We start from the raw sequence: 144,179 nt of genomic DNA, 5'->3' as shown, positions 1-144,179 counted from the left end.
GGAACCTTAGTGGAGGTGAGTGCAATAAGCGGGGCTGCCACTAAGCTATAGTTCCTAATGAATCGGCGGTAAAAGTTAGCAAAACCGAGAAAACGCTGGAGGTCTTTCCGTGTAGACGGTCTTGGCCAGTCGGTTACCGCTTTGAGTTTAGCTGGATCCATTTGGATCTTAGACGGGGCAATGATAAAACCCAGGAAAGAGACGGTTTGACGATGAAATTCACACTTCTCTGCCTTTACGTATAGTTGGTTTTCAAGGAGCCTCTGAAGAACTTGGCGGACATGCAGCTTGTGATCATCCAATGAACGGGAGAAAATCAAAATGTCATCTAAATAGACAAATACACAGATATTCAGGAAATCCCTGAGAACATCATTCACCAAGGATTGGAAGACAGCTGGTGCGTTAGTTAGTCCAAATGGCACTACAAGGTATTCGTAGTGTCCCGAGGGGGTATTAAAAGCTGTCTTCCACTCGTCTCCCTCCCTTATCCTAACAAGATGATAGGCGTTGCGCAGGTCGAGTTTGGTAAAGATATTAGCCCCCTGAAGGAGGTCGAAGGCTGTGGACATCAGGGGAAGAGGGTAACGATTCTTAATGGTGATTTCATTTAGTCCCCTGTAATCGATACATGGCCGTAAAGTCTTGTCTTTTTTGGTCACGAAGAAGAATCCTGCCCCAGCGGGGGATGAAGAGCGGCGGATGATGCCAGCAGCGAGGGACCCAGAAATATATTTGTCCATGGCTTCCCTCTCATTTGAGCATAATGAATATAATCGTCCCCGGGGAGGAGTCGTGCCTGGAAGGAGATCGATGACACAATCGTAGGGTCTGTGGGGGGGAAGTGAGAGAGCACGTGACTTACTAAAGACCTGCTTGAGGTCTGCGTAATCAGGTGGGACGGCTGAGAGGTCAGGGAACTCCTCAGTGGCAGGTGGTGTAACTGTGGAACAGTGAGCAGACTTCAGGCAGGATGCTAGGCACAAGGGACTCCATTCTCGGATCGTGTTCTTCGTCCAGTCAATGTGTGGGTTATGACGGATCAGCCAAGGGCGACCGAGAACCAAGGGAGAGTGGGCATCATGCATGACAAGAAAAGAAATTTCCTCAGAATGGTTACCAGATACTCGAAGGGTTACTAGCTCTGTACGTCGAGTAATGGAAGACAGAGAAGTGCCGTCGAGGGCTCGAACGGCTAACGGAGACTCAAGAGCTTGGGTTGAGAGGTGGAGATCCTTAACCATGGAGGCAGACATCAGATTTTGGTCTGAGCCAGAGTCTATTAGTGCAGGAACCACATGAGGTCTGCCTAGTGCGACAATGATGGTAGGCAGAAGTGGTCGTGAGCTAGGAGATTGGTTAATGGCTGACCCCTCTAGAGTTCCTAGATTCACTGGAGGAGTTCTTGCTTTTAGAGGGCACTGGGGAACATAGTGACCCAGCTGGCCACAATAAAGGCAAGAGCCAGATTGGAGTCTTCGCTGACGCTCTCCTAAGGAGATCTGGGTTCTGTTTACCCGCATAGACTTTGGGCTCGAACTGGGATTCAGCCTGGATACTGTGTGCAAACTGGGAGAAGACAGTGGTAGATCCAAGGGTCCAGAACTGGAAGAGAGCTTGGATCGAATGCGGCGTCTTTGAGTTAGTCTAGCATCTACACGGCCCGCTAATTCTATAAGACCGTTAAAATCACAGGGGAGCTCCTGCCCCATTAACTGGTCCTTGACATCTTCAGACAGACCGTGAAGAAAGACATCGTAGAGGGCTTGGGTGTCCCAGTTTGCCGATGTGGCCAGCGTGCGGAACTCTATAGCATAATCATAAGCAGAACGGGGGCCTTGGCGGAGCTCCAGTAATTGTCTGGCTGCGTCTCTGCCAGTGTGAGAGTGGTCGAAAACCCTCTTCATCTCCTCAGTGAATGTTCTGAAGGTCGCGCAGCATGGGTCATTGACATCCCAAACAGCAGTTCCCCATTCACGTGCACGATCGGTGAGGAGAGTGATAACATAAGCCACCCTCGAGCGTTCAGTAGGAGAGGAGGACGCCTGGAGCTCCAACAGCAAGGAGCATTGGGACAAAAAAGAGCGACAGGTTCCGGGTTCCCCATTGTACGGTTGTGGGTTCGGAAGCTGGGGTTCGTGAACTGAGGTGTGCACTGGCGCTAGGATCGGGTTATCAATAAGTTTCTGAAGCTGAGTGGTAATGGAGGAAAGAGCCTGATTTACCTGCTGGATGTTTTGCTGGTGAGAGCTCAGCATCGCCCCCTGGTGTGAAAATGCCTGCCTTAACTGATCCAAGTCCACTGGGTCCGTCATGGCCGAAGTATACTGTCAGGGACGTGACTGAACGGAGGTGACCCCAATTGCAGACTAACAGCTTTGTTAACAGAAAGGCACAAAGGATCTTTCACTATGTGGCAGGAGCAAAAGGGAGAGAGGCTGCGCATGTGAATGAGCTGAATGAATGGGGAAATCCCCTGTGACAGAGGGGAGGCGTGTCGGTGACGTGGGGGGAATTCCACAACCCCGGAAGTAGAGCGTGAGTCCTTGACTAAGGCAGAGTATGCGTGATCGCGGCGCCCGATGTTTGAAGTGGGAATTCGTCCGAGAGTGAATGTGGATATCGACAAAAACACTCTTGTGCGATGTCCGCGAACGCGGAAGTGCTCGCAAGCGCACGCAGGTTGCGGGAAACAGCGCGAGTCGAGGTCGAAGGGACAGGCAGGGTCGGTAACAGTTATCCAGCAGCGAGAGAGACGAAATCCAGTAGCGCGATCCAAGTTCAAAGTCGAGTAACAGCACTACAAAATGCACTACAAGTAGCAAAACACTTTATTTAGGTCTCAAATAAACTCATTGTTCCAGAAGATTAGCAAAGGTTGACAGCCGACAAACACACTTTGTCACCCACGAAACAATGACGTAAAAACACTAACAACATGCAGTATTACACAGTGTTTTTTTGTGTAAAACAAGGACACATCTCTGTTTATACAGTAATTGCAATATATATTTTTATAACTGCAAAATATATTACTGCAATGAATCAGACATGATGCAGAATCCTTCAATATTTTATGTTTTTATTTATTTTTATTTTTTTGCACTAAGTAATTTAAAATTACAAGAATTTGTAGACACAAAGGACAAGGAGACTTGGTGGTGGAATGAGGAAGTCCAGGAGTGTATACAGGGAAAGAGGCTAGCTAAGAAGAAGTGGGACTCTGAGAGGACTGAAGAGAGTAGACAGGAGTACAGGGAGATGCAGAGTAAGGTGAAGGTAGAGGTGGCAAAGGCCAAACAAAGAGCATATGAGGACTTGTATGCTAGGCTAGACAGTAAGGAGGGAGAGGTGGATCCGTACAGGTTGGCAAGGCAGAGAGATAGAGATGGGAAGGATGTGCAGCAGGTTAGAGTGATTAAAGATAGAGATGGAAATGTACTGACAGATGCCAGGAGGGTGATGAGAAGATTGAAGGAGTACTTTAAGGAGTTGATGAATGAGGAAAATGAAGGAGAACAAAGAGTAGAAAAGGTGACTCTTGTGGAACAGGAAGTAGCAAATATTAGTAGAAGTGAGGTGAGAAGGGCGTTGAAGAGGATGAAGAGTGGAAAGGCTGTTGGTCCTGATGACATACCTGTGGAGGTATGGAAGTGCTTAGGAGAGGTGGCAGTAGAGTTTCTGACAAGTTTGTTTAACAAGATATTGGAGAGTGAGAGGATTCCAGAGGAATGGAGGAGAAGTGTATTGGTGCCAATTTTTAAGAACAAGGTTAAGGGCAGAGGTAAGCATTTGTGAGCAGCAATATGGTTTTATGCCTAGAAAGAGTACATCAGATGCAGTATTTGCTTTGAGGATGCTGGCGGAGAAATACAGAGAAGGTAACAGGGAGTTGCATTGTGTCTTTTTAGATTTAGAGAAAGCATATGACAGGGTGCCAAGAGAGGAGCTGTGGTATTGTATGAGAAGGTCTGGAGTGGCAGAGAAGTATGTTAAAGTAGTGCAGGACATGTATGAGAGCTGTAGGACAGTGGTAAGATGTGCTGTAGGTGTGACAGAAGAGTTCAAGGTGGAGGTGGGTCTGCATCAAGGATCGGCTCTAAGCCCCTTTTTGTTTGCTCTGGTGATGGACAGGATGACAGATGAGGTAAGACAGGAGTCCCCATGGACTATGATTTTTGCAGATGACATTGTGCTCTGTAGCGAGAGCAGGGAACAGGTGGAGGAAAATGTGGAGAGGTGGAGGTATGCTCTGAAAAGCAGAGGAATGAGGTTAGCTGCAGCAAGACAGAATACATGTGTGTAAATGAGAGGGACCCAGGAGGATCGGTGAGGCTACAGGGAGCAGAAGTAAAGAAGGTGCAGGATTTTAAGTACTTAGGGTCAACGGTCCAGAGCAACGGAGAGTGTTCAAAGGAGGTGAAGAGGCGGGTACAGGCAGGTTGGAATGGGTGGAGAAAAGTGTCAGGTGTGTTGTGCGATAAAAGAGTATCAGCGAGAATAAAACGAAAGGTGTACAGGACAGTGGTGAGACCAGCAATGCTCTATGGCTTAGAGACAGTGGCACTGAAGAATAGACAGGAGACAGAGTTGTAAGTAGCAGAGCTGAAGAAGTTGAGGTTCTCCTTGGGAGTGACAAGGATGGATAGGATCAAGAATGAGTTTATCAGAGGGACAACCCACGTTAGATGTTTTGGAGATAAAGTCAGAGAGGCCAGATTGAGGTGAATATTGTGAGATTGTGAATATATTGGTAGAAGGATGCTGAGGTTGGAGCTGCCAGGCAGGAGGTCTAGAGGAAGACCAAAGAGGAGATTTATGGATGCAGTGAGAGAGGACATGAAGTTAGTTGGTGTGAGAGAAGAGGATGCAGAGGATAGGGCTAGATGGAGGCAAATGATTTGCTGTGGCGACCCCTAAAATGGAACAGCCGAAAGTCAAAGAAGAGGAAGAAGGAGAAGAGAAGAATTTGTAGACACACCATCCACTAATACAGATACAATAGTAATGCTAATGTACTCGGTCTTCTCCATTTGGCCACAGGTTCTCATCCACATCACATCTTATGTCATTTAGGGCAATACACTTAGGAAAGAATCTTCTGGCATGCCTGATCCATCCCTGGCAATCTTCTGCTGATATGTCCAGGCATCCAGCATTCATTGCATCCAGGAGAGACATTTGATCATGTGGATAATGGTCATAAACCGTCCACCGCCATGAGGAAAATAATTCCCTTATGGGGTTAAGGAATGGAAAGTATGGTGGGAGGAAAAGTGACTTCGTTCCGGGATGGGCCGCAAACCACTCGGGAGTGGTAAAAAAATGCCACATTGTCTGATACAATTATAAATGATTCCTTCTCTCTGCATCCCTATCCTCACCTAGCAAAGCACTACCATAGAGATCATGCAGGAACGCAAGGAGCAATTCAGTGTTGTATGGCCCAATTAGTGGTCTGTGTAACAGCAATCCATCAGGGGATATTGCTGCGCACATTGTGATGTTGGCACCCCTCTGGCCCGGGACATTCACTGTGGCTCTTTTCCTAATTACATTCCTTCCTCGTTGCCGTGTTTTGGCCAAGTTGAAAACTGCCTTATCCACAAAGATTAAAATGTGGTGTGTTTTCCTGCCTTCAATCTCCATGACTCTCTAAAATAAATTCACAAGGCAACATAAGCTGTTACAGTAGTAAATTTGTAAAAAATTGTCATTGTGTGTGTTTGGTTTTGTTCAAAAACAGTTCTGTAGTTTTTTTTTATTGTGATCTTACCTTGACAAATCGGTTTCTGAGTTGCTTGACATGTTCAGAGTTCCTCTTAAATGGCACAGTGTACAACTGTTTCATGCTGACCTGATGTTTTTTTTTTTTTTTTTAGGACCCTAGAAATTGTTGTTATGCTTACACTGTGATTTGCAAAAGTAACGTTGTCTGTCTAATCTCAGTGAGTTCTTATGACCATATCAACAATAGCAGTTTCCTGCACATCAGTGAACATCCTTCCTCTCCCTCCTGTTTGAGGTAACCATTGAGTCCTAGGCAGAAATGCAAAAACAATTACACAAAAGATTATTCACTTCTGAAATGTGCAACTAAGTCAATGCCCTTGCAGAATACAAGTTACCTGTTGGTTTGCCGGAAAACTCTAACAATAGATGCCACTGTAGAGCATTGCAGATTTGGCTGCACTCTCTGACCAGCCTCTCTCATTGGGAGACCATGATTTATTACATGATCAATTACAGTAGCTCTGATCTCATCTGAGACTACAGCTCTTAATCTTTCTCTTATTCTTCTTCCACCACGCATACGTATTCCTCGCCCCCTCCCAGCCACCCTTCTTCCTCTTTCAGCCACTTCTCTATTTCTGCCTGGGTTCATGTTTACATCACAATATAAACCTATTCAGCAGTTGTCTCCTTTTGTAATGAAATTGAAGGAGTAACACCTGTGTAGATGTTCATCTACAATGAGAATCAGCTATGGCTGGTTAAACTGCATTTTTAGATTTAAAATATGTTTCGAAAACATATTGCTGTTGAATTTTGCTGTCTTATTCTGTATTGTTTACGTTTCTTATATTGTTTACATTTACATCCTGGACAATTGCACAAAGACACTTTAATAACTTTGCACACCTACTTTCATGTCTACACTACATGTTTACGTTTACATCCTGGACCAGTGCACAAAGACACTTTAATAACCTTTGCACAATTACACTTTGTTCTATGCATATTTGCACACCATCTTTCTTATAAAATCTAGGGTTAGGGTTAGGGTTGTTTTTAACCCAGCATTTTTTAGGGTGTACACTCCGTTACTATGCCACTGAAATGAGATTCTGCATTCTGCAGCAGCTGCAGGGAAAGAATGGTGGACAGACCTGCCAGGAGTGAGTTTCAGTAGTCCAGTCTTGAAATAAGAAGGGACTGAACACACACCTGAGTACCTTGTGTAGAAAGAAATGGGAAAATTCTTCTGATGTTTTAAAGAAGAAATCAATAATAGAAAATAAGATTAGGAACGAGTGGGGAATTTATAGTTGATTGTCCAAAGTTACCCTAAGACTGAAGGAGTGATCCAATTGTTGTCCAGGGTGATCACAAGGAATTGACAGTGGGATAAATCACTGGGGATAAACAGCAGTTCAGCTTTTCTGAGGTTAAGCTTCAGCTTGTCATATAGAATGACATGTCTTCCAGACATGCTGAGATCCTCGTGGAAACCTTAGTGTCAGAGAAAGGAAAGGAGAGAATGAGTCGTGTGTCATCTGCATAAAATGCGACAAGCCATGCGATGATATGACTTTACCAAGAGACCGGGTATAGAGGGAGAACAAAAAAGGACTGACCACTCAGTCCTGTGAGACACCAGTAAAGAGACTGCATGGGGCAAATGTGGATCCCCTCAATGTCACCTCATACAACCTAACTTCTAGATAGTAGGCAAACCATTGCCATGCCATGTCACATATTCCAGGCATGTGAGAATAGATAAGAAAATATTGTGGTTGACAGTGTCAAATGCAGCTAAGAGGTTCAGGAGAATGATGACAGATAAGAGTTTAGCTGATCTAACAGCATGTAGCATATCAGTGAATGACTGAAGGGCAGTCTCTATGGAATGTGCCACTTTGAATTTGGATCGGTTGGGATCATTGAGGTTGTTTTGCAGGAGATAAAGTGACATTTGATTGTAAACAGTGACTTCAATAATAGGTGATACCGGGCAATAGTTGCTTATGTGTGCTGGTTTCTGGAGGAAGACAAGAAATCTTCTATGGTTTAAATGTCAGATGGCATAGGAGGTCCACGGATGTGGAAAGAGAAAGGAGAAAAGGAGTCTGAGTCTGGGAGAGATAATATGGTACAGAAAGACAAAGTGGATGGAGAGATAAAGGTTTCTGTAATTAAAATATAAATTTTAGTGACTGGCTTTAGGAAATGATAGGAATGGTAAATGAAGAGGGATTGCAAAAGGGTAACAATGATATCTGTGGCTGGGGGTGGCTAAAAAGCAGGTCAAGAGAATTCCCTCTCTTGTGTGTGGAAGAGAAGCTGTTTAATTTAAATGAGATGAAGTTAAGGAGAGGTAGTAGGTAAGAGGATTGGAGTGTCAGAGGGGAGGTTGAAATATCCTTGAAAAGTGAGATGAGTGACATGGCATAACATATCCACTGCCGCTGTGTATTTCTGTCATATTATGAGCAATGTCTTATATATATATATATATATATATATATATATATATATATATATATATATATATATATATATATATACACACAATTTAATAAAGAGTTTAATATTTATACATTTCCATATTTTTATAATTGCACTGAGCCAGTCGTTCTACTTATCATTTAGTATATTAATAAACTTTGAATAAAAGGTTCGTAAGTAACTAGTTACTTGTATGAACAAATTAGTTTAGGTGATCCAGGTTGTATATTTAGTTTTATTTAGTTATTTATTTATTTTATTTTTTTATGCACTTGCCAAAACAAAGATGTGATTATTTTATTAATGCATTTCTAAAACATAAAAAAAAAAAATAGTTAATTCTTTAACTTTCTACATATTCCTTACTTGAGGTTTTATTTTTCCCATTTGATAATAATCTATGACATGAGGACAATTTCAATCTAAAAAAAAAAAGCCATTTCACACTGCGCTGGAATAAAATACACTATAAATTTAGCCGTTCAGTTCAGTTCAGTTCAGTTTATTTCAGTTTAACACTGAAAAAGGTGTAGGCTAAAGCATTGCTTATTATGCCTACCCTTTATATATCAACAAATAATAAGCGACACTTTACAGTAAATTACACAAAATATTGTCTCAACAAATATTGTCACTTATACACATAAACAAAAAATGTCAAAATTAATTATTCTTTCACTTAATAAAATAAAATAAATTAGGAAGAGAAAATAATCATATCTATTTCATGTCATATATTCACTAAACACCTTATCTTTAAACATTTTTTTAAATCTATGAAGTGAATAACATAATTTTAATTCCTTATCACATTTATTCCATAAATTAACCCCTTTAACAGAAATAAATTTATTCTTTAAATTTGATCTGGCCCTTATTTTACTAAACATAAACATTCCTCTTAGGCAGTACTGGCTGACTTTTATTTTGAACAGCCTCTGAACACAGCTGGGAAGTAAATTATTATAAGCTTTATACATAATTTGTGCAGTATACAAATCAACTAGATCCACAAATTTTAAAACTTTAGATTTTATAAACAATTTATTTGTATGTTCACAATAACGTTTAACAATCCCTATTGCTTTTTTTTGTAACACAGATATTGGGTGTAAATAACTTTTGTAAGTATGCCCCCATACCTCCACACAATAAGTGATGTATGGAAATATGAGTGTACAATACAATATACGTAATGTTTTATTATCCAATACATGCTTTAATCTGTTAAGAATTCCAACTGATTTAGAGATTTTTATCTTAATGAAATTAATATGTGGTTTCCAAGTCAATTTGTTATCAATTATTACTCCTAAAAATTTTATTTCGAACACTCTTTCTATTTCCTCATTATTAATTCTTATTTTCACATCATGATTTATTTTTTGATTACTTAAAATTATAAAGTTTGTTTTAGTCAAATTCAAGGAAAGTTTACTATTATCTAACCAACTTTTAAGCCTCAGCAATTCACTTTCCACTGTGTTCAGAAGCTGCTTCAAATTTTTCCCTGATAAATATAAAGTGGTGTCATTAGCAAATAATAAAATTTTTAATACATTGAACACTTTACCAATATCATTAACATACAACACAAATAATTTAGGGCCCAAAACTGAGCCTTGTGGAACGCCGCATGTAACTTTCAATAAGTCAGATTTATCATTGTTAATTTGTACATACTGATGTCTGCTTTCCAAGTAACTTTTTATCCAATCTAAGGCTTTTCCTCTTATTCCATATTTTAACAATTTCTTTACTAATAAATCATAATCAATTGCATCAAATGCTTTCTTTAAATCTAAAAATACTCCCACTGTATATTCTTTATTTTCTACTGCAGTTAAAATATCTTCAACCATTTTCATTACTGCACTTGAAGTCGACCTCTTTATCCTAAATCCGAATTGATATTCACTCAATAAATTATGTTTTTCTACAAATTTGTCGAGCCTCTGAACAAATACTTTCTCTAAAATTTTTGAAAACTGCGGCAGAAGAGCAATTGGTCTATAATTAGAGAAAGAATACTGATCTCCTCCTTTAAAAATCGGAATAACTTTTGCCGTTTTCATTTTACTAGGAAAGATGCTTGTTACGAAAGACAGATTACAAATGTAAGCAAAAGGTTTTACTATATTCACAATTATATTTTTTAATAACGACATGTTTAGATCATCACAATCGGTGGAATATTTACTTTTGCAATTATTAACTATTAAAAGTATTTCTTTTTCATCTACAGCCTGAATAAACATTGTATATTTATTATTATTTTTTACTTTATTCACTGATCCATGTTTAGTAATTTTTTCTGCTAATTTACATCCAACATTTACAAAATACTTTTTAAATTCATTGACAATATCTTCCCCTTTATTTATATTTTGATTATCATCATTTACAAAATGATTTGGGTAATCAAAACTACAAGTATTATTTTTAAGTATACCATTAAGTACCTTCCATGTTGCTTTTACATTGTTTTTATGGATATTCAACAACCTATTATAATAGCCCTTCTTACTAAATCTTATTATATTTTGTAATTTATTTTTATAATAATCAATTTCAGCTTGTTTTGATCTAGTTGTTAGAAATTTCTTGAATAAAACATTTTTCTTTTTACATGCCTTGTCTATTTCTTTAGAAATCCATGGTTTATATACATTCTTTTGCTTTATTATAATCCTCTTAAATGAACAATGTTTATTAATTTGCTCATTTAATATATTCAAAAACACTTCATACGCCTTACTGGGGTTGCTATATGCATAAACCTCATCCCAATTTTGTATTTTTAAATCTACATTAAGAGCATCTATTGCCTCTTGTGTTCTATTGCGGATGAACAACATGTACCCTGTACATTATACTGTACCTTAACAAGGAATATATTTATCTATTAGAACATAAACCTATGTCACACTTTGGTTAAGCCTTTGGAAATTTAAAATAGTTTTCAGTAAGTGTTTTATGTTTAAAGTGTTACATTTAAAATACTAAGAACAGCTACGTAGGGATTTGTGTAAGATATCATAGTTCTGTTTTCTGCTTCACCACAATCTTTGTGAAATAAGTTGAGATGTGCGAAGGGGAAGTTATATGAGTGTATTTAAACTACATTTTTGTCTGAACATCCTCCAGTCTCAGTGCTACTGTGCTGAATGTGATTCCCATCATGCACCTGGTACAGGACCTCCTCCTCCTACTGCTGCTCAGCATCACATTGGTTGAGTGCCGTACCATAAAGGTGAGCTAACAGAAATGTTACATTTACAATACATACAAAAATGTATAGACATTCTATATTTATATATTTACTAATATATAAATTAGTTCACAGATATTTGAAATATTTTTTTAATCAGGAATTGGTTAATGAGACATCAGAGGAGATTGGTAAGATGATATAAGATCAAGACTCTTAATAGTTTATTTATATGTATAGTTTAGATAGTATATTTTATATTATGACAACTTCAAACTAACAGAAAGCTTGTTTTTTTTTTTACCAAATCGATCCATTTCAGATAACAACATTGACCAGGATTATTTCACTGTATCTGCCATAATTGAACGAGCTAACAAGAATGTTGGTAAACAAACAACTGTTTATATCCTATACATTTAACAACTTATCTGTGTATTCTGTCTTTATTTTTGACTTTTATAAAATTATAAAGCTTACAGTTTACTAGTATCTATAAAAAGCTTTGATTCATTATGATAAATATGACAATTTAATGACTAGTTATTAATAATAATATTATTTTTTATTTATAATACCTTGTTTTTTTGTGGATATAAACTACAACTTGCATTATGTTTTACAAATGCACACACTGACACTGTTTTAAAGTAGTATCAAGTGGACAGGTGTGTGTTTTACTCAACAGGAAAGTTAAACAGGGGGTTCACTATTGTGGATGGAGACATAGCGGTGAACACCGGTCTCCAGAATGCAGATCCTTGTACATCTCGCAAATGCAAGTGGCCCAGAGGAAAAAAAAGAAAGGTTTATGTGCCCTATGTCATTTCGAGGCAGTACTGTAAGTATAATCCCTTATATGATTTCAAAGTAAGATGCATAATGATTTCACAAATTTCGCTTAAATAGCTTCTCTTTGATCTGTTGTGCAGCACCCTCTGAAATAGATGTTATTAAACGTGGGCTGAAGTCCTTCACAGAGTCAACTTGCATCCGATTCATACGTCGCACCAATGAAGAAGACTACATCCATATAATATCAGAAACTGGGTATGTCAGCAGTTCAAATACTGATTAAAAAAATATATATGTTATAAAACTGTTCTGATTTTGTTAAAAGATTTATCACGTTTGTACAGGTGCCACTCCTATCTAGGACGCATTGGAGGAAAGCAGGTGTTGTCTCTAGAACGTAATGCGTGCGTTTATTTTAAAACCATTCAACATGAGCTTCTCCATGCTCTGGGTTTTAACCATGAACAGAAACGTAGTGACCGTGACAAGCATGTCAAAATTCTCTATGAAAATATTAAACCAGGTAAGTAGAGGAGACATTCATCTTTCCTTATGTCTCGACAATAAAATCAGTTCACATCTATTATATTATCACTTCCTAACTGTGACAGTGAACATTACACTGAACTTAAACTAAGAGGAAAAAAAATAACATTTGCTTATTTAGTACTTTATTTATTTGAAATAGAGAACATACTGTAGGAATTGTTGTTAAGACCATAAACCTTTTCCAGAGCAGTTTTTATATATTAGTATTTTGACCTACCTTAAAATCCTGCTTCAGGTAACTTTGTAAGTAAATAATCTAGAAAGAAAAGCATGCATTAAGAAGACTGAAATTGCAAATTAAATACCTAAATATTTCTAAATGTGTAATCTAAAGGTAGAAAGAGAAAAATAATGCACTGTGGTTTATGTAATGGTAGAGTCTTTTGTTCTGATAAAAAAGGAAAAAAAAATCACTGTAATTATTTGTTTAATATATTTATAGGAAAAGAACATAATTTTAAGAAAATTAACACCAACAATTTAAACACACCATATGACTACAATTCTGTCATGCACTATTCAAGGTAAAGTATCATTACTTTTGTTTTATAAACAATTTGCTCCAAGGCCACAGTATTAATTGCTCACACACTTTTTTGGTTTAGGTGTGCTTTCTCCAAGAACAGCAAGCCTACCATCGTCCCTATACCAAATGAAAATGTTTCCATCGGACGTGCTGAAAAGATGAGCAAAAATGATATACTGCGTGTTAACAGGCTCTACTGCCGTTAAACTCTCTATTAACATCACCAGATTGTTCATAATACGTTTGCAAACTGTTTGCTGAATATGATACTGAAATATTCTCTTTTTTCTTTTTTTAATTATTGATGATAAAATTTCTCTGTTCTTTAATACATCAGAAGGTTTCTCTTTTCTGCTAAGCTAATTTGAATAACCCTCACTTTTACAGTCATTAATAAAAGGCATAGTAAAGACCAGTGTCTGGCTTGATTTGTGATACTTTAAATATTTTCCAGCAAATATTCATTTAAAAATTTGGTATAGAAAAACTAAGGAATGATTGCAATATTGTGATAATTTTGCAGAAATAAAATTCTGCATCCAGAATGGAGGACCTGCTTGATGTAAGAGGGTTTAAATAAAATAAATAAACGTATATTAATATATACATTTATAAATTTAAGAATGAACTAAATACAACAGATATACCACTAATGGAAACTAACAAAATTTAATTAAATAAACAACACACAGCACCTGATGAAAAGGTTTGTTCACTAATGATTTTTTAAACAAGAATACAAGTACCTTTATCTTTGTATTACAGTTTTTTTACAAACACTGGGACAAATTTGCAAAACTCTTCGCACAATTCTCCTAACCGACTTTCAGCTTGGCAAAGCAGTTCATTTCACAATCAAAATGCACTACAACTAGCAAAACACTTTATTCAGGTCTCAAATAAACTCATTGTTCCAGAAGATTAGCAAAGGTTGACAGCCGACAAACACACTTTGTCACCCACGAAACAATGACGTAAAAACACTAACAACATGCAGTATTACACAGTGTTTTCTTGTGTAAAACAAGGACACATCTCTGTTTATACAGTAATTGCAATATATATTTTTATAACTGCAATATATATTACTGCAATGAATCAGACATGATGCAGAATCCTTCAATATTTTATGTTTTTATTTATTTTTATTTTTTTGCACTAAGTAATTCCAAATTACAAGAATTTGTAGACACAAAGGACAAGGAGACTTGGTGGTGAAATGAGGAAGTCCAGGAGTGTATACAGGGAAAGAGGCTAGCTAAGAAGAAGTGGGACACTGAGAGGACTGAAGAGAGTAGACAGGAGTACAGGGAGATGCAGAGTAAGGTGAAGGTAGAGGTGGCAAAGGCCAAACAAAGAGCATATGAGGACTTGACAGTCTTGACAGTATGCTAGGCTAGACAGTAAGGAGGGTGAGGTGGATCTGTACAGGTTGGCAAGGCAGAGAGATAGAGATGGGAAGGATGTGCAGCAGGTTAGAGTGATTAAAGATAGAGATGGAAATGTACTGACAGATGCCAGGAGGGTGATGGGAGGATTGAAGAAGTACTTTAAGGAGTTGATGAATGAGGAAAATGATAGAGAACAAAGAGTAGAAGAGGTGACTGTTGTGGAACAGGAAGTAGCAAATATTAGTAGAAGTGAGGTGAGAAGGGCGTTGAAGAGGATGAAGAGTGGAAAGGCTGTTGGTCCTGATGACATACCTGTGGAGGTATGGAAGTGCTTAGGAGAGGTGGCAGTAGAGTTTCTGACAAGTTTGTTTAACAAGATCTTGGAGAGTGAGAGGATTCCAGAGGAATGGAGGAGAAGTGTATTGGTGCCAATTTTTAAGAACAAGGGAGATGTGCAAAGCTGTGGCAATTATAGAGGTATAAAGCTAATGAGCCAGACAATGAAGCTGTGGGAAAGAGTAGTGGAAGCTAGGTTAAGGGCAGAGATAAGCATTTGTGAGCAGCAATATGGTTTTATGCCTAGAAAGAGTACATCAGATGCAGTATTTGCTTTAAAGATGCTGGCGGAGAAATACAGAGAAGGTAACAGGGAGTTGCATTGTGTCTTTTTAGATTTAGAGAAAGCATATGACAGGGTGCCAAGAGAGGAGCTGTGGTATTGTATAAGAAGGTCTGGAGTGGCAGAGAAGTATGTTAAAGTAGTGCAGGACATGTATGAGAGCTGTAGAACAGTGGTAAGATGTGCTGTAGGTGTGACAGGAGAGTTCAAGGTGGAGGTGGGTCTGCATCAAGGATCGGCTCTAAGCCCCTTTTTGTTTGCTCTGGTGATGGACAGGATGACAGATGAGGTAAGACAGGAGTCCCCATGGACTATGATTTTTGCAGATGACATTGTGCTCTGTAGCGAGAGCAGGGAACAGGTGGAGGAAAATTTGGAGAGGTGGAGGTATGCTCTGAAAAGCAGAGGAATTAGGTTAGCAGCAGCAAGACAGAATACATGTGTGTAAATGAGAGGGACCCAGGAGGATCGGTGAGGCTACAGGGAGCAGAAGTAAAGAAGGTGCAGGATTCTAAGTACTTAGGGTCAACGGTCCAGAGCAACGGAGAGTGTTCAAAGGAGGTGAAGAGGCGGGTACAGGCAGGTTGAAATGGGTGGAGAAAAGTGTCAGGTGTGTTGTGCGATAAAAGAGTATCAGCGAGAATAAAACGAAAGGTGTACAGGACAGTGGTGAGACCAGCAATGCTCTATGGCTTAGAAACAGTGGCACTGAAGAATAGACAGAAGACAGAGTTGTAAGTAGCAGAGCTGAAGATGTTGAGGTTCTCCTTGGGAGTGACAAGGATGGATAGGATCAAGAATGAGTTTATCAGAGGGACAACCCACGTTAGATATTTTGGAGATAAAGTCAGAGAGGCCAGATTGAGGTGGTTTGGACATGTTCAGAGGAGAGATTGTGAATATATTGGTAGAAGGATGCTGAGGTTGGAGCTGCCAGGCAGGAGGTCTAGAGGAAGACCAAAGAGGAGATTTATGGATGCAGTGAGAGAGGACATGAAGTTAGTTGGTGTGAGAGAAGAGGATGCAGAGGATAGGGCTAGATGGAGGCAAATGATTTGCTGTGGTGACTCCTGAAATGGAACAGCCGAAAGACAAAGAAGAGGAAGAAGAAGAAGAGAAGAATTTGTAGACACACCATCCACTAATACAGATACAATAGTAATGCTAATGTACTCGGTCTTCTCGATTTGGCCACAGGTTCTCATCCACGTCACATCTTATGTCATTTAGGGCAATACACTTAGGAAAGAATCTTCTGGCATGCCTGATCCATCCCTGGCAATCTTCTGCTGATATGTCCAGGCATCCAGCATTCATTGCATCCAGGAGGGACATTTGATCATGTGGATAATGGTCATAAACCGTCCACCGCCATGAGGAAAATAATTCCCTTATGGGGTTAAGGAATGGAAAGTATGGTGGGAGGAAAAGTGACTTCGTTCCGGGATGGGCCGCAAACCACTCGGGAGTGGTAAAAAAATGCCACATTGTCTGATACAATTATAAATGATTCCTTCTCTCTGCATCCCTTTCCTCACCTAGCAAAGCACTACCATAGAGATCATGCAGGAACGCAAGGAGCAATTCAGTGTTGTATGGCCCAATTAGTGGTCTGTGTAACAGCAATCCATCAGGGGATATTGCTGCGCACATTGTGATGTTGGCACCCCTCTGGCCCGGGACATTCACTGTGGCTCTTTTCCTAATTACATTCCTTCCTCGCTGCCGTGTTTTGGCCAAGTTGAAAACTGCCTCATCCACAAAGATTCAAATGTGGTGTGTTTGTCTGCCTTCAATCTCCATGACTCTCTAAAATAAATTCACAAGGCAACATAAGCTGTTACAGTAGTTAATTTGTAAAAAATTGTCATTGTGTGTTTTTGGTTTTGTTCAAAAACAGTTCTGTAGTTTTTTTTATTGTGATCTTACCTGGACATATCGGTTTCTGAGTTGCTTGACATGTTCAGAGTTCCTCTTAAAAGGCACAGTGTACAACTGTTTCATGCTGAACTGATGTTTTTTTTTTAGGACTCTAAAAATTGTTGATGCTTACACTGTGATTTGCAAAAGTAACGTCTGTCTAATCTCAGTGAGTTTTATCCCATTGTTTCTGATGGCCATATCAACAACAGCAGTTTCCTGCACATCAGTGAACATCCTTCCTCTCCCTCCTGTTTGAGGTAACCATTGAGTCCTAAGCAGAAATGCAAAAACAATTACACAAAAGTTTATTTACTTCTGAAATGTGCAACTGAGTCAATGCCCTTGCAGAATACAAGTTGCCTGCTGGTTTGCCGGAAAACTCTAAAATAGATGCCACTGTAGAGCATTGCAGATTTGGCTGTACTCTCTGACCAGCCTCTCTCATTGGGAGACCATGATTTACTACATGATCAATTACAGTAGCTCTGATCTCATCTGAAACTACAGCTCTTAATCTTTCTCTTATTCTTCTTCCACCACGCATACGTATTCCTCGCCCCCTCTCAGCCAACCTTCTTCCTCTTTCAGCCACTTCTCTATTTCTGCCTGGGTCCATGTTTACATCACAATACAAACCTATTCAGCAGTTGTCTCCTTTTGTAATGAAATTGAAAAAGTAACACCTGTGTAGATGTTCATCTACAATGAGAATTAGCTGTGGCTGGTTAAACTGCATTTTTAGATTTAAAATATGTTTCGAAAAAATATTGCTGTTGAATTTTGCTGTCTTATTGTCACGGTTAGCCACCAAAGGGCGCCATGCTCCCGGACTCCATTTTGTTTTCTTTTGTGTTTCCTTTGTTTGTCATTAAAACTTCAGTTCCCAGAGTGCACCTCGGTCAGGTGATGGGAGCACACCTGAACCGAGGTTAGCTAATTACATTTGTTTTAAATAGTCTCTCAGTTTAGTTTTCTTTTTCTGCCACTTCCCTAGCTTCTGGTTTGTGTTGTTCTTGGTTTAGTTTTGTTCCTAGTTTGTCATGTTCTCTCCTAGTCTGTGTTTAATTCATGCTTAGCCTATCTTAGTGTAACTCCTTGTCTTAGTGTAACTCCTTGTCTTAGTTTAGTTATTGTACAATTTAGATCCTGTTTTGCTTAGCCTTTGGTTTCTCTTATGTCCTGTGTTGCTGTTCCTAAGTTTCCTTTATGTAGATGTCTGTTTATGCTCAGCTTTCCTTATATTAAAAGACTCTTCCCCCCTGATCACCTCTGTCGCTATACGTTTCGCAAAGCCCACACACAGCACCCGTTACACTTATTCAGTTTTGCATTATGTTATTGTTTTGAACATGAGTTTAAGAGTTTTGAAAACAGTATGTAAGCACATGCATAATGTCCTGTATGTACAAAGATTTTTGGCAGTTGTTGTGTCTAAGTGAGAAAAGAATTGAGGGATGTAGTCATTGAATGCATTTTGTGCCAAAACAAGGATAATCGATCCTCATTTTAGTCCACATAGACTTCTGTTGTGCTCACTGTGTGAAGTTTTACAAAAGTGACCTAAGTATTGAGAAATGTGTCCTAGCGTCTGTAAAAAAATGTTAATTAATTCATATAAATCTATAGAAAAAAAGAACACTTTTTTTTGCTAAATTGGCAAGAATGAATTAGCAATGTAGCAATTTATTTCTAAATCCTTATTTTATTTCTATATCTTTGTGTACAGTAATTTCCTTGTGACAAATACACTACCGTTCAAAAGTCTGAGGTCACTTGCAAATTTCTTTGTTTTTGTTTAGTGATTTATTTTCTATATTCTACAACAATACTGGGGATTTCAAAACTTTAAAATAACACATATGGAATTAGGTAATTACGTAACAACATAAACAACAGTTGTTATTATAAGACACAGAGGTTAGCATTTTTGTAATAGTTCTTGCAAGAACAGTATTGTCAAGTGCATTTGCAAAATCCGTCAAGCACCATAATGAAACTGGCTCTCATGAAGGCCGTCCCAGGAGGGCGAGACCAAAACCTACCTCTGCCACAGACAAAAAGTTCATTTAGAGTTATCAGCCTGAAAAATGACCGATTAACAGCACCTCAGATTAGAGGTGGTATGAAGTCTTTACAGAGCAGAAGTAGCAGAAACATTTTATCAACTGTTCAAAGAAAAAAAACTGTTCATTAAAAAACTGTTCATTATTTTTTAAAGTTCAAATAATGCATTTTTGGACGCTTTTAGCATTTCTTTACAACGTAGAAAGAAATAAAAATCAGGAATGCTAATGGAGTTAATGGACCAATATGTATTATATACAGTGTTGTAATGGTTGTATTTCTTCCTCTTTTATGTATCTGATTGTCAGGGACTGATTTCTTGCATACTGCATTGCACCCACACTGTAAACCCAAATGCTTAAAATAATCAAAATTATTGAGTAGCATAAACTTAATTTTCTGAAACAGTTCTACTAACCTAAATATTTTGAGTTCATGTGACTTTTTTATGGCTTTTGAGTGAATTAAACTGATTATTTTTAATTAACTGAAACAATGTGCTTCTTAAGTAAGTGCCATTTAGGTGTATAATTTAGCTGTACTTATTTCTTGTTGTTTCAACATTGTGTGTGTGTTTGTGTGTGTGTAACCAATTGTTTGTCATTTTTTATTAAATTATATGTATTTAAATACGTTAATATTTAAAAATACTTAATTTTCCTAATAATGGTTGGGTCTTCATAAATTCAGCTGTAAAAGATTTTAGCAAGAATTCACTCACTAATTTTAAACGAAAAAATATGTTTGATTAAAAAAGTTACGACTCGGTTGACGTAAGGGTCATCATTTTATTGGCTTACGAGGCTCACTTGCCCAACAAAAAGCAGCGGTATTGTCAAAGAATGAACAGATAAATGTTATTGCCCCCCACACAGTTTATTCCATTGTCCAGCCTCATAGGTGTGTTGTTTATATTGCTAATCAATGTAAGTTTAAAGTTATATGCTTATTGTACTTGTACATAGAAAAAGGTTTATCCGGTAAACAGCGTGTGTGATCAAGAAGACTCATTTGAGTACTGATTCTAAACAAGCAAAATGTGTTAAAGTATTGATTGTTCAGTTAGCAAAGTATTTGTGTTAAAGTCTTGATTGATGACCTCAGTTTCTAAATATAAAACAGCGCTGAGATGTTCTATATGAAGAAGTCCACATTTATAATTTTTCTGGTTAATATTTAAACAGCCTTGTCTAATATATAGTACTTCCCTCTATGTTTGGTGTAACATTAACATACATTTTCTATCTGTACACATGAAAAAAACGCATTACAACGAAAACAGTGTTAGTTGTATTCTCTGGTCATGATCATGTAACCTGTTAGTTAAATTGTACTTAATAATTAAACTATTTTGATTGAGCTATATACTTTCTAACTTTTTTTTTTTTTTAGGTTGTTGGCTAAAGTATGATTTGGCAATGTAAGTTGTGCTCAGCTTCTTTTACTGACAGATTGCAAATATTTAAGCACTACAGACTGCAGCACAGTCACTTTTCTGGTGTAAGCCCCCTTCCATGCATCTATAATGATTGCATGTGTACATTTAAGACACTTAATAGTTTTCGAACTCATTTGTCAAGATGTCGTATTCGCCAATTTGGCGGTAGTGCAGAACACACTCAGCAGGCTCTGTTATTTAAATGCCCTTTATGCCCATTTCAGCAGCAATTTTCTGAATCTGTTCTTTTCTGCCATCTAAGAAGGCATTTAAGAAATCATGAAACAGTGGCTTGCCAATATAAGGATTGTAGCTTTACCACAAATGTATACTCTTCATTCAATTCTCATAAAAGTAGATCACACCAAGCAAGCGTTTCATCAGACTTTCAAAATGACATTGTCAGTGAAGTTGGTCAAGCCAGTATTTCTGCAGTTGATGGTGATTTGTATGAAGAACCTCCAAGCACAGGTGAGGATCCAGTGGGGGTTGATGGTCAGTGTGACACTGACGAACTAAAAAAACATCTTAGAATTAATTTATCTTCCTTATTTTTGAAGATGCAGGCACTTACATCATTTACAATTGATGTAAGATTACAATCTTACATGTCTCAAACACAGCTACCCAAGAAATAGTGGAGCATTTAAATCAGGTCTGCTTTGATCAAGGAGGCAATTAAAGATATACTGCAGAAAAATGGTTGCAATGTGGCAAAATCTGCACTGGATGAAGTTATAAGTGCTGTTATGGATTCCAATGTTATATTTACTAGTACTTTTAAAGGTGCAGAGTTATCCACATCCAAGCGCAGAAAAGTCTTTTTCGAGCACAACTATCCGTGTGTAATGCCAGTTGAGTATCAGCTGGAGCAATGTGGACGTACCATAATGTATGTTCCTATTCTTCAAATGATTCAGGAGTTGTTTAAAAACACAGACATTCTAAAAATGATTACTGATCTAAATACCAATTCTGTCAATATGCCTCATGCTACAATGGCTCATATTTCCCTGAAAATGAATTATTTTTAACAGGTGATCTCATTCTACCACTCCAGCTATATATTGATGAGTTTGAAATTGCCAACCCACTTGGCACATCACATAAAATTCACAAACTTTGTGTGGTATACTGGGCACTTGCCAATATGGCAGCAAAATACAGGTCAGCATTACACAATATACAGCTAGCAATGCTTGCAAAAGTGACAGACCTCCAGAGGCATGGGTATGCAGCTGTACTTGCTCCATTATTACGTGATGTTCATATTCTTGAACAGGATGGTGTTTTTATTGAAAGACTTGGTCGCAATGTCAAAGGCTCCATCTTTTGTGTGTCTGCTGACAATCTAGCTGCCCATGGATTAGGTGGCTTTGTGAAGTCATTTAAAGTAGGCTATGTTTGCAGATTCTGCTTGGCCACAAGAGAATAGTTTCCAGCAACTGAAGCCTGCCCAACACATTCTACTCTGAGCTTGACCGACATCTTCCTAGACTGATGACCCTGTTCAGACAGAAGGCAAGCAGAACCGGGAAGACATCAGATGCTTTGACTGAAATCCTAAAAATCCATGATGATGGTAAAAATATTGTTATACCTATTTTATAGGTCTAATTCTTAATTAAAAGAGGAACATTGGAAAACATTTGATAAGTTTGATGATTCAAATGAGCTTTGAATACAACAACTTGTCCACTTTTTTTTGGTATTTGTCTGATTTTGTATATCTGATTGTAATGTTTAACAGTAAATAAGTTATGTACAATTCTGTTTTTATCTCCTTTTATATTGGAGTTTCATGACATACACACCAAGCGTGTTACTGTTCTTCATGCCCTTCCTGTGTATCTACGTGAGGAAGTCTCTGAGTTTTTCAAGACCTGCACAGTGAGGTTTTTTTTTAACTCACGACTATATTAAGTAAACAGTTCATATGAATACAGACATACTTACACGCTTACCCTTGCTCAGTCTTTCAAATCACATAGTTTGTGTGATTTGAAGAGATTAGAAGCGATTTGTTTTCTTTGACCTGCTTTAATTAAAATGAAGTGTTTTTATAGGTTTTTAGCATAGTATCAATTTCTTGTTTACTGGTAGCTTAGTTGGGTCCTGTATAGAACACTGATCTTCTGTTTAAAATCGTCATACTGTAGTTTGTTCACACAACAATTAAAATCATTAAACTTTTTCAGTTGATCTGAAGCAATATTGTTTGTTAAATCTCATGACTAAATGCATTTATCTTTGAACTAAACCTGCTGTATATATTTTTTGTCAAATCTTAATAAAAAATCTTTAATCCTTTTATATCCATTTTATTTTACAGGACACATCTGATGAGCCAGACCTTTTAGATGTTTCAGTAGCCCTCCTCACAGTCATCAAAGATGGTCACAAGTCCAGTTCACTTCCAGCATGTGAAAATCTCTGTTGTCATTGAAAGCGAGATTGTGGGCAACCCCCCCAGATTTGCTGATGCTTTCCTGGTAATGTTTGGACTGATCTATGCACTACACCTCAGCTATCCCAGGGGACTGACCAACACTTTTGAATTCATTCAAAAGATTTTACTTGGTCTTGACGGTGGTAAACTGTCACCCAAGTTACAGAGTCTCAAAAATAACTTGATGCGCATGTAGAGATTTATTAGAATAATTACTAAGGCCTGGCAGTTCCTTTGTAGTTCAATGTAGATTATTTCTGTAAAAAATAATGGTTAAAATGTTTATGCACCAATTGTTTTTTTTCCCCCACAATATGCACATTGCCTTTCGTATTTATTAATGTTATTTGGCATTAATACAGCTCTTGTTCTTGAAAGTACAGCTGGGTAGTACTTGATAAATGTACATGTATTTTAGTTGTAAATTGTACATGTTGTTAAGTTTCATGCAGGTTCATAAATTTGTAATTGTAGAGGTGCTATTTTAATCTGGTGTTCAGGTTTTAGCCTAGTGCATCTCTGAATTGTTTTATGCTTCTGTCTTTTAAATTAACATTGCAGTGTTAAATAGAAGAGGGCAAGATATCAGTGTAACTTACTGTAACTTAAACTGTTAAAGTTGTTTGTACTCAAAATATTTGAGGCAACGAGTTACCACAAAAATTTTAAGTTTTGAGACATACGATTTTGAGTTTTGAGTGTCAAAGATTTTGAGTTACTTGTACTTGTAAAACAAATGACAAGGACTAATAAATATTGAGTTGATGCTACTTAAAAATGGTTCTTTGTGTACTTATTTTTTTTTGTAATGTTAACTTAATACTATGAGAATTCTGCTTACTAATTTGGTTTTACAGTGCAGAGTGACAAATTGCACAAACAATATTGCACACAACTTTTTTCTGCTTTTGTATTTATTCTACTTAATTCTTCCACATTCATAGCCATTTTATTATTTATTCTAGATCATATTTTATATTTTACTTAATAACTGTGTAAATATCTTTGGACATGACAAAACATTTTCAAAGTTTCATAGTTCCGTAGTAGGAAAATAGACAGTAGAAACTACAAGTATGTTAAGTGAAAAAACACAATGTGATGAGAAATCACAGGATTGGGACAAAAAAACTGTGTGTCAATAAGAAAACCTTAAGTTATTGAGACTCATCAGGAAAAAGCACCCTTCTTGCAGTGTTATTAGATTGATGGGTGTTAGAGGGAGCATTAAGCTCTAAGAAAGAAAGTGATAATTACATAAAAAAGACAATCAGGAAACCATGGGACTAGGATAAAAATAGGAGATTTAGAAATAGTTAATGTTCTGCAGAATTGGTAGTTTGCTTTTGTTAGGGGCTGATCAATGTTAAACTCCTCAATTAAGCTCCTGGCTTAGGAGTGAGCTCCACTCTCTCCAGTGTAATAGTAATTGGTATAGTTCAGTGGGACATTGAACTATGTTCCGGAAGGTCCCAGGTTCAAACCCCACCACAGCCAAGATACCACTGTTGGGCCCTTGAGCAAGGCTCTCAACCCTAAACTACTCAGATGTAAAATGAGATAAAAGCTGTAAGTTGCTCTGGATAAGGGCATCTGCCAATGATGCTGCAGGCCAGTAGAAGTGAGGCATGCAGCGATAGACTGAGACCACCAAAAAGCACTTCAGAACACCACAGGATGTCCTTTCTTCCTTTGGCCATCAAACTTTATAACTTCGCCTCCTTCTCATCAATGAGAGTACATTTAAAGCGGTGGTGTGTACCGAACATCAAAAGAACCAGTCATTAACATGACAGACAGGTGAGAGGAAATACATTCTCCTGATTAAATAAAAGGGTTATAGTAGACAAGAGCCGTTTGGATGTATATTTTTCTAGATACAAGATATACTGTAGAAGGTGTTACCACATAAGAAGTCAGGAAGCACAGTGAGGGGTCTGTTCTCAGACCACATGAATATTTTTATGATATTATATTGTCTTATAATATTATAAAACCTTACAAAAAGGTAAGATAAAACTTTATTAATCCTGGAGCAAATTGTTGTGCCAGAGAATGCCCCATAAGCAAAGAAAGTATAAAAAATTATATATGAGATGGACAGAAGTAGAATGCATCAACCTACAAAGTAAAATGCAGCAACCGGTAGCAACAATGATGAGTAATATTGCTAAATGATATTTCACATAATATTGCTAAAAGATATTGCACATAATATTGGTAAATTATGTTGCACATAATATTGAGGAACCCAGGCATACAGATTGCAGAGGCAAGGCTAGTGCACCTATTGTTTCTAGTTTGTGACCATTGTTTTATCTCTCTTTGCTACAGAAGGAGATTTCCTCTCACCTGTCTGTCTCTGGGTCTCTCTATGACTGACATGTTAATAACTGGTTCTTTTGATGTTCGGGACACAGCACCGCTTTAAATGTACTCTCTTTGCTAAGAATAAACAGAGATCTTCAGATAGCATGCCTACGTGCGTGTGCGTTTGTCTATCCCAGGTGACCGGCGATCAGCAATAGCACTTTATCTCTTAGCTTAAAACTTATCTCGGCCACACACTTCTTCTTCTTTTAAAAACTTATCTTATATTATTATTATTATTATTATTATTATTATTATATCATGTTTAATCCTTAAACATATAATTGAACATTTTATATAAAAAATCTTATAATATTCGAATATTAACTATTACTTAACAAATCATCACAGACTGTGGTAATTTCACATTGGACCTGAAGCAACTCTGATTCTGTGCTTTTCTACTCTTCCTCCAGTATCTGGAGTGGCTTGATACTAATGAAACAGTTGTAGCCCATTTCCTAAAGATTTCTGTATGTCCGGGTTCTGGATGGGCTGATTCCAGCATCACTCCACTGGACACTTCCAACTTAAAATTTTCTTAAGACTGCACTTGTCTCTTATTTAGTGTACCTTTTCCTACCACACATTTCCCTCCTAGTCAAACTTTCCATGAATATGCTTTAATTCAACATTGGGAGGACCTTGTGGAGGGGCTAGATAATAATCTGGACAACTCTCCAAATTAAAGTCTGGATTATGTGTCCAGATAAGTCAGCAGTCTCCCCCATGCATGTACTGAAATAGACCAAGAGACACATGGTCTTTATATTGTATGAATAATAATTTACTCAAATTCTAAAAAAAAAATAAAAAATTCTAACATTGTGAGATGCTGGATTTTTTATTTTTATTTCAATGAGCTGTAAGCAAAGATAATAAAGCAAAACATTTGCGAGGTGGGGCTTTTATATGCTGAGGTACCACTGTAATACACAAAGGAATTAAACCCATAATATTCAGATACACAGAAGACCTGGGTGGGCTTAAATGGAAGACCGTGGGGAGATTAAAACCAAATGCAGCTGCAATCTGGATCAGTGGCAGGCAGGTAGCAAATAAAGGGGGACTTGACATGAACAAACTGCATTAGTCCAATTTTAAGGAGATGGTGAACCGAAAAAGTGGCCTCTGTGAGAAAAATGATAAAATCTTTGGTAAAGAAACAGAACAAAACAAACTTCCTGCTCTCTCAACATAATAAAGGATAACAATTATTCTGATTTCTGTTTAAAAAAATGTATTAGGAGAAGAGGGAGGCAGTCCAAAAGCCTGACACAAAACAAATGGCTGTAAGGGACCACTACTAGAGGTCACTGTTTTGTTTTTGTATTTTTTTTTTGCAGACTCAGCTTCCCAAAAGGCACCTCGGTCTGGTGATGTGGGTGCTCACCTGAACCGAGGTAGCTCATTAGATCATCTTTAAATAGCTGTTTAGTCTGGAACAAAGTGTCGAGCATTGTTTAAGTTAACTGTCACTATGTGGGCATTTAGTTTAGGGTTTTTTTCCTTGCAAAGTGATCCAGGGTGAGAAGACTCAGAGAGGCAGGGATGTGGTGCAAACAGTGCCTGTGATTTTATTGTTGTGCAGCCAAACAGTGAGAAATAAGTCAGTTACATTGTGTATAAGTGCTTCATGAATATTTTTCTCTTGCTCTTCAATTGAATTCTTTAAACACTAGACACCAAGTTGGTGTTCTGATCATTCAGTAGTTTTATTTTTATTTCACAAGTAGAACATCAGCTTTTGAGACAGATGTTTTACTTTGGATAACTGAAATAAATTCATTAATAGACCTAGTCTATGGCTAGAATCCGCAAATAAAATAGTGACCAGAATAAGTGTTTGATCTTCTTCTCTTCAATATCTCCCCAGAAATTGTAACCTTTTTTCCTGTAAAGAGGTGTCGGAGGAGCGCACTTGCACAGAAGTTGTGGTAAAACCTTTTATTTAAACATGAAATTTAGTAAATATAAAAGCAAAATCATATAAATATGGACGTGAATAACTACATTAAGTACAATGACATATACAACTGAGTAAGTGTAATAAAAATCATAAGTTAATGCAATGGTTACTATTACTAAAGTAATGGTTACTATAAATAATAAAAAAAATGGAAATAACGGGAGAAGTACAGACAATTGATAGGATCTTTGGCAAAAGTAACAATTTTACACGCCTATGCATAATCACAAGTCACCTCAGGTCAACAACTCTCACAAGAGAGGCTGTCTGCACTTGCTATTCTCTTCTTTGAGCACAAAGTCAAAAAATCAGTGGATATGGAGTCAGGAATAACAAGGTTTGTTGAAGCCAAATCTTGCAAGGCCAGATTTTAGTGTCCTGATCTGCACTATTTACCCCAGCCATGCACACAATCAGGGGTGACATTACCATTAGGCAAAAGTAGGCAAGGGCCTAGAGCCCCGATCTGCCAGGGCCCTATGCCTTAAGCCTAAGTAGTTTTAGCCAGCACTTATGTCAAACATTTACAAATAATTAAAATCCACTTGCTGAAATAGCATTAGAATCGAGTTGCGTTAAAGCGCTTTAGTCTCTCCCCAAACACACACTAAGTCAGAAAATCAGTGGATATGGAGTCAGGAATTACAGTGTGCTAAAGCCAAAGCTTGCAAGGCCAGATTTAAGTGCCTTGGCTTACACCATTTACCTCAGCCATGCACAAAATAAGAAATTTTTACAAAATATTGACTTTATTTTCATATTATTCCTAATCCAGCACCCCAATATTCATATGTTTGTTCTCACCCACTAAGTCTCATTTGATAAAGGGAGACTAAGCTATTTAAAAAAGTAAATAAAAAAAAAACAGGAAGAAAGAATAAAAGCTAGAGAAATACAGTGCCAAAAGGGAAGAAGAAAAGGAAAGAGATGAAAATAACATTGAGAAGGAGAAAATAAAAAAGAGAGAGAGGCTTCCAAATAAAAAAAATCAATAAAGGAAAAGGAGAGGGATGCAAAGACAAAATACAAAAAAAGAGGGAAGTCAATATAGTGATGATGAAAAGAAACAGTAAAATGCATTAAAAGGACTGGAAGGAAAAAAAGAAAGCAGTTAAGTAGCAGAAGAAAATACATAAAATTAAAAGCATTAAAGGGACAGAATAAGACAGGCAGAGTGAAGAAGATTAAGACAAATACGGGAAGGCAAGGATAAAGATAAGAGATACACTTTTTAATAAGTATTCTTTGGTGTTATTTGTGTCACTCTATTGACCTGTCATGGGTTTTCTTATTTAGTGAAACAGCGTAGAAGACAGAGGCTGATCGTCAACTATTAATCTGCTGAAATACTTAAAATACAAAGGTATCTGTATCAGATATGTAAACTGACAATGAATTTTATTCTAATTGTAGAAAATTGTTTGTACATTTGTTAATGTTTTGTTGTTGTTTTTTTCTACAGGGCTGTTCTAGACAGCAGGATGAGATTGCTGTGGGACGTCGAGTAAATGGAAGTTTAAAATAAGGAAAAAGCACTAAATGCAGAGGGCCCCATATCCATGTTTGCCTTGAGCCCCCAAACCTCTAAATCCATCACTGGTTTTGTGTCATCTTATATTCTGTGTTCTTTAAATTTGTAGTAGATTTATTGACTGAAATAAATGAAACTAAAATGAACATAAAATTCAAACATTGTCAGCACGTGCTACCGCGTCAGCAGATGTCGATGTTCATGTGGTGTTAAGTGGTGTTTATGAGTGCTTGAAGATGACTGAGCAGGCAGTGTGATGGTTCCGATACTAGGCGCGGGTTTAACTCCACACTGCGATGTGAGCAGGAGGAGCCTTACTGGAATGCGAAAGTATAGAGTGCGAGGGGCAGAGCGGTGTGTGATGTGAGCCTTGCGGGAATGCGGAAGCGCGCAGACCCAGAGCGAGCAAGGCGTAACCTGAGCTGCACGGAGAGTGGGGCGACGAGAGGAAAGGAGTGGTTGGGAACATGGAACGGGAGTGCTCAGGTGATGATGGTGGATGGGATGTGGCTTTTTTTTTTTTTTAACTTTTTTATTAAGACAAGACATAGATAATTACAATGACTCACAATACATTACAAAAGCCACAGCGATAATTTCATTCAGAAAACAAATAGGTCAAGGGTTTCGAAAAAAAAACACACAAAAGAATGTCAAACTTGCAAAAGAAAACCAACAATTGCTATATTTCAAAAAGTCTACATCTACAAGAACAGAATTTCCTAATGTTTTGTTTATAGTCCTTTTCCAAAGGACGCTGTCCTTTTTCAAATGTTTTGAAATACTTTAAACAACTTTTGAACTAGACACAAACTGTTGATCAATGGTCATCCTAGAGCGTGTTTTGATTTAGTCAAAGTTTTGATTTAGTTACACATATTATATACCAGATAATATCATGTTCATTTTGATAAAATTTTTCACTAAAGATGCCATAAAACACTGATTTAATATTCATTTCAATTTTAACACCAATGCCATTTATTTTGTCCCACACTTCCTTGGAGTGATAACATCTAAGAAGAAAATGTTTAAGTGTTTTAACTTCTTCACATCCCGGCATGGGACACGTGGTTGTCTTACCAAAGCAGCTCCATTTAAGTTCAGCTCTTACTGGGAGTCTTATTACAGCCACTAGCCAGGATGTTTCAAATGTTTATTGAGAGGTTTTATTTTGTACGTTTTTAATGCTTTATAACATTATAACATTTATAACATTTTTTTTCAATTTCAAGGATTTTAAATACTATTGTTTGTCCATGGACTTGGTCATTAATTAAAGTAAAAATTTTCTTATTTGAGTCATTTATCCAATCAATGTTTAAATGTCTATGTATGTATAAAATCTGAAAATATAAGTTTATAGTATAGTATAGTATGAAAGACCAATACAAAGTGGTGTATACATGAGAAGTGCAACGAAAATCATACATGATTCCGAACATTACAACAAATAAATAACTGCAAAGTGGGGTGTGCGTAATTATTCAGTCCCCTTTGGTCTGAGTGCAGCAAGTTGCCCATAGACATTGCCTGATGAGTGCTAATGACTAAATAGAGTGTACCTGTGAGTAATCAAATATCAGTACAAATAAAGCTGCTCTGTGATGGCCTCAGAGGTTGTCTAGCTGAATATTGGGAGCAATGAAGTCCAAAGAACACACCAGACAGGTCAGGGCTAAAGTTATTGAGAAATTTAAAGCAGGCTTAGGCTACAAAAAGATTTCCAAAGCCTTGAACATCCCACAGAGCACTGTTCAAGCGATCATTTAGAAATGGAAGGAGTATGGCACAACTGTAAACCTACCAAGACAAGGCCGTCCACCTAAACTCACAGGCCGAACAAGGAGAGCGCTGATTATAAATGCAGCCAAGAGGCCCATGGTGACTCTGGACGAGCTGCAGAGATCTACAGCTCAGGTGGGGGAATCTGTCCATAGGACAACTATTAGTCGTGCACTGCACAAAGTTGGCCTTTATGGAAGAGTGCAAGAAGAAAGCCATTGTTAACAGAAAACCATAAGAAGTCCGTTTGCACTTTGCCACAAGCCATGTGGAGGACACAGCAAACATGTGGAAGAAGGTGCTCTGGTCAGATGAGACCAAAATGGAACTTTTTGGCCAAAATGCAAAAAACGCAATGTGTGGCGGCAAACTAAAACTGCACATCACTCTGAACACACCATCCTCACTGTCAAATATGGTGGTGGCAGCATCATGCTCTAGGGGTGCTACTCTTCAGCAGGGACAGCTGCAAATACAGGGCAATCTTTGAAGAAAACCTCTTGGAGTCTGCAAAAGACTTGAGACTGGGGCGGAGGTTCACCTTCCAGCAGGACAATGACCCTAAACATAAAGCCAGGGCAACAATGGAATGGTTTAAGACAAAACATAGAATGGCCCAGTCAAAGTCCAGCTCTACAGTAAATCCAATCGAGAATCTGTGGCAAGATCTGAAAACTGCTGTTCACAAACGCTGTCCATCTAATCTGACTGAGCTGGAGCTGTTTTACAAAGAAGAATGGGCAAGGATTTCAGTCTCTAGATGTGCAAAGCAGGTAGAGAACGTGTTTGGAATCATGTATAATTTTCGTTCCACTTCTCACATGTACACCACTTTGTATTGGTCTTTCATGTGGAATTCCATTAAAATTGATTCATGTTTGTGGCTGTAATGTGACAAAATGTGAAAAAGTTCGAGGGGGCTGAATACTTTTGCAAGCCACTGTATACTCGCCTCACAGATGTAAAAAATATATACTTAGCAAAATGTCTGCTTTTATATAAACTAAAGGAAAACAAATTTAAGATTATGTAAGTCATATGAAACGTGAATTTTAGCCGCATCTACTGCTGCGGAGTCGACAAGATGACATGATTACCTTCATCACTACAGCCAAAACCAAAGACATCATTTATTTATCAATAAATTATTAAAATGGTCAGATTTAGTTTCCTTGCTGTTTGTCCCCGATGCATATCATCATTAGTCTACTTCTGCCTGGGTGCTCTGGAAAAATGTATATGTGCGGTTGAGCACTGATTAGACTACAAAGGAGGATTACGATGTTTAACATCCCAGAGCCCAAACCTCATTTAAATTAAATTAAGAAATAGTGTAAGTAAACAATAATAGCCCACGTTTGGAAAAGCATTTTTATTTTGACTATAAAAATAATGCTACATCTATTTTGCTGAAGTGGACTTCATGTAAATTTAGAGAACTTCTGTTATATTGATCTTTAAGCTGCATAACACACATGATAATTTCTATCTGTTATCACTCAAATGAGGATGGGTTCCCTGATTGCGTCTGGTTCCTCTCAAGGTTCCCTCCTATTGCCATCCCATGGAGTTTTTTCCTTGCAACTGTTGCCGTACCCTTGGCTTGCTCATCAGAGCCATTTCATTCATCATTCATTCATCTCATTATTATCATGAGGTATTGATTATTGATTTATGTAAACAACTCTGTTCAGATGTAAGTAAATGCTCATTGTTGCGCTGTTCGGGGGAGGGACGTGCTAATGATGTTTGGTGTGTGTGGCGTTGCCTGAAAAGTTTCAAAAGGTCTTACATATTCATAAAAAGTTGTGGAGTATTCAGTGAAACAGAGGCTCTGCTGAAAAAAAATTAGGCACTTCACCCCAAAACAAAGAGAGTTTCTGAGTGTTATAATATAGTTGCAACATAACAGATATACAAACCGAACAAACGGTGCGCACTGAATACTAAACCTAAACCAGGCGCAAAAATTAATACATTAAAAAAGGCATTTCCTAGCCCCACACCCTGAATACCCCAGTAAAACGGCATATTCAGAGTAAGGTTCGCCCACGAGAGGTTGTCGTCGGACCACTGAGCTTCTAAATTTTATTTTTTAATTTTAAAAATTATTTTAAAATTGATATTGGTACAACTTTTTTAATTACTGGAATGGTTTCCTTATCATACAGTAAGATGCCTTGAATTGTTAATTATCAACAGTGGAGGCTGAAATACAGAGTACAGGATGCCTCACACAGCCATGATATATTATACTATAACCATATTATACAAAAGAATACCAGTTAGAAATACCCAAAATAAAATACCTCCACTGTTTTAACAATTACAGAGGTATCACAGCCAGCGGTAGTATAAAAAAATTCTTTTTCGAGATGAAGCTGCGTTGGGCGGGGTACATGAGACGTGTACATGGGCATTGCCTGGAGCTCGAATCTCCGAAATCATTGGGGAAATTTTTTAAATAGACGCTATCCTTAATAACTGATGTAGGTTTTGAGATGTAAACATATGCATTCTCACCTAAACCACTCAGGCTGCCATTTGGAAAAAACAGAGAATAAAGAAAAAAACAGTTATTGGGTCAAAATAATGTCTGTAAATGTCATTTTTTAACAATAAACCGATAAAAACAGAGGCTATATAACAGTTAATTCTTTGTACAAACACAATTTTAGCTAGTGAACTTGATTGTCTCTAAATAACATTTAAACTTTTTTTTTTTTTTTACACATTATTGTACACTTGAGTTTGTTGAGTTCCACATGAAGGCTTTTTTGCACTCATTAAAATTGGACTTATTGAAAACTAATTGGATGTTTTGTTTTGGAGGCAATATAATTAGGCTTTGCAGAAACTTGGAAAAAAAACTTTGTATTTGATAGCAAAAAATAGGGGTAAATTAGGTTAAATTTATGTTAATATGGTACGTTACCTCATTTTTAGTTGGTATTATTGACCTTAAAGATGTCACATCTGCACCTCCACAGTCCGGGGGAGTAAGATCTGGGTCTCCGGACTACTGAGACACAGCTTTGTCCCCCCCTAGTGTGTCTATGTTGGTATGTCTCCCCATCACTAATCATGTTCACCTGTGTCTTTCCCCTGTGTTTCTATTCAAGCCAGTCGAACCCGGAGAATCACGTCCGTGCACTGTTATAGTCATCTTTGTTTGTCGCCTGTCACTAACCCTTCACCTCTGCATGTTTCCTCCTCAGGGCTGAGTCAGAGTCTGCACGCTTGGGGTAAGGTCTGTCATAAACAGACACGCTTTTTCGTCAAGTTCGAAACGCCAGACAGCGGGCTGGGAAGCCCTTGCGTATGTCTTTCTTTTGTCGGGAACTAATCTTCTGTGTATAAGCGTTCATCCGCCTGCAGACCCAGCCTGAGGAGTCTCGGAAGAAGCCCGTTGGGCTAATTTATTTATATTTTGTGTGTGTTTTCATTTGTTGAAAGAAAAAAGACTGTCTGAAATAATAAACAAGAGACTCTATAATCACCATTCCTGCGTTTTGCGTCCTCTAAATCCACACCCAGATCATGACAAAAGACAAGGTTGTGCATTTTCCTTTAAAAAATGTTTATTTCTTCTGTTGATTTTTTTTGTGGGTAACATGATTTTTTTTCTTATATAAAACATGTCCAGTATACTGTTGAAAGAAAAGTTTAAGATAACCAACTTTAATATTTTTTTTGTTAAACGCACAACTATTTCCCCATCAACTGTGTCAAAGTTGACAGTCAAGTTGAAAAAGTGGGGAAAAAAACATTAGAATATGTTGCATATTGTGTACAGTATGTCTTTTGTATTGTTGGACTTTAATGTTCTCAATTTCTTGATTTCTGTGCTGCATTCCAAGCAGTGCTAACTGTTATTAAAATGCTTGTGACAGTAATGTTGTTGTAAATAAAGGCCCTTACAAATGTTAGTTGAGTTTACTAAAGTCATTTGTGTGGAACTGTCACGTTTGCCGGACTTGTGTTTGCGTGGCATAGATGCAGAGGCAGAGATGATGGCAGATATTCTTCTTTAATAACAAAAATAACACAAAAAACATGAACAATGAAGAAACAAAACAAACAAAGAAACAACCTACAAACTCAACTATATCAAAAGGCTTAGAGCGAACAACAGGCCCAATGGCGGTACACGGGCTCTGAGCTACACACAGGCTCCGTGTTTAGCTCAACATAAACAGGCTATTTATAATAATTCAACTAATGAGTCACCATGGTTCAGGTGAAAGCTTCCATCACCTGACCGATGTGCATCCTGGGACATGTAGTTCAAACCTCAACAAAAAAACACAAACACAAAAAGTCTCTGGGGACAAGGCGCCCTCTAGGGGTTAACCCTGACAGAAACTTGTTGAAAAAGTTAATTTAACCTAACTAATAGAAATTAAATTTGGTGAAAGGATTCTGTTTTGATTAATTAGGCCTAAATTAAATGTTTTGTAGCGATGCACAAGGCTCCCAAAGAGAGAGACAGCAGTCAATGGATCACATGCCAAAGACCCTATCCCAGCATACATGGCGCCATCCTGATAATCTTATCTGATTCGCAGTCTTAAGGGAACATCTGTAAAACTAAGCTGCAAGAAACTTCACGAGGCCAGATTCTTTAAAGTAAACCCCAAAACTAAGGGTGTAAATTTGCGAACCGAACAAAGCGGACAGTTTTACAGCTTCACCCCGAGTTGGGGGGGAACCAGCAAGTCACACCTGGACACTCATAGTCCTCCAGAGCACATACCTTTCAATGAAAAAAGAGGCATACGGCATCGATACTATTTTTAACATCTTTAAAGTGTGCCAGTAGGGCAAAACGCATATACATATCTTTACTCAGTGTGTTTTATTTTTGTATGTATGTTTGATTATTCTGCATAACTTAAAAGGTGTAATCAACATTTACAAACCCCTTTTATTAGATAAAGGAAGGAATGAACGGGTAAGATATGTAATGTTTGATGTCATTCTAAAGCTGTGTTTATTCAAAGAACGTTGCGGCACTATGCCGCAGCCGCTGCTGGCGTCATCTGCTCTTCAAGAACTGTCAACGAGACTCCAAAGTCCTGCAATGAAGGAAACCTCAGGAGAAGTTCCAGAGCGCAGCCATCGGTAACCAGGAAACCAACTTCTCACTGAAGGGTTTTCCAAAAAGACGTCGTCTCTACAACAGCGCACCAACCAATTAGCAATGACCAATGCAATACTTGTAATAAATATTCGAGCTACAAATATTTTTGTTTGTGATATTTCATGTATTTCATCCCACAGGATTTAGACATTGAGTCGCAAAGTACCATGGAGCAAACTGTGATGAGAGTTTATGTCCTACTGAAGGAAGGAGCACTGCCTGATGATGACCCACAGGACATTGGTGTCCTAATTGAAGGTCCTCAGTGACTTGAGTAGCATTGCACAGGCTTGTGCTCTGTTATTTGGATTGATATACAGTATCGTTTGAACCTGAGCTATCCACCGAAGCTCAAATGCACTTTTAAAGTCTTGCAGAAGATCTTTCTAAATCTAAATGGACAGAGGGTGTCATCCAAAGCATAGATCCTCAAAAACAAGCTTTTGGAGCAAGTGAGCTTGAACAAGACTGGAGGACTTTAGGACGATGCACATTTGTAATTGAATCGAAGGTCTTTTATAGACAACCGTTATTCATGTTACGTTTCCTTTAAACAGGTGCTGGAGCAGGTAAGCTTGTTGTAATTAGGGAAGATGCGGTAGTAGTAGTTTGTTTGTGTTTTTTTTTTAAGGAGTGAGACTACATGTTGGTCTTCACCGGATGTACGTCATCAGTGGAAACGGATGAAGATGAACTGTTCAGAGTGAAAACATGTGATGGCTAAGTGGTACCTTTCAATCTATCCTATCACTATCCATGTACTCAATGAACGAATTAACTTAAAATACGACTATTAATATCATGTTGCATGTCAGAAAATAATGTTGTTTAAGAATTGTGTGATAATAGCTAGAGTGTGTTTTAATAATAGTTGACGCTAGGTTTCAGGTTGCAGCTATTAATGTTTATTGATCCATTTTTACTAACGACATAAAATAGCATGGTGATATTTTTTATATTTAGGGTTGGTTATAACTTCTATCCTGAATTTCTTTTAACTGATTAGACAGTCCAAATTCTTTATGTAATATTGGTCCAGAAGTTCTGATTTTTTTTCCCCCTAACTCTTTTCTTAATTTTTGTCCCACAGTGAATGTGGAAGTGTAAAGAGTGTACTGTTGCGAAATCCAGTAGGTCTGTGTTGCTTAAACATTACAGACTAAAGCATAGACCTTGTACTTGTAGCAGGCGTTATCCTTCCATACTTCACTTGGAATAATCTTTGTATACCAGTGGTTCCTAAACTTTTAAGCCAGCGATCCCTAATTGAAGATCGACAAGATCTTGCGACGCCTACTATCAAAAACAAGCAATAAACAAAACAAGCTGTTCACAGTGTTTTGACTACATTTACTATACAACTAAATAATTTTGGCTTACCTTTTAATGGGAAGGGTGTACTTGTTTTTGGAAGTACAAAAGCTTGACGTGAAGACGTGACAGGTATTTGTTTTTTATATACAAACAATACAAAGGTTTGGGGTCACTTTCTAACTCCATGATCGTTCCTCATTTTTATTTCTTTATACATTGTAAAGATATGCTGAAGGCATTTAAAAAAAGCATAAATCTTCTTTGAACAGTTAATAGTGAGATGTGTCTGCTACTTCCGCTCTGTAAAGACTTCAAATGTCTCTAGTCTAAGGTGCTGTTAATTGGTCATTTTTTAGGCTTCTTCGCTTTCTTCTTTGTATTTCGGCTGTTCGCTTTCAGGGGTCGCCACAGCGAATCATCTGCCTCCATCTGGTAGCAGCTGGTGCAACAGCGCGAGCGTTGTTCCTCTCACATGCTCCTGCACACCAAATCTGGAACTACTGTCCATCATGTGTCTCCTTTTTATCTACATCTTCCTCATGGCAAAATACAAACAAAGGCTGAAACAGGAAGTTCCGGATCAGAGGGAGGTCGCGCACTGGACGGACCAATCGATGGCCGTGTTACAGGACACACTCGATGATGCAGACTGGGACATGTTCAGAAACAGCTCCGATGATGATGTCAGCGTAAAACCATCCGCGACACTCTGAGATCTCGCACCACTGCCTATAACACGGGACTTGCGTTGGGGGACATGGACCCGTACAAGGCTGCGTCATACTGTACAACGTCCGGAAGGCGGTGAAAGAGGCGAAGCAGCGCTACAGGAGAAAACTAGAGTCACAGCTCCAACAGAGTGACTCTAGGAGCATGGACTGAGGACAATAACGGACTATAAAACGCCAACAACCGGTATGACAAACGCGGACGTGACTCTGGCAGACGAGCTAAACACTTTCTATGCTCACTTCAAGGCTGCAGCTAAAGATGCTAGCGATGCTAATGCTAGCGGCGCTAACGGCTGCAGACAGGAAGACACTGCCCGCACCAGAAACGCGTTCGTCATCTACGAGCATGACGTGAGGAGAGCCTTCAAGAGAGTGAACACCAGGAAAGCAGCAGGACCAGACGGCATCTCAGGTCGTATTCTCAAAGCCTGTGCAGACCAGCTACCACCTGTGTTCACTGAGATATTCAACATCTCTTTATCTCAGTCGGTGAACCCTACATGCTTCAAAGAGTCCATCATTGTTCCTTTCCCGAAGAAACCACATCCTGCTTCTCTCAATGACTATTACCCTGTAGCCCTCACCTCAATAGTGATGAAGTGCTTTAAATGCCTGGTCAAGGACTTCATCATTTCATCTCTACCAGACACACTGGACCCTCTATAGTTCGCTTACCGTCCAAACCGTTCTACTGATGATGCCATATCTCATCTCCTCCACACATCACTCACTTGGACACTTGAAGGGGGAATTATGTTAAAACGCTATTCATCGACTACAGCTCAACATTTAATACCATAATTCCCTCCACACTCACCACCCAGCTGGAGCACCTGGGACTCAGCTCATCTTTGTGCCAGTGGATCTCTAATTTTCTAACTGGCAGACCACAGGCAATAAGGATAAGCAGACATGTCTCAGCCTCCATCACTCTCAGCACTGGAGCCCCCCAGGGTTGTGTTCTGAGCCCCCTGCTGTACTCTTTGTACACATATGACTGTGCGGCCACTTCCAGCTCCATCACCATCATTAAGTTTGCTGATGACACAGTCGTGGTAGGCCTGATCTCTGACAACGACGAGTCAGCCTACCTGAAGGAGATTGGGAATCTGGAAAACTGGTGCCAGAGGAACAATCTCCTCCTGAATGTCAGCAAGACAAAGGAGCTGTAAGTGGACTTCAGCACTAAGCAGGAGAGGAACTACAAGACCCCCATCATCAACGAGAGCCCAGTGGAGAGAGTGGAGAGATTCAAATACCTCGGTGTTCACATCACATAGGACCTGTCATGGTCGTGTCACATCAACACCGTGTTGAAAAAGGCCCGACAGCGTCTCTGCCACCTCAGACGCTTGAGGGACTTCCGACTGCCCTCCAAGGTGCTCAGGAACTTTTACTCCTGCACCATAGAGAGCATCCTGACGGGAAACATCTCAACCTGGTTCGGGAACAGCACCATGCAGGACAGACGAGCTCTACAGAGGGTGATGCGATCAGCTGAGCGCACAGAGCTCCCTGACCTGCACTCAATCTACAGCAAGCGGTGCTGGACCAAGGCCAGGAAGATTGTGAAGGACCTCAGCCACCCCAGCAATAGACTCTTTTCCCTGTTGAGGTTAGGAAAGCGATTCCGCTTCCTGAAGACCAACACTGAAAGACTGAGGAGGAGCTTCTTCCCGCAGGCGATACGGTCTCTTAATTAGTACACCACACAGAACTGATCCATTTTGCACATCCACACACATGGTTTTTGCACTCACTGTGGACATTCTGGACATTCACTTACACTAGTGGCCACTGCACAACTACACATTCGTGGACATTAGTTAAGTTAAATTATCACAAGTCACTTTAAATGTGTTACTTTAAGTATATTTGCACACCTCTTTGACATTCTGTTACCCGGATGCACAGTCACTTTAAATCTTTTGAACACTTTAAATCCCTGACATTTCTATTTATACTCAATTTATTATTGTACAGTTATGTTGTAATTTTATTTTAATTCTATATTTTATTTTATTCTTTCTTAGTTAAATTTACCTTCTGTTTTCCTTTTCCTTTTTATTTTTCTATTTCATAGTCTTTTATTTTAAGGTCACGGGCAGTTGTCTAAAGCATTCCAATGCATATCCTACTGTGTATGACTGTGTATGTGACAAATAAAATTTGAATTTAAATTTAAATTTGAATCTAACCCTATTCTCTGCATCCTCTTCTCTTACACCAACTAACTTCATGTCCTCTCTCACTGCTTCCATAAATCCCTTCTTTGGTCTTCCTCTAGAGCTCCTGCCTGGCAGTTCCAACCTCGGAATCCTTCTACCGATATATTCACAATCTCTCCTGTGAACATGTCCAAACCACCTCAATCTGGCCTCTCTGAATGTATCTACAAAACATTTAACATGGGTTGTCCCACTGATGAACTTATTCTTGATCCTATCCATCCTTGTCACTCCCAAAGAGAACCTCAACATCTTCAGCTCTGCTACTTACAACTCTGCCTCCTGTCTTATCTTCAGTGCCACTGTCTCTAAGCCGTAGAGCATTGCTGGTCCCACCACTGTCCTGTACACCTTTCCTTTCATTCTCGCTGACACTTTTTCTCATTTGATATTTGTATACTCTTGAGCAAGATTGGGCAATTTTTTTTTTTTTCCCAGGGGCCAAATGAGAAGCCGAAAATATTGTAGAGGGCCGGGCCAAAAGTTTGAAATCTACTATGGTTATTGATTTAATTTCTACGTTGAAATAAGTAAATGGCATTGTTAACAGAAGCTGGTAAGAGTATGTGTTATGGTTAGATAATGAGAGAGTGAGGTTGTTTTACAAAAAACTGAATTTATTCAGTGAAATTATGCAAAACAATGATAAGTGTGCAACATTCGTCACTTTTTTTAGTCACATTAACACCACAATGCTTTCTGTTTTAAACTTTCTTAACTTTCTATTAAGATACCACAATGTTTGGTATGCTAATAATAATGTAACATAACTCACAACATTTTGTCCAACTGTAAAACAGTGTAGAAAAGAATCAAAGTAAAGATGTTCCAGTGTTTTTTTTTTTTATTGTTCAGTGAGAGAAATCTAGCCTCTGTTGAGCTTTAACAAGTGTATCAAAGTCAGGTTAAATGTGTTAGGTGTACATGTGAAGCACATCTGTCATTTATGCAAATTGCTTAAAATTCTTAATTCCAAGCAACCTTTCGCCAGTCAGAATTAGGCTGCGGGTCGCATTTGGCCCACGGGCCTTAAAATGCCTGGGTCTGCTCTTGAGGAACATGGAGTCTTTGTCTCTCAGCTGGGTAAATTCCTCAAAGGGGCTTCTCAGTTTGTAGTAGCAGATAACCTTGGAGCGCATAGGATAGCAGGCTTTATTGTAAAATTTTTCTGGATAATATCTCTGTAGATTTTGCTTAGTAAAACGTTCAGACAAATGAGGTCCTCTCTAGTTGTTTTGTACGAAGGTCAAAAAAAGATCATAAATCTAATTTGAAGCTGGATAAGCAGACAAAGGCTCCATCCTTTGGTGTTAAAAAAAAGTTTGTGTGGTCACAAAGTATCTTCAACACTTTTGTGTTACCTCTGGTTATCCACCAGATATTTTGCATGATCTTTTGGAGGGAATCATGTCAATCGAGCTTGCAAGGTGCCTTGCAGTTCTTGTGTCTAAAAATTATGTTACTGTTGAACATCTTAACAAAATCATTGTTAAATTCCAGAAGTACACTTTTTCCAGTAATTATTTTTCGACTCAAACATCATTTTGTGGTACACTACCCTTATGGATCTCATGAAGTTACGTATATGGTTCACTTATAGGGCAGTGGACAATGTGTTTTAAAGCTAAGCACGGCTTGTTCAAGCAGGTCTCAAAGCATACAAAATGCTTCAAGAATGTGCCACTGTCATTAGCAGTGAAACACCAGCTAATGATTTCCTACTACACAAGGCCGTGTTCCCTACACAAGCTTGACTTTGAAGCCCATGATATATCAACAGTTTTAGTTGATGTTTTGAATTAGGCAGCTGCTGAGAAGTAGCTTTAATTAAAGTATTCAAATACAAGTGAAGTATACCTGACCAAATGTGTGATCAGTGAGGGGTGTTGAATTAAAAAATGGAATGATACAGTAGTTTCAAATGGCTCCACAAGTGGGCTGCCAGACTTTTGTGAGATCCTTCAAATCTGCATGGTCCAGGAAAGATTGTGCTTCATTATGAAAAGGCTGTAATCTAGTACAGAGAACTTAACCGTGCTATTCACCTTGTTTGAAGTTGCTGATTTACTAGATTCTTTCCCTTTGGCAGCTTACTCGATTGAACGTGTTGGTTACTTTAAAATGATTTCTGACTGTGACAGGTTTGTGATTTAGCATACTTGCTTTTCTTTTGTAGTACTACATGTGTACATCTGGCCAAGCAATGTTAATGGGTAATTTCCCATTTTGTTAACTTTAAATTTATTGGCTTTTCGTGGCGTGTGCATATTAGGCGTGTAATAATAGTTTTGCATAAACTATTTCAAAATGTCTGTTTTCAGTTTTAAAAGTTTGCATCTTAATCTGCTTCATATATGGTTGACACTAAAAAGTTTCTTGTCTTTTGCTTTTGATTAGGAAAGATTAATTCAAACTTCAGGTCATATGGGAAAATGAAGATTCACAGAAGCACATGTTAAGTGATGGCAGAAAAGATATAGAAGATGAAGGTGATCTCTAAGGGCAGCAAATTCATCTTCAGTACATGAACAAAGACTTCAATAAGTTCAAGAATTTGAAATCTGTCTCTAACCTTAGTGACAATCTTACATATCCAGTAAGTTGGAGGTGCTGCAGGAAATCATGAAATCTGTCTCTTACCTCTGTGACAAAGACACTCTCAGGTTTTTTTTTTTTTTTTTTTTACCTCAAGTGCCTGTTCCGTGAGCCATGTTCCTGAGGTCAGTCCTGTTGGCAATTCTTCTGACTCCCATGATGCAGACAATGACAACTTCTCTACTTCAGCTTCAGACGCTGAAATTTTGTCATCTTCTGGCCATCCTTCTGGCTACTACCATTCACTTTAACTCGGTTCCATTACGATGTGCAATTAAAACTGGATTAGGGAACTCAGCATTCAGGGCCAGTGGCAAATTTCTGATTCCAGACCCCAAACTTAAGTCAAGTATTTTAGATGCTTTGGCAGGGGGAATTAACTTGCTTGGAACTCCTTGCTGAATTGCAAAATAAAAATAATTCCATTGTATGTTTCCTTTTTTGTATGATATGAGAGCTGTCCAGCATATGTCTATGTCGGATATGGCTATAATGAAGACCTCTCTACCTTATGCCTTTAGATAAACAACCCTCCCTTTACAGTCCAAGTTCCTGTCCCAGCTGGATCGGGTCTCTGATGAGACTAAAAGTGTTTAGCAAAAAGGGTGGATGATTCAGGATGCAATGGTGCCAATGTCTCAGGTTGTGTGTTTAATTTTAATAATTTGCTCGATTTTTAAATTGTTTTTTAATGTAACTAACTTTTTTTTAGTGGCAGTAGCGCATAAGGCATTTAAGGTGTGTGTATTGCCGGGTGGTATGTCAATTATATGACTATCAACAACATTAATAAACTGTATGATTGTGTCTGTATTCTCAGAATAACAACATTGAAACTAAGCGAGGATGCATTCTCAAGGGGCCATGCATCCATCAGAATGAAGATCCACAACATCTGGTGAAGGAGTATTTGGTGAGTAGTGTTCTCTGCTCTCTTCTAAATAAAATGAAAAAGGTAAAAATACTGTTTTTTTGGGGGGGTGAACAAAAGGATTTACTGTTTTAATGTCTAGCTTCAAATATTTAATTGAAATAAATAACTAGTTTCTTTAACTGATCTGTATACATTACGTTCCTCATTCTTAAATATATAGAATACAATTTAAAATGCATTTTAAAAATAAAATTGTTAAGCAAAAAACTAATTTCTTATCGTAACACATTTGTTTATTTTACACAAAATTAGAACATCTCCTGTGAGACATTAATTGTTTACTTTGTCTTCCCCAAAGGACTCAGAGGAGAGCACTGAGCAGACTTTAAGAAGACCACGTTGGGCATCTATGTCATAGGGCATGAATCTGCAGAAGTGACCAAAGACCCAGAAGACGTAGGCATTGTGCTAGAAGGTGTGGAGGTACTTTCTGGAGTGAGCTCAAGAGCTCCATTACACGTTTGAGATGCTGCAGAAAAGTATTCTGGAGCTTGCATCTAAAAAACTCTTTAACAAAGCACAATCCTTGAAGACCAAACTCTTCACCTAAGACTCATGAAAATGCTTAAGGATCCCTTTGTGTTTGTGTTGAATGGGATTTCCCACTCTTGCACTTTACGTTGCACATTCTAATATGAGTAGAGAACTTTATTTATTTATTTATTTTTTTAATATCATGTTTTTTTTTTTAAAAACTAAACATTTTCAGTTATTAAAAAAATATTTTTTGTAAACAAAGTTTCCCTTATGAAAAAAAGTTTCCTTTCCGAGTACACATGTTTGAAGTTATTATTTATTTATTTGTTAACAGTATTATGCTTGTAATCCAAGGTTTCATTGTAGTTGACATTATATGCCAAAATCAAATGCAGTTAATATGGCTATATTTTATTCATTATGCATGGCAAAATTAAATGTAATTAATCTAACCAAACTTTTTCTACTAGGCATGGCAAAACTCAAGTTCAAATGACCAAATTTTTGTTTTTGTTTTGATTAAATTAATGTATGTTTATGTATCAAGATTACATCATTTTAAACTGGTTAGATTTTGTTAGAGAAATGCAATTTAATTGGGTAGAATAGTTTTCCATAATTTTGTTGGGTTCATTTAACAACTTTTTTTATGTGTTTGTGTGGGTTTTAAATGATTTAAAAAGTATTTTGCAGCACAAATAAAATCAAAATTAAATCCTTTTTTATAAACTTTTGTTTTTTAATTTATTATTTTACCAATTACTTATTATTTTAATCAGTAAATTTTTCTATGTCATTATTTTTAATAGTTAAACTATTTTCTGACAATGATAATAACAAATGGGTATCTAAAAGGCTGCTATGGTGAACACATACAGTAGTTACATACACACAATACAAAGTCTTTAGGTTTTGAATTAAATAGTAAATTTGCAAAAAATTAAAAAAAAATTCAGGAAACTCCATCTGGCTGAACAATACATCACTAAAATCAAGGGGATTTTAGAAGAGCTGAAGTACTACCTCGCAGGTCGTTGCTTCACCCTCGTTTGTCAGATGGTGAGTGATGTGAGTGATGTTCTTGGAGCTTTACTCATGTTGTGTTCTTTCTGCAGTTACACTGGGGGATTCTTTCACTACACCAGACCACAGAGAACCGGCTGCCACACTGCCTCGACTTGGCTGCCACCCATCATAGTTCTTACAGTTTATTTGTCCTCTATGATTTATAACTGAACACACTGCTCATACACTGCAAATGTGCTGTGACATAGCTTCCTGTTTTTCGTATTGTTCCCGCAAATGTTCCTCGTTTGTTTGTATCAGGGTTTAAATTACACTACCTTTTCTTGTTTCTACTAAATAACGAGATTAACTAATTTTACACTTTAATACTACTGGATTTTTGCCTTTTTCTGTTTTTTTGCGCTTTTTCGGAGAATGTGCGTATCATCTGAGAGCAACAAGCGTAATCCATTACCAAATAATTAAAACTCTGACTCTGTCTTATCAGAATTAAGCAGAAGGAAATTAATTAACATCCAATCTCTTAGGTCCTGCACACATTGCTCAACTTTAGTAAACTGTTTTTTTTAGCAAAACCAGATGAGAAAAAAACTGTTAATTGATTTCCTTCTGCTTAATCCTGATAAGACAGAAGTTCTAGTCATAGGACCGCATACAGCTAGGAGTAAAATTTTAGATCACACCGTAAGTTTAGATGGCCTTTCTGTTCCATCAAATGCAACAGTGAAAGACCTTGGTGTGATTATTGATTCCAGCCTTTCATTTGAAGCTCATGTAGATAATATTACCAGGATAGCATTCTTTCACCTCAGAAATATTGCCAGGATAATAAATTTATTGTCGCTAAACGATGCAGAAAAACTAGTTCATGCTTTTATCACCTCTAGGTTGGACTATTGTAATGCCTTACTGTCTGGTTGTTCAGCTAGATGCATAAATAAGCTTCAGCTAGTCCAGAATGCAGCAGCGAGTGTCCTCAGTAGAACCAAAAGATATGAGCACATCACCCCTATCTTATCTCCACTGCATTGGCTCCCTGTGAAATTTCGCATTGATTCTAAAATACTACTCTTGACATATAAAGCATTAAATGGTGTCGCGCCGCAGTACCTGAGCGAACTGCTAGTGTCTTCGATCAAAGGATGCAGGCTGCTTGTCAGTACCGCGTATTATGAAAAATACAGCTGGGGGCAGAGCTTTTTCTTACAAAGCCCCAAAATTATGGAATAGTCTTCCAAATAGTGTTCGGGACTCAGACACAGTCTCAGTGTTTAAAAACCTATTTATTTAGCCAAGCATTTTTATAAATAGATTTGCCTTAGGTAAAGGAGCAGATCTGGGGGACTCATGGACGTAGAGTATTATGGTGAACTGGTACTGTATGTTTAGATACTATCTTCCTCAGTCTCATTGATCACTCAGGTTTGCTGACGGTGAGGTGATTGTTTTCTTTACATCTCAGTTCCCCCTCATGTTTGTGTTTCCTTCTGGCTCTCCCTTTTAGTTATGATGTCATAGTTAGTCCTGCCGGAGTCTCTGCTTGCACTCTACAGTTAATATACATTCACATTATACATTGTGTGACTGTGACCATACCTAACTGCCATCTCTCCTCTTCTTCTCTTCCCCCTCTTTCTCTTTCCTCTCTCCTCCTGTCTCCCCCTTTCACTCTTTCTCTCTCTATGTCGAGCTACACATGTCGTTCCCGAGCTGCCAGTGATCCAGACTCCCTCTGCCCTCCGGACCTGTCTGACCCATCCTGGTGCTCCGCTTCTGGCTGAAGATCCCGTCACATGGATGCCCTGTGTGTCTCTCTGGGATGCGTCTGGTGTCTGGGGATGATTCTCTCTACCTAGAAAATGGTTCTGGCCTTGACTGGTGTTGGCAACTGTTTCTCTGGGGACTTGACAGTTCGATAGTTCATGACTGGAACTTCTTACAAGTCTACCTGGGTCTTCAATAACTACCTGGACTCCATATTAACATCAATTAACATTAGCTATTATAGCTGAACTGCCTCCCACCCTACACACTTTATAAATGCAGATCATTTACTGCTTTCTGTTTCACCCAAATGAGGATGGGTTCCCTGTTGAGTCTGGTTCCTCTCAAGGTTTCTTCCTATTACCATCTCAGGGAGTTTTTCCTTGCCACTGTCGCCCTCGGCTTGCTCACCAGGGGCAAACTGACCATTTTGATTCATACAAATTCACATTTCATACAAACTTAAATAATTCTTTTGATTGTGTAAAGCTGCTTTGCGGCAATGAAAATTGCTAAAAGCGCTATACAAATAAAATTGAATTGAATTAAACAAGCTTCAATTAGTCCAGAATGCAGCAGCGAGAGTCCTCACTAGAACCAGAAGATATGAGCACATCACTCCTATCTTATCCACATTACATTGCATTTCGCATCGATTTTAAAATACTACTCTTGACATATAAAGCATTAACTGGGCCTGCGCTGCAGTATCTGAGTAAACTGCTAGTGTCTTACATACCGCCACGCCTACTTTGATCAAAGGATGCAAGCTGCTTGTCAGTACTACATATAACCAAAATACGTAGTACTAATACCAAGAGCTTTTTCTTACAAAACCCCAAAGTTATGGAATAGTCTTCCAATTAGTGTTCAGTGTTTAAGTCTAGGCTAAAAACCTATTTAATCAAGCATTTTTGTATAGATTAGCCTTAGGTAAAGGAGCAGATCTGGGGGACTCATGGACGTAGAGTATTAGGTGAACTGGTATGTTTAGATGCTGTCTTCCCCACTCTCATTGATCACTCCGGTTTGTTGACGTTGAGGTGATTGGTTGCTTTACATCAGGAACCCCTTATGTCTGTGTTTCTTTCTGGCTCTCCCTTTTAGTTACAGTATGCTGTCATTGTTTGTCTTGCCGGAGTCCCTGCTTGCACTCTGCACTAAATGCTTATACATTGTTCGACTGTGACCATAACTTAAATGTGTAAAAAGTAAGAGACATAAAATGCTTTTTGGGGATGTGAATGTCATTGGCATTGTGGTGTTTTTTAATATGGAAATTGCATTTCCATTAAATTTTTTAATGATTTCATAAATATTTTCACTTTACAGGCTCTGAGTGTCTTTTAGTGAAGTTAAATACATTTTATCAAGTTGAAATAAATCACATTTCACATCACAGTGGCTTGAAATCACTATTAAAGTGTCTTAAATACGTATTAAATTTTAATTCTAAGTGTTTGTATTTTTAATATTTTGTCTCAAGCAGCTACTCGAAGCACAGATAAATATCTCATGAGCTCCATCATAGACTTTTACTGCTGTATTTTATCTAATGACATTAATATTGGCATTTATAACAGCTCATCTTTGTAAGGACTAAACCACAGATATTGATTTATTACTGAATTATTTTATTTTTCATTCATTTCTTAGTTACATTTGTAACCCAGCTGGAAATATAGGGTTAGACTATAAATAATATATTGTACCTGCTTTAGGTCGTGGAAATACAATTAGAGAGTACAACGGTAGGAAAAACAAACAGGGATTGAGAAGGTGTGTTGTTTCGTGTTGTCACATTAAGCAGCAGCATCACTGTTAAGTGGGATGTAACCATATTATGTTATAATACGTTGTTATACCTATGAACGTAGATATGTGAATGTTGTTGTTTAAAGGATGTTAAACAAATTGAGTGTTACTTAGTGCTTGTTAAATTTTACAGTTTGAGCATTGACCGATCTGGGAGTATGTAGCTGGTAAATTTTGAACAATTGACTTAAGGTGTAATATATTAATTGAGTGAATACTTGCATATTAAGTTTGTTCTTTGTGATACTGTGCTTTATAATATGTTGTACAACAAGAAGACTTTTAATTACGAGTCAAGGGAATTTATAAAGAATAGAAACATATTATGATCCTGTTGTAAATGCAGGTCAGGTCTTAAAAGAGTGAAAACAACATTGATCTCCGCCGTGAGGATTTACAGAATTAGTGAGGCACAAGCTGATCTTTATGGAACTCAGCCGCTACACAGCTGCTGAGTGAGGAATCATTGGGGTAGGAGGGTGTCAATCACTTGGACTGGCACCCACACATCTAAATACACCATTATAGGAAAGGAACTGAAGAACACTCCACCGGGAGGAACAGAACTGATTAGAGAGTGATCACTGAACTTTTTATTTTGTTTAAAGGGTCCATTTTTGTTTTATATTTGTACTGTAATTGTGTTGTGTGTGATAAACTAATTAAGATTCTGACTGTTAAATTTACTAATTGCGTGGTGTGTTCTGTTGCACTAAACATCCAGGGCCCGGTTTCTCGAAAGCTTCTTATCGCTAAGTAGTTCTTAAGTTGTACCGTAACCTTTCTCTTAACGTTATGGCGCATTTCCCGAAACGTTCTTACACTAAGTATCTCTTAGCTAAGTCACACGTTCGTAAGGTTGGTCTGGACCAACCTTAACTCATTCTTAGCATAGTTTCAGCTCAAGACACTAGTCGCCGCTACTGAGCAGCAGTCTATATAAATCAGCGGCGTATGGAAGCACATTATGGCACGTTATCAAAGTCGTATTAATGATGGAATGTACTGTAGGCCAGTTTAAGATTTTTTTTATTTGATATCAGAACTAATAGAGTGACTTTTAATTAGCCTATTTTATAATGTGACTAATGTACTAAAATTGGTAATCACTTTTAATATTGAACAGGTGGCAAACAATTTGGCAGCAATACAGCGTGTTGTTGTGCTAAACTGAAGACGGCGCCGTCCGCGGAGCCACGTGGTTCATGTACATTTTGCCTTTAGACAAAACTTCAGCCCTTTTCATATTTTCCCTGAGGTCGCTATTTAAAAAAAAAAAAAAAAGGTTTCACCCTCCAAGGCAACAGATTATAGAGCTTTTTGACCTGCTCAGACCTGCACTTGCCAGACCAAGGCTTAGTACTTACGCTCTACGTCCCGATATCCAGCTGCTCGCTGCTTTTTGTTTAAAATATGTTACATTGATCATTAGCCATTATCCATAACTGGATGGGCTTTTCTTTTGACAAGTTTTATTATTATAAACTTGGGAGTTTCAAACCCCGCATCCATTCATTTTTCTGAGTAAGTGTAATCTGTAATACACCTATCTCACCTATGCGGTTTGACTCGCTGTGAGATGCGGTGGTATACCCCTATATCACCTACGCGGCTTCGCGCAGTGGCTGTAAGTAGGGTTCATCGCCATTTACCGCGGGTTTTTGCACTGTGATTACGTTTCCATCTTTCCGCGTGAAAAATTAAATGTTAGCGGAACGTCGCGGGCAATCACGGCAGCTCACGGTGCCTAACATCGCATCTCACTGTGAGTCAAAGCGCATACTGTAGGTGAGATAGGGGTATTAGGCACCGTGAGTCGCCTCGAGTGCCCGCCCAACGTACCGCGAAGATCTGCAAAGTCCGCGAGCTTCCGCATGTTAAACGTTAATTTTTTTTGTGTGGTAAAATGGAAACTTAACCACAGCACCAAAACTCCCGCTGAATCTAGACTTACGGCCACCGCGCGCAACCGTGTAGATGAGATACTGTAGGGGTATTAAACCTCTACTCTGTCATCTCATCGTATTCATTCCATAAGTGCGCTATTCAACCCCAACCACTGACATGCTTCACATTGTTTCTGAAGCTGGTAAAGAGTGTTGTCAAATAGTGTTGTCAAACTAATGTCTCGCAAATAGTGTGCGTTATCGAGAAACCGGGCCCTGCTCCTTCCAAACCTAGACAGAGAGGTGTGCTCACAGTGTGGGTTACACATTCATGACACATAAATATTACTCATAATAAAACAAGTCTGTGTTTACGCAGGTGTTACATACATACAGTATAAAGATATGTATTTAGAAAATTTAAAAATTTACTGCATTACAATAATTTCTGATATTTTTTCAAACGTTTTTTAAAAGAATAACAGAAAAAAAATGTCTTTGCCGAAATATTTTCAGCTGTATGTGTGTGTTTAATCTACTTTCAATAATGTAAATATAAAGTTATTCTAAAGTGACGTCAGATGTTCCGAATATCTTTACGGCTCTTCACACAGATACAACTTTATAATAATATATTTAATACATTTAATAATACATCTGTTATTTTTTTATGTAACTATATTCAAGGTGTTAATATTAACTTTTCAACTGTTGCTGTGTTAAATTACTGAGCTGTTTGTGCAGCTGGATTGTGTGTTAGTGAGACAGATGACTGAGCAACAATGTGACAATGTGCAGGAATTTTACACAAAACACTACACACTTTATTCTGGACCACACAATCTCACAGTAGGACTAATTCCACCATAGAGCCCAAACCCAGCGTACAGAGGCTTAGTGAATGTGGTGTGGACTCTGTGGAGGAGCTTCATTGTGTCAGAGACGCTGTAGAAGGACAGAGTTCCTGCACTGTGATCCACATACACTCCTATTCTGGAGGATGATGGAGCTCTGAGACCAGTCCTAATGTTGTTGTGATAGAAATTGAAAGAAGAAGAAGAACACCACAGACTCCATGACTGATTGTTGTGCCCAAACCCACACTCATGACCCCGTCCTTTCCTGCTGATGTCTTTATATGAGACTGATATGTACACAACACCGCTCCACTCCACCTCCCAGTAACAGCGTCCACACACACTCTCCTTACACAACACTTGATACCAGTAATTAAATCTCTCTGGATGATCAGAGTACTGCTGCTCTCTCTTACTGTATCTCACCGCTCTGTTCTTCTCAGACAGAATGAAGTAACGATGTGTCGTGTTGGGATCCAGAGTCAGATAACATAAATCTAAAATAAAAGAAAAAAACAAACTGAACATATGTGAACAAATGTGAACATGTTGGGTTTAATTCAAAGAAATAAAAAACTGTTATTTATTCCAATTTGTCAGTATTTAGCATTTTCTATTCTGCTTATGAAAGATTTAGTACTTAATTATTATTATTTTTATTATTATTACTATTATTCATATCCCATATATTACATATTATTTGATCCCCTACAGATTTTCTAAGTTTGCCAACTTACAAAGAAATAAAGGGTCTATAATTTTTTTCATAGGTTTATGGCAAAGGATTGACACAGAATAGCAACCAAAAATCCAGAAAAAGCACATGATACAAATGTTATGAATTAAGTTGCATTTCAATGAGGGAAATAAGTATTTGATCCTCAAGCCAAACAGGATTTATTACTTTGTAGAGAAACCCTTGCTGGAAAGCACAGTGGGAAGACGTTTCTTGTAGTTGTTTACCAGATTTGCACACATCTTGGGATGCATTTTGATCCACTATTCTTTACAGATTTTCTCTAAATGTTTAAGGCTGTAAATGTTTTTGCCTGTTGCTTGGCAACTCGAAGTTACAGCTCTCCCTGTGAATTTTCTATTGGATTAAGGTCTGAAGACTGGCTAGACCACTCCATGACCTTAATGTGCTTATTGTTGAGCCACTCCTTAGTTGCCTTGGCAGTATGTTTGGGGTGATTTTCATGCTGGAGACGCATCCACAACCCATCTTCAGGAGGTTCTCATCCAAAATTTTACAACACATGGCCTCATCCATTGCCCCCTCAGTGCAGCAAAGTCAATCTGTACCTTTAGCAGAAAAACAGCCCCAAAGCATAATGTTTGCATGTGTTTGACTGTAGGGACTGTGGTGTTCTTAGTGTCATAGTCAGCTTTTTCTTCCTCCAAAAACAGCAAGTCGAGTTAATGACAAAGAGCTCAATTTTGGTCTCATCTAACCACAGCAATTCATCCCAATCTTTCTCTGTTCATTGGCAAACCTCAGACAGGTCTTTACATGTGTCTTCTAGAGGAGGGGAAGCCTTGCTGCGCTGAAGGATTTTAATCGATGCAGGCATATTGTGTTACCAATGGTTTGTTTGGTGACTGCGCTCCCAACTGCCTTGAGATCATTCACAAGCTCCTCCCGTATAGTCCTGGGCTGATCCCTCATTTTTCTCATGATTATTCTTACTCCATGAGGTAGAATCTTGCATATAGGGCTATTAATGGTTACCTTGTATCTCTCCCATTTGTAAATAATCGCTTAAGCAGTTGTCTCCTTCTCATCAAGCTTCTAGCTTATGGTCTTGTAGCCCACTTCAGCCTTGTGCAGGTCTAAAATCTTGTTCCTGACTTGACCTGACTCTTTGGTCTTGCCGATGGTGGTGAGGTTTGATTGGAAGATGGAGATTTTGTGGACGGGTGGCTTTTATACACATACCACATTGTGCTTTTTCTGGATTTTGGTTGATATTCTGTCTCAATCCTTTGCCATAAACCTATAATAAAAATTATACACCCTTCATTTCTTTGTAAGTGGGCAAAAAATCTGTAGGAAATCAGACATTATGATGTCTCTGAGGTAAGAACATGCAGTGACTGAACCATGTACAATAACCAAATCTGTTTTGCGCTGACTGGTGACGCCCGCCCAGACTGTTGCACCTCCTCTACCAAAGCAAACCCTGGGGACTATGTTGACCTCAGCGTATTGCTCACCTCGCCATCTCCAGCAACGCTGACGACAATCAATTCTGTGCAAGGTGACAGATTTGGTTATTGTACATGGCTCAGTCACTGAACGTTCTTACCTCAGAGACATCATAGAACCCATCATCATCCCCCAATTCCGCCAGCACACTCCTGACTTTCTGTTCATGGATGATAATGGTCCACCATATCATGGCAGAATTGTCAAAGCTCGACTTCAGGAAATTGGAGTGCCTCATATGGTATGGCCATCAATGTCCCCTGACCTGAACCCCACAGAGCACGTCTGGAATCAGTTGAAGCAGAGACTGGATGATCGTACCCCACCCCCACGTGACCTGGCAGAACTGCGTGTAGCACTTGTGGAAGAGTGGAATACACTGCCTCAGAACAACATCATGAGGCTGGTGAGGAGCATGAGACATCGCTGTCAAGCTGTCATTGTGGCAAATAGTGGAAACACCCGCTACTGACATTGTCAATTTTTGTTAATTGGGGCTATCCCGATTCTTGTCTAAATTTTGGGAGCAAAATTCAGAGCAAATAGAAAGAGTATTTATGTAAATAATATCCCTAACTTAATATATATATATAGTCCTTTTTTTCAGGACTGTGTATTTCAACAATAATGTTGTAAAAATCCAAATAACTAAATACAGATCTTCATTGTAAAGGGTTTAAACAATGTTTTACATGCATGTTCAATTAACCATAATCAATTAATTAACATGCACCTGTGGAATGGTCATTAAGACCTTAACAGCTTACAGAAAGTAAGCATTTAAGGTCACAGATCTAAAAACGCAGAACACTAAAGAGACTTATCTACCGACTGTGAAAAACACCCAAAGAAAGATGCCCAGGGTCCCTGCTCATCTGCGTAAACGTGCATTAGGCATGCTGCAGGGAGGCATGAGGACTGCTGATGTGGCTAGGGCAATAAATCGCCATGTCCGCACCGTGAGACGCCTAAGACAGCGCTATAGGGAGACAGCTAGGACAGCTGATCATCCTTACAGGATGGCCACAACAACTGCCCGAGTCACACCGGAACACACAATCCCTCCATCAGTCCTTAGACTGTCCGCAATAGGCAGTCCATGAGGAGGAAATGCACTGCAGTACTTCAAGCAGCTGGTGGCCACACCAGATACTGACTGGTACTTTTGATTTTGAGCCTCCCTTCATTCAGGGACACATTGTAAAACATTTTTAGGTTATGTCTTATGGTGATGACTCTTTTATTGTTCATACAAATATTTACACATTAAGTTTACTTAAAGTAAAAACAGTTGAGTCAGAGGACTTTTTTTTTTTTTTTTTGCTGAGTATATATTATGGCAAGCCGTTTAGGAAAATATTCTTAAGGGAATCAAATGAAAACCCTATATATATTGAATGGATTCTGAATATATTGAATGGATTCCGAATATATTGAATGAAAAGTCTGAATATATTGAATGGATTCTGAATATATAGAATGAAAAGTCTGAATATATTGAAGGATTCTGAATATACTGAATGAAAAGTCTGAATATATTAAATGAAAAGTCTGAATATATTGAATGAAAAGTCTGAATATATTTAATGAAAAGTCTGAATATATTGAATCAATTCCGAATATATTAAAGGATTCTGAATATACTGAATGAAAAGTCTAAATATATTAATTGAAACATGACATCATCGAAACAGCTCCATCTTTAGGAAGAATGAGTAAGTCCGCAAGAAACTTGGCTGCTGCGATTCTGAGAAATGAAGAGACGTTAGTGAGTCCGTGTACGGCCCAAAGTGGTGCCATAAGCCGCACTCATTATCAGATTTCCACATTCGAATAAGTTTAAACCCGCCACGGGTTGTTATTACTTTTTCCTCCCTAATGTGCCACAGCTGCATTTGGTTTTCCCAGTTGAATTGCATTGTATTTAAGCACAGCGTTTTTGTCATGGAGTAGGCTGTTACGGGTCAGTTTCTTTGTGGCTTGCTCTAATTAATTTCGCCCTCTGTGAATGTTCTTGGCTACAAGCTCACCTTATGCCTAATTCTGTTGTTTGCACATCAACTAGACTCTTAACTGCTTTGGCTTGATTGCCTTTGTTTTTATATATATTTGTAATATATTCAGAATTCATTCAATATATTCAGACTTTTCATTATACATATAGAGGGAGAGAGGGAGAGAGAGAGGGAGAGAGAGTTTTCATTTGATTCTCTCATAAATATTTTCTTAAACAGCTTGTCATAATGTGTGTGTATATATATATATATATATATATATATATATACACACACACTACCGGTCAAAAGTTTTAGAACGCCCCAATTTTTCCAGTTTTTTATTGGAAATTATGCAGTTTAATGTCACATTGCACTCTGAAATGAAACCATAGTACAAATAAGCAATCTGAGTTAAAAAAGAAATTATGGAATAAACTTATAGACCAAAATGTAGTCTAAACTTTTGACTCATCAAAGTAGCCAAATTTGGCAGGTATAACAGCTGAACACACTTGGGGCATTCTTTCTACAATAGAAATCAAATATTTTTGAGAAAGTTCTTCCCATATCTGTTACAGAGGTTCCCATAAATGTGTGGCACTTGTAGGTTGCTTTGCTTTTACTCTTCTGTCCAGTTCATCCCAAACCAGCTCGATGGGGTTAAAGTCTGGAGACTGTGCTGGCCACTCCATGTTTTCAAGCTTACCATCTTGTTCTTTTTCCTGAGGTAGTTCTGGCATAGCTTGGACTTGTTTTGGGTCATTATCTTGCTGTAGGATGAACCCCTGACCAACCAGGTGCATACCAGAGGGTACTGCATGGCGCTGGAGAATGCTTTGGTAGTCGTTTTGGTTTCGGGTACCTCTCACTCTGTACAAGTCATCGACCCTGGATCCAGCAAAACAGCACCAGACCATCACACTTCCTCCTCTATGTTTGACAGTTGATGCCACACACTGTGGAACCATCCTTTTAGCTACTCGACGGCATACAAAGATCCTGCGTGATGAACCAAAGATTTAAAATTTGGATTCGTTAGTCCATAATACCTTCTTCCAGTCTTCAGTAGTCCATTGGCGGTGTTCTATGGCCTAGGCAAGCCTCTTTCTCTTATTCTGACGTCTTAGCAGTGGCTTTCTTGCTGCAACACGTCCTGTCAAACTTGCAGCTCAAAGGCATCTCTTCACAGTTGAAACTGAGAATTGCTTACTACGACCACTATTAAGCTGTGCTTGAAGCTGTTGTCCTGTAAGCCGCCTATCACGCAAGCTGGTTACTCTCAGAAACTTGTCCTCTGATGCAGTTGTGGCTTTGGGTCTGCCAGACCTCTTCCTGTCAGAGTTTCCTGTCAGAGTGCCCCAGTTTCTGAGTGCCTTTTGATGGTGAAGGAAACTGTACTTACTGACACCTTGACTTTCTTTGCTATTTCTCTGTAGGAAAGACCTACATTTTTAAGTGTTATGATGGTCTCTCTTCCATTGTTAAGTGTCTTTTTCTCGCCATTTTTGTAACAACACACTATTATCCGGAGTACAATATGCTGATGCTAACGAGGGTATGGTACCACAGTATGTTCCAACACTGCTTTTATGCAGATAGAGGGGGTTGTAAGTAATCCAGAAAAGTTGGAACACCTGTGGGAATTAGTAGCACCAGCTTTCAAGTCTTGATCAACCTCCATTGCTGCAGAACAGCTGTGTTCCCTGAAAAAGGCATTTTTGTATAATTCTGAAATGTACATTATTTTTCAGTTTTGAGTAACCTTACCTTTTTTTTTCAACCTCTGGCAGTTCACCACTTAACTTTGTACCATTTCACTTGGACTTGAATGACTTAAACTGCAATGAATAACTGGAAAAATTGGGGTGTTCTAAAACTTTTGACCGGTAGTGTATATATACCCAAAAATAAACAAAAGATAATTGAATTTACATTTTAAATAACACAACATTCCTGCAAATCATTTATGTTATTTAATATTTTATAAGCTGCTTTTATAGAAAAAGGTACTCTTTTGTCCTAATACACCTGTGTGTGTGTGTGTGTGTGTGTGTGTGTGTGTGTTTGTACATTTTAGAAACTCTTTGCCTCTCTGTGTCTCTGGTGGTGAAAAGATCTGAACTGCTGCAGCTGTGGAAAAAAAAATGGAAATGAAGACAAAAAACATCATCAGGTTGTAAAAGATGGAAACAGTTTAAAGTGATACAGTCGGTTTATTCATTTTAAATCAGTATTTTAGTTCAAACTGTCTGCAGGAAGGTCAGCAGGAGCATTGCTAAAAAATAAGACTTCACAGAGCGAGTAAAGACGTCCATCATTGTGTTTCTCCAGCAGGAACAGCTCCTCTTACCATGTGGAGGGATTTTGTTGAATTCCTCCTCACAGAATTCCTCGAGTCTCTTCTTCAGATCTGAGAGAGAATTCCTCACTCCATCAAATGAGAGATGTTGATGGACACTGATGCTGGATGTCTGAAATGATGGTCTGTCCAATGTAGGACACTGATGTCCAGAAGCTAAAGTCTACAGAAAGCAGATTAAATGTAAAACACACTTGTGACATCAGAGGACATTCACTGTTCCATTAACAGGAGGTGTTTTAGAGAGTGTGTGAGGAACAGCTGTGTGTGTAGATCAGACAGTGAGTGTTACCTGGAGGAACTGGATGTGATCGTGTGTGTGTGAAAGCTGCTCCAGCTCAGTGAGTCTCCTCTGAAGATCAGCAATCTCCTGCTCCAGTTGCTCCAGGAGTCGTTCAGCTCGACTCAGTTCAGTCTTCTCCTGAGCTCTGATCAGCTCCGTCACCTCCGAGCGCTTTTTCTCCATGGAGCTCATCAGCTCAGTAAAGATCATCTCACTGTCCTCCACTGCTGTCTGTGCACTCAGCTGTTAGGACACACACACACACACACACACACACACACAGACAGGATTTAAAGCTCATCTATCATTCCCCTTTCTTACTGCGACTCTAAATGACTCCATGTTGTCCATGTTGTGTGTGTTTCTAGGAGCAGCTCTGTCTCTGCTCACTGCTCACCTTTATAGTGTTCACAGCCTGTTTCAGCTTCTGCACCTTCTTCTGCTTCTCCTGGATTCTCTGCTGGGATTTCATCTGCTCCTCCTTTAACTCACTCTAAGGACAGAACAGTTACATACAGCTTTGTATAAATTCCTTACATACTGTAGTAGGATAATTCATTACATACAAACGTTAAATTTCTCAGAGCTATGAACGTTTGTTTGTTTGTTTGTGTGTGTGTGTGTGTGTGTGTGAAGGCGAGAGAAGGAGGGAAGAGGCACAGTTTCTAATGATGCGCGTACGCACGCACACACACACTAATAGAATCAGTGCAGTCTGACAGAGAGAGAGAAAATGGATCTTTAACCTCTCTAATGACACTTGCTTTTGCTTTACCCAATGTTATAATAAACAGTACACAGTCTTGTGAAAAGACGACTTTCACACACGCACACATACACAAAATAAAAGATGGTTTACGCACACGCACATGGTCACAGTGTTATAGTAAACAGCACAAACAAACTGTTTGCACGGATATTGATTATACAAGTGAGAGACAAACATTATAAAAAAAAATTCTTGTCGCAAACCGGGTTATTTGCCATCCGAGGTGCCACTTTATATATTATTTATACATCTACACATATAATAAAAGCATATTGTGAAGTTAGGGGGCTGGACATTTAATGTATTTGTGTGTAAGATGAGTAATATGAAACATCAACTATGACTTGTGTTTGTTTGTGCACGCATCATATAAAAAATACGGAACTCATTTTAATAGGGTTTGAATGGCCGAACTTGACGTATGGGCTTTATTTTATCTCAATCAGCGCACAGGAATCTGAATATATGCTAATTTAAAATTTTAACAGAAAATTCCCTTATCATAAAACATTGACATTGAAAAAGTTATTAGTTCATCTCAAAATTCAACAGATGACGTTGGACATTCCCTAAAACATACCTTTGAGTGCGTAATTAAATTTCATGCAAAAAAAACTTGGTTTATACAGGTGCATCTCAATAAATTAGAATATTATCAAAAACTTAAATTCATATATTATACAGACAGATTACACACAGACTAACATATTTTAACTGTTTGTTTCTTTTAATTTTGATGATTACGGCTCACAGCTAATGAAAACCAAAAATTCAGTATCTCAGAAAATTAGAATATTGTGAAAAAGTTCAATGATCTGATAATTAACTTAAAACACCCACAAAGATTTCCTGAGCCTTTAAATGGTCTTTCAGTCTGGTTCAGTAGGCTGACTGTTTACAGAGTGCTGTATCCAAGTACATTAATGGAAAGATGAATGGAAGGAACACAAGCAACAGGGATAATTTCATTTGGAAACCGAGGTTCCAGAATCTGGAGGAAGAGAGGAAAGGAACAGAATCCAAGTTGCTTGAGGTCCAGTATAAACTTTGCACAGTCAGTGGTGGTTTGAGGAGCGATGTCATCTGCTGGTGTCTGTCCACTGTGTTTTATCAGGTCCAAGGTCAGCACAGCGTCTACCAGAAAGTTTTAAAGCACTTCATGCTTCCCTCTGATGACCAGCTTTATGGAGATGCTGTTTTCATTTTCCAGCAGGACTTGGCTCACTGCCAAAAGTACTAATACCTGGTTTAAGGACCATGGTATACCTGTGTTTAATTGGCCCGCAAACTTACCCGACTTAAACCCCAGAGAGTATCTATGGACTATTGTAAAAAAGAAAATGTGAAACACCAGACCCAACAACGCAGAAGAACTAAAAAATGCTTTCAGAGCAACCTGGGCTTCCATACAGTAACACCTCAGCAATACCATAGACTGATCACCTTCATGCCACGCCACATTGCTGCAGTAATTCATGCAAAGGGAGCCCTGACCAAGTACTGAGTGCTGTACATGTTAATATTTTTCAGTGCTCCAACCTTTCTTTTTTTAAATTAATCTTAAATTTTAAGATTAACTATTCTATAGTTAATCTTAAAACTTTTTCTAAAGTGTATAATTTCATTAGCTGTAAGTTATAATCATTAAAATTAAAAGAAACAAACACTTGAAATATATCAGTCTGTGTGTAATCAATCAATATAATATATGAGTCGCCCTTTAAAATTGAATTACTGAAATAAAACACCTTTCTGCTAATATTCTAATTTACTGAGACGCAACTGTGTATGTGTGTGTGTGTATGTTTATGTGTATTCATGTATATCACGAACATTATCTAGCTAAAAAGTCACACATTTTAATATTTCATATTTTATATATTAATAGTAATATCACCTTTATGAGTAACTAACACAACACTGTGCACATGTTACTAGATATAAACTATAATTAAGAACCTCATCCTGGAAATCTTTTTCATTCTCACCTGTTTCTTAAATCTTTCTGCTGCGGCTGTGACGGTGTCGTGTCCTTTGTGATTATCCATCGTACACAAATAACAGATACAGGTTTGATCAGTACGGCAGTATATCTTCAGCACTTCGTTATGTTCAGAGCAGATCATCTCCTGAAGTTTTGCTGAAGCTTCAATTAATGTGTGTTTTTTCAAACCAGGTACTTCATAATGAGGTTTCAGATGAGTTTCACAATATGAGACCAGACACATCAGACAGGACTTGATGGCTTTGTGTTTTTTTCCGGTGCAGAAATCACACTCCACATCTCCAGGTCCAGTGTGACAGTGAGCAGGAGAAGCAGCTTGGACTTCAGTCTTCTTCTTCAGTTTCTCCACCACTTCAGCCAGCATGTTGTTTCTGCGTAGAACAGGCCTTGGAGTGAAAGTGTCTCTGCACTGAGGACAGCTGTAGACGCCCTTCTGATCCTCCTGATCCCAGTGACCATTAATACACACCTTACAGAAACTGTGACCACAATGGATAGTCACCGGATCCTTCAGGAGATCCAGACACACTGGACAGATGAACTGATCCACTGAAAGCTGATCTACTAAAATACTGGCCTCAGCCATTCTCCTGCACTAACACAGAGAGAGAGAAAGAGAGAGAGAGAGAGAGAAAAAAAAAGAGACAGAGAGACAGTCTTAGTTTCGTTTTTCTTTGACAGTAACATTGTGATTCTTTCTGTGTGTAAGAGAGAGTGTGAAAGGAGGAGCTAAAAATGAGGGACGACATGAATGCACCTCTGTTAACCATTTCATCTCCCTTTAGTCCATGAATATGTGAAGATGTAAATTATTCCGGTCTACAAAACACCTGAAGTAATCCTTTGGCCTTGTTAATAAATACATTTTATATAGTTTATTGATATTTTTAATTAATTTATTAATAATAATATTTACTAATAAGACAAAAAATCCCATATAAGTTAAAGTTTTTATAACATTTAAAGATATTTATTTCACATTCACACAATATTAACATTATTAAAAGCAGCTAAAATATTATTGATTAAGTTAAGTATGTAAATAGTAATTAATAACTGTATTGGTATTATGACTATATTTATTGTCTGTCACTGTTTAACTGTAGTGAAGCACTTTGAGCTCCATATTCTGTCTGAATAGAGTTATTCTAATGATTGTAGGTAAATAGACAGAGACAGATTGAGTCAGTACTTTATCAGTACTGTGTTTAATGTGACGTATCACTCCAGAGTTATCCAAAGTTTTCTGTACTTCACTTCAAAGTGAGGGGGTGCTTGGGCCCGCTTGTCATTGCTTGCAACTATATTAGAATTTATACTTATTAGTCCACGCGCTTTCACAAAAAAAAATGCAGTGTTTAATCAGCAAGTATATGTCGCCTCTCTTTATGAGATGAATAATCAGATTTTTCGAAGCTGTTTGTGTCGGCTCATATCGGGAGCATTTTGATCAAAGTGGAGATGAAAAGTGAAAGTGTGTAACAACAACACAGCACAATGCATGTGTATATAAGCCTTTTAGTGAAATATAACAAACACACATTTATACGTCTTAAATAAGCACTGTCTTTGTGGCGCTGTGCGAAACGGCACAGACGCTTAGTGGCCCGAGCACAACGTAATAATCTTTGTATGATAAAATGACTCGTGGCATGAATTTACACGGAGCATTTTGATCAAAGGGGAGATTAGAAGGGGAAAAGTAAAAGTGTCTACAAACAACATAGCACAATGCATGTGTGTGAATGGCCGAAATGTGGTTGTGAATAAATCTTTAAGTGAAAGTAAAATGTTCGCGTGAGCCCGCGGTGCGCGCCGATATAAGAGATTTATAAAAGATTTCTCTTTTTCCAGAAATATAACAAACACACATTTATACGTGTTAAGTAAGCGCTGTCTTTGCGGTGCTGTGCGAAACGCACGCCGATGTGAGCCGCCTTCCTATCTCAGTCATAATATACAAATATGTTTTAGCTGTGTAGTAGTCCGCGCGCACAACCTCACGCGGGCGAGGCTTTCTCTGAATATGCCGTTTTAACGGGGGTGGGGATAAGAAACACCGCACCGGCAGAACTAGACTAATGATTATGAATGCATCGGAGAAAACAGCAAGGAAACTGACTGTCCAAACAAGCACTAACAACAGCTCAAGGGCTTGTAAAAAAAAAATATATATATATAGACTAGCTAATTAAGTTCACTAGCTAACGATTTTATTTGTACAAAGAATGAACTGTTATATAGCTTCTGTTTGTATCGGTTTATTGTAATTAAAAAAATGCATTTAAAAACAATAAAATTTAAATATAAATAAAAAACTGGGAAAATAGACCTACAGAATAAAACATTCAAATAACTTAAATATACACTTCTATTATTTGTATAATATGGTTATAGTATAGTATATCGCGGCTGGAATTTTGTTGTACTAAATATTTATCCAGTATAAGCAGGACCTCTAATTTCTATTTACTTTAGGTTGTTTTTGCAGTGTGCGCTTTGCAATGTCAGACACATTAAAATGCAAATTATACCCTGTGGAAAAAAATTATTGAACTATAATTGAAGTTGAGTGGAAGGTACCAAAAACCCAGAAGGCCTTAGTTCAAGAGGCCTTAATCCTCACAGCCTGCACGACAAATTGAGGAAGTGAGAAAAACATGCAGGCAGAAGGCAGGAGTTAGATAATAGAGCAATAAGATAAGAAAACTAACATCAGGAAAAATAATAACCTGTAATCTTTAATAATAATACTAATAATATTTACTACGTTTACGCTTAAGATGATTAACGACGGTTGGGTAATGTAAATTAAAGAAAATTTGCAAAGTTTGACCCAAGAACAACCCGTACACACAGAGTGCAAGAAGTTGTGCAACTTTATTGGAATGGAAAATTCAGAAAGTGCAGGCAGTGATCCAAAATATAAAAATAAACTTTCGGTTCTGCTTTAATTGGGACAAAGTGCAAAAAAGCCAGACTTCTGCTTTGAAAAACAGATAAACAAGATCAGATTTATCAAATTGTTAAGAAAATATAAGAAGTATATCAGGTAAATTGTTAAAGTATCTATAATCTGATCACTGATCTTCAGCTGTATCATCATCCTCGCCCATCAGAGCTCGAATCAGACGCAAATGGTGACGATTTGGGTAAGGGAAGGTGTAGCCACCTGCTCCCAGAAGGAATCTTAGACGAGAAGATGTACGAGAAGAGTGCTGCCTGCGAACTAGAACAATAAGAAAATCTGAACAAATGCACTTTGCACATATTAAAAAACAATATAACAAAACAAAGCATACTGCAACATGCACAACTAAAAAAATTAATTATTACTTTACCAACCAGTAAGCAAATTAAACTAATATTGTAATATACACAATAATAATTTATATATATGTATACATGTAATCACGTAATCTTGATTTTAAAAGTCAAGATTAAAGTATTGAAAGTCATTTTAATACTTTAATCAGATTTAAGCTGATTAAATATACCTCAATGCTTATCTCAGTTAAAATATAAGGGAAAAAATCATTAAAATAATCTGTTAAATTAATTAGTTATAAGCATAATCTAAATGAATAACCAGAACATATGTTAAAGTACTAATAAACAAATAATTTCTATAAATGTCTCTAGAATAGCTAAAGTCTCTAAAATATATAATGGACAGTTGAAAAACAAATAAGACAAAATATACTGTGATGAGAATAATAAAAAATTAAATATAATTATGAAAATAGAACACTTACACATCTTGATGAGGAAATTTCAGAAAAATTGATTGCGGCTTCAACAAAACCTCAAGTCACCAGCGGTGGTCAATGGTCTGGTCAAGAAAAAGGAACAAACCAAATTTTCTCCAAAAAAGGGAAAGCATAAGACTTCTTAGGCCCAGATTTAAATAAATATGAGATGGAAAAAAAGAAAAAGGGAGATTACGCAATTGGGAGGCGCTACATCAACCTAACCTAGGCAAAATTGGCTTACATCTAATAAATATTAAGTGATTTCTTGACTTAAGGAGGAGCAAACAATGATGTAAGTGTTAAATGAAGGTATATAAACCATGTAAAATTAGGGAAGTTAGAGGAGGTGAGAGATAGACAGCTTCGCAGTTTGTCTGTTTGTCTTTTGTCTGGCTGGCCCAGTGCTGTCCATTTACTTTTGGCTGCAATAAACTCTTTTGCTATTTCAGTGCTTGAGTAGTTATTAATTTTGTTTTGGAAATTTGGCATAGTACACAACAAATTTGCCACGACATATTGGCGTTGTCGGCATAGGATACCCCGGCTGGTCGTTGCCGCCCCTTGGGGGTCGGCGACCCTACGCAGTCAGCGGAACTGCCGCGGCAATAGGAACAAGGTAAGCAGAAACCTGTTATTCAAATTCTGCTATAGTTTTTCTGCTGTCTGTGGGGGTCGGGTGATTCTTGGGGGACGGCTGGCTGGCCCCGGGAACCAAATTATGTGGAAATTGAGTAATGTAATGTGTAATAATGTAATGCTTAATGCAATTTGAAGAAATAGCAAAAAAGTATGCGCTTATAAATTGATGTTGATTAATGTGCTTTGTGCTTTTGTGCTTGCTGAGCTGAGCTTGTTGGTTGTTATTTGTATTGTGTAATTCTGTTGTGATTGTCTTGAAGTCGTGAATTGTAACATTTTACAAGTAGGGCTGCCTTCAATTAACAAGTAGTGTTGATTGGAAGAGTGGATAGAAGAAATACTGGTAGGTAGGGTGTGTGCGTGCATGCGTTGGCATGGAACAAGTAACCGTGTACTACAATATACCTAGGTACCGTGGTAATATGTAGTATACAACTACGGTGTGAAAGGAAATCTCGTGGATACCGCTATCATCATGATACCATAGTACGTCCAGGTATAATGATTGGCATGATAGATAGGGCTGAACGGGCGAGTGGAAAAATTCCAGCGGAAAATTCCTGTATAACCGCTGCTCTAGGGACTGGAAAATTCCTTTAGCAGGGCTAAGGTGACAGGTGGAAAAGTCCTGATCAGGTGGCTGGTGGGAATGCATGATTAGAAAATCAGAATAGATAGGTTTGATTTGTGGTTGTAATTCTGTGATTTTATGATGTTGCAATTGGTATAATGTCTTGAATTGTGAAACGTGTGACAAGTGAAGAAAGAACCGGATAAAAATAGAATTTCTGAATATGTGGTAGCAGAAGATGGTTATTGGTTAAATTGATTAAATACACTCATATAGTGTTATAAAAATATATGTAATAAATTTCATGTCTTATTAGTTGCATATACTTCCATACATACAAATATACAATATACATACTGTATATAGTGTATTAGCACATACATGAATAGAAATAAGAGTAATATTAGTAAAATAAGTAACATAAGTAACATAAGTAGAATAACTTTCTGTATGTGGTGGCAAGTGCGACTATACCACTCCTGGAACATCCCTTAAGTGGGATCTGGCAGAGCTGGATAGACGTGCTTGCGCACGAAGACAGAAGTTACATGAGCTCCGGAGAAATAATCCGGAGACATAGATAGAATAGCTTCTTGTCTGTGGTGACAAATACAGCTATACCACTCCTGGAACATCTCTTAAGTGGGATCTGGTAGAGTTGGATAGAAGTGTTTGCGCACGAGGGCAGAGGCTGCATGAGCTCTGGAGAGATAATCCGGAGACATAGCAAAACACATTAGTATATTATATGAGCTCTGGAGAGATAATCCAGAGACAAGTAGAGTAATGGAGGACAATGGAGCACACAATAATCTGAGAAGAAGGAGACGAGGAACACAGTCACCAAGCACCAACCCTGTACACACACATGCCAATTTTTTGATTCCATATTATTACCAAATGGTTCCCTCACAAGCGCCTATGTCCAACCAACACTTACTCAGAATATCACGAGGCACGGAGCGAATGATGGAAGAACAATTATTTAGGAACGCACCATTTCCAGAACGTTTAATAGCTCTTGCATTAACTGTTATGAACGTAGATTTGATATGCTTGCCAATGCAGATAGTATTTTCAATCCCACATACCCGGGGGGGACACATGTTTGTGAGGCAATATTATTTGGGTAGAGAAAGAAGGCTGCAAAAGAAAACGTATATATTAAGTGTTGGTAGATGAACTGAACTGTTTAATTAAACAACCATATAGAAATGAGAAACTGAACTGAATATGTGTTATAACATGAATATGTATTAATTAGAATTACATGTGTAAATACATGAATATGTATTAATTAGAATAATAATAATAATAAAATGCTCATATTATGCAATACATAACTGATATAAAAGAAAATAATCTAATTAAAGTTATAACCGTTATCCATTGCATTGTGTTTGAGTTGAAGCAGACGTGGCTGTGGGTGAATCAGGAAACGGCACACCGCAGCGCACACGACTCACATGCACCACGAACATTGAGAGAAGAAAATCTCCTGTGGCAAGCAAGGGGAACAATTTGGCCGACCAACTTGGACGCCTGGTTGCTGAGGGAAAAGACTTCACATAGTAACATAAAAATTGTTTTATATGCATATATAAATAATGTAGGACGACAAATGCTACTGATAGACTTATTACTGAAATATAAATCTGTAATTGTGCACGAATATATGTTAAAGTCAACCAGCTAAAAAAAAAAGCGGAACAAAACGCTCACAAGCTTCTGTAAAAATGTGTGTTAGATCTTAAATTAGAAACGTCTAAGAGGCGGAATAGAGGAAACACATGAGGAAACTGCAATGGAGCGCCATTGATGTAGTCTTTACTGCTATGTTATAATTTTCTATGGCGCCATCTAGTGTCCCATAGAAAGAATTGGAAATCATTGTTGAATTTACAAGGGGACTTGCTTGGATGGTGTGGATAACAGAGGATACTGTTACTAAGAAAAGAATAAATACATTGTCATTTTTTCCATTTTCTAATAAAAATTAAATAATAAATAACGATTTATATACATAATAATAAAAATAAAAAAAATTCAGTAAACTTCAGTAACAAGAGTAATAATTAAATAATAAAATCCCAGAATGGAAAAACCAGTAGAAATCATAGTTGAGCAACACCGTCTACTCGAAAAAGAGATCAGAAAATATATGAAAAAATGGCATGATAAAACAAAAGGATATTCAGACCAATGGCCTACTGATGGGTCATTTAACAAAGAAACATGTAATTGAGGCAAATAAGATCATAAGCTGGGGAGCGGGAAAAAAGAAAAAAGAAATGGAAGAAAAACTCAAACTTAAGTTAATGATAATAGATTATTTTAAGGAAGAAGGACAACGTAGGCAGAAAAGGCAACAAGAAAAAACTGAACAACAAATGATGAACATGATATTAAAAAGAGAAAAGGAAATCAAGGAAAATGAACAAAAGAACAGAGCCAAACAGGAAGAAACTACAGAAAGGCAAGATGGACAGGAAAAAACATTTCCGCCACCACCAGAGATGTGCATGAGGCCACCACCCTATAACACTGAACAGCCCCAGGAGAATAAAGTGTATCCCTATGATGGGAGTAACAACAATTGAAGATGAATGGACAAACGTAGAATTACAAGTCAATGGTACACTGAAAGGATTAGCACGGTCAAAGGATCAGGAATAAAAATCTATGGTCGGCTGGCAGAGGAGCTGGAAGAAGAGCTCAATCTTCAACCCCAGGTTCAAAAAGCAGTGCAGAAAAAAGGTCACCAAGTGAAGAAATCTCAATTTTCCCTGAAGAGCAGTCATGGAAAAACATGATGAATAAAAATGCTCAGACATACTGGAATGAATACCCGAGCACTAGTTCACCACGAGGGCAAAGAACCGAAGACATCACTAAAATCTAAAATGAAACCTTGATGGGTCTCATGTCCTGGTGAAAGTTCATGCCTGAAAAAAGGACTACCTATCCCTCAGCAAGGTGAAGCAAGCACAAGACCAAAGAGTTTTGCCCATACTCGTTCCGAGATGGAAGAAAGAAAGAATATGAAAGAAAACAATCAGGGAAAATTAGTCAAGCTAGAAGGGGAAGTGAAGATAACTCCATTAGAAGAGGAAGATAAGTTACTTCATGGAGTCTTTGAAGATCTTAATGGAAGAAACACTACCGACTTAACAAATCAAATAGGACTGATAGAGAAACAAAAAGAAGCCCTTAAAGAAAGTCAAAGCCTAGTAAAAGTTTTAAATGAAATGGCAGACAGTATTAAAAATATAACTCGACTAAATGCAACGCAAGAACATAGCTGGACTGCAACCAAGGAAGTATCAGAACCTAACAACAGAGAATGTGCAACTGAAGACCCACAAGGCAGGAAAAAACTTCCACGTAGCTTAAGGGCACAAAATCATGACTCAAATGTAACAAGTCTCATAGAGATAGATATGGAGGTGGAAGGGGAAAAAGCCATTCAAACTACTAGAGCACTGAGAGTCAAATCCACTCTGAGACAACCGGATCGATACAAAAGCACAACACTCGCTTGATTTCAACACGAAAGGTGCCGAAGAGAAGAAGAAAGGAAAAGACACGTGGATGAAGATGTACCTACAGCCTCTTCATCCCAGTGTCCACTTATAGTAAAAGGAACAGCACTACACTATGTGCCATGGAGCTTTATGGATGTGACTGGACTCATAGGTAGACTTCCAGACCTATGCGAGGGAGCACAGAGATGGATCACCCAATTTCAAGAAAAAACGATGGGCCACCAATTGGCCCTTGGAGACATCAAGGCCATATTAGGTCAAATTATCGGAAAAAATAAAACCACTGAAGTTTTGCAAGAAGCTGGAATGCCACCTGAGGCCGAAGATGCTAGATATGATCATTACCCACTGGGACCCAACAGAAATGCAATTTGGGGAGCCCTAAGGAAAATGTACCCAACAAAGATGGATCCAGGACGATTGGAAACTATTAAACTGGCTGAAGAAGAAAATGTAGTTAAGTTCATACAAAATTTCCAAGATGCTTGGAGAGATGAAACTGGTGGTCATTGGGATGAAAATGATACAAGTAGAGGCCTGTTTAGAATGATGTTGAAGAAAACTTTGCCACTCTCAGTGCAGGAAAAATTGGATGGAGTGATTGGCCTCAACACCATGGCCTGGAAAACCTTCCAAGCCCACATAATTCATTTTGTCAATCAATATCGAAAGGCAAAACTTGAAGCGAAAGAAATGTCAAACAATTTGATGACACAATTGTGTAAATCGCAACTGGGAGAAATAGTTAGAAACAAACAAGAAGAAAAAGAAAAGAAGAAAGAAAAAGAAGCGGCTACCAAGCAGGCTGCACTTATGGTAAATCCCCAACCAACTTCCCCACCCGTGACTCAACCATATCAAAACAACCCCCCAATGCAAACAATGACTTCATTTACGCCAAGATATCGAATGACAAGACCACCCCAATATGGCAGAGGCAGAGGAAGAGGATGTTGGGCCTGTGGTGATTTACGCCACTTTAGAAGAGACTGTCCTCATGTTCAATTCCTATGGGGAGACAGAGTGGAAAGGGCCGAACAACAAGGTCAAACATTGGGACCCCGAGGACCTCGAGGACCACAGACAACCACCCAAATGTCCCCGCCATTGCCAGCTACACAACAATCTGGCTGGTCAGATACATGGAAGGGACAAAACCAACCAAACCAAAGACATGATCAACTACCTCCACCAATTCAAAGTGGACAATGGGAAGGCCCCTCAGAAGGCCAAAACCACAATTATTGAAGATGCCCAGAGAAGCCTAATAAGGGGGAACTTATGCAGTTTGTCACCACTTTGTATCCGGCCCAAGAACCAACGGTGACAGTGAAAATAGGACAATATCTAGAGGCACCATTTATGATTGACACCGGAGCTACGTACTCAAGCATTGGACAAGCAGGCTCTAGACTCCCCCTGACCCGTAAAGCAATACAAACAGTGGGCTTCTCGGGAAAAACTCAGACTTTACGGTTTACTGAACCTCAGGAACTAACATTAGACGGAGTAACTATCAATGCTCCACTGCTGTATTCCCCACATGCACCTATGAATCTCTTGGGGAGAGACGCATTATGTAAATTAGGAGCAAAAATACACTGTGGACCAACAGGACTCTGGGTGACTTTTCCAGAAACCTTAGTAACACAATGCCTACTCATTCATAACCCAGATATAACACCGAAAGAAGTTAATGTGGTATACTGGTTAGAATACAACCAACCATCTGGCCTTTGGAATACTTATCAAGAATGGAAACCATGGATTACGCACCTACGTCCAGATTGTCAAGAAACAGACTTACCCCTACATTGCACCATAAAGTATGACTCAAAACATAATGAGGAATTCGCTACATTGTGGGAAGACTTAATAGAAGGCCGTGAAATGGACATGAAAACCATGGAGATTATAATCGGCCCACAAGGAGTGGCAGCCATTGCACTACTGCCCGAGAAAATTCAAGAATGGTACCAAGTTGAACATGCAGCGCCACATGTCTCTCTGATGATTGCGGAAAACTTTGAACAAAAAGATTTAGGTAAGATGGTTGAGGAAGCCAAACAAATAAATGATAGGGAACCAACGTTAAATCCATGCATACATTTATCACCTGATAAAAAGTTCATGTATATATCACAAGAAAACATAGATAGAGTTGTTGCCACCCATGTAGACATAGAATTGGAAGATAAAGACATAGCAATTTCACAGATGTCAGTGATTAAAGAGGAAGAAAAAGAAACAGAAAACAAAATACTTCAAGCTGTTCCAGAAATAGTATGGTTAAAGCATCATACAGATGTAGGACTAGTCAAATCAGCAGGATTAGTAAAAATTAGTTAATTAGTTAATTAGTTAAACCCAATGCCCGGCTCCCATACATAAAACAGTATCCGCTGTCGTCCAGGGTAATTGAAGGCATCAGACCCACAATTTTAGGATTAGTGGAAGCTGGAGTACTTATTCCTACTTCAAGTCCTTGCGATATTCCACTTCAAAAAGAAAACTCACAAAAGTGGAGATTAGTTCACGATCTCAGAGCTATTAACAATATAGTCATTGCAGACACTCCCGTAGTTCCTAATCCACACACAATATTGTCAAATATCCCTGAGGGGACTAAGTGGTACTCAGTTATTGATTTATGCTCTGCCTTTTTTAGCATTCCTCTACATCCTGACTCACAGTACTTATTCGCATTCACTTACGAAGGGCAACAATATACGTACAAATCCATACCACAAGGATATGTGGAGTCTCCTTCCCTCTTTAACCAGGTGTTAGCACGCGATTTAGTGACACTCTCGATACCAAGTCGTCTGTTAATATATGTTGATGACATTTTGATTTGCAGTCCAACAAAAGAACAATGTCAAAAGGACACAATAAAAGTATTGACTATGCTGGCAGAAAATGGACATAAGGTAAGCAAAGACAAGCTACAATTCTGTAAACAAACAGTCGAATATTTAGGTCGAGTGTTAGAAGGAACGAACAAAAAAATTTCACCAACCCACATTGAAGTCATCCTAAAGGCACCTCAACCCCAAACAGTAAAACAAATGTTATCGTTTCTGGGGATGGCAGGGTTTAGCCGACCCTGGATATGCGATTTTGCATCTCAAGTGCAACCATTGAGAGATCTAATTAAAGCTGCTGATCGAACTAAACCTAACTCCCTTCTTAACTGGACACCTGAAGCATTAGCTTCATTTAACTGTATCAAGACAGCATTGGCCACAGCGCCAGCTTTAGCCAGTCCTGATTATACCAAACCGTTTCAATTATACGTGTCAGAACGACAAGGATTTGCGTCTGCTGTACTAACCCAAGTTCAACACGGAATGGGCAAACAGCCCATAGCATATTATAGTGCCGCACTCGATAATATTGAAAAAGGTATGCCCCCCTGTTACCGTGGTCTTGCAGCAGCTGCATTTGCGTATGAAAAAGCATCAAGTATTACCATGGGGCATCCAACCACACTATATACTACTCATGCAATACACGCGTTACTAACTAGCCAAATGTTTGTAATAACTAATGCTAGACGCTCAGCATATGATGTAATTTTATCCGCGTCTGAATTAACCATTGAACGATGTAAGACTGTAAACCCGGCTAGCTTAATGGTGCTGCCAATAGACGGAACCCCTCACGATTGCTCAGAAGAGTCTAATAAATTTGTTAAAGCCCGACCTGATTTAGAAAACCAACCATTAAAAGAAGCAGAGCAGGTATTCTTTGTAGACGGATCATGTTTCCGAGACCAATGTGTAAATAAAGCTGGATACGCTGTAGTGTCCCTATCTGCAGACAATAAAACGTATCAGGTCGTTTCCTCTGCTTTCATCCCTCAGCCATGCTCTGCTCAACTAGCGGAAAATTAAAGCATTAACAGCCGCTTGTAACCTCGGCGCAGGAAAAAGGTGCACCATATATACTGATTCATCATACGGATATGGGGTAATACATGTTTTCGGAACAATATGGGCGCAGAGAGGATTTTTGCGTACTGACGGGTCGCCAATTTCCCATGGACAAGCAATATCTGACCTCTTACATGCTATGACACTCCCATCAAAATTAGCTGTTGTAAAATGCCGTGCCCACAAGTCAGACGGGTCATTTGTTTCACAAGGCAATGCTGCAGCAGATGAAGCTGCAAAGAAAGCAGCCTTAGGACCTACTTGCAGTATGGTCCCAGTAATTGCAGAAGACGTAGAACCGTGTGACACAGAATTAACTTTAAAAACCATTGCAGAAATGCAAAACTCAGCCCCTGCATATGAAAAAGCAATTTGGATAAGGCGTGGAGCAAAATTTGACCAAGATACTAATATTTGGCGTAATTGCAAAGGACTTTTTGTAGCACCTGCGTCATACCTTCCCATGTTAATAAAGTCCGCGCACGGAATTGATCACTGCGCCAGGGGGGAAATCCTGCTAACAATACGCTCAGAATGGTGGTCTCCTTATCTTGCTAGCCAGGTCGATAACTATCTATTAACATGTGAAATCTGTGGTCAATATAACATAAGAAAAGCATCAACAACACCTCTAGGACATATTCCTCAACCTATGGGCCCATTTAGACACTTAATAATGGATTTTGTAGACATGATAGAGCGCAAAAGTGGAAAAAGATACATTTTAGTAGTGGAAGACCGATTTAGTCGATGGGTAGAAGCTGCTCCAACTGCTAAAGCAGATGCAAAAACCGTAGCAAAATTTCTAGTCAGAGAAATAAGCCCAAGATTTGGAATCCCAGATATATTAAGTTCGAATAATGGATCCCACTTTGTAAATGACATTATAAAACGTATCACAGAGGCTCTATGCATCACGCACAAATTACGATGCGTTTATCACCCTCAATCACAAGGAATGGTAGAACGTGCTAATGGAGTATTAAAAACCAAAATTGCCAAGATTTGTGCAAGCTCTAGATTATCTTGGATTGATGCGCTACCCCTAGCACTAATGAAGATGCGGTCTCAGACCAATCGCATGACACACTTAACTCCACATGAAATGCTTACCGGACGACCAATGTCTGTCCCCCACATTCGCACACCATATGATGGACCTGCTCTTGAACAACTTGAAAATAAAATGGAGAGTTACGTCAAACACTTAACGGATATTCATAAAGTTCTATTTTCACAGACTAACGCAGCAACTCACGGAGGAACAATTAACAAGAAAGGACTTCAATCAGCAGAAATAGGAGACTGGGTATATATCAAAATATTTAAAAGAAAACACTGGGCACAAGGTCGCAGAGAAGGACCATACAAGGTGGTACTTGCTACTCCAACAGCCATCAAAGTAGAAGGTAAAGAGCACTGGTATCACTTAAATCACTGTTGCAAGGCAAAAGGTCCTAGAGACCTCCAAGCTCCACCAAAGGACATAGAAATCCCGTTGAGAGAGAACAATTATTTCAACGACGATGACAGTGAAAATGAAGAACATGGTCCAGCACACCGTACCCGAGCACGAGTAAAAGCCACACAACCAACAGCTTTATAAAGAAAGTGGAAAAATTCCACAACTCTGTCAAATTAGGATCTAAACAGCTACTAGAAATTATTTGGACATTTGTAACCATACACAACATACACAACCACACAGTAAAACACAGTAAATCCACCACAATGCGACAGCAAAGCAGACTAAATCATGCTAACATACATGCATTAACATTAGCAATGGGTTTTATGTTTGGAACTGTCATCATGATAAAAATATTGTATATAGTACTAACAAACCCAGAACCCTTAAACCCGACCCGCAATGACTATCTACCAAACATGAGTTATCGATATAAGCGTGCCGCTAATATGACTCGCAACCGCATTACCATTCCATACACCATCAAAAAGAGCATAAACACCCGCAACAACATAGTTATTAATTTGGATTCTAGAAAATTGATCCACCTAAAAGAAACACTCCATCAACATGTAGAATGTGGAATGGCTATGCTAGTCCTAGGAAATGGAAAAACCATGGTGTCACCTTACAAAACACTAGTTGCTACATACCAAGCCCAAAGGTACAATCCCTATATAACATTGTTATTATTAAGAAATTGTTTAGTATGTATGCAGTTTAGTGTGTGCAGGACCAGAACTTTATCATGGCGACAGGAGGCAGAGACGGCCATCTCACTGTTGACATGTTCATACATGAATTGATCCACAAAGAATGCCAAAATGTGGAGGAGACGCCATATGCTACGTCTGCCAACAAGCAAGACTACATCGCTCTGACACAAGTTTTGCACCTTGGAGAGGACAATACACACCAGATCGTAGCCTTGCAGACTTGAAACAATGGACTACGGTGCATGAGCTCCTTCGGCCTACTGAACTCCTACTTGACTTTGTAAATCTAATATTGAATCGAAACACGTGGGTAAACCGTAAGACTGTAACAAGATACTTCATAAAGACCACTCCTGAACTATGCCTTACCACAACTCAATGGTACTGCGTACGAACAGTATCTGTCTCTGAATATTATGAGACAGAAAATTATCAAGTATACTTAATCTCGGAAGACATTCGTCAATACTGGACATTTAACGTTGTCTCTTTCTCAATCAACGATTTTAAGGTATGGAACTCTAACCCAAAGCAACAAGCCTGGTTGGCAAACCTGCCAACAACCTCCCCAAATAGAACATTCACGCGGGATAACTCTGATCTGTACTATACCAATAAAAACAAAGCGGACTATGGATGCATAAAAAACATTTGGTCAACGCACATAAGCAACTTGCCAACCTGGATGCATAAACGCTATCGTCGCTACCAACAATATCGTACTCGGCAGGAACCATGCCGACTTTAGAAACCATAAACTCCTGGTCCATAAAAAAAAAAAAAAAAATGTAAATTTACTGTAATCAAGTTAGGTATTAATGATTTTACTTTATAATCATTTTTTGATTTTTGTCTTAATGTTTTATTTTAAATATTTGATATCTGATATTTCGGTTTACAACTGATTATGTGCTATAATGATCTGTGTTCATTACTATTGAGTCCTCTGACCAGATGCCAATGCATTGTCGAGTGCTAAGCCACTGGCAGGGTAGGAATTTTTCCTCAAATTTAGTCCATGAGGTTTTTTCGCCTACCCCTGAGCAGAGAACCTAAAATTAGCTATAATTTCTCCTGATTACAAGGTAACGTGAAAGGGAAGAAAAAATAGCAATTGTTAAAGGTATCAATTCTATCACAGATGTGTTTATAATCTAGAACTTGTTACTAGAGCTCCTCCTTAATCATGGAATAGGCGGGAATGTGGAAAATTTCAGTAAAGCCATATTCATGGCTTTCAGGGGGGAATGTGGAAAAAAATTATTGAACTATAATTGAAGTTGAGTGGAAGGTACCAAAAACCCAGAAGGCCTTAGTTCAAGAGGCCTTAATCCTCACAGCCTGCACGACAAATTGAGGAAGTGAGAAAAACATGCAGGCAGAAGGCAGGAGTTAGATAATAGAGCAATAAGATAAGAAAACTAACATCAGGAAAAATAATAACCTGTAATCTTTAATAATAATACTAATAATATTTACTACGTTTACGTTTAAGATGATTAACGACGGTTGGGTAATGTAAATTAAAGAAAATTTGCAAAGTTTGACCCAAGAACAACCCGTACACACAGAGTGCAAGAAGTTGTGCAACTTTATTGGAATGGAAAATTCAGAAAGTGCAGGCAGTGATCCAAAATATAAAAATAAACTTTCGGTTCTGCTTTAATTGGGACAAAGTGCAAAAAAGCCAGACTTCTGCTTTGAAAAACAGATAAACAAGATCAGATTTATCAAATTGTTAAGAAAATATAAGAAGTATATCAGGTAAATTGTTAAAGTATCTATAATCTGATCACTGATCTTCAGCTGTATCATCATCCTCGCCCATCAGAGCTCGAATCAGACGCAAATGGTGACGATTTGGGTAAGGGAAGGTGTAGCCACCTGCTCCCAGAAGGAATCTTAGACGAGAAGATGTACGAGAAGAGTGCTGCCTGCGAACTAGAACAATAAGAAAATCTGAACAAATGCACTTTGCACATATTAAAAAACAATATAACAAAACAAAGCATACTGCAACATGCACAACTAAAAAAATTAATTATTACTTTACCAACCAGTAAGCAAATTAAACTAATATTGTAATATACACAATAATAATTTATATATATGTATACATGTAATCACGTAATCTTGATTTTAAAAGTCAAGATTAAAGTATTGAAAGTCATTTTAATACTTTAATCAGATTTAAGCTGATTAAATATACCTCAATGCTTATCTCAGTTAAAATATAAGGGAAAAAATCATTAAAATAATCTGTTAAATTAATTAGTTATAAGCATAATCTAAATGAATAACCAGAACATATGTTAAAGTACTAATAAACAAATAATTTCTATAAATGTCTCTAGAATAGCTAAAGTCTCTAAAATATATAATGGACAGTTGAAAAACAAATAAGACAAAATATACTGTGATGAGAATAATAAAAAATTAAATATAATTATGAAAATAGAACACTTACACATCTTGATGAGGAAATTTCAGAAAAATTGATTGCGGCTTCAACAAAACCTCAAGTCACCAGCGGTGGTCAATGGTCTGGTCAAGAAAAAGGAACAAACCAAATTTTCTCCAAAAAAGGGAAAGCATAAGACTTCTTAGGCCCAGATTTAAATAAATATGAGATGGAAAAAAAGAAAAAGGGAGATTACGCAATTGGGAGGCGCTACATCAACCTAACCTAGGCAAAATTGGCTTACATCTAATAAATATTAAGTGATTTCTTGACTTAAGGAGGAGCAAACAATGATGTAAGTGTTAAATGAAGGTATATAAACCATGTAAAATTAGGGAAGTTAGAGGAGGTGAGAGATAGACAGCTTCGCAGTTTGTCTGTTTGTCTTTTGTCTGGCTGGCCCAGTGCTGTCCATTTACTTTTGGCTGCAATAAACTCTTTTGCTATTTCAGTGCTTGAGTAGTTAATAATTTTGTTTTGGAAATTTGGCATAGTACACAACAAATTTGCCACGACAACCCCCTTCCCAGGTGTGAATCGTCTGTTCTCACCTTTACACTCGGAGAAACTAAAATGCACCTCTTCTCACTGTGCAAAAGTTTCAGCAAAGTGGAGGATCTTAGATCTTGCTTCAGGCCTCTTCTTAAATTTGTGTAAATTTAAAATCTTCTGGATTCTACATTTTAAAATTGACATTGTTACCATTTTTAATCCCTGGAATGCTATTTTTCTTATCATAACATGCATGTTATTAATCACTCTACACTGCTTTTAATTACTCTACAATGTTTTAATTTTAAGTTTTATATAAAAAAATAATAATAATAAACCAAATAAATATATTCCATTTGCATTTTTCCCTTTGTAAAAAAGCATTAAAAATGATGGGTTGTGTATCGAGCGATTAAAAACAATACAACGCATGTTATGATAATGAAACTTACTATCTCTTCCATTCCAGTGATTAAAAAAACAGTAAAAATGTCAATTTTAGAATCCACAGACGCTTAGTTGTCTAAGCACAACGTAATAATCTTTGTATGATAAAATGACTCGTGGCATGAATCTAGACAAAGGGCTTTAGGTTCAAACAATCATTCAATAACATGATAATAATCAAAAGTAAAATAATATTGTTCTTTTTGCTGTTTATGTCCACCATTTACTAATTATTTAATTATCAATAATTAAAGCTGCTCATATCGCGCACGCTTTCACTTAAAAAAAATGCAGTGTTTAATCAAGTATATGTCGCCTCTCTTTATGAAACGATATGAGCTCGTGTCGGCTCATATCAGGAGCATTCTGATCAAAGAGGAGATTAGAAGGGGAAAAGTAAAAGTGTCTACAAACAACATAGCACAATGCATGTGTGTGAATGGCCGAAATGTGGTTGTGAATTAATCTTTTAGTGAAAGTAAAATGTTCGCGTGAGCCCGCGATATGAGAGATTTATAAGAGATTTCTCTTTCTCAGAAATATAACAAACACATTTATACGTGTTAAGTAAGCGCTGTCTTTGTGGCGCTGTGCGAAACGCACGCCAATGTGAGCCGCCTTCCTATCTTAGTCATAATATACAAATATGTTTTAGCTGTCTAGTGGACCGCGCGCGCACAACCTCTTGCGGGCGAGGCTTTCTCTGAATACGCCGTTTTAACGGGGGTGGGGATAAGAAACACCGCACCGGCAGAACTGGACTAATGATTATGAATGCGTCGGGAAAAACAGCAAGGAAACTGACTGGCCATTTTAATAATTCATTGATAAGTTGATGTATTTTCGTTTCGGCTGTGAGTGGATGCGCTGTACTGATCCACGTTTCATACGAATTACATAAGCTGATTTTTTCCCCCATTAGTTTATATAAATGCAGACATTTTGCTTTCTGTAAGTATATATTTTATATACACGTCTGTGAGCCGAGTATACACAGAGTTTCGGTTTATTTTCTGACGCGCTCAAGTTCACAGAAACCGATACAGAATAGTGCTGTATACCTGTTTGCTTTCATTATTTTACAACATCATAACGTTTTGTCGTCATTGTGCGTGCACTTAAATAAAAGTAAAGTCTTATAAAGGCTATGTAGCTTATATAGGTTTATTATATAGTTTTTGCCCATTAATCTGACAACACCTGTGACTCACCCACGTTTTCTGATACACACCCAGAGTTTTCTGGTTACGCGAGTGTTACACATAATAAAATATAAAGGCTCACTTTGTTAACATTTACTTTGCTTAAATTCGATGGAACTAAGAAACCCCTATATTTAAGTTTTAAATTTGTACTGTAATTTTAGTACTGTGATGATAAATTCGTTTATTGTTTCACTTGTATTTTATAAGGTTTTCCCAGCGGTGGTAGAGCACAACGGGGGTGCTGGGATGTGAAAATGTTATATGTTAAAATGTTTTTATTATTTATTAAAGAACATTATGATGATCATAACAGCCTACTGCATTTAATTCTTATAATAACCCAAAAACACATCGACATCTGCTGACGCAGTAGCACGGCCTGACAATGTTAGAATTTTTATGGTAATTAATTTTCGTTTTTTTTAGTTAATAAATCAACTACAAATTTAAAGAACACAAAATATAAGATAACCAAAAACATACATGCGTAGCTTTTCTAATTACACATGATAAAATCTAATGGCTCACTGTGTTAATGTTTACTTTGCCTAAATTCGATCCTAATAAGATTTAATTTAATTTGAATTTTACATTTGTACTGTAATTTTAATTCTGTGATTATGAATTCGTTTAACTACAACGTTTCACTTAATTTTATCTGCTACTACGTGCAGCTCTAACGGAGCGCGGCTCATTAATCCTGCAGAGAATGAACTAATACCCGAGGCGTCAGTGTGTAGTTATATAGCGCCACTCAGCGGTAGAAGCCAGCAAACGCACAAACCCAAAAGGCCACCATAAGGCGTGGCGGTAAAACCAGAATACCGCATGAGTAACATCTGTATGCAGGACAACAATTTGTGAACAGTGAAACCTCGGGTTGAGAGTAAGATGGTTTGCGAGTGGTCTGCAAGACGAGCAAAGATTTTTAAAATAAATTTTGACTTGGAAAATGAACAAAACTTGGTTTACGAGTACCGAGTATCATGTATCACGCATGCGCTTCTTGTTTTGACAACGAGCATCACGTGATCACAACTGAGCCACGTTTTTTCTCTCTTGTGCTGTGGAATTGTGGGTAATCGTCTCCCCTGTTGCGTCTTAGTATGCATCTCTTACTGGTAAAATCAACATCTGTGCACGCGTGTACTGTTTACTATAACACTGTGACCACGTGTGTGTGTGTGTGTGTGTGTGTGTGTAAAACATATTTTATTTTGTGTCTGAATGCGTGTGTGTACATCGCGGGTGTAAAGCAAAAGCAAGTGTTATTAGAGAGATTAAAGATCCATTTTCTCTCTCTGTATCAACCTGCTCTTTGTGTCTGTGTGTGCGTGCGCATGTTATTGGCCACCGTGCCACACACACACACACACACACAGACCCCTCATACTTTCGTAGACACAAACACCTCACACACACATAACACTCTCTATCTGCTTTACACAGAAACATTTAAAGGTAAAGTGCAGGGTAATTTGTTCAATTTTTACTTTACAGCAGTGATACCATTAGTGTGTCGCTCAATCAAGAGAGATTACTTGTTTATTCATCCAATTAAACAGTGATTCTGGAAAAGTGGAGGAAGGGTAACTGTGTAAGACGAGAAGGGGGAGAGGGGTAGGGGCTTCTTACTTTAGTTTCTCACACACACAGACAGAGACACACAAACACACAGCACTTGCATGCACCAACGGAAACACTTATCTTTCCGGATTTATTTTTATTTCTTTTTTTCTTTTTTTTTAAAGGTAAAGTGCAGGTTAATTTGTTTTAATTTTTACTTAATAGTTTGTATTAATCATTTTTATGTATTTTTTTTTTGGCTGTGAAATGAATATTTTCAGCTTTCATTATTTCTTATTGTAATATTCGATTTGTTTTTTTTTTAAATATGAGCCCACAAGATAGAGTTTTTGGCAGTTTTATTGTGTGGTGAATTTGATTGTTTAAACATATTGCCTAATCAGCACTGTAGTTTTACCTTATAAGTTATATTGTTTACAGTAGTCCATGGTTTATTTAGTCATTGGTATTTTTTATGTTTCTTAATTGCTCTGTAAATGGAGGTTGTTAAGATTGTAAATAATAAAATCATACCGGTAGCACCTAAGGAGAGGTAATCAATGTTTAAAATATTTTTTTGTTGTAAATGCTTTGTACATAAATATATTATCAGTGTTAAAATTAATCAACTTAAAATATTGTACAATAGTAAGGCAAGAATATATAATTTAATGTATATTAAAAGGGATGACATTGTCATGTAATGTATGTATAGTAAATATGTATACATTATTGTATACTGTATGTTTAACATTGGTTATGATTCATACCATTACCCGGCAAATGTCTTGTTTGTTTTTGTTTTTATTCAGCTCTTACAGTATTTTGGATATTAAAACCATATTTTAAACATCAGTTGGAGGGTAAAGTGCTTATGATCAGCTGAGAATGCTACACAGTTACATACATACATACAGTACATACATTATATAGATCTATTTAGAAGATTTGAAAATTCACTACATTACAAAAATTTACTTCTGATATTTTTACTGATTTACAAAACAAAAAACAAAACAAAGTCTTTGCCATGATATTTTTCAGCTGTGTGTGTGTGTGTGTGTGTGTGTGTGTGTGTGTTTGGTCAGTTTTAAACATCTACTTTCACTAATGTAAATATAAAGTTATTCTAAAGTGACGTCTGATGTGCCGAATCTCACCACGGCTCTTCACACAGATACAACTTTATAATAATACATTTAATACATTTAATAATACATCTGTTTATTTTTTATGTAACTATATTCAGTGTTAATATTTACTTTTTAATTGTTACTGTGTTAAATTACTGAGCTGTTTGTGCAGCTGGATTGTGTGTTAGTGAGACAGATGACTGAGCAACAATGTGACAATGTGCAGGAATTTTACACAAAACACTACACACTTTATTCTGGATCACACAATCTTACAGTAGAGTCAGGCCACCTGTAAAGCCCAAAGCTCGTGTAGAGCCCAAACCCAGCGTACAGAGGCTGAGTGAATGTGGTGTGGACTCTGTGGAGGAGCTTCATTGTGTCAGAGACGCTGTAGAAGGACAAAGTTCCTGCACTGTGATCCACATACACTCCTATTCTGGAGGATGATGGAGCTCTGAGATCAGTCTTAATGTTGTTGTGATAGAAAGAGAGAGAAGAAGAACGACAGTCCAAACTCCAGGACTGATTGTTGCGTCCAAACCCACACTCATCACCCTGTCCTTTCCTACTGATGTCTTTATATGAGACTGATATGTACACATAAGTACCGCTCCACTCCACCTCCCAGTAACAGCGTCCACACACACTCTCCTTACACAACACCTGAAATAAGCTGTCAAATCTCTCTGGATGATCAGAGTACTGATGCTCTTTTCCACTGTCTCTCACCTCTCTGTTCTTCTCAGACAGAGTGAGTTTACGATGTGCCGTGTTGGGATCCAGAGTCAGATAACAGAAATCTAAAATAAAAGGGAAAAACAAACTGAACAATGTGAACATGTTGGGTTTAATTCACAGAAGACTGTATATTCATGTGAAGAGTGAGACAGCTGTCTGTGTGCGCTGATATCTGAGGGAGTATGTCTCAATGTTAAAACAGAATTAAAAAAAAAATTCTATAATTTTTAACAAATATGCAACGTCACATTTCTGCAAAATCATCAAAAGCAGAGAAAAGCAAGTCCGTTAGTATGTGTGAAAGTCGTTTTTTCACACAATTAACCAAGTGTAAGTCTTCTCCTCTATCTCATACCAGTCATGACTTTACAACGGTAAATTGCAGGTTAATTTGTTTTATTTTTAATTTATATTTTTAATTTATTATTTTTATATGAATATTTCGGGTTGTGGAATGAATCATCAGAGGTTCTATTATTTCTTATGTGGGAAATTCACTTTGATATTGTCAGGGGCGGGCGCGGAAAGAGAAACGACCCAATAGCAGAAACAGATTTCCTTAAATTAGTCTTTATTTTATGCACCAGGATTAAATAAGCGCAAACTGGAAGAGCAGTGTGAGTGAGCGTATGTGTATGCGAGAAAGAGCTGGGTGAGTGTTAAGGATGTGGGTGTGTGTGTGTGTGTGTGTGTGTGTGTGTGTGCGCGAGATAAAGAGCTGCTTGTGTGTATGTGTGTGTGTGAGAGAGAGAAAGAGCTGCTTGTGTGTATGTGCGCGTGTGTAAGAGAAAGAGCTGCTTGTGTGTATGTGCGTGTGTGTGTGTGATGACAGTCCAGGAAGTAGTAGGGGAATGTCCTGTGATGCAATGGGGTGACGTGCCGATGACGTCGAGAAATCCACCCAGAAGTAGCAAGGGCGCGAGAGTATACTCGGAGGTTGCTCCGGTTATCCCTTTTCCCGGCGCTATTTGGCCGCGCAAGCTGAGAGAGGATGCCTGAATCTTGCGATTCCACTTCGCCGAGGCACGAGCGGCGTGAATGTTGTACCGCAAAGGCGGAAGTGCGCGTTTGTAGCCGAGGAGCGACGGGGAGAAGCCGGCGTGGGTCCCAGGTGAGCTTGTGACAGTACCCCCCCTCCTACAGACACCACCTGGCGTTCCGGCTGCTGCGTTGGGGTGTCTCTGGTGGAAATCGTCAATAAGGGCCGGGTCCAAAATTAATCTAGAAGGTATCCAGTTTCTTTCCTTTGGGCCATAACCCTCTCAATCTACCAGATATTGGAGGCCTCTGCCTCTTCGTCGGACTTTCAAGAGCTTGTGCACTGTGAAGGCTTCGCTTCCGTCGATAAGTCGGGGAGGAGGAGCTGGGTGGGTGGGTCTTTTCAGTGGGCAAGAGACCAGAGGTTTTATTTGGGAGACATGGAAGGAGGGATTTATCCGGCGCATGGTAGATGGCAGGAGAAGTCTGACGGTACAAGGGGTTAATGACTTTGGTGATAGTGAACGGGCCAATAAACCTGGGAGACAGCTTGCGGGAGGTTGTCTTGAGGGGGATGTAGCGAGATGATAACATCACTCTTTGGCCCACGCGATATGGCGGTGCCCTGGAGCGGCGTCGATCGGCTTGTTGCTTGAAGACCAAAACGACCTGACGGATCCTAGACCTTGCCTTCAGCCATGTTCTTCTGCATTGACAAATGAAGGCTCGGGCAGAGGGGACCGAGACCTCCACCTCCTGAGAGGGAAACAGGGGAGGCTGGTAACCGAGGCAACATTGGAAGGGAGAGAGACCCGTGGCCGATGTGGGCAGGGAATTGTGGGCATACTCAATCCATGGGAGCATCCGGCTCCAGGAATGGGCATTTCTAGAGGTCATGCACCAGATGGCCATCTCCAGGTCCTGATTGGCCCTCTCCGCTTGGCCGTTCGTCTGAGGGTGATAACCCGAGGATAGGCTAGAGGTAGCCCCGATTAGCTTGCAGAAGGCGGACCAGAATTGGGCCGTGAATTGGGGACCCCGGTCCGATATGATGTCTGTTGGGAGCCCATGCAGCTGGAAAACGCGCGTGATCAAGAGTTCGGCAGTTTCCTTGGCCGTGGGGAGGCCAGCTAATGGGACAAAGTGGACTGCCTTGGAGAAGCGGTCAACCACCGTGAGGATGCACTTATTGCCCTCAGAGTCAGGGAGTCCAGTGACAAAGTCAACAGCGATGTGGGACCAGGGCCTGTGAGGGATCGGGAGAGGTCTGAGGAAACCAGCAGGGGGTTTGTTGCTGGTCTTTTTCCTGGCACAAGAATCGCAAGCACTCACGAAGGGGCATGTGTCTTCTCTTATGGTAGGCCACCAAAAGCATTGCTGGACCAGCGCTAACGTGCGTGCTGTGCCCGGGTGGCGGGCCAGCCTGGAGCTATGTCCCCACTGCAGCACATGGGGTCGTTCGGTCTCAGGGATGAAGAGCTTGCCCGGCGGAGACCCAGGAGGACCTGATTCCTGATGCAGCGCATTCTTGACCCGTGACTCGACATCTAGTAAGGCCGCTCCCTCCAGGCATTGGCGTGGTAAGAAAATTGCCGAGAAAGGGCATCTGGTTTGGTGTTCTTAGACCCCGGGCAATAGGACAGAGAGAAATTGAAGCGCAAGAAGAACAGCGACCACCTTGCTTGCCGGGAGTTTAGACTTTTGGCCGTCCGGAGGTATTCCAGGTTCTTATGATCCGTCCAGACCAGGAAGGGGGTTTTGGTGCCCTCAAGCCAATGCCTCCACTCCTTCAGAGCGAGTTTGACCGCCAGTAGTTCTCGGTAGCCGATGCCATAATTCCTCTTAGCGGAAGAGAGTCGGTGCGAGAGGAAACAACATGGGTGCAGCTTATCATCCTTGGGAGACCTTTGTGATAAGACTGCCCCAACTCCAGTGTCCGAGGCATCCACTTCGACCACAAACTGAAGGGAAGGGTCTGGCTGAAGGAGGATATGGGCCGAGGTGAAGCACTTCTTTAAGCCAAGGAAGGCACTGGCAGCTTGTTCTGACCATATGAATGGAGTCTTGGATGATGTCAGAGAGATAAGTGGGGCGGCCACTGAGCTGTAGTTGTGGATGAACCGCCTGTAAAAATTGGCGAACCAAAGGAAGCATTGGAGCTCCTTGCGTGTCAGTTTGACGGGGTCCATTTGAACTTTGGATAGGGCAACGATGAAGCCCAGGAAGGAGACAGTGCTGCTGTGGAACTCACACTTCTCAGCCTGGACAAAGAGCTGATTCTAGAGGAGCCTCTGAAGTACCTGTCGAACATGCCTCTTCTGTTTTCATCCAAGGAGCGCGAGAAGATGAGTATATCGTCTAGGTACACGAAGGCGAAGATATTGATAAAATCTCTGAGGATGTCGTTGACTAGAGCTTAAAACACGGCTGGGGCATTGGCCAACCTGAAAGGCATGACCAAATACTCGTAGTGACCAGACGGAGTGTTGAAGGCAGTCTTCTACTCGTCCCCTATTCTGACTCTAACCAGGTGATATGCGCAACGGAGATCCAGTTTTGTGAAAACTTGGGCCCCCTGCAGGAGGTCGAAGGCCGTGGACATCAGGGGAAGTGGGTAGCGGTTTTTAATGGTGATGTCATTCAACCCTCTGTAATCAATGCAGGGACGTAGGGTACCATCTTTTTTGGCCACAAAGAAAAAGCCTGCCCCAGTGGGTGACGATGGCGGCCTTATAATGCCTGCAGCTAACGACTCTGAAATGTACTTATCCATGGCCTCCCTTTCGTGTTGGGAGAGTGAAAAGAGGCGTCCTCGGGGTGGGGCTGTGCCGGGCAGAAGGTACATTCCGCAATCGTAGGGACGATGAGGAGGGAGAGAAATGGCCCGCGACTTGCTGAACACGGCCTTGAGATCCACATAATCGTGTGGAACTTCAAAGAGATCCAGGAACTCCTCACAGGCGGCTACAGCGAGGGTAGGCAAGAGAGCAGACTTCAAGCAAGAGGCCAGGCAGAGGGGGCTCCATCCCAGGATGGTGTTGCTACGCCAGTCTATTTGAGGGTTGTGGCGGATAAGCCATGGGCGCCCGAGAACCAGCTGAGACTGAGCCTGGTTCATGATGAGGAAGGAAATTTCTTCTGTGTGGTTGCCAGAGGTCCCCAGGGTAATCAGAGCAGTTCGATGAGTGATAGGCAGAAGCGGGGTTCCATTAAGGGCGTTGACAGACAATAGAGCATTCAAGGGTGAGCAGGTATGCGCAGTTCTTTGACTTTTGTGGCACTGATCATGTTCTGGTCGGAACCAGAGTCGACGAGGGCCTGGGCCACGTGTGACTGACTCCTGAGAAAGAGAGTGACAGGAAGGACGAACGACTTCTAGGCAGTGACTCTTGGGTGCCCTCCTCCAGTGTGCCTAGGTTCATTGGGGGGGGGGGGGCAGATAACGGGTAAGGCAGTAATGCAGCCAATCTTCCATTAACAATTTTAGAGCATAACTTCAGTCATTATCTAAATTAATTTGTGATTTCAGCTTTTGATCTACAACTTCCTGGACCAAAATACCAATGCAGAGTTTGTAGTTCGGCAGAAAAAAAGCAGCAGTGTGGCAACAGTGGGGCCAGTACATTACTTTGCGTTGGGTTCCCGGTAAAGAGTGGCATCTTAAAGCACTTGAAGCGGAACCTGTACTTGGTATTCACACCTGGAAGGATGTGAAGAATTAAGTATATAATTCTATCTTATCTCAAAAAAAGAAATAGGTGTAACTTACAGTAAAATGTTATGTTTTGATATTAATCATCAGGCATTCACCTAATCCTGTACATCAGTATGTTTTTTTACTGAATACGTGGATTAGGTTAATGCCTGATAATTATGTTAAGTGTCTTTGTGTGTACTGGACTGTGTTGCCGCATTGTTGTTTTAAAAATTGCTGACAAAGCTATCAGCAGTTTAGTTCTGTGATGCGAGAATAAAGCAGCTCTGGAACAAACTTCTGTTATGTTTTAATTAAGAGTGACTCTAACCACTGACCCTGAGCCAAATGAAAACAATTAAACAATAAACAGTTAATCTAAAAAAATTACATAATGAAATTTTTTTACAATTAATTTAAAAAGTGAATTATTTCAAGCCTTTATGTTTTAATTCTGATTACAGCATTAAAAATCTGGCATTTTAACTTTTTTTTTTATATTTGAATTTTTCAAGATGTACTGTAGTAATACATTAAAGTTGGTTTGGGATAACTGGGGTAAAAAAAAAGGTGAGACATGGATAAAGGACTTCTAAAATTAAGTACAATGTTTATTGTTTGGGTACTCTGTAAGAAATGGTAAAAAAGACGCAAAAAAAAAAAAAAAAACGCAAAATTTGCCTAGCAACAGGGCTAGTCCTCACAAGTATAAAAGTTAAATATTTGTTTTTATTCTGAGTACTGTGAAATGTCAAGTGACTTTCTAACACTTTACTGCCACCAGATGATAAGTTTGCTTGTTGCACTATTGTAGCTTAAGTGGAAGTGCTGGTCCTCGCAAAGAGATAAAGACGTGTGTGTGTGTGTGTGTGTGTGTGTGTGTGTACATTTCAGGAAATCTTCTCTGCTTTGTGGTGCTAGCGTAAAGATCTGAACTGCTGCAGCTGTGGAGAGAAAAATGGAAATGAAGACAAAAATCATCATCAGGTTGTAAAAGATGGAAACAGTTTAAAGTGATACAGCAAGTTTATTCATTTTAAATCAGTATTTTAGTTCAAACTGTCTGCAGGAAGGTCAGCAGGAGCATTGCTAAGAAATAAGACTTTACAGAGCCAGTAAAGACGTCCATCATTGTGTTTCTTCAGCAGGAACAGCTCCTCTTACCATGTGGAGAGATTTTGTTGAATTCCTCCTCACAGAATTCCTCGAGTCTCTTCTTCAGATCTGAGAGAGAATTCCTCACTCCATCAAATGAGAGATGTTGATGGACCCTGATGCTGGATGTCAGAAAGTCTGGTCCAACAAATAGAGAAGATCTATGTCCAGAAGATAAAGCCTACAGAAAGTAGATTAAATATAAAACACAATTGTTATTTTAATGTGAGGTGATTCAGAGAGTGTGTGAGGAACAGCTGTGTGTGTGGATCAGACAGTGAGTGTTACCTGGAGGAACTGGATGTGATCGTGTGTGTGTGAAAGCTGCTCCAGCTCAGTGAGTCTCCTCTGAAGATCAGCAATCTCCTGCTCCAGTTGCTCCAGGAGTCGTTCAGCTCGACTCAGTTCAGTCTTCTCCTGAGCTCTGATCAGCTCCGTCACCTCCGAGCGCTTTTTCTCCATGGAGCTGATCAGCTCAGTAAAGATCCTCTCACTGTCCTCCACTGCTGTCTGTGCACTCAGCTGTTAGGACACACACACACACACACACACACACACACACAGGATTTAATGCTCATCTAACATTCCCTCTCTTACTGCGACTCTAAATGTCTCCATGTTGTCCATGTTGTGTGTGTTTCTAGGAGCAGCTCTGTCTCTGCTCACTGCTCACCTTTATAGTGTTCACAGCCTGTTTCAGCTCCTGCACCTTCTTCTGCTTCTCCTGAATTCTCTGCTGGATTCTTTGCTGTGATGAAAATTAAAGTCAGAACATGAATGTCAATCATTCAGATTTTTTTATAGTTGCTTTTTACTACAAATCTTGTTGTTTCTGAGGCACAGAATGAGTATCTCTGAATGTTACTAATAAAGAGCTTTTGGAAAAAAATCTCTTTCTCTCTTAGAATGATAAGTATGCTCACAATGTACGTTTTCATACATTCTCCCAAATGTCCACTAACTGGTTCAACCAGATTCCAATGTATTTTTTTTTACCAAACGTTTTACTATCTTTAAGGAGAATTTCATAATAGCTTTCTTACTGTAAAAAAAACAAAATAAAATAAATATGATTTAAACATATTAAAATTTTCCTTTTAATTCTCACCTGTTTATCAGCTTTTTCTGCTGTGGCTGTGACGGTGTTGTGTTCTTTGTGATTATCCATCTTACATGAATAACAGATGCAGGTTTGATCAGTACGGCAGTAGATCTTATTCAGTTTTTTATGTTCAGAGCAGATCATCTCTTGGAATTTTGCTGAAGTTTCAGTTACTTCGTGTTCTTTCAAAAGAGGAGCTTTTAGATGTGGTTTGAAATGAATTTCACAAAGAGAAACCAGACAGATCAGACAGGACTTGACAGCTTTGCATTTACTCTCGGAATCACAGAAATCACACTCCACATCTCCAGGTCCAGCATAACAGTGAGCAGGAGAAGCAACTTGAACTTCAGTCTTCTTCAAATCTTTCACTACTTTATCCAGCTTGTTGTTTCTGCGTAGAACAGGCCTAGGAGTGAAAGTGTCTCTGCACTGAGGACAGCTGTAGACGCCCTTTTGATCCTCCTGATTCCAATAGCCATTAATACACACCTTACAGAAACTGCGGCCACAGGGGATAGTCACCGGATCCTTCAGGAGATCCAGACACACTGGACAGATGAACTGATCCATTGAAAGCTTACCTGCAGAAATACTGCCCTCAGCCATTTTCCTGCTCTCGCACACTGACAAAGTGAGACCAGTTTTGTTTTCTCTTAAATGAGAGATTACTTCCTGGTTCTGTGTGAGTGAGAGGAGGAGCCCAAATGTGTATAAGTTTTATACACTGTATACACTCTAAAAAATGATTCTGTGGCCTTGTAAATTTCACAGTTATAAAAAAGTTATGTTACCTTAATAAAATCTCTAAAAGTCACATACATGATTGTTTGAGTTAGACAAATTAAAATAAATGCCTAAAAAAACAATTATTAATTTTGTCTTAAATTTACATTATAATTTAAGTTTACTTCACTAGTAAATATTTGAATTTCTCCCGCCAAATGCGGTGATTTTGCGCAGCCTACCGCCACTGTGGCGAGGATATAAAACTAGCATGTTCAAATAATTACCGCATGTGTACCGCATGTGTCCACCTCACACACTGAACCGCGAGTCTGCTCGGTCACTCCGACACTTATAAAATTATAAATATAAAATATAAGGAAGAAACTCATAACAAAGCAGGTTTAAACAGCAGAAATGAGGTGCAGTGTCCTGTTTTATACGTTACTGTATATGAGTATTTTTTACATGATTAAACACTGAGCACGCAGCGGCAGATGTTATAAATAAAAGTGCTAAGTACTGTACTAGTAACTACAGCTATGAAATATAAAGATTTAGTGAAAATACAACATTTCTCTCAGAATTAGAATTGGAAGAAAGAAATATGAAATTAAAATATTGAAGTGAAACATTATGTATGTTCTGATATGTAAGTAAAAGAACCTAAAACTGATTGATTTTGTGTGTGTGTTTGTTTGTGTGAAACATGTTATATATTTTCTATATCTCTTTCACAGCACCAACACCACTAATGAAGAGAAGTTGAATGGAGATAAAACAGGAGGTAAATGTCAACTTTTGTAAACACATACAACAATACTATTAGTCCAAAAAGTATGTATTTGAACAGAAGTACTATTTTACCAGTCTGGTAGACTTTACAGTAACAGTCACACTTGTACTTACTTGTATACTATTGTTCCTTTTTCAGGTGCCAGCATTATGGGATGGCGGTGTAAGCTCTGCACATTTGTCGTATCAACAAAAGGAATTTCGATCATTATGGAGTGAAGCATGGTACTGTTGGTCATGGATATTTAGTGTCCTGTCTTCATTTAGACTGTCATTGCTTCTTTAAGACCTGAGAAGGTCTGCACACACATTTGTATGGATCCCACAGTTTGCAGGAAACTGAAGTGTGAAGGTGTGCAATCTTTCAGATGTAAAATGTGATTCATTAGATTCTAATACAAAAGTCTACTTTCCACATTTTAACTGTATAAAACTTGTGGCAGAAGTATTGTTTCTGAGACTGTTTACTAATAACATGAATTCAGCTCTTTGTTTATGATCTTGTTACATGTCATTTGCAAAGTAAACCAGGTTGAGTTTAGACTTCATGTCTTGTCAAATTTGGCAAATAAATGTTTAATTAAAATGAAAATGTGTGTATTGTTTCTTTCATTCAGTTAAAATATTTAGTAAATGTAACACATTTGTTTGTTAAATAATAGTATATTTTCAGTATCTTCTACCTTCCATTTCAATTATATCTACTCAATTATTTTACTCATTTTTACTTTGCATTAACTTCTGATTTTCATTACATTAACTTAATTTTGTACATCAGTGTACTAAATATAGTTATTCAGGTCTACTTAATTTTTTTTACTGACTTGTACTCAATTCATGAAGTATATTTTACATGATTTTTATATTTTTTTTATATTTACTCAATATTTTTAAGTGTAAAAATGTTTCACCAAAAAAAATTGAGTACAGCACAGTTTTATTTTTTAGAGTGTATGCATAACTATCAACTATAACTATGATGTAGCAGGTTAATTTCATAACCACTTCAAAAGTGTTTTCTTTTCTAACTACCATAAGAGCTGGTGTTCTTTCCTCACTAAGTTTCATGTCAGTAAATAACAGTAATGTTAATTTAATGTGCTAGCTCTTAGTGCATCACCTCTAGTATTTCTGTCTTGCTAAACTAGCTTATTAAATCAAATTCAAATCAAATTCAAATTTTATTTGTCACATACACAGTCATACACAGTACGATATGCAGTGAAATGCTTATACGACCGCCGGTGATCTTAAAAAAGAAATTAAAAAACTATATATAAGGAATAAATATTAATAAAATAAATAAAATACAAAGGAAAATAAATGTAACTAGTAAAATAAACAAACTGTACAAATAAGGGCGTGTAAAAATATCACAAAATATAGAATATAGGAATATGGGGGGGAAATATATATATATATATACAAATTTTAAAAATGTTTTAAAGTGGCATTAAAATGTCTTAAAGTGTCAGAGTGGCAAAGTGTTAAAGTGTCATGTGCAATGGCAGGTAAAAATGTATTGTATAAAGTGACGTGCAATGGCTTAAGATATGTAAATATGTATTGCATGAATGTGTCCATGATTGTCCAGTCAGTGTCAATGTTTAAAAGACATTACTCCTGTGTGGTGTGATGTGATTGAGAGACCTTATCACCTGCGGGAAGAAGCTCCTCCTCAGTCTCTCTGTGTTGGCCTTCATGGAGCGGAATCGCTTCCCAGACTGCAACAGAGAAAACAGTCCATTGTTGGGATGGCTGAGGTCCTTCACGATCTTCCTGGCCTTGGTCCAGCACCGCTTGCTGTAGATCAAGTGCAGGTCAGGGAGCTCGGTGCGGATGATGCGCTCAGCTGATCGCACCACCCTCTGTAGAGTTCGTCTGTCCTACATGGTGCTGTTTCCAAACCAGGTCGTAATGTTTCCCGTCAGGATGCTCTCTATGATACAGGAGTAGAAATTCCTGAGCACCTTAGAGGGCAGTCTAAAGTCTCTCAAGCGTCTGAGGTGGAAGAGACGCTGCTGGGCCTTTTTTACCACGGTGTTGATGTGACAGGACCATGACAGGTCCTGCGTGATCTGAACACCGAGGTATCGGAAGCTGTCCACTCTCTCCACTGGGCTCCTGTTGATGATGGGTGTCTGGTAGTTCCTCTCCTGCTTTGTACTAAAGTCCACTATCAGCTCCTTTGTCTTGCTGACGTTCAGGAGGAGATTGTTCCTCTGGCACCAGTTCTCCAGATTTACAATCTCCTCTAGGTAGGCCGACTCATCATTGTTGGTGATCAGGCCCACCATGACAGTGTCGTCAGCAAACTTGATGATGGCGGTGGAGTTGGTAGTGGCCATGCAGTCGTGGGTGTACAAAGAGTACAGCAGGGGGCTCAGAACACAACCCTGGGGGGATCCAGTGCTGAGAGTGAGACATGTCCGCCCATCCTTACTGCCTGTGGTCTGCCAGTCAGAAAATTGGAGATCCACTGACACATAGATGAGCTGAGTCCCAGGTGCTCCAGCTTGGTGGTGAGTGTGTAGGGAATTATGGTATTAAATGCAGAGCTGTAGTCGATGAAGAGCATTTTAACATAATTCCCTTTCCTAGTGTCCAGGTGAGTAAGTGATGTGTGGAGGAGATGAGAGATTGCATCGTCTGTGGAACGGTTCTGGCGGTATGCAAACTGTAGTGGGTCGAGTGTGTCCGGTAGTGAAGAAATGATGAAGTCTCTGACCAGGCGTTCAAAGCACTTCATCACTACTGAGGTGTGGGCTACAGGGCGTTAGTCAGCTTAGCGGTGTAGCTCGGGGTTGCCTCCCACTTCCAGAGTTTTGTGTAAGAATGGCATACAGATCTTCATTTTGTTTGTTAACCAGAGACTAGCGACAAGGTTATCCATTTTTAAACTCTTAAATTTTAGTTTTAAATGATTTATAAACGATTTATAATTCTCAAAACCAATAACTTTCTACTTTTGTTAAAGCTACATCACATCTAGTAACAGCACTTAAAAAACAATAACTGCAGTGTTTGGACATGTGCAGCACATTTGCAGGAAATGCAGAGATTTTGACACAAACAGTGCATTTTTATCTTCACCTTAAAACTTTGTTATACTGCAATACTATAGTACTAATAACAGTTGATGATAAAAGGCTACTACAGTTAATATAGCAGTTATTCTGCAACTTTATACTACATTAACAGAAGAGATAATACTATAGATAACCTGCAATACTGCTTTAAACGAATAAAATTTCAATTTTATATTTTATTTTAAAAAAATAAACAGCACACTTAAAACACTAAAAAAAAGGACATGAAAGCACTTTTACACTGAGCAATATTCCAGTCAATCAGGGTATGATTGGACACACCCACAGTGTTTATTTTTTAATGTGTTACAGTATTATGTAACTTGGAGAGGTTTAATATCTCCGTGATTAAGCATTTTCACCTCTTCTTCCTGTAATTTAAAGATGTTCTTGACATGTGCTGAAACAAATGAAAAGCAAAGAGGGGGAGTCATTCCACATATACTCAAACGTACATGTTTCACTGAGAAACTATTGGTTTCTGTCATTATTTTGTCCTAAACCATTAATAAATAATGGCTTAAGTTTTTTTTTTTTTTATGGTGACCCTGTTAATTAACTAATTCATTTAAAATTTTAACATGCAATGTGAATTTGATGACTCAATGCTGTCAGTGGATTTAGAGATTCAGACTTATATTTGTGATTTCTCCCTAAGTGAAATCTGTGATTTTTCTTTTTTTTTATTTCTTTTTTAAAATGGTGGCCCTGGACATTTTGGTTAATTATACTGTATGTGGAATGACCAAATATTATTAAAATAGTAACTCAATTTACTCAATCGAGGCTTTGCAAATTCTATTAACAAAAGACAAGAAATAAAGCAAATGTGTATCAGGAAATGACCCCAAGAAAAGTGTTTTGTTGTCCATATGAGCACCACTGGATTGCTAGAAGAAAGTGGACCTTTGGGAGACTGTGTGAGATTTTAGATAATCCTATAATAGTTTATCAAATAAGATCCAACCACACATTTGTTCCATAAAGTGATGTCTACCTCCTGACAACTTTCTGACACATGAAGACATAAAGGTTTAAGACTGCCTAAGCAAAAAAATATATGAATGTGTTTTGATCCCCCCCCCCCCCCCCCCACCAAAAAAATAAAATGATTAAGCATCCAGCCAAATCTGAATGATTTGAATGATCTGAAAACATTAGCCTTCTCTCTCTTCCCTTTTCCCCGAGACTGCTCTAAATTTATAAGAAAAACACTGGAGAAGAACACAACCCTCATCTCGATTTTCTCTCTCGTCTACGGGCTGATGGTCTTCTACAGATGAAAACACAGGACGTTTGCAGCCAAACCATTTTATTCACTTCTTAACACCTCTCACATTGTGTAGTGTTACAAATCTTCAACTTGTACTTAATATAGATAAACTTGCCTACACATTTACAACTGAAACCAATTCTATCAGTGGGCTAGCATGTTAGCTAGGTTAACCCAGCTAACATGCTAACATTATAGCACATACATTAATTTTAGAAAACATGCACACATTTAGGACAATGCCTTTAACGCCACATAGCGATATAATACAATGCTAATCAGATAACTAGTGGTGTCATTCTGTTGCAATGACCAGTCATGTACGCAGGTCACGAGACAGCTCTGGAAACAAAGTAAAGGCGTTTATGTGCTGTGGTAGGGCAGCTATAGCTCAAACAATCGCTGAGGATTGAATGTGATCTTGCAATCCTATTATTCTAACTCCAGCTGTTCTGCTTGTCTCAGTTCAGTCTTCTCCTGAGCTCTGATCAGCTCCGTCAACTTCGATGCTTTTTCTTCATGGAGCTGATCAGCTCAGTAAAGATCCTCTCACTGTCCTGCACTGCTGTCTGTGCACTCAGCTGTTAGGACACACACACACACACACACACACACACACACACACACACACAGGATTTAAAGCTCATCTATCATTCCCCTTTCTTACTGCGACTCTAAATTACTCCATGTTGTCCATGTTGTGTGTGTTTCTAGGAGCAGCTCTGTCTCTGCTCACTGCTCACCTTTATAGTGTTCACAGCCTGTTTCAGCTCCTGCACCTTCTTCTGCTTCTCCTGGATTCTCTGCTGGGATTTCATCTGCTCCTCCTTTAACTCACTCTGAGGCTTCAGCTTTTTATAAAATATGAGCTAAAAGTACATTTATGTTTTTTAGAGCCATGAATTCTCTCTCTCTCTCTCTCTCTCTCTCTGTGTGTGTGTGTGTGTGTGTGTGTCTGTGTCTGTGTGCGTGTGTAAACTTTTCCCTGCTCTATGATTCGAAAAGTAATCCATTTATTTAGGGTGAGGTTTCAGGTCTGGTTCACAGTAAGAATCCAGACACTTCAGACATGTCAGATGGCTTCTTGTGTTCTCCTATTGCAGACATTACACACCATTATTAAAATGTTTATGACTTACAGCTCATGAAAATCAAAAATCCAGTATCTCAGATTATTAGAATTTTCTATTTCTAGTTTAAGTAAATTACTATTCAAACCATAGAAATACAGAGTGTTTTTCAACTTGGTCTAGTTTAGTACACACAACCACAGAAGAGACTTAACAGTCTAATAATCATCAACAACCTCCACATCCTCCAGGGTAAGGTCACCGTTAAAAGGGGTGGCTGTTGTGTTCCTAGTACAAAGCCACTCCTGACCAACAGACAATGACAGAAGCATCAAGGGTCAAGTCAAATGTTGCTATTTAGATTTTGGCTGATTGTGGGGTGCACAGGTATCTTTATGACAGCTAACAACCTCAAACAGGTAGTACTAATTTAGAATCATGAGCAGAGTGTAGCTGGACTATTTAAAAGCAAAATACCAGGTGTCTAAAGGTCAAAAATCTAGCTGATAAGCAAGTGATCAAATACTTATTTGACACAGTAATTCACAAATAAAGTGTTAAAAATCATACAACGTGATTTCCGGATTTTTCTTTTTAGATTCTGTCTCTCACAGTGGGAATGCACCTATGCATCACAGGTTGATCAAATACTTATTGACCTCACTATATATATTTGCAATAACTGCTGTTTGAATTGTGGGAGAATGAGATCAAATTCATCTATGTGCTTATTGTTTTGCTCCATGACATATGGGAGTTAGCCCAAATAATTACTAACTGGTCTGACAAGATTATGATTATATTACTGAGAATACTTTTAACACTTTGATATTCATAACATATTTTGACTACAACAAATCCTTCCAATTTGTTAAAGGTGAAGTTCTTTAACTGATTAAATTTGCTGATTCTACAAGTAAAATATAATTAGGATTAATTAATTCAGGAATGCTTCTCATGTCTCACATCTTCCTCACCTGCTGCTTTAAAAGCTGAATGAGAGAGTGTGAGAGTGTGAGAGAGTGAGAGAAAGAGAGTGAGAGAGAGAGAGAGAGAGAGAGAGAGAGAGAGAAAGAGAACCATGGTTCAGAAAGACTGGTATGTTATGAATATGAGCATACCAACTGTAATATACATAAAGGTTTCAGGTGTGGTTCACAGTAAGAAGCCAGACCTGTCAGAAGGCTTTTAATTTTCTTCCACTGCAAACATCACACACCATGATCATAAGAACTTTTATGTCTTTATTGAACACACTCACTGAACATTTAAAATGGTATTGGAAAAAGTTAGTAATCCAATGGAATTAATAACTTAATAAATTCTGTAGCATCTTTATCGGGTTGAGGTCTGGTGCCTGTCTTGGTCTCTCCAAAAGACAAGTGGCAAGAAAAAACTCCCTGAGATAGATAGATAAGATAAATCTTTATTAGTCCCACAAGTGGGAAATTTGTTTTGCCACGGCAGCAAGTGGACAGTACAAAGTAAAAAATTAAGAAACAACAGAATAAATAAAATAAGATAAGAATAGGGGAAATCAAATAAAATAACAAATACTAACTGTATAAATGTATACTAAACAATCTGGCTATAAAATGAAATATGGGCATCTGTGTCGTAAAAAATATTTACATAAATATATATTTAGACAATAAGTAAACACAGTTGACTAAGTAATATGTTTGTACTCAATAAATATATGTATACATACAGAGAGTGAATGACAGGCATTTACAGTAATGTTCTAAATGTTTTAAATGTTTTAAATTGCACTTTGCCCAGTTATGGTGGTTCCCCGAGACAGAAAGAAAAATTGCACGTTTCACCATAGTATTGCACATGACTGGAGATATTGCACATCACTATAAAGTTTAAAATGTTCCTTCATAATATTGCACATAACTACAATGGTGTATTTGATGTGTGTGTTTGTTCGTTTGTGCGTTTGCTTGTGCGTATGTGGTCAGGGTCTAAGTTGTACAGCAGTTGGTAAAAAAGACTTGCGGAATCTCTCCTTCCCACATTGTGGGTGCAGCAGCCTGCCACTGGAGGAGCTGCTCAGTGCTGTCAAATACTCCTGCATGGGGTGGGAGATGTTATCCAACAGGGATGACAGCTAAGCCACCATTCTCCTGTTGCTCACCACCTCCACTGGGTCCAGAGGGCATCCTAGAACAGAGCTGGCCCTCCGAATCAGCCTGTTCAGTCTCTTTCTGTCTCCAGCAGAGATACTGCTGCCCCAGCAGACCACACCATAAAAGATGGCTGATGCCACCACAGAGTCATAAAAGGACTTCAGAAGTGGGCCCTGCACTCCAAAAGACCTGAGCTTCCGCAGCAGGTAAAGCCTGCTCTGCCCTTTTTTGTAGAGTGCATTTGAATTGTGAGTCCAGTCCAGTTTATTGTTCAGGTGAACACCAAGGTACCTATAGCTCTCCACAGACTCAATGACCATGCCTTGGATGTTCAGTGGTTGTAGTGGAGGATGTTTGTGCCTGCGGAAGTCTACCACCAGCTCTTTGGTTTTTCCAGTGTTGATCTGGAGGTAGTTCCTTTGGCACCAGTCCACAAAGTCCTTGTTTAGTTCCCTGTACTCCTTGTTATCCCCTTCAGTGATAAGGCCGACTATTGCAAAGTCATTGGAGAACTTCTGCAGGAAGCAGTTGGTGGAGTTGTGAGTGAAGTCTGCAGTGTATATGGTGAAGAGGAATGGGGCCAGAACCATTCCCTGTGGAGCCCCCGTACTGCAGACCACCATGCCCGACTCACAGCCCTGAGATCTCACGTACTGTGGTCGGTTAGTGAAGTAGTCCAGTATCCATGTTGTGAGGTGATGATTCACTCCTGTGTACTCCAGCTTGTCCCTTAAGATTGTTGGAAGGATGGTGTTGAAGGCACTGGAGAAATCAAAAAACATGATTCTCACAGTGCTCCCAGCAGTCTCCAGGTGAGAGAGGGAACGGTGCAGTAAGTGAATGATGGCATCCTCTAATCCGGTGCCAGGCTGGTAAGCAAACTGAAGTGGGTCCAGTGATGAGCTCACCAGGGGCCGAAGCTGAGCCAGGACCAGTCGCTCCAGGGTCTTCATCAAATGGGATGTCAGAGCCACCGGCCTGTAGCTGTTTAGGTCCATGGGATGTGGAGTCTTCGGCACTGGTACCACACAAGAGGTTTTCCAGAGCTTTGGAACTCTCCCCAGCTTTAGGCTCATGTTGAAAATAAGCTCCATCACCCCACACAGTTGATCTGCACAGGACCTAACAACTCTTGAGCTGATGCCGTCTGGACCTGCAGCCTTCCTGGCTTTAATTCTCCTAAGTTCCCTCCTGACCTGAATGGTTGAGAGAGACAGACTGGAGCTGTGTGTTGGATGTGTACTGGATGCTGTTGTTGGGGGTGGGGAAAAGTGAGCAGGGTGTGTAGAGGAGGTGTAAAGTGATCCTTGGGTCAGAGGTGGAACAGCAGCAGTGGGTCTTAACAGTAGTCTTCTTTATTTATTTAATATGGTTATCTTTTGTATTTTGCAATGCATTGTAGTATATTTGCCTATTTGCTAATGTTTTAAATAATGGTACATTTCAGTATTTTTTGGAAACTGATTGGAGGGTATAAGTGCAAAGTTGATCAAATATCATTACTGTTCTATCAAAGTAATTTGTTTTGTGTTATTATCCTAAACATAACTTTTAGAAGCAGCAATTTAAAAGATCATTTTCAGTTAAGTAATTGCGAAACGTCCTGCAATGTCATTACTTATTTATATAACTTTTATTCTGAAGAGGACTCACAAGGAAGTCCTTCATCTTCAACTCTGCGATTATCGGCATCTGCACCAACAAACTGAATTATAATTTGAACCTTATTCTTTATTTTCTTGACAGTATTTTATTCATAAAGGTTGTACTTCAATGCATGATGCTCATGCTTATCAAGCTGTTGAGTTTGTGAAAATGTGTTTAGAACTTACTTCAGTGCTGACATGTGAGTAACTTAATCCTTTATATTTTCATGGATTTTGCTCTCACCAACCCATAATACATTGAAATTGTCTTTTGAATGTTAGTGTTCATTGTTTTATGTAAAGTGTTAACCATCAATGTTAACAGCGATAATTTTGGCTTATGTTTAAAATGTGAGGAAGCAGATTCTTTGTGTATAAAATATTTAAACACTGATTTAATTTACTTGGTATATGCTTTGAAGATGCAAAGATTTGTTATATACTATTATTTCTGCTGATCAGGTACTATAGAGTTAATCATATTTCATAAAAGTTAAGAAAATTGATAATGTTAATGTTAAAGGGTTGGGTTGAGCTGAGACATGATTTTGTTACACAATGCTCTGTAAACATCACCTTACTATCTGTGTTCTTATCTTGAAAAATCAAGAGAAAGTTTGTAAATTACTGCTTTTTTGCAGTGGTACTCTGGAATAAATATGGAGAGAAACAATGAGCGAAGGAGTGATTACAGGTACTGTGCATGTGTCCCCTCAAATGACCCATAGAAAGTTAATACCAAAATGTTACTTGCACTGTACTGTTTAGTTATTACTTGTATTGTTATTACTAATGAACATTGTTACAATTTAAAATGCTCGTTTTAACAATTTTTTATATGTTGCCTTGGTTTAAGAAGCTGTTATTATGCAATTTAATGCAAAAAAGAAAGCCATGATCATGCATCTGATATGCAATTTAAGAATTATTCACGGTTTTTACTTTACATGAACTTTTTCTGTGGCTCGTTCCTTGGGTCATTAGTTTTTGTTTTATATCTTTCCTGACATGTTTATTGTATATTTTATAGAGCAATACTTTTTGTATTTTTATTGTAATTTTTAATATAATTGTTATGGTTTCCATGCTGAGAGAGATTGAACGCAGATGCAGGGTGAATGAAATATATTTTCTTTTAATGAAAACCGTCCAAATATAGAAAGAAAAAAAAAAAAAGGACAGAGAAATAAGTTGGCTGCTACTTCGCCAGGCTGGGTCGGCAGGCGGGCTTTCTTAAAGTAGTACCACACAAACAAACAGGTCTCGACCAAAGCTCTGAGACGAAATAGCGTGTGCCATCCTTTCAGCCCAAACTTGCCTTTGGGAATGCCTTCCACGCAGAACATGCCTCACCCGCAGATACCGCTTAGTCCTGGGAGAAAAATAAACAATTTAATGCGAGGCATAACAAAGGTACACAACAGTGAAGAGACGAAGTGACACGGGTTCGGCTGGAATAAATAGGGAGACACACGGGGTCGACACAGGTGAACTTGATTTGGCGTTTGGTCTTTTTTTAAATCTCAAGTTATTTTATCATCAATTATACCTAAATAAACAGAAAATAAAAGTTTAACAGAGATAATCAGTTATGCATTTAATTTTTACAAAAAAAAAAAAAAAGTAAAATAAATACTAGTTTAGTTTATTTATATAGAACATTTAAAGAACAACCATGGTTGACCAAAGTGCTTCACAATGCCAAAAAACATAATCACACACAATCAATACATTTAAAGTTGTCAAAATGTCTCAAAAACTCAACTCAATAAAAAGCCAAAGAATATAAGTGTCTTAAGTAATGACTTAATTTCAACACTCTGAGCAGACTTCATGTGAGCATGTAAATCGTTCCACAATTTCGGTCCCACCACTGAAAAAGCTCGCTTACCTTTATACTTTAATCTGGCTCTTGGAACATCCAGGAGCAACTGATTAGACGACCTCAGTGCTCTAACGGGAGTGCGGATATGTACAGTAAAAGCCCTTTTGCACTGCACTAGACACTTTAAATATGTGGATTGCACAAACATTGGACATTACCATTCTTTCATTACCATTTATTCTAACTCCATTCCACACAAAAATTACATAAATATATACCTACCTGTTCAGCTGCTCTTATTGCTCTATATTTATTCATACATTTTTCAAATATTTTCTATATTGTGTATTTTGTTGTACAGTTATTTGTTTTTTTACTTTAGTTTTAATATTTTATTTTATTCTTTCCTAGTTTTATTTACCCTAGATTTTAATTTTCATATTTTTTCCTTTACTATTCTTAGTCTTCTATTTTAGGTCATGAGCAGTTGTCTAAGCATTTCACTGAATATCGTACTGTGTATGACTATGTGACAAATAAAATTATTTGAATTTGATAAATATACAGGTGCCAACCCATTTAATATCTTAAAAACAAAAAATAAAATCTTAAACTCAATCCTGAAATGGACAGGTAGCCAGTTTAGTGAAGCTAAGACCAGGGTAATGTGCTCACGCTTTCTAGTTCCAGTTAAGAGCCGAGCTGCTGCATTCTGAACCAACTGGAGATGCTGAAGAGATGACTGATCCAATCCAACATATAAAGAATTACAATAGTCCAGTCTTGACATTATAAAAGCATGAATAACACTTTTTAACTCCTTACATGGAAGGTAGGCCTTGACTTTTGCCAACAGTCTTAGTTGAAAAAAAACTGGCTTTTATAACAGAACTAATATGTTTATTAAATTTAAAAGCACCATCAAAAATCACACCGAGGTTCCTGGTAAATGGATGAATATACATTCCTAAATCATCAAGTGCATTTACACAAGCACCCAGATCACCAGGTTGACTAAACAAAAATCTGTCTTATTTTCGTTAAGACAAAAAAAAAGTTCTGATCCAACCATATTTTTAAATCTCTCAGGAAATTATGTAGTGACAAAAATGAAGCTTTGTCATTTGTTTAGACAGGCAAATAAATCATCCGCATAAAAATGAAAGGAGATGTTGTGCTTTTTGAAAATATCCCCCAAAGGGAGCATATACAAAGAAAACAAAATATGGCCCAAAATGGACCCCTGGGGAACGCCACAAGAAAGAGTGGCAGTAGATGAATATAATTACCGTACATGAACAGAAAAATTTCTGCCTGGTAAATATGACTGAAACCATTTAAGGGCTATGCCCTTAATACCAACACACTGATCAAGTCTAGATAAAAGAAACGAGTGGCTGACCGTTTTGAAGGCCGCAGTCAAATCCAAAAAGACCAAAACAGCAGAATTACCAGAGTCAACAGCTAAAAGATTAGTTTCTGTACTATTGTGAGGCTTAAAACCAGAGTGAAATATTTAATACAATATACGTCTAAAAATGATTGAAGTTGATTAAAACAACTCTCCAAAATTTCAGAAAAAAGTTTAGATATAGGTTTAAAATTAGACAAAATTGAGGAATCTAAATTTTTCTTTTTTAAAAGTGGTTGTGCAGTGGCATGCTTAAAAACAGCTGTACACATCCTGAGCTGAGAGATGTGTTAACCAAAAATACAACGCTTGGCCCAACAGTATCAAAAACATGCTTAAGTAATTTTGCAGGAATACTATCACAGGGGCAATTTGTAGGACGTAGTTGTTTCACTATTTCAGAAAGATAAGAAAAAGTAACAGGTTCAAACTGCTGGAAGACAGCTTGACAAAAAGACAAAATAGGAGGATCAGTAATAACCATGATGGGTGAAAATCTAAGACCAGCAATCTTATCCACAAAAAAATTCAGAACGTTTTCACACAGCGTTACAGATGGGGCAATACAATCTGACTCACATGGATTAACAAGAGAATTAAAAACATTAAAGGGAACTTGTGGCCGCTGTCTATTACAGGCTACTACATTAGAAAAAGAAATAGTTTTAGCCGATTTTACAGCTCTCCGATATTTACATAGCGCATCCTGCAACATTTCAAACGAAATTTTCAGTTTTTTTTTTTTCACTCTTAGCTACACTGCAGGCACGTCTAAAAGTACGGGCAGCGCATTCTCTCACACATGCACCCTCCGCATTCTCTCACACATGCACCCAACCAACCCATTTTCTCACAAACGCAATGGAGCAACTTTCTTTTCCAAAACAGCAGATGGCGCTATCGGTCAATTTACTCTATTCTCCCGAGACCTCAAACACGTTCATATGGTTTACCCTTATGTCCCATAGGAATATGAGTGAGGAACAGTTTTGAGGTTTCTGTTATATATCCAGACAGCCAGACATAATAATCCACTATCTTTAGGATAGAGCCCTGTAGGGGAATACAGTTATATCAAACCACAGCTGCATTTTAATTAACTATTGAATTATTAACTATAATTAGTGATCATATCTACATTTAAATAATCTGTGTCTGTAGTATAATCATACATTGTAGACAGCTGTTGCTGCACGAGGTGTAGATACAGTAAGATGCAGGAATCATTATATTAGACAGCATGAAATTTATAAAACTTTTTATAATCTGGTTTGTAATAGAATTCTGTCTGTAATTCAGTATGTTTACTGTTCATTCATAGCTTTTCCCCTTATAACTTTGTTAAAGATTATTTAAATGTAGAAATGATCACTAATTATAAAAGATTTTGATGCATCATGTCGCATACGTCCATTATGGATATAAAAAGCCAAACATGATGGCAGTTCTTTCAGCCTTCAATAGTTAATTAAAATGCAACTGTGGTTTAATATAACCGTCCCCTACAGGGCTCTATTCTAAAGATAGTGGAGTGTTAATATCTCTGGCTGTCTGGATATATAATGGACACCTCAAAACTGTTCCCCACTCATATTCCTCTGGGACATAAGGGTAAACCATATAAACACGTTGTTTGAGGTCTCGGGAGAATAGAGTAAATTGACCGATAGCACCATCTGCTGTTTTGGAAGAGGAAGTTGCTCCATTGCATTTGTGAGAGAATGCGGAGGGTGCATTTGTGAGAGAATGCGGAGGGTGCATTTGTGAGAAAGTTGAATTTTTTTCTTTGCAAATCAGATTGTGTTTGTTTGCAAAACGCTGCATTTGTGAGAAAGTCATTTTTTTCTTTGCAAAGCAGATTGTGTTTGTTAAATTTTGGCACATAATTAACTCCATAAAAAGCACCCTCGCCAGTCGATCAATTTACCCAAAATGTAAGAGAACATTAAAATAAAAAGATACAGGTATGTGTTGTGTGGCAGGCACCAAGAAAATAAATTTCACCTACTGCGCGATGCAGACCACATCTATCTGGCAGCCAATCCTTCAACAGATCAAATAGGAAAGAGAAACAAGTCACATCACACCTAATGATCCTAAACACTGCAATACGAAGAAACATGCTGACATACCAACTAAACGGTACCATTAGTCTCCCGTGGTACACGAGCACGAAGCGCACAGCTCTTTAAAGAGGGTAAGTACATATGGACACCAATAAGCTGCTCATCCGTTCCCTCGGATCCAATAAAGATGCTAAACTTGCCGGCTTCCCAAAGAAGATCACTATGAGTTAGATAATGACATTCATGTGTACAAGTAACCAAATTACAGCACACCAAACATACCTCTTGCACACAGCAGCAAACTTCTGGAAGCGCAACCTGGGGGTGAATTAGCGCCACACCTGGCTGTTCTCACAGCGCGCTTTTGTACTCTCCTAAATTACAACCAATGATTAGTATCAGGTGCACAGCCGGAACTCTGGAGGGAAGTGCAAAACTATCTCTCACCACATTTGCATTTATTTTCATCCACCTTTCTTAGAGAAAAAGTGGTTTGTACTTAGTGTTTACTTTGCAGTTTATCATCATAATGGTCAAAATTTACATTTTATTAGTCACATACACAGACATAAGCAGTACGATAGGCAGTGAAATTCTTAAATGACAGCCCGTGACCTTAAAAATAAAATTTTATTAGTAGGAAATGAATCTGCATAAAAATAAATAAAATGGAAAATACATTTAGCTAAGATAAAAAAAAAACATATCCATAGAAGATAAGACAAAATATACTATATAAAAAAATAAAAAAATAAAAAACATAGGAAAATCTAGCTGTACAAATATGGAGAAGAGACTTCTGTACAAATATAGAAAAAAATGGAAACTTTAGTATGGAAATGAAGTGGGATTTAAATAGAAATGTTCGGGGGGCAGGGGGGTACAAATATGAATAAATATGTCTTATTTAAAGTGACTTATGTGCAACGAGTAAAAAAAATTAAATAGAAATGTGTAAATGTTCAGATGTTCAGTGTCCATAAATGTTCAGAATGAGGGCAAAAAGACAAATGTCCATAAGTGGGTACGTGCAAAATAATTCAGTCATGCATGGTGTTCTGATTAAGAGACCGTGTCGCCTGTTGGAAAATCTCCTCCTCAGTCTCTCCGTATTGGCCCGCAGGGAGCGGAATCACTTTCCTGACTGCAACAGAGAGAGCAGTTCATTGTTGGGGTGGCTGAGGTCCTTCACGATGTCCCTGGCCTTGGTCCAGCACTGCTTGCTGTAGATTGAGTGCAGGTCAGGGAGCTCGGTGCGGATAATGTGCTCAGCTGATCACACAACCCTCTGTAGAATTTGTCTGTCCTGCATGGTGATATTCCTGAACCAGGTTGTGATGTTTCTAATCAGGATTTTCTCTATGATGCAGGATTAGAAATTCCTGAGCACCCTGGAGGGAGTCTGAAGTCTCTCAAGTGTCTAAGGTGGTAGAGATCATGCCAGGTCTTTTTCACCACCGTGTTGATGTAACATGACCATGACCGGTCCTGCATGATGTGAACACTGAGGTTTCCGAAGCTGTCCACTCTATCTACTGGCCACTAAGTTACATATATTTTCTAAGTTTCTAAGTTTCATATTTTTTATCATTTTATCACATATATAAACACAATAAAGTAACTAAATACAGATACAGTATAAGATAAAAATAAAGATATAAGATATAAATGTTTTCTTCTCATTGACAATGATGAAAAGAGTCTAATTTAATTTCTAACTTTATCTTTTATGTAGATAAATTATTTACTGCACCAATGTTGTGCCAATGTTGGGCCAAACTATCTTTGGCCCCGCTAATTAGCCAAAGTTGAGCTGGACAAAATGACATTGGGGTAAACAATGATGCATTGGCCCAATGTATGCATTGCCGTTGGCCCTTCGGCATTGTGCTATCTGGGTTACCAAATAAAGTGAGTGTGTGTGATGTGTACTAGTAGGAACGCAGTAACCTTACATTAAATTAAATCTTTATTAATTTGTGTCTATTTCAAATATATAATAAAGTCATTAAAAAGTAGAAAAAAAAAAGTAATACACACATGCAGTGTAAAAAGCTGTGTTATGGTCAAAATGACGTGTGTGAAAGTGCAGAGACATGTCCCTGGTTACACGTGTTACTGTAATCCATTATCATCATCTACTATGAACAGAAAACTTAGGATATGTCTCCTGTACTCTGTGAATTCTGTATATCAGGTGAAAGTCTGACTCCATGGTGCACAAAAAACTCTTTCTTATTTAAAATCATTTCACATAAACATTTTTAATTCCTTCCTTCATTCATCTTCAGTAAGAGCTTCTCCTGGTCACATTAGATTTGGAACACACACACTCTAACATACTGTACACCTAAGCAATAGCTCTTCTGAAAATGATAAATTTAGTTTAACCTCTAAATATATATATATATATATATATATATAAGTGTGTGTAAGTGAGACAGGTGACTGGGCAACAATTTGACAATGTGTGGGAATTTTACATAAAACACTACACACTTTATTCTCGATCACACAGTCTCACAGAAGGACCTATGTAAATGAGCCCTATCCCACCACGCAGAGGCTGAGTAAATTTGGTGTGGACTCTGTGGAGGAGCTTCATCGTGTCAGAGATGCTGTAGAAGGACAGAGTTCCTGCACTGTGATCCACATACACTCCTATTCTGGAGGATGATGGAGCGCCGAGTTCAGTCTTAATGTTGTTGTGATAGAAAGAGAGAGAAGAAGAAAAACACTGCAGACTCCAGGACTGATCATTAAATCCAAACCCACATTCATTACCCCATCCTTTCCTGCTGATGTCTTTATACGAGACTGATATGGACACACCACGGCTCCACTCCACCTCCCAGTAACAGCGTCCACACAAACTCTCCTTACACAACACCTGCCAACAGAAATCAAATCTCTCTGGATGATCAGAGTACTGCTGGTTTCTTCCACTAAATCTCACCGCTCTGTTCTTCTCAGACAGAATGAGGTCACGATGTGCCGTGTTGGGATCCAGAGTCAGATAACAGAAATCTAAAATAAAAGAGAAAAACAAACTGAACAATGTGAACATGTTGGGGTTAATTCACAGAATACTGTATATTCATGTGAAGAGTGAGTGAGAAAGAGAGAAAGAGAAGGAGACCTACATTTTAGAAAATCTTCTCTCCTCTGTGGTTCTGGTGGTGAAAAGATCTGAACTACTGCGCAAAGGAAAATGGAAATGAAGACAAAAAGCATCATCAGGTTGTAAAAGATGGAAACAGTTTAAAGTGATACAGTCAGTTTATTCATTTTAAATCAGTATTTTAGTTCAAACTGTCTGCAGGAAGGTCAGCAGGAGCATTGCTAAGAAATAAGACTTGACAGAGCGAGTAAAGACGTCCATCATTGTGTTTCTCCAGCAGGAACAGCTCCTCTTACCATGTGGAGGGATTTTGTTGAATTCCTCCTCACAGAATTCCTCGAGTCTCTTCTTCAGATCTGAGAGAGAATTCCTTACTCCATCAAATGAGAGATGTTGATGGACACTGTTGCTGGATGTCTGAAGCTCTGATCTGTGCCCGGGAGGAGACTGACGTTCACAAGTTAAAGCCTACAGAAAGCAGATTAAATGTAAAACAGTGTGTGTAAACAAAGTGTTCTTGCAGTTACATTTATATAAAAGAATAAGAATTTTGTAGTGCAGTGTTGCATCTGTCATTTTCAGTGCTTTAGCAGAATTCATGATTTTGTGAAGTAGTGGTATTTACATTCATCAGTGTCATGTCACTGTATTACCCATCATGCAGTACATAAATCCCTCATATAATTATTGTGAATCCTCTACATGAGTCAGCATTTTCACTGTTATAGTCATATATATAGAAAAATAATTTGGATTGTAACTGACCTCAGAAGAGAACATGATCATGCCATGCAAAAATCCATTTCTTTTATTTAAATTGTCGCTCTGATTAACATGAGAGTGTGCTGGACGTGCAGCTAATGGTCTGTTGCAGAGTGGGTTTAATAGGAGATCCAGACTGAATGAAGGACAATGAAGTTTTAGTAGGAGGTGTTTTAGAGAGTGTGTAGATCAGACAGTGAGTGTTACCTGGAGGAACTGGATGTGATCGTGTGTGTGTGAAAGCTGCTCCAGCTCAGTGAGTCTCCTCTGAAGATCAGCAATCTCCTGCTCCAGTTGCTCCAGGAGTCGTTCAGCTCGACTCAGTTCAGTCTTCTCCCGAGCTCTGATCAGCTCCGTCACCTCCGAGCGCTTTTTCTCCATGGAGCTGATCAGCTCAGTAAAGATCCTCTCATTGTGCTCCACTGCTGTCTGTGCACTCAGCTGTTACACACACACACACACACACACACACAGGATTTAAAGCTCATCTATCATTCCCTCTCTTACTGCGACTCTAAATGACTCCATGTTGTCCATGTTGTGTGTGTTTCTAGGAGCAGCTCTGTCTCTGCTCACTGCTCACCTTTATAGTGTTCACAGCCTGTTTCAGCTCCTGCACCATCTTCTGCTTCTCCTGGATTCTCTGCTGGGATTTCATCTGCTCCTCCTTTAACTCACTCTGAGGACAAAACAGTTACAATCAGCTTCTTATAAAGTACTTACATAGTAAGATAATTCATTACATACAAACATACATCTTTCTCAGAGCCGTAAATGTGTTTGTGTGTGTGTGTGAGAGAGAGAGAGTGCTGTAGTGTTACAGTTTCCCTTCCCTGAATGTAAGAGACACAAACCCTTATCCAGCATGATGACAAGAGTGGAGTGGAGCACATTATATCTGCTTTGTTTATGTTTATGTTTATTCTCTCTCTCTCTCTCTCTCTCTCTCTCTCTGTTTGAATTTGAAATTGATGTTTAAATCATATAATTCACTAGAGCACATGCAGTGATGGTGACCGTGACACATACGCCTATCAGAATGTAGAGGAATTTTTATATCATGTGACATATTTAAATATGAGTGACAGGTGAAGCTTGTGGTTAGTTCGGTCAAAATGTGGAACCATAAGAAGCTGACAGTCAGATTTAGATATCGGTGCCATGGGCAGCCACACAGAACAGCATGTTGGTGAAGCAGCACAATGCAGACGTGAAACAATAATAAATAAATTGTAATGGTGGTGACATTTGTGTGATCAGTTTACTGTTCCTTCAATGCAGGTTACATTTTTCATGCCACCGTATGGTTGGTGCCCTGATTCTAGTTTGTGAGGCAGGTTACTGCCCAAGAAGATCTCTCACTGAGTGTACGAGACGGGGAGGGGAGGAGAGGTGGACACTACCTCAGGTCTCACCACTGGAAGTCTGAGTACAGGGAAGTGCAGGATCACTCAGTCACTGAGTAAACCACAGTTCATTCATAATACTGTCTACATACACTATAGAACATCACAGACATGGTGGATTCTTATAGTTTGTGTAAAATTAGTAAAAGTAATATAAAACCAGTCTACACACTCCTATGATAAAATGGTTTGTCCTGAGATTAGCCAGATAGAAAAAAATGAAAAGATAATAAAATGTAAAATCCATGTCAGATGCCCAGTTTATAAATGTCTGTATGTAATAAAGTTTTTCATGCCGCTGTAAAAGGAGTTACGGTGAGTATAACACCTATGTGGGTTAACATGTCGTGCTGTGTTGCTAGCTTACATTACACTGGTTAACACAGAACAGATGATTTTACAGTTTCACACGATAATGTCTGTAGCCTGATGCAGAACCATAACAACATAACGTTTAGTTAACTTTCACTGAGGCGTCATTATAAAGGTTTTCTGTGATTGTATTGAGGTCCAGCGCTGTATCAGGGGAACTTCCAGTGATAAGTAAAAATACACAATGCTGTTATTTTGGCTATTTTGTGATACAGTATATTAAGTCTATCTCTCACTCTCACTATATATATATATATATATATATATATATATATACACTACCGTTCAAAAGTTTTGGGTCACTTTCTAACTCCATGATCATTCCTGATTTTAATTTCTTTCTACATTGTAAAGGAATGCTGATATGTGTTATTTTATAGTTTTTAAATCCCCAGTATTGTTGTAGAATGTAGAAAATAAATCACTAAACAAAAACAAAGAAATTTGCAAGTGACCCCAAACTTTTGTACGGTAGTGTATGTATATATATATATATATATATATATATATATATATATATATTGTAGCATTTTTACGCCGGAAAGAATGCTGGAGAGACAAGTGAGCTTATTTGCTGCCCAATGCAATGACTGGGAGTACTTTATTTAGCACACACGCAGTCTAACAAGCAGCATGAGCAGCACATTCACTCAGGAGCCTACATCTAATTCAGCGTCAGCCTGAACTGGAGCACATTTCACACGTCACACACCCCCACACACACAAACAGGGCCGAAGCCACTAACCCAAACACCTTTCCCCATCATGGTGAACACACCGACATCCCCGCAAGGCATGCTGGTCGTCAGCCGCCGCCCCGCCCACGCCACACTGCCCCCACCCGAGCTGTAACCGTCCCTGGTCACCATGACGAACTTTGTTTCGGAGGCGTGGAGGCAGTCGGCGCTGGCGGTGGGAACGCCGGCGTCCTTTGGCAGGTGAGGGATGAACGCGAACATAGTCCTGAGGCGGTCCGGCCTCCACAGAGTTCGATGTTTCCCCAGCGTGCGGCTGGGAAGGTGCAAGACGGTCCCGAACTCGTACCCGCCCTGCCAACCGCACCCGGTAGATGACATCGGAGAGCCGAGCTATCACCGTACAGGGGTCCACCCAGTGAGACACACGCCCGGCCGAGAGCCCCCTCCTCCTCCTTCCGGAGGAACACACCCACACCTGCTCGCCAGCAGCAAAATCTCGCCCCTGGCTGTGAGTGTCCACGCCCATTCGCCCCATAGGTGCCCCCACCCGAAAGTCTTGCAGCGGTGCCCGCGAGCGCTGAGTGGGGCCCTTCTGCCTGGCGATGAGCGGTTCACATTTCAGCTGTGAGACCGGCGGAGCGACTGCGGGTGACACTCTGGGTGATGCAGTAACACGGCTGCATGCTGGCCCGGACGGCTGATCACCACCGGAGGGCCTGGAGGACTGCACGGGGGGAACGTTCTGCGTCGAGGGTTCTACGTCGACACGGCGCTCCACTCGCTCGCAGTACCGGCCACGCGCTTTGCTGCCCGGCCGGCGAGGTAAAGCGCCGGTGTTAGCGCGTAGATTTCCCGCTCGGTCTGATACCGGAAGTTCCGCCCCCCGGGTGTGTGCTGCTAACCTGTCCGGCTGTGGTTTGGGTCTGAGCAACCTGGCTACCCCGAAGTTACCACGCAGAGTTCCGCTGGACAAGTTTAGCATTGCACCCCATCTATCCAAAATGTCCAACCCCAAAACGCAGTCCTCCTCGACATTCCCCACAACGAACCCGTGGGAATAAGTTCATCCACCCACCCGGACTCGCGCTGTGCGACAAGCCCATACCTTCACGTAGCCCCCAGCAACGGTGCGGATGTTGAAGGCAGGATCAGGCCGTCCGCAAACACGCTTGCTTTGCCCCAGTAATCCAGAGCGCAGCAACGAAACAGTGGAGCCGGTGTCCACGAGCGCCCGCAGTAAGACGCCGTCCAGCACACAGTCGATGTAAAGCCCAGCGCGGCTTACCAAGCGTCCTCCCGGCGCTAGTTTAGCGGCTGCTGGTGTACGCTGTCCCTCAGGCCTGAGAACGTTGCAGCGGTAGTCCGGTGGTCCCTGGCTTCAGCGCGGAATCTCGGAAGCGGTGTCGAGGCCTAGCCGCGACGGGTAGCCCTGTCCTCGGCTAGGTTCACCTACCGAGCGCCACTGAGCTGCGGGCGGTCGCTCGGCTCTTTCGCCGTGATGTGCCGCCATTATGGGCTCAGCGCGCTCAGCCTCACGCAGCGCCTCCTTACGGTCACCCGGAGCTGTAGCTGTCGCCGGCGCTTGTGCAACGTTCGCCTCCGCCCCGAGCTCCAGTGCCGGGATTTTCACCTCGCCGCTCCGCGTTGGTTGCCGTGGTGTGCTCGCTTTAGCGCCGTCTGGAAAGCGCTTTTTCTGTGCGAGAAGTTGCTCCGCTACTCGACGGCCCGCTTGGATTTTCACAAGGTCCTCCGTTGTGCGCTCGAACCCGTTACTCTCCATCCCACTTCTGACACCAATGTAGCGTTTTTACGCCGGAAAGAATGCTGGAGAGACGAGTGAGCTTATTTGCTGCCCAATGCAATGGCTGGGAGTACTTTATTTAGCACACACGCAGTCTAACAAGCAGCATGAGCAGCACATTCACTCAGGAGCCTACATCCAATTCAGCGTCAGCCTGAACTGGAGCACATTTCACACGTCACACACCCCCACACACACAAACAGGGCCAAAGCCACTAACCCAAACACCTTTCCCCATCATGGTGAACACACCGACATCCCCGCAAGGCATCCTGGTCGTCTGCCGCCGCCCCGCCCACGCCACAATATATATATATATATATATATATATAGAGAGAGAGAGACCTAGTCTCAAATTAGAATATCCTTAAAAAAAAAATTTATTTTGGTAATTCAATTCAAAACCTGAAGCTTATAAATTGATTCATTACACACAGACTGATATATATTTCAGTGAACTTCTTTTAATTTTGATGATTATGGCTTACAGTTAATGAAAACCCATAATTCAGTATCTCAGAAAATTAGAATATTGTGAAAAAGGTACTAAAACATATTGGAGACTTATGGTGTCACACTCTAATTAGATAATTAACTTAAAACACTTACAAAGGTTTCCTGAGCCTTTAAATGGTGTCTGGTTCAATAGGCTGACTGTACATGTATATACCTGTATCCAAGCACTTTAATGTAAAAATGAATGTAAGGAAAAAATGTGATAGAAAACGGGACACAAGCAACAGGGATAATTTCATTTGAAAATCGAGTTCTGAGTCAGGAGGAAGAGAGCAGAGGGACAGAATTGAAGCTGGTTAAAGTCCAGTATAAACTTTGCACAGTCAGTGGTGGTTTGAGGAGCGATGTCATCTGCTGGTGTCGGTCCACTGTGTTTTATCAGGTCCAAGTTCAGCGCAGCGTCTACCAGGAAGTTTTAGAGCACTTCATGCCTCCCTCTGCTGATCAGCTTTATGGAGAAGCTGATTTCATTTACCAACAGGAATTGGCAAACTGCCAAAATTAATAATACCTGTTTTAAGGACCATGATGTCCCTGTACTTGTTCGGCCAGGAATGTCCCCCAACCTTAACCCCACATAGAATCTAGGAAGTACAGTAAAGAGGAAGATGTGAGACACCAGTCTCAATAATGCAGAAGAATTAAAAAATGTTTTCAGAGCAACCTGGGCTTCCATACAGAAACACCTCAGCAGTGCCACAGACTGATCATCTCCATGCCATGCCACAATGCTGCAGTAATTCATGCAAAGGGAGCCCTGACCAGGTACTGAGTGCTGTACATGTTCATACTTTTCAGTGCTCCAACATTTCTGTGTTCAAAATAAAACGTGTATATATATATATATATATATATATATATATATAAATATAAATATATGAGTGTTTAATGAATCTATATATTGTCACGAGCCAGTCTGATCAGCCCAGCACATCTAAGTCATACGGTAACTCCTGCTATACACTCTGTGCCAATGGCGAGAGCACACCTTGTTACCAATTTGGCAATCAGCCAGGGACTTTAAAAGTAATGCAGAGAGCTCCTCACCTCGCCGATGTATCTTACTACGTGCCTCTCATCTTGTTCCTTCGTGAAATTTCCCAGTGTCCTGGATTTGTGGTTTTTGACCGTGCCTGTTTTGGATTTCGCTTTCGTGCTTTGCCCTCCGGATTTGCTCGCTTCGGATTCATCTATGTGTATGACCTCGTCTGTTCCGAGTTTGGATCACGTTTTGGATCATGTAACTTCTCTCGCGGCTGGATTACTGGTCACAGATTTCGCCTGCCTCTCCAACCCCGACTTGGTAGTATGGAGTTAATTTTGTGCCAAAATTTAACAAACAAACACAATCTGCTTTGCAAAGAAAAAAAATCGACTTTCTCACAAATGCGGCGAACGTATTTTCTCACAAATGCACCCTCCGTATTTTCTCACAAATGCAATGGAACAACTTCCTCTTCCAAAACAGCAGATGGCGCTATCGGTCAATTTACTCTATTCTCCCGAGACCTCAAACAATGTGTTTATATGGTTTACCCTTATGTCCCAGAGGAATATGAGTGGGGAACAGTTTTGAGGTGTCCATTATATATCCAGACAGCTAGAAATATTAACACTCCACTATCTTTAGGATAGAGCCCTGTAGGGGACAGTTATATCAAACCACAGCTGCATTTTAATTAATTATTGAAAGCTAAAAGAACTGCCATTGGCTTTTTATATCCATACCAGACGTATGCAACATGATGCATCAAAATCTTTTATAATTAGTTATCATATCTACATTTAAATAATCTTTAACAAAGTTATAAGGGGGGAAATATTATAATTAATATAATATAATATTAAAATTATAATTCATACTAAATTACAGACAGAATGCTATTACAAACCAGATTGTAAAAAGTTTCATAAACTTCATGCAGTCTAATACAATGATTCTTGCATCTTACTGTATCTACACCTCGCGCTGCAACAGCTGTCTACAATGTATGATTATACCACAGACACAGATTATTTAAATGTAGATATGATCACTAATTATAGTTAATAATTCAATAGTTCATTAAAATGCAGCTGTGGTTTGATATAACTGTATTCCCCCCCCCCAGCTCTATCCTAAAGATAGTGGATTATTAATATGTCTGGCTGTCTGGATATATAATGGACACCTCAAAACTGTTTTTTCTTTGCAAAGCAGATTGTGTTTGTTTGTTAAATTTTGGCACATAATTAACTCCATAGACTTGCACTATTCCTCTGAAGCTGTGTTCGCGCGCGTGTGTGACGAAAGAGTTTTATCAACACGAGCGGGGATTCACTTTCTGCCGGATACAAGCTCCTAAAGCACCAAACGCTGCAGTTACACACACAAATTCTTATCCTCCACCCACGCATCACAGGATACTTTTGGACTGTGGGGTCCCCCCCCCTACGTCATCGACCGGCCTCCTGTCGCGTCACAGGAGATTCCCCATTCATCCCGTTCTCTCACAAGCACCTTATTCTCCCCTTCTCCTATCTCTTCTACCTGTATGTTGAAATTCCCTTGTGCTTTTCAATAAAGCAATAAACACTATTAGTCTGCTATTGGGTTCACCCTTCTTCAGTCCCGTGCCTGACATATGAGTTTCACTTTTAAAACTAAATTACTGAAATAAATCACCTTTTTGCTGATACTCTAATTTACTGAGATGCAACTTTGTACTATGTGTGTATTCATGTATATCACAAACATTATCTAGCCAAAAAGTCACACATTCTAATATTTCATATCTTATACATTAATTATTAATAGTAATATCACTTTTATGAGTAACTAACACAACACTGTGCACATGTTACTAGATATAAACTATAATAAAGAACCTCTTCCTGGAAATCTTTCTCATTCTCACCTGTTTCTCAGCTCTTTCTGCTGCGGCTGTGACGGTGTCGTGTCCTTTGTGATTATCCATAGTACACAAATAACAGATACAGGTTTGATCAGTACGGCAGTAGATCTTCAGCACTTCGTTATGTTCAGAGCAGATCATCTCCTGAAGTTTTGCTGAAGCTTCAATTAATGTGTGTTGTTTCCAGGAAGAAACTTCATAATGAGGTTTCAGATGAGTTCCACAAAATGAAGCTAAACACACCAGACAGGACTTCACGGCTTTGTGTTTTCTCCCGGTGCAGAAATCACACTCCACATCTCCAGGTCCAGCGTAACAGTGAGCAGGAGAAGCAGCTTGGACTTCAGTCTTCTTCTTCAGTTTCTCCACCACTTCAGCCAGCATGTTGTTTCTGCGTAGAACAGGCCTTGGAGTGAAAGTGTCTCTGCACTGAGGACAGCTGTAGACACCCTTCTGATCCTCCTGATCCCAGCAGCCATTAATACACACCTTACAGAAACTGTGACCACAGGGGATAGTCACCGGATCCTTCAGGAGATCCAGACACACTGGACAGATGAACTGATCCACTGAAAACTGATCTACTGAAATACTGGCCTCAGCCATTTTCCTGCACTTACACACTGAGACAGAGAGTGACCGTGTAAGTTTTGTTTTCTTGACAAGAACTTCCTGGTTCTCTGTTTGTGTGTGAGTATGTGTGAGAGGAGGAGATAGGAAAAGAGGGAGGTTATGAATACTCCTCTGTTAACTGTTTCATCTCCCTTTAGTCCATGAATATGTGGAGATTATTTCTGTCTACAAAACACCTACACCCTAAAAAATGCTGGGTTAAAAACAACCCAATCTGGGTTGTTTTTAACCCAGCTGCTGGGTAACTATTGGACTAACTAAATGCTGGGTTAATTTAACCCAGCAAAATGGGTTATTTTTTTAACCCAGCAAAATGGGTTAAATATTCAACTCAAATGCTGGGTCATATTTAACTATAATGCTGGGTTAATTCTACCACATAAATTGGTTAAATGTTCTACCCAGATGTTGGTTCTGGAATGTTGAGTTACAGTAATTCTACCTCACAAATGTTATTATTATTTTTATGTTTTATAGTGAATCTGTAAAAAAAAATACCCACGTCTATTAAACAGTTAAATTACTTTGATATACTGGTTTATTACAAAAAAAAACTTAAACGTTTTGCAAACCATACATATATGCAATAAACAACATCCTATTAAATGTTCATAGAAAAAACATTTATTTTTCAAAAGCACAAGAACAGATAATCAACAGCGACATCATTACCATACTATTACTCACAAGGGCAGAATGGAGTAAAAACACAAATAGGCTGAGGCAGCTTCTACAGAGCAGGATCTCTTTGTGACATTAGACATCTTTTCTGCAGAACAAAACTATCCAGCCCTGGTTCTGTTTTAACATACAAACACTGTCTATGACTTTTCAAGTAGGCCTCGCTATTTCATAGCAACATTACAAAAAGTCCTATACAGGTGCACACTACTTTAAATAGTTAATGTCAAAAATATAAAATGCCTTGAAGCACACATCAACCGCCCCAAGTAGTGTGCATTGCTCCAGAGCCTGTCCCACCAGAATGACAAATGCCTGAGAGCAGCGCTGGTCATCATCTCCCAACGTCAGGATGTACAGTAGGGGTACAGCCTTGACCTTTCAGCCTGTTGGAGGTATTCCACCATGTTGGTGCCTGTAGGGAATATTTGATTTTTAGTATGTTTCATTGTATTCTGTGTGCATGAGAACAGAGTGATTTTCTTCCTTTTCTCATGACACAAGCTGTACTTTTAATAAACACATTCTATAGTAGTTTATGTTAAAGGTCGTAAAACTGTTAAACGCTCGTAAATGTAGAGCTACTCCTAAATTTATGTTATTCCTTACCTTATCTGTTAAAAGCATTCCAGACTGGATGTAAACACTCCTGCATCCACCTTTTCTTTGGTTCTTTGTGTGTGTGCGTATATATACCCCTGTCTCCCACAATAAACTTTGAACGTCTCACTGAGCACTGACTTGTGTGTATCATTGAGGGGTTCCCTGGTACCAGGTGGGACAAGCAGAATACAGGCTGAGCACTGAGTAGACAAAAGGAGGTCTACCAAAATTCAAGAAATCCTTACAATTTGGGGGCTCTGTCCGGGATACCTCTAATCAGGTGAGTGCTGCTTTTAAATTTTTTTCTCTATAAGCATAGGGCAAGCACGCTCCCTGGTTTTTGGTATCTGGACCATATACAGTACGGGGGAGGATTGTCTTGGGGCTTTTACGCCTGTTTGGCGCGCGCTCGCTTCTGAAAGGTTCCTTGAACTGAAGCATAGTGTGGAAGCTGTATTCTGTTGCCCGCTCTTTGTTATTGTCTTTGTTGAGCTCTTTGTTGTTTTTTTTTTGAAATATTGTGTGTTGTTTGTTGAAGATATTGTTTTTTCCTGTCGCGGGTTTATTCACATTTATAAAATGGGTAATAAGAACACAACTACTTATCCAAAGCCGGACCCAGAAGAGGTTCCGCGTGACTGGGTGAATAGGTGTGGACTTACTTACTTTATCACACCTTGGCTTGATAATTTATCAGGGTGGACTGAACCACAATATCAATTTTTAACCTATCCACGAGGAGGTACTTTTAAGCCTGAATATCTAGCCTCTGCTTACTCTCAGATATATGAGGGTATGGGTGATCCAGGTTGGGATTATCCTTACATGGGTTCATGTTATCAAAAATGGGTAGAAATGAAAGCTTTGGGATAAATATTTAGACATAAAAGAAACTAAAATACAGAAGAAAAAGATTCCAAAGGTCACATCTGAAACTAAATCCAAGCCGCCTGTTCACTCAACCTTTCCGATCCCTCCTCCATATCATGCTGACATAGTAACGTCAGCATCTAACCAACTAATTGTTGAGAAAATCTATCCTAATTTGAATCCCACTAATCCTTTTGTGAGCTGCCCATCTGTGCCTGTCTCCCCCGTACCCACAAAACCATGCTCACCTTCGTCGGAAGTGTGTGCCTCAGGAAAGGGAAAGACTCCCAAGAGGGTGTCAGGACGAACTTCTGACAGCCCTCTATCGGATGATCCCGAGGATACTGATGGTGAGGATGATGATAATTCGGACGATGAGAGGTCTCGCCCCAAACCTCGACAAGAAAACACTGCGTTTGTTTTCTCTATGGGACCAAAGGGTCCAAAAATCCTTCCACCATCCGTAAGCACGCTGAAGGACATTATTAAGATGCTCCCTTCTCCCAACAAACCTTTGCATTTTGTTGATATGCTGATAAAGGCAATTAGGCACTGTCAGCTCGTGGGTGCGGATTACCGCTTTATTTTGCAATCGGTTTTGGGAGATGGGTACGATGAGGCTGATTTAATAAAAACAGTAAAATGCTTAGACCCTGAAAAAGACACATGGACTGTAGTGGTGAAACAGGAAGATGTAGAGGGTGGGGGAAGACGGAAAAAGAAGGAATATGACTTTCATTGGGGTAATTCTAATGAGGCTATGAAACTTTGAAAAGATGAGCTAACTACTTATCTTCCTTCACGTCAACAAGCTAGTCAAGATCTGTCACAGGTAACTAATTGTAGACAAGAAAAGAGTGAGACTACATCCAGGTTTCTGAAGCGGTTTCGAGAGACCTGGACCCTTTTGGGTGGTATGCCCCTCCCTGAAGAAAACCCTAACCCACTTTTCCTTACCACCTTCTTGAATAATTGTCGACCAGAAATCGTGAAAATTTTAAAGTTTCAATTGTCAGATCATTCTACAATGACTATTAAAAAATTAGGTGAGCGTGTGAGAACACTAGAAGGAGATGGTATTTTAGAAAATAAACAAGTGGCATGTTTGTTTGTGGAAAGTGAAGGATACAGAGGTGGAAAAAAGGGAGGTAGAGGAGGCCGAAGAGGCCGTGGAAAAGGTAGAGGAGGTCTGCAGGGTCAGAGTGTACCCCGTAGATCTGGTTATTGTTATTATTGTTATAAAGAAGGTCATTGGGCTCGTGAATGTCACACGAAGGCCCGAGATAAGGGACGTAGTGGACAAAATGTGTATAATCAATTGAATGATGCTAATGAGGTGTTTTCTCCTAATCCTTCCCAGCAGCCACCACAGCGAGTACAACAACAAAAACAACAGCAATATAGACCCAATCCCTTCTCAGGGATGCAGGTAGGAGCATATGATGCATAGGGATGCCCGCAGAGTTCCAGCCCCGCAATGTTACTTTGTACTTTCGAGTCACCTCAGGTTAATGAGTTGCCCTTTATAGAATTATGTATAGATGGTTCCGTATTCTCTTTCTTGGTTGATACGGGAGCCACAATGTCGTCTTTGGGTCGTGATTACGAGGGGCCGCTCTCGAATAAAAGTATCAGCTCTGTGGGAATTGAAGGGGTTGCTCAAAGAAATTATTTTACTCCTCAGTTAACTGTAACATGCCCTTTAGATAAGGGAATTCATCTTTCTCATCGTTTTGTTTGCATGCCTGATTGTCCTTTTAATCTGTTAGGTTGTGATTTAATGAGGAGGCTACACATGTCCCTGACTTTTTCTGGAGCGAAACTCACTGTTGAAGTGCCTGATTCAGTTTCTTTCTCCCACCTTACAAATATGCGTGTAAATAATTGTTTCCTTTCTTCACAGAACAGCTCTCTTCCTGCTGCCCTTGAATGTGTGCCAAGCAGTCTGTGGGCTGAACATAAGGATGAGGTGGGGTTAGTTCACTGTGTGCCTTATAAAGCTAAATTAAAACACTTGCAACCTGTGTACATCAAACAATATCCACTCTCCGAGGCCAAGGCTTCAGGAATAGATGAGATTTTAAGCTCACTGCTCAAGCAGGGTGTTGTTAAACCATGTGTAAGTTCTTATAACACACCTGTTAACCCAGTCTTGAAACCTGATGGTACATGGAGATTTACCCAAGATCTGAGAAAAATAAATGACATAATTATCCCTGTAGCACCTGTTGTGCCTGATGTGCTTTCTTATCTAAAACTTTAGATGCTGTGGCACAAGGTTTGCCTGCCTGTCTCAGGGCTGTGGCCGCCTGTGCGGTGATGGTACAAGATGCTGAGAAGATTGTTCTCTCTCATCCTTTAATTTTGTATTCTCCACATCAGGTTAAACAAGTGCTACAGAACCTTCAAACACAACATATGACGGCTCAGAGACGGTCTGGGTATGAGATTATCCTTTGTTCTACAAGTAACTTAGAGATAAAATCCACCTCTTCTTTTGACACCCTTGGATATGCTCTGGCACGCTTGATCAATGCACAGGACGACATGTTAGTAGATACAGATCATGACTGCTGTTCAGAGATCATTCACTCCACTAGTATACGCCCTGATCTGTCTTCTACTCCATTAGCAACTGGTGACACTCTGTTTGTAGATGGTTCCTGTTCAAAACCGTATGATGGGAAATTTCTCTATGGTTATGCTGTGTGTGCATTGCCAGATATAACCATTGAAGCTTACTCTCTCCCTTTCTCATCTGCTCAGGCAGCTGAACTTTTTGCTCTAACTCGTGCGTGTGTTCTTTCTGAGGGAAAAGACTATATACACTGATTCTCGTTACGCTTTTGGTATCGCTCATGACTTTGGCCGCATCTGGCAATCCAGGGGTTTTCGTTCTGCTGAGGGTAAGCCAATTTCTCATTCTTCTCTAGTTCAGGATTTAATAGACGCATGCCATCTACCTAGTACTCTCGCTATTGTAAAAACTAAGGGTCATTCTTCTGGTGACTCTATGGAAGTGCGAGGTAATTCTCTAGCTGATTGTATTGCTAAAAAAGCAGCTCAAAAACAGATTTTCTTTCCTGACTCTGGTTCTGATTTGATCAATACATCCTTTCTTGCTAGCTCTTTGATCCCTGATGTAGATTTATGGTCTTTGCAAGCTTCAGCCACGCTAAATGATTCCTCTTTTTGGCAAGCTCAAGGTGCCTACGTTGCTTCTGATGGTTTATGGTATTGTGCTGATGGTCGTTTGTGCCTGCCATCTCATTGTCTTCCGTTCCTCGTGCGCGAGTTCCACGGTGTTACACATCGCGCGCGAAGGGGGGTTAAGGAAGATATGAAAAAACTCTTTTGCATAGCCAACATGCTTGGAACAATTGATTCATTAATATCTAGATGTTTGGTGTGTGCTCAGAATAATGTGACAAAGGGTTTAGGTAAACACGAAAGTCTTCTATTACCTACTGCCCCGTTTGCAGAGTGGCAAATTGATTTTATGCATATGCCTGCATGTGGCACATTCAAATATCTTCTGGTTTTGGTAGACAAGTTTTCTAGGTGGGTGGAAACTTTCCCATGTGCTCGTGAGAATGCAAAGGTGGTGACCCGAGTCTTAGCGAAAGAAATAATACCTCGTTATGGTGTGCCTCATGCTATTGACTCAGATAAAGGAACACCTTTTACATCTCAGGTAACACAGAATTTGTGTAAATATATTTCACTGTCCTGGTATTTTCACATTCCTTATCATCCACAGTCATCACGTATAGTAAAAAAAGAACAAATAGGACACTGAAAGAAAAATTGACTAAAGCAATGCAAACCATGGGAAGTAAAAACTGGGTTGATCTGTTACCTGCTGTTCTAGCTGAAATGAGAATGACACCAAGAAAAGACGTGCACATGTCCCCACATGAAATTATATTTGGCAGACCCTTTCCCGTGCCATGGAGGAAAGGTAAACCCGCGATAGGAACAACTGATCTTGATGTACATATTGCTGAATATTCTGCTGCTCTGATAGATACTCTAACTAAACATTATGAACAAATTGCTGATGTGACTCCAATACCCTCAACAAAACCCACACATCCTTTTAATGTGGGAGATACTGTTCTGGTAAAATCTTTGACCCCCAGAAAACTGGGAGATTGTAAATATGATGGACCAGCAGAAATAATCGCAATTACTCGTACTGCTGTCTTAACTGATCTTTTTCCACAGTGGATCCATGCTACTAGGCTGAAGAGATGTCCTGTCGGCGTGAGACCAAAGGATGAATAAATGCGTGTGTATTATTATCTTTCTGTCTCTGTGATTTTTGTTTCCCAGACTAAAGACGTGCTGCAGTGATGTTCAACCCGTGATGTGACATAGAGAGAGTGACGTGACACAGAGGGATCGTCTGGGGTTGCCACTAAATGACTTTACTTCTGCTATTAGTGTAGCATTTCTGGTGGTGTCTTAGCGCCTCATAAGGTGGGACGAGTGCAGATTGGGCGTGCCCGCACTCTGAGCACTGTATCGTCAAGAAAGGCAATAGTTCACCACTAGTAGTTATTTATGAGTTTGCACTCAACCTGTCATGTTTCTGTGTATTTTTCGCTGTGTGCAAAATCTTTTGTACAAGTATGTTTCAGGTTATGTTCCTGCGCCACGTCCGATGACCTATTATCCGCCGGCAACTTCTTGAAAGCTCTGAGTTTTATTCAACGATATTTCTTGTGAATAAAAGGGGGGAATTGTAGGGAATATTTGATTTTTAGTATGTTTCATTGTATTCTGTGTGCATGAGAACAGAGTGATTTTCTTCCTTTTCTCACGACACAAGCTGTACTTTCAATAAACACATTCAATAGTAGTTTATGTTAAAGGTCGTAAAACTGTTAAACGCTCGTAAATGTAGAGCTACTCCTAAATTTATGTTCTTCCTTACCTTATCTGTTAAAAGCATTCCAGACTGGATGTAAACACTCCTGCATCCACATTTTCTTTGGTTCTTTGTGTGTGTGCGTATATATACCCCTGTCTCCCACAATAAACTTTGAACGTCTCACTGAGCACTGACTTGTGTGTATCATTGAGGGGTTCCCTGGTACCAGGTGGGACAAGCAGAATACAGGCTGAGCACTGAGTAGACAAAAGGAGGTCTACCAAAATTCAAGAAATCCTTACAGTGCCAACCTTAGAAAGAAATGAAAAAAAGTTAAAAATTGGTTGAATAACAAAGATTAAACTGAACAAGACTATCAATTTAATGTGTAATAGGATTTATACTAAATTAAAAAAAATGACAAAGCTAGGGTATAGGTAACCTGAAACAAAAACATGGAGACAGCTACTACCAAAAATAAAATATGCGAAATAAGCATGGCTTTTAAAGCATTGGCTTTAAAGCTCATATATATTAGTCAGACTAGTTGATCTTGTGGTCTGCGTTGATTTTAAGCTAATTACCGAGGAGATGCATTGTCATAGCTGGGGTCATACTGGCACATTACAATCACCCAAATATTAATACTTCCATCTAGTAGTTATCTGTACAGCTGACTGATAGTTAATTTAGTCTGAGTCACAAGCAACTTTGGTTAAAGAGGGCTACCTGATTAGCTTACATGCAGCAGTCATATTTACATACTACTTGCCAAAGGGGTAAAAGTGTAAAATATTGTTATAACTCGGGAGAAACGCGGGCGACTTTTGACCACGGAGTAAATTACTAGCTAGTGAAAAACGGGAGGTTAGCAGGTGTGTATATTTGTGAGAGGGTCAGTGTTTTGTAACACCCATCATTTTATTGTCTCAAACAGTAAGATCAATAAAGTTCTAATGTTAATGTGGTTGCTAACGCTAGCAACCTCACAAAATGCTAGCGTCATGCTAATACTACAGTTACAGTTTTGTCACCCTGCAAACATTCTACAGAGAAAGCTAAAAAGCTCAGACATCTTATCCGTTTCTTTCACACACAGGTGGGGTTCTTTGGCTAACTATAGCAGCTATTGTCAGCTAAATTATCTTACCTCAGACCAGCCTGAAAGTTTAAGTGTAACCTTAACACGGTAACAGTGATAAATCTCACATATAGTAATAATTTTTTCAGTCATATGTGACTTAGGTGAGTGAACATGTGTATACAGACCTTGTATTTACCGTCATTTTCCCTTAAATGAACCGTCATCAGCGGTGTGGGAGCTCAAGAGAGACACGAAGCTCTGACTGACAGCCGCTGAATCCACAGGTGAACTTTGGGGGAGGAGCCAAGCTAACTTCAACCCAGCAGCTGGGTTACACAAAAACTACCCAACTCTCTGTAAATAACCCAGAAAAATGACCCAACAGAGGAAACCCAGCGCTTGGGTAGAAAAAACAACCCAGCGTTTTTTAGAGTGTAAAGTAATCTTTTGGTCTTGTTATTTAATATATTTTAAACAGTTAATTCATATGTATTTATTTATTTATTTACTCGTGTTTATTTTTATTATGTTTTTATATTTTTCCTCTATTCTTGCTCGCTTGGAGTGGACGCTTTCATGGTGTGTGTAGTGAAACCCATAAAAGACTGTATAGTACACAACATGCTTTGGTCAAATCTATTTAATAATAAAACAAAAAATCCCATATAAGTAATAGTTTTTATAATATTTTAAAACATTTATTTCACATTCACATAATATTAACATTAGTAAAAGCAGCTTAAATATTATTCATTCAGTTAAGAATGTAAATAGTAATTAATAACTGTATTGGTATTATGACTATATTTATTGTCTGTCACTGTTTAACTGTAGTGAAGCACTTTGAGCTCCATATTCTGTCTGAATAGAGTTATTCTAATGATTGTAGGTAAATAGACAGAGACAGATTGAGTCAGTAGTTTATCAGTACTGTGTTTAATGTGACGTATCACTCCAGAGTTCTCCAAAGTTTACTGTACTTCACTTTACTTAAGAATTTAGGATCTTTACATTAAATTTAATAACATTAATAACTTTAATACACATTACAGCACATACTTACACTTACAGTCACGGTACATGGAGCTTAGCTTCACCGTCCTCATTTAAAGCTCCACCCACTCACTCTGTTACACTACGTATAAATACAGAAACTGAAAGTTCATCCAGAGTAAAGAAAACTGATCTCTCTCTCTCTCTCTCTCTCTCTCTCTCAGGAAAATGGTGGAGGTGAGTATTTCAGTAGATCAGGACCAGTTCATCTGTCCAGTCTGTCTGGATCTCCTGTGGTCCAGCACAGTTACAGTTACACTATCCTATCACAATACAGTGGAGGTGAGTGAACCCGGAGTGAAACAATTCTTCCTGAATGTCCTGTATGACTGTAGTGTTTATCAGCATTAAACCTCACAAGGCTTTTACCCTCACAGCATTAACAGCAAACACAAACATGTCTGTAACTTTATATTCATAAAACATACCTTATGTTTATAATAAAAGATGGACTATTAAATAACTGTTACATATTCTCCAAAACTGCACAAGGTTACAGGACTTTCTCCAGGTTACTGACACTACATTTCTGAACTGACAAAATTTGTAAAATATTTAAGTGAAACAAATGAAACTAAAGTTCACTTTACAGTGTAACTGTATTAGACTAACAATTCTCTCTGACATTCTGATTCTTAAACATCATTTAATTACATACACTTTATGGAAAGGGAATTAATAGGTAAAGAGTAAAGGAACCTGCACGGACCCTGATCCCCGCGATGACGTAGTGAACGAAGCCCCGCCCCATAAACACACCTTTGTGCTGTTCTAATAACCTGGTTGCAATGCTGTATAGTCCCAGCAGGTGGAGCAGTGACTGCTTTAGTCAGCTGCAGTTCTTGCCTTGTCAACATATTTTCCTGATTAAATCCAGCTTGTCATCTTGGAGATATATACAGTGTCAGTGTCTGAGTACCGTCACTAACTATGCTTTAATAGACCCACACCGGGCCACTGGAATTTACTGCATTGTCTACATACTTTTCATCATTTCATCAAGGATGTCATCTCTCTCTGTCACTCTCATACACTTTCAAAATTATAATATAAGAAATTTAAAAATGTCAGCAGAAAATGTATTTCTATGTAGTAGTTATTGATGTTGCACCAGCATGTTTTACACTCAACAAAAATATAAATGAAACACCTTTGTTTCTGCTCCGATTTTTCATGAGATGGACTTAAAGATCTAAAATTCATTCCGGATACACAATATTACCATTTCTTTCAAACATTGTTCACAAATCAGTCTAAATGTGTGATAGTGAGCACTTCTGCTTTGCTAAGATAATCCATCCCACCTCACAGGTGTGCCACATCAAGATGCTGATCTGACATCATGAGTAGTGCACAGGTGTACCTTATACCTGTGCACCACTCATGATGTCAGGGGGGGCATCATGTGTACACATCATGTTCGAGCACTGTTTTTCTTTCCCTGTGCTTATGTTAACAGTATTATCCTTGCTGATTTATGTTGTTAGCTGCGTCCAAAGCCTGGAGAAGTGGATTGCACTTTGTCAGGCCTCTACCTTCAGACCTGTCCAACTTGGGTGTCCCACTTGAAGACTAAGCTCCTGCTGGTATAGATCTCAAGGTCACTGAGGCACGCAAACCTCCTGACCACAATAAGGTGGCAATCCTTCAGGGGAGAAACCGAAAAATAAAATTGTAATAAATAAAACAAAATAAAATATCCTTAATCCAGATATTATCAATCAATGACATAACATTTATCTTAGCTGGGTGGTCTAATTCTCAAAAACGTTTAACATAAAGTAAGACTTAACACACTATAACTAGAATATTTACAAAACTGAAAGGTTGTCTTATGAATAATAAGTCTCTGAAGATAACCTGCTCGGTAGCAGGTTATGTTCCAGGGTAAGTTTGTTTTAGAAGGTCATTGAGCGTGGCCGCCTTTTTGATGATGATCCCATGGACGTGGAGCCACAAATTTTTTTCGACAGCGTATTAATGTTTTTTTTTATTTCCTAATGATTATTTGAAAGAGCGTTTTTGGTTTTTAATGAAATCGTTAATTTACTTAACACATCTCTTAAAACCGCATATTGCAAATGTCACAAACGGCGGGTCTGTGCTTAGAAAACATTCTGTACATAGCACTTGGTTTTTTTGCGTCAGGGCATTTTTTGTACAATGTGGGGCATGTGATGCAGAGCATGTGGGAAAGGCAACTGTATTTCTGGCACTTAAACACTTCTTACACACATGTGTACAGTTCCCTGGCCATAAACCTTTGCATGTTATTAGAGGAATTCCACAGAGTGACAGGATTGTCCTTTGTAGTAAAGTCTATGATGCATATTTAATATGTAGTCATACTATTTATATAGATGTATTTATTCTGCACACACACACACACACACTTGATCCTTCCATATAAGACTTTCTATTTCAGGGTTTACAAATGTAATTGGGTGCATTGATGTCACCCACATTCCTATTAAAGCTCCTACAATAAATGAGGGAGACGATGTTAATAGGAAATTTATTCATAGTATTAATGTTAAGGTAACATCTTGATTTTGTGTCCTTAATTTTTTTGCCTTGTTAAAATTATTTAACTCATTACTTTTTTTTAACTAACTATAGGTAATATGTGGGGCAACTCACATCATTACTAATGATGATGCGAAATAGCCAGGATCTGTGCATGATGCCAGAATTTTCCACGAGTCATCATTATGCCAGACATTTCAGCAGAGTATGTTTTGCTTTATACAATGTTTTTTTTTTCGCTTTTACTATATTTGTATTGACTGTACAAATACAGGACAGTACAATGGTTACTTGCTGGTCTGACCCCCTATCCTGAACCTGATCCTGGACCACAGACACACTATAACCTGGCTCACAGCCGAACATGGGCCAAGCTGGAGATGACTATAGGGATCCTCAAGTCTAGGTTTCAGTGTCTTCGTGGGCTCTGGGTCAGTCCAGAGAGGGCATGCAACATCATAGTGGCTTGTGTTGTGCTTCACAACATTGCCACTATAAGAGGAGAGAGCCACCCTCTTTGTATTGAAGAAGATGGCCCAGAGGAACCTCTACAGATTTTGGCAGACAACAGAGACAGAAAACTTTTGAGAGACAGGATTTGTCAAAATTACTTTTATTAAATAGTTTGCACTGATCTGCTGTGTAGTTCATTTCTTTATTTCCTAAAAAACAATGAAAGTAAAATGAAATAAGGTGTTTTTTTTTAAATGACATTGCTTTACAGTATATACACACAACACTTTTAACATCCAACAGATTAATATACGCAAAAGCTTTCACCTTAAGGCGCTGCTCCAGTAATTCAATTTCTAGTGTTGCTTTTTTAGTGGATAGCCTTTTCTCTTCCATTTGAAGCTGTATAAGGTTAATCTATATGTCACTTTTTCTTATTTGTTTTTAAAGATGGACCTTATACAGCTCCTTTGCTGGCAACTAGGAAGGAAACTAGGAATTATTATTAAAAAATAATTAAATAAATGAGATTCTGTCAGACAATAAAATTTAAATATGGACAACTGCACACAAATTCTCACATTGATTAGATTGTGCATTGAGGTTGAAGGACCTTCATCCTTGGGTAAATCCCCAGGTATGTACTGTGAAAGAACAATGACAGTTTGTTACTCTAATGTAAAAAGAGGGCATGCATTATAATAGTATGCATCCTACCTCAGTGGATCTACCAGCATTGTCCACTTCTGTCACAGCAGATGTGTTCTCTACATCTTCATCCTTCAGTGGAAATATGCAAGTATACGTTATCTGGCAAAAAGAAAAAAGAAAAATACCTAAAAGCAACTAAAGGTACCTGACAACAAAACACAACTGTGACAGACTGTGTTCTTTCTGTAGGGTCCAATAATAAAATCCCTCTATTAGTATCTATAAGAAGATACAACCCTTAAAATTCTCAATATTATCAAAGAAAAAAAACAATAATGCAGGAAAAAACATGTCAAAGTAATACAACTAAGATCACAGTAGCCTATACATCATATGCAGTTAAATAAAGTAAGCCTGCATAAAAACAGTAGGCATGTCCAAAAAGCCTTTAAGTGACAGAGATACTAATTTATTAAGTCATATAATGAAAACAAATCATAGTGATAAACTTACATTTCACCATGTTAGTGTCACTGGTGGCCCTTTATTAATGGACAAAGCCAGCTCCTCAGATGGGGTGAGGAGAGGTGGTGATGGACCCCCGCCAGTTAGATGGGCTTTATGGATGGACCTTCTTTCTATTATCTACATGACAGAAAGAATATACTAAATCATGTTCAATAAATAGTTCAGTGATCGTGTAATCAAATATTACCTTTTTGCAGAATGTTTTTGTGTTTCATTTACATTTAGGCGTTTGGCAGACGCTCTTATCCAGAGCGACTTACATTTTTTTTTTTATCTCATTATACATCTGAGCAGTTAAAGATTAAGGGCCGCGCTCAAGGGCTCAACAGTGGCAACTTGGTGGTTCTGGGGTTTGGACTTGGGATCTTCCAAACCGTAGCCCAATGCCTTAACCACTGAGCTACTGGCTCATTTTTACTTAGCTTCTGGCTCCAGAAGGATTACACCTTATTAAATAAGAAACGATAAATTCCTAGTCAATATACTGTACATTGGTATTTCAACCGAAAGAAATGAATGGCCGAAAAAGTAAATGCTTTCATAGTAATTTAACAGTCAAAAGGATGCGGAAGGAGTATTTAATTATTTTACTCTGTCCGTTATTTTTTGCTAAGCCAACTCTCTTTCATTAGCCGGTGCAGCCATATTGCTTTTTTTTCATTATTATTGGCTTGAATTCCTCATATGCATGCATTAAAACCTCTGAAGTATGCCGCTCTCTTTTTTTCACTTTGATTTTCCATTTTGACTCGTGTAATCGCCGATCCATTAAAAATGTCTTTACGAATGCACCATGTACGCGCATTAACTCTGGGTAACCAGTAGGGGGATGATTAAACTTACTCTTCTTAGGGGTTTTGGAATCGACATACTCATGGTATGCGGGTTTGGGGTTAATCAACCCAGGGGTTATGATTAACCAAATGGTAAGTTAACCAAGCTTTCTGGAATACCCCCCAGGGCTAGAGACAACCTGGAAATACACACAAGACTGCACAAGACTGAGTCAGCTCCACACACATTTAAACACAAAAGACTTACATATTAACAACTAGTGCCTTGAGATATGCTTCTAGGTTATGGTACAACCTAAGTCAAGAAATACAATATAAAACAAACCAAAATACAAAACGCACATAGATGACAGTAAGTGCAAACAAGCAATGCACGACCCAGTTTTTCAGACTAACCAGCTATTTATAGAAGATTTAATGACCTACCTCAGTTCAGGTGAGCTCCCGCATCACCTGACCGAGGTGCCTTCTGGGAAACTGAGTCTGCCAAACAAAAACTACAAAAATCTAAACAGTACCGTCTAGTGGCAATTTCTTACACATTTATACAAATTAGTGCCATGAATTACAAACAAATGTGAAGAAGAAATATGTAAATGGTTTATATAATAAGTTGTAATAGTTTCAATCATTTTATATCTCTTGTTACAACCTGCAACATGTTGGTCGCGCTGTATTTGTTTTATGCTTCTGTTTCGTAGCGTGTTTATTGTGTCCAGGTCGCTCCGGATTCCACTCCAGGTTTTTTGACTGCCACTACAGTACACCGGTGGGCAGCTGCCTGACCTTCCACACGTGCGCTTCCGCCCTGAGTGACGTCAGCAACGAGCAGACCATTTATAAACCGGAGAGAGACGCGGGAATGGGGAGGCGTGTAGGCGAGGAGTTGATTGTTTGGAGAGAGAGTTTGTGATTTTGGTGTTTTTAATATTGGCTTGTGTACCCTGGTTTTGACTTTATTGCATCCCTTTGACTTTGATAATTGCTTTGTCCCTTTGGTTTGTTTGCTTGGCTTTTTTTGTATATATTTTTGTAAATCATTTCACTTTATGTTTTTACACGCACCAGTAGTAGGGGTGTGGCTGCCATTTGTTTTTTGGGAAAAGGGAAATTATTCACAGTTTTTGGTTTAGGGAGATAGGTAAGGTACCTGTATTTTTGTTTGAGTTTTGTTTGCTAGGTAAATTAGCTTATCAAATACAGATACCTGTTTTGTTTATTATTTTGGCCTGGGTCGACCCTGAAGCTAATCCTGGTGTGGTGTTTGTATTTTTATTTGCATTTGCTTTATGTAAAGCAATTATAAACCTTGTCTTTTTGTCAGCTAAAGTATCCGTCTATTTCTTTTGGTTATATTACACAATCATATTCCACCTTTTTCATACAGTTTAAAATAGAACCCCGAACCAATCAATTGCTGTACAGCCCAACCATAGACTGTGACGTAACACTCTGTACAACAGTGTAACCAATCATCTGAAACTGTGTAAACCTTTATAGAGTTGGACAATTGCACAGAGGACTAGATGATGAAGAATCAGGACACGTAGAGCCAGGATTCAACAAGAAGTGATTTTATTTTATTGTTTATTTCCTGCACAGATGCAGCCTGGGTAATCTAGTCCAAAGGTGAGTTATTAAACAATTGTATTGATACCAGTCTTATGCTGAGGCATCCATACATAAACCCAAGGCCAAGAGAAGGGAAAACTATAGAAGAGAAAAAACCTAAACAAGAACAAAAACATTATAAACAAGGGCACTTCACACTATCATTATTGTGTGATACCGGTATTAATAATTAAATAATTACATAATAGGAAATATAAAATAAACACTTTTAAAACAGTGTTTTTTATTGGTGTTTAAACAATATGTTTTAACTGTTAAAGGGGTCATCCCGACACATTTTTCATTAAATGTTAATATGATCTTTAGGGTCCTAATGAAAAGTTTGTAATATATTTAATTAAAAATTCTCAATGGTTGTGTAAAAAAAAAACACTACTTTTAACTGGTAAAAACTAGCTCTGTTCTCAGCAACCTATTTCAGTACATGTTCCCTTAAATGCTTATGATCTCTGCTGAGACCACCCCCCCCCCAGTTCTGTGGGGCGTGTCTTCACAACACACGTGGGGTATAGCCACGGGAGTGTAGTCCAGTGCGGGCAATGCTTTGGACTGCATTACCCACAACACAATGCTTTGTGGGTAATGCAGTCCAAACTGGAAAACGCTGGAATATAGAGACTGAGCCTGTTTTTTTAAGTCGTTTTTGGTTTGATTTAAGTACGGAACCTACGCGGAAGTTTGTAATATCGCCTGACAACGCAGAAATTAAAAGAATGGACATGCATCGACTCGATTTGTCTTTCTCATCACTGCATGGGCATGAATTAACGGGCTGTTACGCTGCCGCGAGCAACAACAACAAAAGCGGAGAAGCTTACTGAGAGAGATACGGACGCGATGTGTTTACTGATGTGTTTACATGACTTCTTAATCTTCGACAGACATCGTTATAAACCATCTAACGTAACAAAGGTAAGCAGAATATAGTTTTCCGACTACGTACACAGTTTGCATCTAGACAATCACCTTAATGCATTGTTTATTATAAACGGGCGATTAGGAATTATATAGAGACGGATGTACATAGAGAAGAAGCCATAACCATGTTCTATGAGAGTATAAGTTAACTTACACTCCGCATTCATCGTGATTATTAGAAAATGCGATCTGCAAAGATTCATAGAAAAAGAAATCACACTCACTGAGCCTGGTAAGGATGAAGCAGGAACACGAAGCGTTAGTACAGATCCATTTTTTAGGAGCTGCTTCCTAGTAAAACCTGCTTTATATTGAACCACGTTTATAAAGCAGTCTGATGAAAAATGATTAGTGCAAACATGAACGCATTTAGGTAAATCGGCGGGGACGTTAGCTTTAAAAACTAAATTCAGCCACTGCGTCCTCAGCGGCTCAGATGTCGGTAGTGAATGACGACTGCTGTGTTCGCTATTGCACCCAACAACTATACACCACACTCGCTTTGGCGGCATTTTGCTCCAGCGGCGAAAAACAATGGCCGACAGCTTCTTCTCACTCGGGGCGGGTCTTTGCTAAAACACCAGTGTCAATTAACTAGTGTAGGAGCGGCCTCTTGTGGTGTGGCGTCACAGTGACAGGCATTTGCGATTGGCCTGATTTCAGAAGGGGCATGTTATTTTAATAAATGAAAAGAAAATCACTGGGCGGCTCTTTATCATTGTAGAGTGGTTGTGTACGCACTCTCCTAACACACAGTTCAGTCCAAACAGCTTAAAAAAGTGCATGTAGGCCTGTATGACCCCTTTAAGGGTTTGGCTTGTCAGGTTTGTCTGTTTTAAGGCCCTTAAATTGGGGTCTGTTTGATTCAGTTAAGTACTTCTAAGTTATAAGGGTTTTAGTTTGCAATCAATCCTCTAATAGGCCTCCAGTTATGTTTGTTTGAAGAACGTTGTTGTGTTTGCTTATGTTTTTAACTGAGATGCATGGCTGGTATTAACAAACACTATAGAGATGAGAAACTGTAAGTATGACTATAGGTTAAAAATCATTCTACACTAATCCCAAGTAATAAAGGAGCTTCTTTAGACAGCAGTTAATTCGAAGACAGTGCATTAATATACTCTTAAAAAATATATATATATAATTCATTTATTTATTCACTCATTCATTCATCAAGTATCACTGAACATATATTGGGTCATATTAGTAAAACAAAAAAAACCAAATAAAAAGAACATCAAGACAAACAACATATAAACCTATAAAGACAACAGGTGAGCTGGAATAAAATCAGTAGCAGCACTAGCTCACGCTAGTAAACTAGTTACTTATTTTAATTATTATGGTAGTAAATATTAATACAAAATAATGCTGAGAAACATTATTTTGAATTAATAATGCTGGCCCTGTTGGAATACCTGGATGTGTGCTCAGAACCTGTGCTGAACAGCTGTCTGAAGTCATGACGGACATCTTAAATCTGTCCTTATCCCAAGCAACAGTGCCGACTTGCCTTAAATCCACCTCCATTGTGCCTGTGCCTAAACACTCCAAACCCATGTGCCTAAATGATTACCAACCAATTGCACTCACACCCATACTCATGAAGTGCTTCGAGCGATTAGTCCTAGCTCACCTCAAGAAAAGCCTTCCACCCACACTGGACCCTCATCAGTTCGCCTACCGTGAAAATAGGAGCATTGAAGATGCTGTCTCCCTAACACTACACACGGTACTATCTCACCTGGATAATAAGAACACTTACACAAGAATGCTTTTTGTGGATTTCAGCTCCGCGTTCAATACAGTCATCCCCTCCAGGCTGATTACGAAGCTCGCTGATCTCGGAATCAACACCTCTCTATGCAGCTGGATACTGGATTTTCTGACCAACAGACCACAGAATGTTAAATCCAATAACATTCTCTCCTCAACCATTATTCTGAACACCGGCGTTCCACAAGGCTGTGTACTGGGCCCCTTCCTGTTCTCACTGTACACGCATGACTGTAGTCCTATGTATGGTTCCAATACCATAATTAAGTTTGCCGATGACACAACAGTGATTGGCCTCATCAATGACAACGACGAGACCAACTACAGGGCAGAGGTAATGCACTTGGCCGAGTGGTGTGCTGACAATCACCTGCTCCTGAACACCAGTAAGACCAAGGAGCTCATTGTGGACTTCAGAAGGAGAAGAGGTAATACACACACCCCTGTCTACATCAATGGGACAATGGTCAAACGTGTTACTACCTTCAAGTTCCTGGGTATACACATTTCTGAGGACTAAACCTGGTTAACTAATACCTCCAGTCTCCTCAAGAAAGCTTCCCAGCGTCTCTTCTTCCTGAGACTACTGAGGAAGAATCACCTTTCTAAGGACATAATAAACAATTTCTATCGTTGTGCAGTAGAGAGCATCCTAACCAGCTGCATTACAGTCTGGTACGGTAACTGCTCTGTTTCGGACCGTAAATCCATCCAAAGGGTGGTGAAAACCGCCCAGCGCATCATTGGTACCCCTCTTTATGGCATTGAGGAGGTGTACAAGAGAAGGTGTCTGCGTAGGGCCTGTAGCATCGTGAAAGACACCTCTCACCCTGCACATAAACTGTTTTCTCTCCTTCCCTCTGGAAAAAGGTTCAGATGCCTAAAAGCCAAGAGCAGCAGGATGAGAAACAGTTTTTACCCCACAGTGGTTACCTTATTGAACACTTCACCAACCATCCAACCCCTTTACATGCACGGCATCATCATCACTGATAACCCAACATCCCTGTATAATATCTCTGTAAATATTCCCTGAACACTCACTTGTATAATCTGCACATAGACAGTACACTTATATATGTATATTGATATATGTATATATGTGTGTAAAGATATACTCTTTGCATTCCCTTCCAGCTGTTAAGTTATTCATATTTATTCGTATATATTTTCATACTATTGCACATCCTGTAAATTCAACCATATATAGTTTCTGTATATCTTTATCCCATATACTTATATTTAGACATCTAAATATAAGTGTATATAAGTGTATATCTACACTTATTTAGTCAATTAATTCATCCATCTCTGCTCACTTTACACTGTATATTCATTTAAATATATACATACTGTATATTCTTCTGTAAGTCCAACTCATACATAGCCTTTATTTTTATTTATTTATGTATAGTACAGTGGTTACTCAATCGGAATGTAGGTCCTACCGTCGCCGCGCTCGGCGGTACCGTTAGGCCTTGTGCGTTTGCTGGCTTTTACCGCTGAGTGGCACTATATAACTACAGACTGATGCCTCATGCCTTAGTTCATTCTCTGCTGGATTAATAAGACACAGACTTTTAGAACTGCACGTAGTAGCGGATAAAATCAAGTAAAACATTGTAGGTAAAAAAAAAATGTATAATCACAGAACTAAAATGACAGTACAAATGTAGAATTCAAATTAAATTAAATCTTATTAGGATCAAATTTAAACAAAATAAATGTTAACACAGTGAGCCTTTAGATTTTATCACGTGTAATTAGAAAAGACGCGTGTAGGGTTTTGTGTCGTCTTATATCTTGTGTTCTTTAAATTTATAGTAGATTTATTAACTAAAATAAATTACCATAAAATTATAACATTGTCAGGATGTTCTACTGCGTCAGCTGATGTCGGTCATTCAGCCCTGCTTGTGTTTGTGCGTTATTATAAGAATGAAATGCAGTAGACTGTTATGATCTGTAACGGGTTCAACCCATGTTGCACGGGCGGCACCATAAAGCACAGACACGAGGCGAGGTCTTACGGGAAAAGGCTAATTTATTTAGGTAAAATGGGAAAGGAAAGTGTTGAAGGAGGGAGAATGGAAAGAAAGGGATAAAGGTTGTGCATGTGCAGTTCCGGGGGCTGTGCCACACTGGCATGCGGGCACACAGCTGACGATAAGTGTTGGTGCGAGTGGCAGAACTGAGCACGCGGAGGCAGCGCTCCTGCACGCTCCCTCGTGACGGCGCTTCTCCCGCTGTCGATGGCCGGCGCGAGGTCTCGCTGACGCAAAAACCTAACCACACTTTTCCTCTTCGGCAGCGGGGCTGCGAAGGCGGGCACGGTGCGGGAGTAAAGATGCCGCGGGAGCTCGCGCAGCTCAAAGGGCGGAATTCTAGTGTCCTTGTTTAAAGTCCCTGGGGCGCATCACATCTCCCCACTGACATGCTTTTTTTATATTCTCCATTACATCACGTACTTCCCAGACCTCAGACAAAACTCCGCGCCTTGCTTTTATAATGCGGAGCAAGCCCGAGATCATATTAACGTTAATTATCGCCAGCCGGCACGAATAGGCGGCTCCGTCCCTTTGCCGCCTATTCAGGGAGCCTACGGAGTGAGGGAGTAGTTATAGTAGATTTAGGCGTACACCCATCACACGCGCACGCCGTGGCAAATCATCATAATTGTCCTAAACTTGTATTTCATAAGGTTTTCCGAGCGGTGGTACAGCGCAACAAGGGTCATTATTTACTATTAAACATTAAACAAATTTACAAAACTTTATGCGTGCGATTAAGCGCTGATTCTACGTAGGAAAGTAAGGAAGAGGATCCTGATGCTCAACATTCCAGAGACCAAACCCCATTTAAATTAAATTAACAAATATTGCATGTAAATAACAATAGCCCACGTTTAAAAAAGCATTTTTATTTAGATTATAAAAAAAATAATCCTGCATCTATTTTAGGTGTTCCAGCTGCCACTGTTCTAAAATTCAAATCAAATCTTATTAGGATCAAATTTAAGCACAATAAATGTTAACACAGTGAGCCTTTTGATTTTATCACTTGTAATTAGAAAAAAAGCGTGTAGGGATTTGTATCTTATTCCTTGTGTTCTTTAAATTTATAGTAGATTTATTAACTGAAATAAATTACCATAAATTAAAACAGTGTTAGGACGTTCTACTGCGTCAGCTGATGTCGGTCTTTCAGCCCCGCTTGTGTTTTTGCGTTATTATGAGAATGAAATGCAGTAGACTGTTATGATCTGTAACGGGTTCAACCCATGTTACTCAAACAACTCAGTTCAGGTGTAAGTAAATGGATAGAAAGTAAATGTCTGTGCTGTTTGGGGGAGGGACGTGCTAATGATTTGGTCGGCTCTGTGTGTGTGTGTGTGTGTGTGTGAGAGAGAGAGAGAGAGAGAGGGGTGTCGCGGTCGTTTTCAGTGAAACAAAGGCTCAGCTGAAAAATGTTAGGCACATCAGTCACTTAACCCCCAATAAAAGGTATTTTAGTGTTATGATAGTTGTAATATAACAGATGCGCACTGAATACTAAACCTAAACCAGGCACGGAGATTAATGAACCAAGATAGCCCCCATACCCGTTTAAAAAAAAAAGAATTAAATACCAAAGAATATTATTGTGTATAGACTGATTAAAAACAATGCAATTTACGCTATCATAAGGAAAATCTCAAGTTCTTCCATTCCAAGGATTAAAAAAGTTAACAATGTCAACTTTAGAATCTAGAATCCAGGAGATTAAAATTACACAAATTGAGATCACTGGAAGTCTCCAGAAGAGCCTCAGATTCAAGAGGATTTTAAAATGGGGAGAAGTGCATTTCAGTTCCTCTGAATGTATAGGTGAGAACAGCCGATTCACACCTGGGGAGGGTAAATAATTTGTATTTGAATGTTGTCTGGCATTGTAAAGCACTATAGTGACACTAAAAGAACAACCCAGGATTAATAGGAATTCTTATACGGCATAAACATTATTTAGCACAAAAAAATTCCTCGCGCTCGGGAAAACTATGCGTGCGGTTGAGCGCTGGTTAGATTATAGGAAATTAAAACGGAGGGTTTTTATTTAGACTATAAAAAAAATAACCTGCGTCTATTTTTAGGCGTGCCTTTTTAGTTAGAAGTTTTCAATACAAAGCTTATAATGCCCACATGACATGACGGAATAAGGCACGGCTGGTGATGATTGGGCTTTGTTGGGTTACAGTGGATTTTACTACGCGGTGTGAGTGCAATGGCCATCCGTCTGCTCGCGCTGACTCTGCTCTCCGCGGATGGCCGTACCGCCCCCCTCCCACCTCTCGCTCCTTTGAAGTCCCCGGGGCGCGTTCCATTTGCCCTGCTTGCATGCCGCACTTCCGCATTGTTGCACGCGCGCTGCATACACAGCGCGTAGTAAAATCCACTGTAGCCCAACAAACCCCAATCATCACCAGCCGTGCCTTATTCCGTCATGTCATGTGGGCATTTTATATTATTTTATTTTATAGCGCGGGGTGCAAGCCCGGGCAACGATAGCAACGATAGCTCACCAGTCGTGTGTAATTCTGCGGTCCCGCTGCTTCGCATGTCTGAAGGGGAGGCCGCCTAACTAGTGAGCGAGGAGCGATATTGATTTGGGCGCACGCCGTGACAGGCTGAAAAAACTGTTGTCAGATTAATGTGCAAAAACTATATAATAAAACAATATAAGACTACATGCCTTTATAAGACTTAACTTTTATTTAAGCGCACTCACAATAACGAAAAAACGTTGTGATTTTGTAAGTGTTGTGATTTTGTAAGTGTTGTAAGCTGCGCTGTTCTGTATTGTTTTTGGTGAACTTGAGCGCGTCAGAAAATGAACGCAAACGTTTTTTTAAATGGTCAGAGTCAGTCTGCTTGCTGTTTTCCCGACGCGTTCATAATCATTAGTCTACTTCTGCCGGTGCGCTCTGGACAACTTCATGCATGCGGCTGAGCGCTGATTAAAACTATGAAGTAAATTAAAGAGGAGAATCACGATGCCGAATCGAAGTCCTGAGCCCAAACCTGATGTTACCTGAGGCCCGGTGTTATGCGCAGAGCGCCGGGAGATTTCCTGAAGCTCCGAAATCACTGGGCATGTTTTCTAAATAGACGCTATCTTTAATAACTGATGGAGGTTTTGAGCTGTATACACACACATTCCTGCCTAAACAACTCTTAAAACTACATCTGTGACACAATAAACAGTAATATTTAAAACATTCCGCAGGCTGATATTTGGAGAAAGGAAAGAATAATGAATAAACCAGTTGTTCATTTGTAAACTAAATCTCATATGAGCCAACATGAGCAACCCAACAATGTGTTTAAAGTACCTAAAATAATCCAGAACTTTTCCAGTCAATAATCCAGTCACTATTGTATTTACTGCAACGAGCGAAAATGTCACTTTGCGCCACCTGGCGGCCATTTTACGAATGACTGTGAAATGCAACTGATTTATTTTGGCCGCTGACGTTTTTACACGGCGGTGAGCGCGACGGTAATAACCATTCCAATTAATTAACTACTGTATATATAGATCTGTATATATGTTTATACCCCACTGCTTATATACTTATATTTCTGGTTAGATGCTAACTGCATTTCATTGCCTTGTAACTATGTCCAATGACAATAAAGTTGAATCTAATCTAATCTAATATTGACTACCATAATAATTACTAGCACAAGTTATTGTTGCTACTGATTTTATTCCAGCTTACCTGTTCAGTTTGATTGCCATTCTTTTTACTTGGCTCTGGTAGAGTAGATCAGGGGAGAGGTGTTGGTCATCATCAGCAGGCACTGGTTCATCATCACTGACCTGCTGCACTTGCAGCTTACGCTGATGAGTGGTGTATCTTACGCTGATGAGTGGTGTATCTTACACTGATGAGTGGTGTATCTTAAACTGATGAGAGCAACACTTAAACACTGCATCACGATGAGACCCCCTGAGAAATGTTCATGATATCTCACAAAAAATAAGGCCAATTTGTGGAGTTATAGCACTTTCAAAATCGTACTAACTTTACACTGATCTGAATAACTTTGAATGATGAACTTATTGTTCTTTCCTTTGTTTCTTTGTTTTACAAATTTGACCCAATATACAGTATGGTCAGTGATACTTTTTTGTATTGTGTTATATTTTTATACTAGTAAGTGGTTTTAAAAATGAATCCCCACTTTAATGATCTAGTGTATTATGATGTGGGATGTGGTGGACTGCTGGATCCAGCCTCGCTGTCCCTGACTGTAATGTTAGAGCCATCAGATCCTGCAGAACTGTAACTTTCCTTCACACCAAAGGCAGAATCTGTTCATTTGAAGCATTTCACAGCATTTACCTCTAAAGCTTTTTCTTATTTTTATGTAACTTTCAGCTCCACCTTTTCTTCTTCCTCCTTTTCATTCATTAAAATTATTAATTTGCTCAAAGAAATTTGCTGCATCGAGAAAGGATCAATATCTTTCCTTTCGTAAATTAAAAGTGAAGGTGTCTAATTAATATTAATATTGAGGGAGGGCAATACATCCGCTTTATTTTAATGTTGCTTGCGGCAGCGTAACAGCCTGTTAATTCATGCTCGTGTATTCAAATTCAAATTCAAATTTT

The 144,179-nt window shown here is 38.9% G+C and overlaps 5 protein-coding genes and 3 long non-coding RNA genes across 8 annotated transcripts; 1 reads left to right on the top strand and 7 right to left on the bottom strand.

Annotated features, from left to right (window-relative positions):
* Positions 1-11,385: 11,385 nt before the first annotated feature.
* LOC128515030 (high choriolytic enzyme 1-like) lies at positions 11,386-13,711 on the top strand. Its single transcript, XM_053489019.1, has 8 exons — positions 11,386-11,482; positions 11,601-11,631; positions 11,763-11,828; positions 12,129-12,281; positions 12,373-12,490; positions 12,580-12,758; positions 13,227-13,308; positions 13,390-13,711. The coding sequence occupies exons 1-8, from the start codon at positions 11,411-11,413 to the stop codon at positions 13,514-13,516; spliced, it is 828 nt and encodes a 275-aa protein (XP_053344994.1). The 5' UTR covers positions 11,386-11,410; the 3' UTR covers positions 13,517-13,711.
* A 37,875-nt stretch (positions 13,712-51,586) lies between these two features.
* Positions 51,587-61,851, bottom strand: LOC128515072 (tripartite motif-containing protein 16-like). Its single transcript, XM_053489093.1, has 6 exons — positions 61,225-61,851; positions 58,865-58,960; positions 58,477-58,710; positions 58,176-58,347; positions 57,896-57,955; positions 51,587-52,116 (listed from the first exon to the last, which is right to left on the bottom strand). The coding sequence occupies exons 1-6, from the start codon at positions 61,825-61,827 to the stop codon at positions 51,587-51,589; spliced, it is 1,695 nt and encodes a 564-aa protein (XP_053345068.1). The 5' UTR covers positions 61,828-61,851.
* Positions 61,852-64,102: 2,251 nt separating this feature from the next.
* Positions 64,103-65,132, bottom strand: LOC128515086 (uncharacterized). Its single transcript, XR_008356587.1, has 2 exons — positions 64,997-65,132; positions 64,103-64,470 (listed from the first exon to the last, which is right to left on the bottom strand). It is a non-coding gene; the product is annotated as an uncharacterized LOC128515086 (long non-coding RNA).
* A 12,308-nt stretch (positions 65,133-77,440) lies between these two features.
* LOC128515079 (uncharacterized) lies at positions 77,441-78,470 on the bottom strand. The gene is made up of 2 exons (XR_008356586.1): positions 78,335-78,470; positions 77,441-77,808 (listed from the first exon to the last, which is right to left on the bottom strand). It is a non-coding gene; the product is annotated as an uncharacterized LOC128515079 (long non-coding RNA).
* A 4,854-nt stretch (positions 78,471-83,324) lies between these two features.
* LOC128541279 (tripartite motif-containing protein 16-like protein) lies at positions 83,325-89,893 on the bottom strand (the record flags this gene model as incomplete). Its single annotated transcript, XM_053511631.1, has 3 exons — positions 83,325-83,974; positions 89,472-89,528; positions 89,749-89,893. Coding segments are annotated over 3 exons (753 nt in total), but the record flags the coding sequence as incomplete, so codon positions are not given.
* A 7-nt stretch (positions 89,894-89,900) lies between these two features.
* LOC128541270 (E3 ubiquitin/ISG15 ligase TRIM25-like) lies at positions 89,901-91,450 on the bottom strand. The gene is made up of 4 exons (XM_053511621.1): positions 90,848-91,450; positions 90,413-90,487; positions 90,033-90,261; positions 89,901-89,920 (listed from the first exon to the last, which is right to left on the bottom strand). The coding sequence occupies exons 1-4, from the start codon at positions 91,448-91,450 to the stop codon at positions 89,901-89,903; spliced, it is 927 nt and encodes a 308-aa protein (XP_053367596.1).
* An 11,383-nt stretch (positions 91,451-102,833) lies between these two features.
* LOC128515103 (uncharacterized) lies at positions 102,834-107,206 on the bottom strand. Its single transcript, XR_008356590.1, has 4 exons — positions 107,160-107,206; positions 106,944-107,080; positions 106,820-106,855; positions 102,834-102,947 (listed from the first exon to the last, which is right to left on the bottom strand). It is a non-coding gene; the product is annotated as an uncharacterized LOC128515103 (long non-coding RNA).
* A 293-nt stretch (positions 107,207-107,499) lies between these two features.
* On the bottom strand, positions 107,500-119,101 carry LOC128515012 (tripartite motif-containing protein 16-like). The gene is made up of 6 exons (XM_053488995.1): positions 118,451-119,101; positions 111,344-111,439; positions 110,968-111,201; positions 110,295-110,466; positions 110,021-110,074; positions 107,500-109,904 (listed from the first exon to the last, which is right to left on the bottom strand). The coding sequence occupies exons 1-6, from the start codon at positions 119,051-119,053 to the stop codon at positions 109,378-109,380; spliced, it is 1,686 nt and encodes a 561-aa protein (XP_053344970.1). The 5' UTR covers positions 119,054-119,101; the 3' UTR covers positions 107,500-109,377.
* Positions 119,102-144,179: the final 25,078 nt, after the last annotated feature.

This window comes from Clarias gariepinus, chromosome 2 (assembly GCF_024256425.1).
Source record: "Clarias gariepinus isolate MV-2021 ecotype Netherlands chromosome 2, CGAR_prim_01v2, whole genome shotgun sequence".
NCBI classification, from domain to species: Eukaryota; Metazoa; Chordata; class Actinopteri; order Siluriformes; family Clariidae; genus Clarias; species Clarias gariepinus.
Note: the sequence above shows the minus strand (reverse complement) of the source record. Positions and strands in the feature narration are given on the sequence as shown.

Bases quoted from the DNA above. Each gene is read 5' to 3' on its own strand.
- LOC128515030 (XM_053489019.1), top strand. From the start codon at position 11,411: ATGCACCTGGTACAGGACCTCCTCCTCCTACTGCTGCTCAGCATCACA. The intron at 11,829-12,128 runs GTAAACAAACAA...TTTACTCAACAG, and splicing joins ACGAGCTAACAAGAATGTTG to GAAAGTTAAACAGGGGGTTC. The intron at 12,282-12,372 runs GTAAGTATAATC...TCTGTTGTGCAG, and splicing joins TGTCATTTCGAGGCAGTACT to CACCCTCTGAAATAGATGTT.
- LOC128515072 (XM_053489093.1), bottom strand. From the start codon at position 61,827: ATGGCTGAGGCCAGTATTTTAGTAGATCAGCTTTCAGTGGATCAGTTC. The intron at 58,348-58,476 runs GTAACACTCACT...TGCTTTCTGTAG, and splicing joins ATCACATCCAGTTCCTCCAG to ACTTTAGCTTCTGGACATCA. The intron at 57,956-58,175 runs GTAAGAGGAGCT...TTTTTTCCACAG, and splicing joins CAACAAAATCCCTCCACATG to CTGCAGCAGTTCAGATCTTT.
- LOC128541270 (XM_053511621.1), bottom strand. From the start codon at position 91,450: ATGGCTGAGGGCAGTATTTCTGCAGGTAAGCTTTCAATGGATCAGTTC. The intron at 90,488-90,847 runs GTGAGAATTAAA...TTTTCATCACAG, and splicing joins CAGAAAAAGCTGATAAACAG to CAAAGAATCCAGCAGAGAAT. The intron at 89,921-90,032 runs TCCAGGTAACAC...TACTTTCTGTAG, and splicing joins ACACGATCACATCCAGTTCC to GCTTTATCTTCTGGACATAG.
- LOC128515012 (XM_053488995.1), bottom strand. From the start codon at position 119,053: ATGGCTGAGGCCAGTATTTCAGTAGATCAGTTTTCAGTGGATCAGTTC. The intron at 111,440-118,450 runs GTGAGAATGAGA...TTTTGTCCTCAG, and splicing joins CAGAAAGAGCTGAGAAACAG to AGTGAGTTAAAGGAGGAGCA. The intron at 111,202-111,343 runs GTGAGCAGTGAG...TGTGTGTAACAG, and splicing joins AGGCTGTGAACACTATAAAG to CTGAGTGCACAGACAGCAGT.